This window comes from Tursiops truncatus, chromosome 19 (genome assembly GCF_011762595.2).
Source record: "Tursiops truncatus isolate mTurTru1 chromosome 19, mTurTru1.mat.Y, whole genome shotgun sequence".
In the NCBI taxonomy this organism is placed as follows: domain Eukaryota; kingdom Metazoa; phylum Chordata; class Mammalia; order Artiodactyla; family Delphinidae; genus Tursiops; species Tursiops truncatus.
Genome location: NC_047052.1, coordinates 38,134,417 through 38,275,596, shown reverse-complemented (window position 1 = coordinate 38,275,596; position 141,180 = coordinate 38,134,417). Strand labels below are relative to the sequence as shown.

Below are 141,180 nucleotides of genomic sequence, written 5' to 3'. Positions count from 1 at the left end.
CTTCAACTGTCAACACCAGATTCAAGACCCGTTCAAATGCCACCCTCCTCCAGGGAGCCAGCCTCTCTTTGCTCTCCTCTGAATGTCCTGTGTGGCAGTACATCTGTACCTCGTTTTGACGCCTAGTGCTCTGTGCTCTAGGTGGCCTGTAACTTCTGGTCCTAACAGATACCAAGGTTCTCCTTGAGGATAGGACCCCAGTCCCACTCACCTCTGCCTTCTTTTTTGATTTGGTTGGAATTATTTTGGTTGCCAGTAACAGAATCTTAGCGCAAATTGGCCTAAGGAAAAGAATTTACTGATTCATGTTACTGAAAGGCTGGGGGCTTCAAGTATAGCTGGGTCCAGGGCCCCATTTATCAGTACTGTGTCCATTTCTTGGTCCTGGTGTCTGGCAGGCTCTCCTTGGGTGGTGCCAGAGATGGCCAGCTTAGCTATCCCAGCAGAAGCCCCAGACTTGGTGTCCATTGATCTGGCTCAAATTATGTGCTCACCTTAGGATTGGGGGTGTTGCCGTGAACCAAGAGTGGGAGGAGGGGTGCTTCCCAAGGGAAGTCCCAGCCATTGGCAGGCAAAACAACAGGAGCACCCTGGAGGTGATCCTCCCTGACTCCTTCCTCCCTCTCAGTGCCCCATTCAGGGGTCTGCACTTACTTACCTCCCTCCTGGCTGTTTCTCACACTTGTTCCTTGTTCTCACCAAGAACTTGCCCCCATCCCATCCCTTCCCCTGGCCCACCATTGTCCCTTCTCCCTACAGCAGCCGAGTGGTTTTCCTAAAACATAAGTATATTGCATCCTGCTTAAAACCCTTGATGGCTCCTCATTGTCCTGGGATGAAGTCCATTCTTCTTGAGAAAGCATGCCTGGGCTTCCCTGGTGGCGCAGTGGTTGGGAGTCCACCTGCTGATGCAGGGGACACGGGTTCGTGCCCCGGTCCGGGAAGATCCCACATGCTGCGGAGCGGCTAGGCCCGTGAGCCATGGCCGCTGAGCCTGCGCTTCCGGAGCCTGTGCTCCGCAATGGGAGAGGCCACAGCAGTGAGAGGCCCGCGTACTGCAAAAAAAAAAAAAAAGAAAAAGAAAAAGAAAGCATGTCTAGCTCTTGATAATCTGGCTCTGTGCCCCTCCAGCCTCACCTCTCTCTGCTCCTTCCTCCCTCTGGGACTTATGCAACAGTGCCTTCAAACCACCTCAGATTGCCCCATGCCTCTGCCTGGGATGCCCTTTCCCAGCTTGTCTGACTGGCAAACTCTTCCTCTTCAATACCTAGCTCAGCCATCACCTCCTCCAGGAAGGCCTCCAGGACTTTCCTGAGCAGTTAAGAGCGCCCTCTGCTGGAGGCCCAGAGCCCTTCACCACTCTGAACTAGGCTGACTGTGGGAGTCACAGTCTCTGGCCCCAGCACTCCCTGAAGGTTCTTCTTCCCGTCCATCTCCCCAGTGCCCAGCCTGGTGCCAGGCCAGGCAATGACACCTGAGCAGTGTCTGCTTGACAGATCTGAGAACCTGAAGGAGAGAGGAACCTGGGTGGGCCCTGCCTGCTGTGGGGAAACAGAGTTTCAAGCTTCCTTCCTCGGCCCTGTCAGCCCTCAGCTTAGATGCCACCTCCTCCACATGGCCTTCCCTGCCTACCCTCGGACCTGTTGCCCTTCAGCCACCTTATCATAGTAGAGGTTTTATTTTCTTCCTAGCATTCAGCCCAGCTGTTGTTTCCCGTTTTTTTATTGTCTCTCGCCCAACCCTCACACCCATGACTTTGTCAGCTCCACGAGAGCAGATTTCAGTACCTGCCTTATCCAGTACTTGCACAGCACCCCACACCAAAGGGGCCCAAATAAATACTCATTAAATGAATGAACACCAGGTGGGGCATTTGACACACCTTTGGGGAAAATTGTCATGATTCCCAGGTACAGGGGGCTGGTACCAAACTGGGGGAAGTTCCAATAAGGTTGGTGATCCCCACCCCCAACCTGGGGACCTCTGTCTACTCCAGAGCACAAGCCCTTGGGTGGCAGGTGCTATTCTAGAGAGACCAGAAATAGCTCATTCCAGGTTGGGCATCTCAAGACCTAATTCTCAGCAAAATCACCAATAATGCCAGTGCAGAAGCACCTGCAGGTGCCAGTAGGAAGGCCTGAGCTTTCCTGGGCACTGCCCTCCCTCTAGCTGACCTTCTAGGCCGCACACAGTCTCCCTCAACCTCGTCCTGTCTCTACAGCCTTGGGCCCCGCCTTCCCTTTCTCCTCCCCTCTCCCTGCTCTGCCCTTTCTTTGTCTCCTCCTCTTCCTCCTGTGCCTTGCCCCCCACCACGCAGCAGGTGGCACGCAGCAGTGCAGCAGCTATCTGCTGGCTGATTCCATCGACAACACTTCCTCTTTTTCTTCCTTCATCCTCAAGGTTCCTGATGCTGAGTAGCTAGGCATCAGTCTGCCCCTTCTATTTCATTTGGGTCACCTGTTTATCCACTTGTCCACCCATCCGGGCATCCACCCATCCGTCTATCCATCCATCCATCCACTGGGCACGGAACAGCCGGGCCTTAGGTTAACGTGGCACATCAGGCAGGGTGGAGAAACAAGACAAATGCACACCCAGGTGTACTGTGAAGTGGGGACTACAAACTCAGGTGCCCGCAGGAAGTGAAGTAGGCTAGATGTAGGACAGCCAGGCCTGGTGCCTGCACGGGTATGAAGCCTCTCAGCCCACCAGGCTGATACACAAAATACCCCTCAGCCTGCTAATCGCCAGCTGGCTGCCAGTCTGTGACTCTGTCCTGGAGCTCCTGACAAGAAGCTCCACTGGCGGGGGGAGGGAAGGGGGTGGAGAGCCCATGTGTTTGGGGCAGGAGTGGGGACACTAGGCAGGGCTTTCAATAAGAGGGGGCATTTGAACTGGGCCCGAAGGCTGAGTAGAGTCCACAGGCCCAGGATAGGGATTTCACAAGGAGAGGCAGTGGCCTCCTGTCGTCACAGTTCCTGGCCAGTGTGCGATTTTCATACACTCAGGGGCAGCCATTTTACTGTCCTCCTCTTCCCCACCCCCTCAACTCAGGACGAAGGTAAACAACTGTCTGTTATTCCTCCCGCCTCTCTGCAGGCACCCAGTGGGGTTGTGGAGGAGCCAGACGTGCATGTGCGCGCACACACACACACACACACACGCACATACACACACAAACGTGAAGTCCTGGCGCAGGGACCTTGTCAGTTTGTTCACTGTTGCAGCCTAGAACTAGGAGTAGGTGCTCAGTTAACCCTTGTTAAATGAGCAAATGACAGGAGAAGGGTACCTATTGAATGAGTGAATGAGTGAATGAATGTATGAATGAATGAATGAATGGGAAAAACAAGTAGGGCTTCATAATGGTTCAGGTTGGATGGACTGTCCCATCTCAGACAATTCTTTTAAAATAATTATTAATTTTTAATTACAGAAACAGGCATGAATACAGTCTCATAGTAAGAAGTATAATGCAAACACTACAGATAAGGCTAAAGCACCCCTTTCTCACCAGCTCCAGAAACCCCCTCACCCCAGAGGTAGATATGGCTGATGGTGTGGAGTGTTCCTTTCCACAGCTCTCTGCACATTTGACATTGTGTGTGTGTGTGTGAGTGTGTGAGTGTGTGTGTGTGTGTGTGAGTGTGTGAGAGTGTGAGTGTGTGCGAGTGACTGTGTGTGTGTGCATGCTTGCACTTGATCACAGTGTATGGCACCGTTTTGTAAGATTAAAAAAATAAGTAGAATCACATTGTGTGTGTTGTTTGCACCTTACTTTACCTTAAATGTACTTTCTTTTTCAGAAATAGCATTTCCGGAAGCTTCCTCTACAGGAGCGCACATCACGTGTTTCTCTCCCACTGCTATTGTAGCCTGAGCTTCCACAGCTTATCTAGCCACTCCCTTCCTGATGACAATTTAGGAGGTTCCTAAATACTTGTTCTTACAGAGAGAGCTTCAGCGAACTCTTCATGTTCCCGTGTCATTGCTGGCTCATAGGTTGGCGCGACTGGCATTTTCCTGATGATCCCAATGGAAAGAAGGCCCCCTCCCTGCTGTCCCTGCCCACAGCCCGCCTGTTCTCTGAGCCTCGGTGTCAGTGAGCCCCTGAAAGAACAGGACTTGGAGATCCAGGAGCTGCAGGACCCGAGCACCAGTGTGAAGGGCCCATTCTCCAGAGGAGGGGTCCTCTGACTAGGTCTTGACTCAGGTTGGAGGTGCTTTTCTAGTACCCACTACGTGCCAGGCCCAGGCAAGGCAACGAGACATCTTGGCAACCTCATTCTGTCCATGGGGCTCCCAGTTCACCATGCCTTTGTGTCAGTGCTGGGCTGGAGGCCGAGGCAAGGACCAACGGGACTGGAGTGAGTGATTCCTCTGGGATCACAGAGGCTAGGCGCACGAGGGGTCGATGGTCACCTGGCCCCCTCCTTTCCAGCATCTCAGCAACCTGATGCCCAGCTGTCACAGCTCTGGCCCTGGATGGTCCAGTGGCAGCCCAGCCCAAGCCCTCCACCCCTCCCCTGTCCTCTGCCCTCCCTTCATCCCGCGCTAGAAAGCATCTCTAATTCCAGTGGGCACCACTGTTTGCAGTTCCTCGGGCAAGCTCAGCACAGGTGCCAACTGTTATTTCACTCTCCCAGCTTCCATTTCCACAGCTCGGCACCTGCAAAGCCCCCCATTAGAGTCATGCCAACGAGAGGGGGCTGCGGATGGATGTGTGCGTGCCCGCCTGCAAGCCCACGTGCCCGTCTGCCGGTGCTTGCAGGAAGCCACAAGGGAAATTTCCAGCACAAAGACCGTATGCCTGAGAGAGGGGGGAATCGCTCAGCAAACTTCAGAAGCGATCAAAATGTCCTTTCCATAAAGTCCCGGCTTAAAAAATGTTAGCAGGTGCGTATACAATAGCGAGTCAGTTGGGATGGATTACTATAGAATACCATTTCCGCTCATTCCAGATTATGAATTCAGAGCATAATTTTCTGTAAATTGTCATTCTTGTCTGGTAAGGAAAGCTAATTTTTTCCTCATATGGAAAAAAAACCCACCACTATCCTGGGCCACTGCTCCCTGGAACAGGGCCTGCTGGAGCCCCCATCTCCCTCTGGGACTGCCCGGATGGGCTGAGGCAAGGTCCCCCAGAGCAGCTGTGGCCAGCGGCATCTCAGGAGGTGTTCATTCCGGGAGCTGTCAGGGGGCCAGCCATGGGCTGGTGAGAGGACTTTGGCGAGAGAAGATAGACCCCTCATCATGGGTGCTAGGCCTTCTCTGGAGGAAGGGTGGAGAATGAGGGTGAGTTGCTCTGATGTGGTGCAAGTGAAGATGAAGGATGAGGGTGGGTGAGCAGGAGACGTGGGTGTTGCTGGCAAGGCATTGGAGGCTCTGCTCACCCTACGTTCTTTCTTCCCTCCCCCCTCCCTCCCTTCCTTTCTTCCTTCCCTCCTTCCTTCCACCAGTGTCTGTTTAGTGCCCAATGTGTAGGGCCCTTGTCCAGGCCCTGTGGTCACAGCAACGCTAATGTCTTCTGTTCCAGGGGAGAAGCAGGAGATTCACAAGGGGCGGTGGGAAGAAGCCATGGCTGCTGCCGAGAAAGGAAATCACAGAGTGACTGGAAGGGGCTGGTCACGGAAGGCCCCAGGGGAGGTGACAGCCAGGTGGGGTGAGAGGCATTCCCACTGTGCTCAGCAACTGGGAGAGTGAGGCCTGGAGGTGGAGCAGGCTGCTTCTAGATGAGAGAACAAGCCAGAGGTGCTGGAGCCCAGGGCAGGGCGGAGAGTGGAGAGACCAGGCTGGGGTCACGGCACCGGGCTGCTTACGATGTAAATGCGTGAGAACTGGATGGTTCTGAGCAAGGGAGAGACACGACCGGTTTGTGTTAGAAGCTTCCTCAGGCTGCTGGGTGGAAAATTGACAGTAGAGGGTGCTGTGGTGGGAGAGGGTCCTTCTGGCTGTGAGAACCACAGGCCCCTCACTGGACCGCTGGTTCTTAACCTTGGCCCCCAAGGCACTCTCGGGGGTGTGTGGGTGGCTTCATGCCAGCTGCCTCCTCTTCCTCTTGATGGAACTCAAGGAAGGACAGTCCCTCCAGGGTGTTAGAACTGCTCTCTCTATTGTGATGGCAGGGGAAAGCTTGGAGCTTATTCTAGTATAGACCCCATATTCGTCAAGATTCATTCAGATAAAAGTGACGGAACCCTGAGTCAACAGGCTCAACTGAAAACGGAAGGAACATCAACAAATTATTGGCTCTTGCTATCAAAAAGTCTAGGAACTTCAGGCATGGCTGGTTCCAGGGGCTTGATTACTATTGACAGGACTCTTTCTTCTTTGTCTCTGCTTTCCTCTGTGTTGGCGTCATTCTCAGGTAGGTGGTCCCCAAGTGGTGGCAGAGATGCCATCAGCAGCTCCAGACTTAACCTCCTGTCAGCTGAGGAGAGGCCTTTGCTCAGATGAGATTCCTTTTGGGAGTCCAGGAGGTAAAGGAGAACAAGGGGTGCTGCTTCGGCTGGAGTTGGAGGTGCCCCTTCTGCTTACTGCCCTTTTCCCCTTAGACTCGGGCTCTGGAGACCACACCTGCAGTCCCTGCCTCCCCCGGCATCCCATCTGTCTGCTCTGGCTCCCTCTGCTGCTGACCTTGAAGATCCTTCCCAGCCCCCTCACCCGTGGTGGGGGCCTGGGCCAGAGCAGCCTCTGGGCATTGCACACACACCCTGCCGGGGTGGGGGAGGGTGGCCCTGGAAACATAACATGCTCCTACCCCACGGGGGACCAGGATCCTGTCACAGGGCCCTCATATTCATGTGGAAGAGGAGGTTTCATATAGGGAAGTTCACTTCATCCATCTCCCCATTAAAGTGTACACCCAGAGCCCCCATCCTACTTCTGCCCCTAAGATGCCAAGAAACCACTGTGCTTTTTCAAGTCAGACCAGTGTGCTCATCAAGAACACAGAATCTGGGCCTCCCTGGTGGCGCAGTGGTTGAGAGTCCACCTGCCGATGCAGGGGACACGGGTTCGTGCCCCGGTCCGGGAAGATCCCGCAGCTGGGCCCGTGGGCCATGGCCGCTGAGCCTGCGTGTCTGGAGCCTGTGCTCCACAGCAGGAGAGGCCACAACAGTGAGAGGCCCGCGTACTGCAAAAAAAAAAAAAAGAACACAGAATCTGGGCATAGATGGCCTGAGTTGCTAGCTGTGTGACCTTGAATGGGTTCCTTAACCTCTCTGAGCCTCAGGACCTTCGTCAGTGAAGTGGGGATAGTAATATAGGGCTGTTGTCAAGACTAAAGTAACAAAGAGGGCATCTGGCACATAGCAGGTGCTCCATACACATTAACTATGATCATCATCAGATATGACTGATCACAGGGCCATGTTGGTCTGGGGTTTGGTTGAAGAAACTGATTCCAGCCTTTTCAAACCAAAAAGGGCATCTCTGGAGAAATCTGACTTCCCAAACAGACACTCCCTTCCTTGTTGTATCTCTCTCAAGACTCACAGCCCTGGACTTCCCTGGTGGCGCAGTGGTTAAGAATCTGCCTGCCAATGCAGGGGACATGGGTTCGAGCCCTGGTCCAGGAAGATCCCACATGCCGTGGAACAACTAAGCCCATGTGCCGCAACTGCTGAGCCTGCGTGCAGAGAGCCTGTGCTCCACAACAAGAAAAGTCAGCGCAATGAGAAGCCTGCACACGGCAACGAAGAGCAGCCCCCACTTACCACAACTAGAGAAAGCCCGCACACAGCAACAACGACCCAACATAGCCAAAAACAAAGGAATAAATTTATTTAAAAAAAAGAAAAAAAAAAAGACTTACAGCCCTGAAAACAGGCATGTGGTCTGCAAGTCTAGCTCAAGCCATCTGTGTACACCAGGGGTGGGTGGAATCAGGTGAGCCCACCTTGGTCTCCATAGTGTGAGGCAGCAAGAGGCAGGCCAAGGGAATGGCCTAAAAGGGCAACTTTCAGGAACAACTAGAGACTGGAGACCCAACCCCACACATGTACAGTCTGGGCTGTTTGATTTAAAAGTCACTTTTTTGTTCACCACTCAGCTCCTCCTGGCACTAATGTGGTGAAATGCAGGGAGTGTGGGCGGGGAAGCCTAGGGCTCGGGTCCTCCAGGGGCTGGCCAGGCATCCTGGCGTTAGCCCTGAGAGTCCCACCTGTAAAACGTGTGGGTAGGGCCAGGCCTTCGGAGCAGTAAGATTGCCTGAAGTCAGGATGATTAATCAGCGTCACACTCGGAGTCCTGGCTCCATCTGCCCCCATCGCTGAGCTACAGGCTCCGGGGCACTTGGTAAGGTACACTGCACAAGGAATGCGGGAAAAGGCCAGCAGCAGGCCTCAAGGAAGAGGACACTCCCACCTTTGTCCTGGAGCATTTAGACTCTGGGGGAGACGGCACTGAGGCTGGCGCCGTCAGTGTACCACCTTCTTTCCATCCCCAAAGTGGGGATGAGACCCCTTGCTCATCAGCCACTGTGATGCTGTAAGGGTCCCACACCACGTGCTCTGAGCATCATTAGAAAAGACATCGGGACAGCCGAGGTGTTATTACTATTATTATTGACCATAAAATACTCGACAAATGATTGCAGATCTGCAGGCAAGGAGGAGTCTTCCTTCCTAGGGAGAGGTTTGAGGGCTGGTTTAAGTCTTTTGGAGCCACAAACCCTGGCAGAGGAGCAGGCTCCATGGAAGCCTTCAGGAGCAGAGCTGTTTGGGGCTGAGACGTCTTTGATTACTTACATCTGTTTTTATGGAAACTTCTGGGAGCTGCAGAGGGGAAAGGGAATAGCGCAGACGGCAGTGGCCTCCTCACCAGATTGTTGATGGGGACTTGCCCTCTTGGCTTCCCTGTGCCCTGTGCAGATTTGGCCCTCAGTCTGCGGCAGGAGTTATTAAATGCTATGAGCACACGGAGAGCAGGATCGAACCACAGAAGAGGAATCAGGGTTTTATGCCCCTTGGTTCTGCGCACTAAAAGAAAATATCCCTGTTAAGTGCGAAGTAATTGGCTCCTATAATTGGCGTGTGGTGCTTCCTCTGGCCTCTTGGTGGGCTGGGAAGGAATCAGAGGCCTATCCACTGGGCGGCAGAAGTCCCAAGGCCCCCGAACAGAGTGCGAGCCCACGCAGGCCCACGTGGCTGATGAATTGCTTCCTGGGGCTCTGCTCTCTGCCTGCTTCGAGGAGGCTGCACAGACCTGCCTGCCCATCAGCTGGGGCTTCTCACCCATCAGCTGGGGGGCTGCCATCCTTGCTCCCATTTTCATGTTGTTGCTGCAGGAGGGCTGCGTCCTGGTCAGGCTCTGCAGGACACAGAGAGGCTCTCCTCTGGAGAGGAGGCCTCCACGGGCTGACAGGGTCTGCCCAGTCCAGTCCCGACATCCTGGTCATGGTTGCACGCGCTGTACACAACACCATCTGGCCAGAACCCATTCTGCACTCATTCACCATGCCATCTGCGCCGGGACTGAGCTAGCCCAGGAGGGCACCTTTTCCCAAGAGCACCAAGCCAGCTAGCAGAGACGTGGTTCTGATGTCTGGTCCCCTGACTATAGTCCCCACGGTGCAGCTGCACCCGAGGATCCCCCCGCCCCAGATATACCGCAGGGCCTGTGTCTACACCATTCCTACTGCTGTAGCTCTCCTGTCCTCTTCCTGTGCAAATGAGTGCTTCCCACCCTTTGAAGCCCATGCAAATGCCCCCTCCTCCTCTAAGCTTTTCCTGTTGTGCTTTGCCTGTTGCCCCCTGACTCCCTTCTGGAAACAGAACCCCCCCCACACACACATGCTCTTTTTGGGGAATTGCTGCTTCCTCACTCCAGCCTCACGGGTCTGACAGAGGCCACAATCATCTTGCCTGTCCCCACCCCACCCCTGCAGCAGCTGATTGGTCCCAGGTGGTCACACCACCCAAGCCAGGTCACTCAGAGCTATTCCCTGGGCTATTTTGAAACTGCAGCTAGAACAAGGGATTTGGTCCTTTTGTGAGAGGTAAGGATATGAGAGACTGCAGGGGCCTTGCTTCCTTCCCTTGCTGAGGAGGCTGGCCTTGGAGACTTATGAAAACAGAAAGATGAGGCAGTCGTGGTTCCTCAGGCTGGTCCCTGGCTCAGAAATCTCTCCTCTGCTGAGGTCCTGTCACCGGACATGTAAGGGGCTAAGCAACGTGCTTTCGTGGTTCGGGGTGTCGTGCTTACCCGAAGATTGTGGGCAGCCCGGGCTCCTGAGAGGGGTCTGGAGGAAAAGTGGGTCAAAAGATGTAGAAGAGTGTGGCCTCAGAAACACAGCCCCTCCTCTCCCATCCAGAGAGACCACCGTAGCCCCCAGCTTCCCCTCCCACCCCTTCAGATGGGCACAGGCCAAAACAAACCATTAGAAACAGCCCACAGAATCTTCTCGAAAATTCTCAGGACCATCCATTCAAGAGTCAGGCAGGAGCAAGGCGTGTGGCAGGGCCAGCTGGGCTATGGGCTGTGGGCCTGTGAGGTTTGCCCACTGTGGGTGTGGGGACTGTGACACAGGGGTCCTCATCCTCCCTGTTCTCTGATCCATTTCTGGGGAGGAAGTGGCAGGAGCAGTGTTCTGGGTCCCTGAAACATTGGTGATGCCTTGGCTGTGGTGCCCAGGAAATGACCACAAAGTGTGGGGTGCTGAGGCTCAGGCCCTCTAGGCCCAGCCAAGGTGGGTTCAGGTGATGGTCTGCCACTTACAGCTCAGTGTGAGCTCATGCAAGTGTTTCCCTCTCCCAGCCTCAAGGTCCCCAGGACAGGGGCAGGGGCAAGGTTTTGTCAGGATGTGGGACAATGCCAGCCCCTCACACGCACCTGTTCCTTCCTTCAGGAAGCAGGTGCTAGGCTCGCAGCTTTTGCCGGTTCACGTCCAGATGAGCCCTCCACATTACCAATCAAATACCCCAAGCCAGAGAGGTGAAGGTTCTCTGGGGGAAGCCCCCCCAGCACCCCAGCCGTACCTGGGAGCCACAGGAGGACATAGCATCATCTCCCCCATCCCTGCTTCTGCCACGGAAGCTGCTCCCAGTGCCACCCGCCCCATTGAATTGGATGGAGCTGTTGGAAATTACAGGCTAAGCAATATGTTGAAAAGTATCCAATTGTGTCTACAATGCAGCAGATGTCTCCATTGCCTCATGCAGAAGTAGCATCAGAACTTTGCTCTATGGCAGCGGGAGCCTGGGAGGAGCCCTGTGTGTTTATAAAGTCTGCAGACTTTGGGGCGCTTCTTGGCAGACACCCCCTCTCCCACCACAGAGTCCTGGAATCTCAGAGCTTGAAGGGCTTTCTCTCCCACTAAACATCCTCCAACAGCTTCTCACAGGTCTTGGGGTAATACCCAGCTCCTTTCCAGGACTCCTGCTGCCCCCTCCCTCTGCTCTTGTGGACTCCCATGCTCCAGACATGAGAACCTTCTTCTAGAACAGGCCACACTCATTTCTACCACAGGGCCTTTGCATTCGCTGTTTCCTGTTGGAAGAGCTCATCCTCCAGATACTGGCATGCCCGACTCTTTCTCCTCATAAGAGCCCTTCCTGATTTAAAAGAACTGCCTCACCCTCCTCCCCTCACTCTGCTTTATTCTCATCAGACCATTTTTTTCTACCTGCTTTCCAAGCTTTATTTAGGTGTTGGCCATTGTACCCTTGCAGTCAGACGTGGCCTCTGTGACAGCAGGGGTGGGTGTACCCTTGTACCCCCAGCTCAGCAGCTGTCCCCTGTGTGGAGAGAACTGTGCCGGGCAGGGACAGGGCTCTGGCACCTCTGATAGGGCAGTCTAGAGTCTCTGCTGTTTCCTTCCTATACCGCTTGCTCACTGCTTCCTGGTGGAACCCATGGTGTCATCTAGCAGCTCCAACCTGAGCAAGAGCTGGGCTGTCCCTGCCTGTCTTCTACCCTGGACAGGCCTACAGAGACGTGGGTGCAGAGGCAGGGTGCTTCGGCCTTCACTAGGGGTGGAAGTTGTTCTCGCTTAGCTGGTAGAAGTTGCCCCTTCCTGGGGTAATTCTCATTTGAGAAACATACTTCTTTTAATCTAAGTAGTTCAAGTGGGGCTGTCCCCATGGCCCTCCCCAGTTTCAAGATGAAACTGTGATGTAGACCCTGCCAGTCACAGATTTCCTTTCCCCTGGATATACGGTCAGCTCTGTGATGGTCATGTGATGCAAACTAAGACCAACAAGAGCTTTCATTAGCACTGTCTGTAATCGCAGTTGTGATAAGTGTTGCTATGGAGAAAGGTGGGGTGTGATGACAGCCCTTAAGGGGAGATCTGAGCTGCTCTGGGGAAAAGGGAGCATGTCAGGGAAGGCTTCCTATGGAAGTGAGCTTTCAACTGAGACCTGAAGAATGTGCAGGAATTACCCTGAAGAGGGAGTGAAGAGGATTCCAGACAACAGCGAGAATAGCATGTGCAAAGGCCCTGAGGCAGGTATGAGCACATAAAGACTGGTGTGCCTGGGGTGTGGAGCATAGAGATGGGAACAAGGAAAGACTGAGAGGTAGGTGGTCTAGACCCCACAGGGCCTTGTACTCTAGTGAAAGGTCTATGGGAAGGCCCTACAGGTTTAAAGTATGTGTGTATTTTGGGGGGTGGAGGATTGGATTTGCCTTTCTGGCTCCTGTCTGTCCATGGCTGCATGACTTCTTCTGAACTTCAGCCTTCAAGGAGATGAGCCAAGACTGCTATGGCCCTGAGCGTTCTTCTAGGGCCCATGATCACACTCCAAGACCACTGACCAAAAGGTTCCTTTTACTATCTTCTCTGGCCCTCCCCACCCTTTCAACTCTCAGCCACCTTTCCTCTTACAGTCACCAGAATCAAAGGTGCCAGGCAGCTGGGTTCTCCATGAGGGGTCCAGGACAAGGGGCCCTTAGCAGAGCTGAGGCAGCACTTCCTCTTTCCACAGAAGACACACTCCACCACTCCACCCCACCACCCACTCCCAGGGGTGTGGATTCCATAGCCATCAAAGGGGAAGTAATCTCACTGTACCATCCTTACCCAGGCCTCAGAGGCCTCACAGGGCTGAAATGTATGTGTAGGTGAATCAAAAATTTTCTAAAATAGAAGAGGAGGATGGAGAGGGGGAATGAAAGGGAACAGTAGTGCTGAGGTTGTATTGACCTGGGGGGAAGCCTGGGCTGCCTCGAGGACGAGGGCCCAGCAGGTGGGCAAAGCTGCAAGGGGCAGACTGCACAGGGGACTATACAGAGGGTCAGCACCAAGAGTTATCTCTGTGGGGCTCCCTCTGGAAGCCTGAGCAGAGAGGCTACCCCTTGTGCAGGACACAGAGCAAGTTACTTAATCAGGGTCATGTGGCCCCTGTCCCGGACCATCCCTGGCTGGAATCCTTGTGCTGAGAGCTGCATAGACCTTCTGGGTGCAAGGATATTTCATCTGGGGAAAGAGAAGAAAGGCTTCAGCCTGGGCTCCAATAGTGGAGTGAGGCTTGTGGTCAGCTCTGGGCACATTCCCTGTATGAGTCTCCTGGGGCTGCCTTAACAAATTACCTTAGAACAGCAGACATTCATTCCATCACACTTCTGGAGGCTGTCAGTCCCAAATCAAGGTGTCAGCAGGGCCATGCTCCCTCTGAAGGCTCTTGGGGAGGATCCTTCCTTGCCTCTTCCTGGCATCTGGTGGCTCCCCCAAATCCTGCCATTCGTGGCTTGTAGCTGCATCTTCCCAATTTCTGCCTCTGTCTTGACATGGCCTACTTGCCTGTGTGTGTGTCTGTGTCTCTCTACCCAAATCTCCCTCTCCTTAGATTCAGGGCCCACTCTCATCCAGTGTGACCTCAGCTTTACCTGATGACATCTGCAAAGACCCTGTTCCAAGCAAGGTCACATTCATAGATAGTGGGGGTTAGGACCTCAACACATCTTTTTAGGAAACACAATTCAACCCACCATATTCCCCATCCAGAAACCTTCTGTGTGGTCCAGGCAGGAGGTGAGTCAGCCTCAGTGTTTACTGAGTGAAGCCATTTTGTTGCTATTTAAACCTAATTGAGCAGAATGTACTAAAATTGAAAAAGCATGCACCCGTGCCGCAGCATTTGCACCTCTCGGTGCCCGCGTGGAGGGGACCTCTCCCACACATGCCAGGAGGCGCCAAGGCTTCTCACGTGGCAGGCTCATGCACATGGACAGTAGAGGCAGGGCAGGTGGACTCGGGGCCCTCGCTGCGGGGTAGGAAGGAGCAGTTTCACGCCTCCTGGCCTGGGACTTAGTGCGAGGATTATTCTGTGTGCCTAGATACATGTATGTAGGTACATGGGAGCAGTGCTGGGACAGACATCCCCACAGATACCAGCATCAGGGTGAGGGAAAGGAAGAACAGGGCCTTTAGCCGTGTCTATGATATTTTTATTGTTCTACCTGGAGAATGTCTTTATAAATAATTTAAGAGAAAAACCATAATCTCCACTAGCCACGGCAACTTCAGTTCAGGCTCTCCCTTCTCTCATATCCAAGGGCTCCAGAAACAGTCTTGAGTTCCAGATCTCCCAACCACAGGGTCTTGAGCTCCAGATGCATGAAGGAGGGGTTTGAAGAGGGGATGGGGACAGGCCCAGGCAGCCATGGCACATACAGTGTGCCCTGGAGGTTGGTCTCCGTTTTTCTCACGAGGCTGAAATTGATCTTGCAGCTTTTGTGTTCCTGCCCCCTGAGTAGAGGCCACCCGAGGGACAGGAAGTGCAAGTCCTACAGGCTGATATGAGAAGGGGGTGTCCACCCCTCTTGGCTTCTCAGCTGCCACAGCTTGGAAAGAGCCTCACAGTCTGCTGCTCCAGATTATTCGGATTGTCAGCTGCAGAGACAGACAGCCTGGAAGGTACGTGGCCTTCTCCGGTGGCTGCCCTGAGGTAGTGTCCACCTGATGCTGAAGGAATATTTCACAACTACCAGCCATGTCGATGTGAGTTTTCATGACTTCGACACTTTCCATCCCAGCTACAGAAAAGATATTGTATTGATATTTGAATCAAGAATACCTCATCTCCAGAGTTCCCTGGGCTAGTAGCTAGTTTAATCTAGTTGTGTAAAGTGCAGGGAAAGACAGCTCCTCTGATACTCCAATAACCAGGACTCCCGGTTCACCAGCATGTGTGCCCATCCACAGTACCATGAGGATAGACTTGTGACCCCAGGAATCTGCAGGCTGGTGGGGCATCTTCTGAGTTATCGACAAAACATTTAAAGAGTTCCATATACATTCAGGAAACTATTTACATCACTAGTGTTTTTGAAAATGGTCATACAATCCAGTGGCTATGTCGTACGTCAGAGCCGCCAGCTGTTCAGGCAGACGTGGGCAGCAAGGTGGGAAGAGAAGGGCACTCTCGGTGTTACCTATGCTCCAAGGGTACAAATCGTGGCTGGTTACTTGAAGGAGCCTTAGGTTCCTATTTGACAAATGGAAACACACATTGATTATGTTGTGAGGAGTCAATTAATCCAACTACAAATAAGAATCAAGAGCATCGTATGGGATTAATATATACACATAACTATATATAAAATAGATAATCTACAAGGACCTACTGTATAGCACAGGGAACGCTACTCAATATTCTGTAATAACCTATATGGGAAAAGAATCTGAAAAAGAATGGATATAAATATATGTATAACTGATTCACTTTGCTGTCCACCTGAAACTAACACAACATTGTAAATCAACTATACTCCAATATAAAATAAAAATTAAATTAAAAAAAAAGTGCATCAACCGAAATGGCCCAATCCTGGCATTCAGGTGAAATGGGGGACGGGGCGTGGGTGTGTGTGTGGGTCATGTGTGCTCCTGTACATTTGTATGTGTCGAAGCTTAGGGGATGTGTGTGGGTGTGTGTACATTAGGGCCAGTTTTGGGGGGTTGGTGCTTGTACATATGGCAGTTGTATTAGTCTGCTCGGCTGCCACAACTAAATGTCACGGACCAGGGGGCTTAAACAACACATGTTGATTTCTCACAGTTCTGGAGTCTGGAGGTCAAAAGTCAAGGTGTAGTCAGGGTTCTCCTGAGGCCTCAGTCTTTGGCTTGTAGCTGCTGCCTTCTCCCTGTGTTTTCACGTGGTCTTTCCTCAGTGCGCATGCATCCCTAGTGTCTCTTGGTGTCCTAATCTCCTCTTCTTATAAGGACACCAGTCAGATGGGATCAGACCCCTCACCCCTTAGTTTAACTTAATCACATCTTTATTAAAGGCCCTATCTCCAAATACAGTCACATTCTAAAGTACCAGTGTTAGGGCTCCAACATGAATTCTGAGGGTTCAGTTCAGCCTGGAACAGAGGTGCTAGTTGTATGTGTTGGGTTGGTGTGTATGTGTGTGGGGATGGTCAGTGTGTGGCCTTTGCTCCTTTACCACCACCTCCACTCCCTGCAGCCTCTAGTTACAGGAGCTGCTGTAAAGAACAGGGCAAATGCCTTGATTATCACCAGACAAGACCCTTTTGTCTCAACTGGGATATACATTGCTTTATTTTCTTTGAATTTAATTTAACTTTGTGTAATGTGACTCTGGGTACCCATCCCATCTGCCTGTGAGAAATTTTCTGTCCTTTAGGAGCTCCCTATCCCCCAGCATCATGTAAAGTGTTTGGTATCTTACATGAACATTTGGGGGTCCCCTCTAGTTATGCCGAGATGCCTCCTGCTGACCTTGGGGGTCTCCACCACTCTCTTGGATGTGGGCTTTTGGGGGCTCCAGAGCAGCAGGGCTGAGGCCCAGCTGTCCCCTCCCCTCCCCGAGGTCCATGGGTCTGGAAGCTGAGCCCCGAGTTTGCTCTCCCACCTCTGTGCACGTGGGGAATGAGTGGTCCCGCAGCACAGCTCCCCACATCGGGGGCGGCAGGGAGTGATGGGGACTGCAGCAGACTGCAGAGGGCATGCTTCCCTGCCGCCCCTCAGTAACCACCAGATGTCCGGAGGGCGCTTGCGGGCTTGGCCCAGCCCAGCATTACCACATCTTTTCATTTTCTCAGATAAGCAGGGAATCTTTAATTTTTAACATAATTTCTCCTAATTTTTAAACACTGTCAGCTCTTTCAAATTCTTTTAAACCATTGTTTTACAACAAACAAACATGTGCCAAGCAGATACAGCCTTGACCCAGTTTTTCCCACTGGGGAAAGAATTCAAGTCCAGGGCCTGGGGACTCAAGGGGGTTTTTGGTTGGGGTGGAAGGCTACACCCTTCTTCAGAAAGAATTTATGAGTATGGGATTGAGACCCAGGACTCACCCTAAGGAGCTTTCCTCTCTCTATACACAGGATGCGTAAGTGCTGAAGACAAGGGAGCCTTTGGGGCCCTGTTCATAGACCTCCTGTTGTTGCTGTTGTGTTTTCAGAGCAGTGGCCCCAGTGGATGGGAGAGAGGGTTGATGGGGGTGACGGGGCGGTTCTGCCTTTTCTAGGCCAACTGGAGCCCCCAGGGGCTGGGACACATTACACTCCCCCGTCTGCTGCACCACCTGCGGGCTGGGGTGGAGCACGATCAAGGACTAGAATCTAGGACTCCAGAGTGGGGGAGGCTATAGGATGGTCCCAAAGACATGATGCTTGATGTCACTGTCACCCAGTTTAGCTCCAGGCATGGCTGCTGCTGGGCCAGCCGACCCACTGACCTCTCTATGTCCTGTCCCCACACCACACCTCAGCCACCGGGCCTTCATGCCATTCCCAGACTATGCTGAGTATCTTCCAACCCCAGACCTTTGTGCTTGCTGTTCTGCTGCCTGGAACACCCTTCCTCCAGATCATCACACGGCTGGTCCTTTCTCCACATTCAGGAGGTATCACCCACAGAAAGTCCTTCCCTAACTTCCCTCCCCTCCCTATCGGTTACGTCACTTGTGTTGTCTTCATAGGACTTAGTGCTTTACAGAAGGATCTTTTTTATTGTGGCCTCCCTACCCCTAGAAGTTCAGCTCCATTCAGGGATCTTGGACTGTTTCATTCACTGCCCTGTCCCCAGTGCCTAGAATAATGCCTTGTACATTGTAGGTACTTGATAATTATTTATTCAGTGAATTATGCATAATGGATGGATAAATGGATGGGTGGGTGGATGGATGGACAGATGGGTGGGTGGATGGATGGATGGATGTGTGGGTAGATGGATGAATGGCTGGTGGATTGTGGATGGGTACACTGACAGAGAGAGAGAGGGAGAGAGAGAAAGATGGATGGGGTTGTGGGGTGAGCTAGGTTGAGAGAGTGGCCGTGGCAGCCACGTGTAGGGGTCCCAGGCTTGGGACTGTGATGGACAACAGGACCGCTGTTCAGAAGCTGTGCTCCAGCCCTGAGCTGAGCGAGCTTAATGCTTGGGGCTTGGTCCCAGCCCTGTTGCTCCCTCACCAGCTGACTTCAGGAAAGCCCCAGGGTCCCCTTTGGTGTCCACAAGTTACAGTATCCCAAGCTTCCTTCCTCACAGGATGGGGGAGACTCAAAAAAGACCCACTCTGTGGCCACTTTGGCAAGCCCAGAGTGTCTGCCTGGAGACACGTATGCCAAGGAGGCAAGGGCAAGGATGCTTGTGGTAGATTTGTGCATGACCAACAAATGGAAACCGCTTAAATGTTCAGCTGCTCCAAGTGGGATCCCCACTTGCTGTTGGGCACTGGGCAGCAGTCGAAGACCTGCCAGCCCCTGCGGTACCTGTGTGGGTCTCAGAAAGGCGCCCCTTCTCGGCAGATGAATTACAAAGAGGCATCCCTGCCTCTGTGCTGACACAGCCAGGTCTGGCCAGGGAGCAAGGCTGATTTTTAGCCCTCACTCGCCCCTTGCTTCAGGGCACTATGTGATAATAGTCCACGGCAGGCAAAGAAGGACCTCCAAGGCACAAGATTGGGGAAAACGGCAACTTGAGGAACAGTATGCACAATATGGAGCCATTTATAGCTGGAAAAAAGCCCCAGAAAACAATTTCTGTGACTGCAAATCTATCTACTTTATCTGTCTATCTATCTGTCTATCTATCTATCTATGTAAATGCATAGGATAAAGGTCTGGTAGTGACACCCCAAACTGGGTAATAGCAGAGACGTCTGGGGTACTATGAGGTTGAAGGGATCTTAGCTTCACTGCCAAGTTCAGGTATCAACCAGGTGCTTAAACAATAATAACACCCTGAGCCCTCCCCAGCCCCAGGTCTTGGTAGCTGCTGGAAACAGAAGTCCGTGCTGAGCATTCAAATGACACCACAAATGTCACTCCTTCTCAGCTAATTGTCAGGAGAATTCTGTAGCTGCCTGTGAAGATGGAGGAGCTCTGTTACCATGAGCTGTAGGTGATTATATGAAGTTTGTTTGGAAACTGTTAGAAATTTGCTGGTAATGATGCTTTGGTGAAAGAGGCTGTTTTTAAAAACACTCAGGAAAGTTGCTGAAAGTCACATTCATTATGGGAAAGTGAAAACCTAACATGTGGCTGGTGTTGCTGCAGTACTGGCACTCCCTGGGGTGTCACTGCGTGGGGCAGAGGGGGTTCTTCCAGCCTGCCTCAGGCCAAGGCCCTTTGGACAGGAGTGTGGGACAGTGGTGACAAAATGAGCCCCTGGCACTCCCCCCACCCGAACCCCACTGCTGCCCTGGAGACACGGGGGAACAAGACAGACCCAGGCCCACCGTGGTCCACTCTGACCCTCCTTTATCCCTCTCTCTCTGTCTTTTCACTTACACGACAGTACACAAATGTATTCTTCTAGGAAATAAAGTGAAAATATTACCCATAGGATTAAAGTTCTCTTTGACCAGCACCCAAACCCCCCAGGGTACCTCTGTCATCGGTTTGACTTGTGTCCTTCCAGACATTTCCCCGCATTTAGAGCAGGGTTTCTCAACCTGGCACTATTGGCATTTGGGGCCGATGATTCTGTGTTCTGGAGGCCATCCTGTGCTTTATTGGATGTTTAGCAGCAACCGTGGCCTCCACCCACTAGGTGCCAGTAACAGCTCCTGCCCAGTAACCAAAACTATCTCCAGACATGGCCACATGTTCCCTCGGGGCAAAATCGCTCCCCCTTGTGGCCCTAAAAAGTTCTTTGCCCAATTCCCAACGTCTGTAGAGGTTAGATGTGGGGAGTGGTTTGCACACCTACAAGCAATGCTCTGACACCAGCTGGGTGTCCTACAATTTAACTCAATTCTGACACCATCTACCCGGAGATAGCATCAGATCCCACAGGGTAAGGGTACAATCCCACAACCCCCCACTTCCTCCTGCCCCCTCCCCCCACCCACCCGCCACTTAGTATGTCAATCACAAGTCCAGGCTGTCACCTGTGCTTCTGACTGACTGGCTATAGATCCAAGGTTCCCACGACCTCCTCCCTGGGTTTGATTAATTTGCTAGAGCGGCTCACAGAACTCAGGGAAACATTTTACTTACTACATTACCAGTTTATTATAAAACGATATAACTCAGGAACAGCCAAATGGAAGAGATGCACAGAGCAAGGTCTGGGGAAAGGGTGTGGAGTTTCCCTCTGAGGGAGCCCTTCTCCCTGCATCTCCACGTGTTCACCAACCCGGAGGCTCTCTGATCCCGAGCCCATCCTTTTAAGGTTTTTATGGAGGCTTCATTTACAAAGGTAAGATTGATTAAATCATTGGCCAATGGCGACTAATTCAACCTCCAGCCCCTCTCCCCTCCCTGGAGGTCAGGGGGTGGGACTGAAAGCTCCAACCCTCTAATCACTTAGCTGGTTCCCTTGGCCATCAGCACTCACCCTCAAGCGACCTAGGGGCCTTCCAAAAGTCATTCATTAACACAACAAAAGACAGCTTTATAGTTCTCCACGCTTAGGAAATTTTAGGAGCTCTGTGCCAGACAAGGGGAGAGATCAAATATATATTTCTTATTATAAATCACATTGTCATAGAACCACTGCCCAGATGATTGGTAGTATTACTTTGTGGGATGGTTTTGTTTAAAAGAAAATTAATAAAAAAACCACAGTCTTGTAATGTGCATGTCATTTTTCAACTGTTTCCCAGCCCAATGGTGTGTCAGCACAGAGAGGTATACCTCATGCTTCTTCACTGCTGCATCCTGTTCCCTCACAGGGACCTCGCACTGGCTGTTTAACCAACCCGCTCTCAACATCTAGGCTCTTTCCAATCATTCACTTTTATAATAGGGCTGCAGTGAGGTTATTGCATGGGCCTCTGTTTAAGATTTCTCCAGGGTAGCTATGAAGAGTGAAATTGCTGGGTCATAGAGCATGTGTGTTTAGAATGTTTAAATATTCCACAAATTGCATCAGAGAGGTACCAATTTATACTCCCACCATTGACATGTGAGAGTATTTTCCCACGTCCTCTCCAAGACTTGATACTATCATACATTTACATTTGCATCAATTTAATGGGTAAAACATTGTATCACATTCTTTCCCCCTTTCTTTTCTGCTCAGCTAGTGCTTGCACAGTAGTTTATTTGCACGTTAATCAGCTCTACACTCATACATTTTAGGCTCTCTGCTGGGTTCTGGGGCTATGACACCTAGAAAGCAGAAGCAGTTCTTGCTGGAGACAGGTCAGCACAGAGGCCAGGGTCAGAGTCAGGGCCCACTTCCCTGAGGTGGGGTTGGGGAGAGGAGCATGTTCCAGGCCAGGGCTGGGAGGTAGTGGAGCCTGGTGCCCTGGAGCGCTGCGACTCGTGAGTAGGGCAGGAGCTTAGGAAGCACAGACATACGTGAGCAGCAAGAGCCCAGGTCCCGAGGGGCTTGCAGGCTGTGCTGGGGACCACCGGAGCCTCTTAAGAGTCTGAGCCAATGGGGTCAGGCACAGATGAAGCCAGAGGGGCACAGGTCGGGGCCACTTGCCACTGAGTGTCTGAGCTGCTGGCCATGCCCATGTGAGTTTCCTGAGGCTGCCTAACAAATTATCACACACTTGGTGGCTTAAAATAATTGAAACGTAGTCTCTCAGTTCCGGAGGTTGGAAGTTGGAAAGCCAGGTGGCAGCAGGACTGCGTTCCCTCCGATGGTTCTAGGGGAGAATCGCTCCAGTCTCTGCCTCTGTCGTCACGTGGTCTCTTCCCCATGTCATCCTCTCTTCTGTCTCTTATAAGGACACTTTCCATTGGATTTAGGGCCTGTCCGGTTAATCCAAGATATCTCCTTATCTGGGGAGCCTTAACAAAATTACATCTGCAAAGACTCTTTTAATAAACAAGGTTGTGTTCACAGGTTCTCTGTCTTCTAGGGGAGCCATATTCAACCCAGCACAGTGCCCACTAGGGCTGTGAAGCCCGCCATGGGGCATGTCCTGCCCTTCCTGTGCCCGGCAGTGGGGCTGAGAGTGCAAGGAAGCAGCAGCCCAGCCCTCAACGCTTCCTGTCTAGCTCAGCTGACCCAGGGAAGCAGGGCAACCATCTCCCTCACAGCCCAGGCTGCTTGTTGCCAGGTGGGGATTTGTCAAGGAGCACTCCAGGCCTTTAAGTGAAAAGGCTAGATTTTTTTACATGGTTTCAAAACTTTTAAAAACACCAAACAAACCCTCTGTGGCCCGGCTCTGTCTCCCAGGTGGCTGCTTGCTCTTTCTGTCCTAGATAGAGCTTTACATTGTACGCCCCGCTTATACCGGTCAGGCTAAGCCTAGGCCCCTGCTGAACTGACACCACCCCACAGGGACAGTTTTATTGTTTTCATTTCTCAGAGTAAGCAGTGGATGCTCAAATGTGAGGTCACCTGTCCAAGGTCAGGTCAGGTGGAGCTGGGATTTGAACTCAGGCTGCCTGATTCTCAAATCATTGGGTTTCAGAGCAAACACCACAAGACAGTTGAGAATTCCTTGGCAACTTCCTTGCTGAGTAATGTGCTCCATCTGCATCCCTAATCTACTTCCTCTAGGCTCTGTGATCCCTTGTCCATCTATTCACCGTCTCTGAGCCTTAGTTTGCCCAGCTGCAGTGTGGGGCTAATGTTCCCAAGCTTGCCCACTTCATAGAATTCTTTGGGGGCTCCCAGAGCTACAGTGCCCGAGGAAACACCTTGAAAATAGCCTGCGCTGTACATGGAGAGGGAAGCAGAGTCAGCTTGCATTTAGGGTAGCTCTGTCCTCGCTGTTCCTGTTACTAATCCAGGGGGCGTTAAGGGTTGCAGCACTGATATTTTCTCATCCTCCTTGCCTAATTTTCTCAAACATCAGGCAGATATGAGGAAAGCTGCATTTTCAGATGCAAATTTTTCTCTGAACCAAGGAAACGTTAAAACCACCAGATGAATGATAGAAAGTACTTGACAATTTCTCTCAGAATATTTCATTCTCTGGGTTAGAATATCGCACGTGAGTTATATGTGTGTGTTGTGTGTTTTTTTAATCCTGCTATCATGAGCAGCAGGTAGCAAAATGTTGATCTTGAATGTGTTAGTAAAACAGCATACATTTGAATATTGGCTTTTTCTGCCATCTGTACCAGTTGACACTGTTTTTCATACGAGCTTATTACATTTCTTGTACAAACATACTTTTGTGTGTCTCTGTTGATTTATGCTAGAGTTGCTCTGGTATTTGTGTTAAAATAACACTTTAAAACTTACAAAATATTGCTATTTATTCCTTCCTTGATTCTTTGCCACTTGACAAGCGCTGGAGCAACTTACGTTTCCCAAGGACTAAGTTTTGATTGTGGTTCTCTGGTGGGGACAGTGGGCTGGGAGGGGTCGGCCAAGATGACTCAGGTTCAGGCCGCTGGGCACCCTTATGGTGCTGGACTTACCAACCCCCACTGGGTTCGCTGGCTCTAGATTCTCCAGGGTTATTTCTAATCCCCAAAGGAGAAAAATGAAGGCAATACGGTGGGTCTTCATAAAGCTAAATCCGCTCAGAAACCTTTTAGTCTTAATTCTGTCCTTCTTTCCTTTCAATGTCAAAATTTCCTTTCTTTGCTGAATTGAAGGAGATCTTGGATTGTAGTTTTCTTTCCTCTCTCTCTCAAATAGCTTTCCTTGGCAAAATCATGAATTTTCCAGTTGGTTTGGGGGGTAATTTTACTGGTCTGTAGAATCCACAAATTTCGCCACTTGTGCAAAGCGGAGGTAGGTGCTGAGCCCCTCTGCCAGATTCACACTCTGCAGAGGCAGTGGGTGGGGCTGGGGCTGGGGTGAGAGGTCTGGTCCTCACCTTCCAGGCGGGGGTTGGTTTACTCTGTGACGGTGGAGGGCGCCTGCAGCCGGCTGGCATGTAGATGAGGCATTCTGCCACTCTAAAAAAAATCTCTGCAAACTGCCACAGATGGGAGGAAGAGCCAATATTCAGACTGGAGGCTGTTTTGCTAACACGTTAAAGATTAACGTGCTTTTACTGGCTGCTGCATGCTGTAGCAAGATGAGCTTTTTTTTCTGAAAAAGGAGAAGCAGCGGCAGCCAGCCAGGGTGGGTGTGCTGGGAAGCCCCTTGCTGCCTCCTCTTGCACCCAGAATGCTGAAAAGCAGCCCCATCTCCGACTCTAACGCCCTTGCCATTTGGTTCAGAGACACTCAGCCTACCTTTGTGCCTTTACCTAGGCTGTGCCTCCTTCCTTCCGGCTGGCGGATTCTAGTACCCTTTTATTTTTTATTTTATTTTTTGGCTGCCTCACTCGGCTTTCAGGATCTTAGTTCCCTGACCAGGGATCAAACCCGTGCCCCCTGTGGTGGAAGTGCAGAGTCCTAACCGCTGGACCACCAGGGAAGTCCCTCTAGTACCCCTTTATTAAGGCTCAGCCCAAATATAACGATGATACATACGCCCATATATAATGATGAATAGAACTAAGATTTATTACATGCTGACATCCATGCTAAGCACTTCCCTGCTTGGCCCTGCTGAATCCCCCAAGAAGCACTTCAATCGCCCCCACTTTACAGAGGGGAAAATGAGGCATAGAGAGGTTAAGTAACCTGCCCGGGGCCACACAGCTGGGAAGCGGCATTTGAGTCCGCACAGAGCGGTCCACGGTCAGTCTCTAACTCCTACAGCAAAGCTCAGCTGCTCCTCCCTGCTCGCAGCCTCTCACCCCCCACCAGAATGACCCTCCCTTTCCTGAGCCCCCCACCCATAGTCAGCTCACATTCTTATCCCAGGGGCAGGGGTGCAACACTTGCCTCTTGCTTGACTCCCAGACTGAGCCCAGGGACAGAGCAGGGGCTCCGTGCTGCTTCATGGGTTGAAATGGGACTCTCTGTGAGGAATCTAATTTTAATGTTTTGCAAAATGGAGAACAAGGTGGGGACCTGGTCAGGGAGGTTTAGCACCTAACAGGAGTGATGGCAGAAAGCCTGACAAACAGAACTGCCAGCTCCCAGCAGGCCAACGTGTGTGAGGGCGTGGGGTGGGGGATGGCTCCATTCAGAGGTCTCGGGTCCAGTCCTAGTTGTTTCCTTCTTGAAGATGCTATGGGCTCTTCTTGGAATAAGGGCCCTCTCTGAGCCTTCCACCTTCTTTAGGAACCGCTGGGCTGGGTGCCCTCTGATGGTCAGCGGTGGTAACACAGCTGACCTCAGCTCCAGGACGGCTGGGACCTGGGGTAGGTGGGCATCAGGCAAAGAAGGGCCTTCCAGTGGGGAGAGAAGGGCCTGGTGGAGAAATGAGCACTTCCCCCTCCTCTCCCCAGGCTGCCCACTGGGGAGTAAAGCCCCCGACAAGCCCATCCGCTGTGCCCTCTGTGGGTTAGGGCCATCCCTCATGGGGCCAGTGGTAGGTAATAGGCCAGGCTAGGACAGGGGGACACTAACGGTGGCTCTTTAGTGAAGCAGAACCAGGACCAGCCCTTGGAGATTCGAGAATGCTGATGTTTGGGAAAGCCCTCCCCACTCATGTCCTGGGGGCAGCCCAGGTGGGAAGGGATGTAGCAGGCGGTAGAGTGCTATGCAAACCGGCTAATCTGGCTAAACCAGGCCCCTACCACTCCCTCCGTGCATGGCCTTGTACGAGTTGGAGGCTTGGTTTCCTTATCTGTGAAATGGGCACACTGGTGATCTCGGAGGTCACTCACTGCTTTGTGTGTCTAGACTCAGATTTCAGTGGACACCTCTCTCTAGGGTGATTCTGGCAGGGCCCAAGTCTGGTCTGAAAGGGGGAGACTGCATCTGTGGGTACAGCAGGGCAGAGTGGCCATGTGAAGGCCCACGTGCCCTGAGGTAAGGACTCAGCAGGAGGAAGCCTGGAGCTCCCCAGAGCTGCAGGCCCCAGTCCTGGGATCTGACAGTGTCCCACCGTCTCCTTCGGTGACAAACATCATTGGTGGGCTTTTGTCCTAGACTGACTGTAAGCTGCCCCTGCATCCAGCAAGTTGCCTGCACACAGTTGGGGTTCAAGTGAGGAATCCTGGGGAGTGAGGAATCTCAAAGTCATCCCAGGCAAACCCCTGCCCAAAGAGACCATGGGGCCCGCTGCAGGGCCCATTCCTCACTCTCCCTGGGTCCCTGACAGAGCAGATTTTGAGAACGAGTGTTTCACAGGTCCTCACCCAGAGCAAGATTATAAGCGGAGGCCATATACCGCATGTCTAAATATTTAAGTTATAAGCCAAGATGAAAAAATGCTAAAATAAGATGTGTTCTACCCCCCTGCCTTAATGCATATAGCTTCACAAAGACCTGGAAGGCCAGGTTCCACTTTAGAAATCTCAGGCTTTGGGGCTTCACATTGGAGCATGGCAGCTGGGAGAGCGACCCTGACTTGCCTCTCACCCACCCTCCACTCTACCCTGTGTTCTCCCACTTACGTGTGTGAGGGCTGGGGAGCCTGGGTGTCCCAGTGCCGACCGTCTCTCCCACAGACATCCCTGGGGCCGAGGGCAGAGCTTCTCAGCCTGGACCCTACTGACATTCTGGGCCTGATAATGGGTTTTTGTGGAACCATCCTGTGCATTGTAGGATGTAAGCACCCTACGCTCTCAGCCTTTAACCACCAGATGTGAAAATCCTCCAGTTGTGAAAATCAAAAAATGCCTGTGGACACTGCCAAATGTCCCCAGGGGGGCAAAATCACTCCTCCCACCCCCTTGGGAACCACTGACCTAGAAGCATGCAGCCCTGAGGCCCACTCAGGCCAAGGGCCATCTGGGCAGGGAGTCCCAGGGTGTGGTCAAGAAGGGGCCAGGCTTTGGGTGGACACATCCCCCTGGCCAGGTAGAATCCTCGCCCTGTGGGTAGGGGCAGGCCCCCACCCCCCAGCAGCCTTCCCGGGTCCTAGAGAATAAGTGACTCCCTCCTCCCTGACTGCCTGTGGGGTCTTTAAGGCTGTGCAGCCCCCAGGTCACCCCTCAAGTCGGCTCCTGACTTCACAGAGATCCCTGATTCCTCCAGTGATTCCCCAAGGGTGACAAGTAGCTAAGTTTTGGCAGTGCAGGGGGAACAAGGCTTATTCTGATAGTTCCAAGTGCTTTGCATATGTACTTAGAAAAAAATTATAGCACTTCAGGCCTATGGTTTCACTTGTATCCTAGGGAGAGGAGGGAGTTTAGAGTTGATTTCCTACTGGCCAAAGACGGTGCAATGTGAGTATCAGTAAGAATAATGGCTGCAGTGAATTGAAACCAATGAACTATTCTTAAATCAGTGACTTTATAATGACACTTAAAACAAAACGAAGCCTCACGGTCGCCGTTGGATAGGTTGAATGTGCATTAAGGTTTGCCCGGAGTGTGCTGATTTACACCCATTGCCCTTTTACTTGATATCCTAGTTTGCACAATAAAGTCACGATAAATGATATGGTCATCCCTGCCTTTGCCAGATGCAGGCTAACTAAATCATTATTTTGAAAACTGGCAAAGTGAATGGATGCAGCATTATTCTACCTTTCCTCTCCAAACTGGACCTCAGGAGAACCAAGTAATTTTTGACATAACAGGAGCAAATTCAGCTTCACAAAGCAAATAAGCTCAAGAAGCCCAGTCCCTCCTACTGATGAAGACACACTGAGGGGCCAGCCCCAGTGGGGGCCGCTGAGGTTGTACAAGACACTGAGTGACCCTGCAGATGCAGCTTTGCAGGAGACACGTGCGCAAGGGCCTTCTAGTGCCTGCCCTCCCCTCTCCCCATGCTGAAACTCACAGCTGTAAAGATGAGCTTCACATCCTTGGATGTAAGGTCAAACGAACAAACTTAAAAAAGACAAAATGTAAAGACCAACATCTGGGCCCCAAACCCAAGTGTGTGACACAGAGTGGAGGACATGCTTCAACACACAGTCATGTGTAAAGTGGAGTGCAGGGTGTTCAGCCACAGCAGCCAATGTGGGGCTACAGAACAAGGACTGACAAGAGAGCCAGTGCTCAATTTGGTTGCATTAAAAGAAGCACAGTGTCTGAGACAAGGGAGACGAAAGCTTTCTCCCTGCTGGGTTCCTCAAAGCATGGCTGAAGTTCTGGCACAAAAGGTATTCAGGTCCTGATGGTGCTGACGTTATGGACGAGGACTGAGGAATGCTGGAAGCCTGCTTGCCCCCTGCCCTACCCCTTGCACAGAGGGGAGCAGAGAGAATGGGAAATGAGGAGCTCCTTTGGTGTTAGCTGAGACAGCCCAGGGCCTTCACAGAGCTCTGGCCTTGCTACCAGGCGAGGGGGTGGTGAGAGGAAGGAAGGGTGTGTGTGGAGGGAGTACATGCCTCCAGGCCCCCTTGGTGGAGCCTCTGAATTTGTTTGCTGGGGCTGCCATAACAAAGTGCCACAGGCTGGGTGGCTTAAACAACAGTAATTTATTTTCTTCCAATTCTGGAGGCTGGAAGTCCAAGATCAAGGAGTCAACAGTGTCAGTTTCTCCTGAAGCCTCTCACCTTGGCATGGAGATGGCCTGAGTCTTCATACGGTTGTCCCTCTCTGTGTGTCAGTGTCCAAACATCCTCTTCTTATGAAGACACCAGTCATCCTGGGTTCTGGTCCCCTAATGACCTCATTTGAACTTAATTACTTCTTGAAAGCAACTCTATCTCCAAATACAGTCACATTCTGAGGTACTGGGGGTGAAGACTTCGACATATGGATTTTGGAGGGGACGCAGTTCAGCCCTAAGCCAGCCCAGGGACAGACCTGTGTGGAGAAACTCACCTTGTTTCAGAGAGGGAGACACACCGCTGGGCACTGCCCAGCCCACATTCTTGTACAGCCACAGCCCACCCCCAACCACGTTACCCTGAATGTGAGGCTGGTCCCCCAATATGTCCTCGTCACCAGGCAGGACTGCATCTGGGAATTTGCTTCTGTCGTGTTCTGTGCCCAGAGCCCCGGGCAGCATCCTCTTCTCCACGCTGTTCCTCTCCGCCAGTCAGTCCCCGCGTCTGTGCACGTTGCCTTCTGGGTCACGTCAGGACCAGTCCCAGGACCCCAGCAAGCCCTGGCCCCCAGTCCAGCCCTTGCTGGCTCTCAGTTGCAGTAGGAAGAGGTCCGGCATTGGGCAGCCCCAACTCTGGTCCTCCGGGCACTGCGGGACTGTGGCTCACCTGGCAGGTGTCGCCATCCCAGTCAAGGTGCCATGGCCTCGCTTCCCTGCCTATCTCCTCCTCTGCCGGCCAGAACCCGAGCGAGGATGGCTCTTCCAGGCCCTCTTGTCAGGGCCACAGATGCAGGCCCACCTGGGGTGTGCGAGGCCCAGGTGTCAGACCCCCCAGGAGCCAGGGCTGCTGAGGCGCCACTGCGCAGGCAGGGCCTCAAAGGACTGAGGCTCCCATGGCCCCCGCCAGCGACGGACGGCGTCCGCACCCTGAGCGCCGTGGGGAGAGGGCTTTGCTTTGATGAAACGTTTGTTGGCTTTTTTTTCTTTTTAATGTTCAAGCTGTCAAAAAAGTATGTTTGCTGAGTTTGGAGGCTTGTTTTGCATTGTTGTTCTCTGGAGCAACACTGAAGGGAGGAAGCGCCTGCCCCGCACGGCTGGGATAGCGGGCTGTGAGCCGCGGGGCGGCCGGCGCTGCCGGGGTTGGCTGCCTGGGCTGTGCTGATGGAGCACAGCCACCGGGCTCGAGGGACCGGGTGTCCGTGTGTGGCCCCCAACCTGGGCCTGGTGACAGGGTGTGACGCGCAGGCCCGAGCAGAGCCCGCAGTGCTCGGCCTCAGAGTGGCCCCGGCCTCCTGCAGGCAAAGCCCCGCTGTGTGGGCATCGCCTCATCACTGCTCTCTTTCTGGCTCCACTTGCATCCATCTCCCTACTCCGTGTGGCACCTGGGCTTAAAGTGACACTTTGTGTCATCAGCTGTAAAACACACCACTGATAACACCAGATTTGGGAGAACCAGGCACACATCAATCCTAAGATACACTCTGATATCAACATTTAAGGGGGTGGGAAGGCGTTTATAACCAGAGAAATGTGATAATAATCTCTTTGCTCAAGGCCCCACAGCCAGGTGGCCGCAGAGCTGAGAGGATACACTGCTTCCTGCCTGTCCCAGCAGCCCCACAAACTCCTTCTCCTTTATTGAGGATGCTGCTGTTAGAAGGCAGGAGAGTTAAGATTGGGAAGACTGCTGACCCCCGAACTGGGGAAGGGGGCAGACATGCAGGGCCACAGCACCCAAGCCCTGCCCCTATGCTGGAGGTGACTGCACTGCTGGGACGATGGCAGGCCTCCTGGGATGGTGACTCCACTCTGGGCCCTTTGTCCCCGGCAAGTGGACATCTGCTGGTGTGGGCAGCCCCAGGGTCCATGCCACCCTCACACAAGGGCCTCACTTTCTCTTCCTTCTCCATTTGAATGGGAGGGTATTTTAAAGTCTGGGGCCCCTGCAGCAAGACAGGCAGCCTGTGTGAGAATGGCCAGGCAAGCAGAGGGAAGCCAGGAGGTATTAGGAAACTTGATGACATTGGTGGAGTTTCTGCCCGAAACTGCCCGAAGCCAGAACTTCCCCAGAAATTAGTTACAAGAGCTAATATGTTTCTTTCTTTCTTTTCTTTTCTTTTTAAATTTTGCTTAAATGTCAGTTTTATTTGGGTTTTCTAACTTGCAACAGAAAATATACCCACCAATACACTGGATTGGATTCCTATGCTCTGCCTGAATCTTACTGCAACCTGTCTCAGCTTCTTCATCTGTGAAAGGGGGTTGATAGCAGAGCCTACAACGTAAGTAGTTTTTTGGGACAATTAAATGAGTTAATACTTAGAAGGACTTAGAAGAATGCCTTGGGGCATAGTAATTGCTACAGGAGATTATCTGTGATTGCTGTGATTATATTATCACTGGCTGCTCATGCCCTCCTGTGGTTCATTCAGCCCCAGACAAGCCTAAGTTGGTCTTAGGCCTCACCTCTGGAGCCAAAAAAAATAGAGAAACCCCTGGGCTGGGGCTTGTTTGAATTTCCAGTAATTTATCAAGAATTGAGAGCCAGATTTCCTCTGGGAAATATTAGTTCTTAGGTTTACAAAGTGCCTTGGTTGTAAATATCCATAAAAACGACAATTTGTTGGGCCATATTTATTCTTAAGCCGGTCAAAAGTTCTTAGCACGTCTGACTGTGTAAATCTGCCGGCTCCGGAGCCCCCTCGTGCTCTCGGCGTGCCCTCCCATATGCGCACGGGCAGGCAGGACACCCCGCCCTCAGCAGGAATGGGGCACCTGCCTGGTGGCTGAGTCCTGCAGGCAGAACCAGGGCAGGCTCTGGCCCAGTCAGGGAAAACCTCCACACGGAGGGGTCTCCGGGGCTGGGAGTGCAGGGGACAGGCCAGCTGGATCCGACTGCTTGATGCAACGGCGTGGAAGAAGCCAGGCTTCCGCCTGTGGCTGAGAGAGGGCTCACGTTGACTCTTACCAGAGTACCTCCTGAGCAGCAGCCCTGTGGCTGCCCAACACCCATGTGCTTCACCTCCAGACATCCTCCTTCCATCCCCCAGACACTGCCTTTGCCTGGCTGTGCCCATTGCCCAGAATGCCCTCCTCTCTCTGCCTGTGCTCACTCGGCTCGCTCCCTTCTCTCTGAGCTGCCCGAGCACTAACGAAACCACTGAATATTTCCTCCTTCTTTCCATGCACGAGAACCAGCGTAACCTCCTTGCGGCAGGGCCTGGGGTTTAGATCTCTCGGCCCTCAGAGCACCTAAGACAGACCTGGGCATGCAGTCTGTCACCTGGTCATACTTTTTGTTTGTCTCTCCGATGATGATGAAAACCAACAGACAATTACCAACAAACAGGTATTGTCACTATTTACTGCCTGCCCAACATGGTAAGTTCATTTAATCCTGATTCCATTTAACCATCAGAGGCTATGGCAGGGTTATACTCATTTTGGAGATGCGGAAACTGAGGCTCAGAGAGACTGTGACCAGCTAGTGACTAGTCAAGCTGGGATTGAAATGTGGGGCTCCATCCTGCCCAGCTTGAAGGTCTTCCTCTGTGGCTGTGTGCAAAAGGCTAAAACAAACAGAGGAAATAGTTCCTGAAATGACTTGGGTAATTCAGGAAGGGAGGGCTGCTGTTTAGGAAATATTTAGGGTTTGGACTGTAGTTTCAGCCCTCTATTTGAGTGTAGACATGGCTCCTGAGATACTGGGCCAATTTCTAGATATTGATTTCTGCCTTGGGAAATACTGAGTTGTATGAAATGCAGAAATCATATAGGCATCTGTAAGCAACCACTGACACAGGTGCATGCACACAGCTGGCATTCAATAAAGGCTTGTACATAGTACTGATCAGTGAGTGACCCTAAGGCCCATAGCTCCATGTGGACTCCCTGAAAACAATGCCCAACCACGTCACAGGGCATCCATCTCTTCTTTTGATGGGGTGGAGGTGCAGGCAGGGTTTTTAAGTGCAAGAAAGAGATCAGAACAAAAAGAGCACTGGGGGCACAATTTCGGTGGCCTGGAAGGAAAGCAGGATAAGTTGGATACCAGCTTTCATAGCTAAAGACATCGGGGATGGGGGAAAGGGCCTGGGCCCCCTCCCGTGTGTGAAATCCTCACCTTTCCAGGTAAGCACTGCCTGCTTTCCATCTGCCAGATTGCTGGTAAATCATGACTTCTTCCTCACACATAGACACTCTCTGCATTTTTATTCCAAACATTTAACTTGCTGAGTTGACAGAAAGGCTATAGATTTCCCCCCAAATATCCATTTGCCTTGCCATTTATCTACTTGGATCTGAAATACAGAACAGGATGGGTGCCCTAGGTAAATCACGCATTTCCTGTCTTCCGAAATGGGTTTGCAAACGCTTATTTCATGCCATTACCATTTTTCTGTTTCTAACAGTAAATCAAAAAAGTATGACCCATTCATCCACTTTAAAAGTAATGCCTTTCTTATGCGTAATTACACATAGCCAGTGGAGATCTGTGTGTGTGCACTGTAAATCTACTCCTTTAAAAGGTTTCCCCTTAAGTACATTGGTGACATAAATTGGTGTAGAGCAAATTTATTTATTTAATAGGTTTATTCTTTTAACTGGTCTGATAACCATTACTGTTCACTGTTTGGTTTGGGGCGAGGAGGGAGTTCATATTAATTTATCTGATTTATTTCTACGGCAGATATTTATGTAAAAGGTTCCTCTGGAAATAAGGGTGAGTGTAATTTATTGGTTTAGCAGGTTTATTCTTAACTGGCCTTCAGGCAATTGGCACAGTATTCACAGAAGCCAAGAGTCTCTTAAAATAATTGAAGTAAGTAAAGGAAGTGCAGCTGACCAGATGGGGAGAATTTTGGAAGCCTGCATTTAGAAAAAATTTTTCCTAAATATTAAAACAAAAAGAGCACAAGTCACAAAACTGAAGTGATTAAGGAAAAAAAGGAAGGAAAGAAGAGAGAAAGGAAGGAAGGGAGGGAGGGAGGGATGGAGGAAGGAAGGAAGGAAGGAAGGAAGGAGGGAAGGAAGGAAGGAAGAAAGGAAGGAAGGAGGGAGGGAAGAAAGGAAGGAAGAGAAAGAGAAAAAGAAAGAGCGAGTATGTCTCAGTAATAAGATCCCCAAAATGTTTTGGCAAATTGAAGATAAAATAGAATCTGCTAATCAGGCCCATGTAAACTTGTTCACTTTTGTAAATCTTGTTTGTAGCTCCTGATGGTGTTGGAGTGAAAGCAGACAGGCCCAGCTGGTGGAGGCGAGGGAGAGAAATGCTGAATTTTTAGTAGTTCAGGTTATTTTTAGGCATTTAAGAGTATCTTTAGCTTCCCAGTAAATGAGTCCATCAGAAGGCTGTACATGAAATAATCAGGATGTAAAAATACAGAACAGAAATCAGAGGGTCCCCGACCAAAGTGTGCAAGGCAGGCCCCTCCTCCCACACAGGCCAGAGGAGCTCACTGCCCCTTCCTGACCCAGGCTGCCCAAACCCGCCAGGAGGAGGCCACAGGGGCAGACACACCCCAGGCACAGGCTCACTGCCTTCACTGCTCTTTCTCTGTCCTTGCTTGAGGGGCAGTGAGCTGCGACTAGAGGCCGGAGATCAGTGACCTTCTAGGAAATGGGAACTCTGTCCATGGGGACGGGGCTGAGAGCTACGTGGATGACTGTGGCCTGGAGCTTACCTGGGGGGGAGTGGGCAAGGCTGGGCTGTCACCATCCAGAACGAGCCTTTCTAGATAGGAAAGGGCAGGTGAGTCTTGGAGTATCTTTGGACTCCAGAAAGACCTGTGAGGTCCTGAGGTCCTCTTCTCCCGAGGCCCTGCTCAGCAGAGGCCCTGAGGCTGGTGACCAGAGATGACCTATTTGCTGGGCCCACATTTTGACCCAGCCCATCTGTTTATGAAGAACTGAGTGGCACATCAGAGCCTCAGTTTCTTCCTGAACCCGAGTCTCCCCTAGGAACGCAGGCTCCTGACTCAGTCACATTCCAGAAACACTGACACATCCTTTATAAAAGAAAGAAATATTTAAGCATGTGATAGGCCCTGTGCTGGCTTAGAGGTGACACACCTTTTTCAAACTGTGCTCAGTCCCTACCCCTAAAGTGGGGTCCATGCCCTGGGGGAGATGAACAGACCAACAGTGACAAGGTGGGAACATTGTGTCATAAGCCAGCCACTATAAACCTCTTTGAAGCATTCATCCACCCATGTCTCTCATGACCTAGAGGCTGGTCGTGTGGTAGGTGTTCTTTGTTGAATGTTGAGTGATGGACAGACCCAGTGAGGCAGGCAGGGCGCAGAGTGGCATGCCCGTTTCACAGATGGGCAAGCAAGGGCATGCTAAGAGCTGTGCAGGACCACCTGCAAAGCGCCCCGGCCCAGCTGCCCAGCCCTGCCCTGAGGGCCACAGATGCTGCTGCTTGGGGCCAGCCTCCACATCTCTTCCAGGTGGCCTGGGACAAGGCTCGGCAGCCTGCTGCGTCCCTGTACATCTTCTACCTTTATTGCCGCCACCTCGGCCGATGTTCCAGAGCCTTGGGGTCCTGTGCCTGGTGACTCCTTAGGGCAACAGAACAGCTGGCTTCCTGAGCAGGCGAGCGCGCTGGGAGGGCCCTGAGAACACAGCCCAAGCCTTCACTGCAGTAGGAGTCAGGTTTGTCAGTGGGCATGACCTTCAGTGTTAAGACGGTGAGCAGAGGCCTGGAGGTTTTTGTCGGTAGCCTGGACAAGGCTCTGTGACCCCCAGGCCCTTCCCTGTCTGCCTGCCTATGTTTTAAAATCCACCCTCCAGCCTGTACCGTCATGGTACCACCTGGTGGAGGCCTGGTCGTTTGCAGAAGACAACTTCCAATTTCTCTCTCTCTCTCTCCCTTCCTCTCTCATCTCTCCAGTATTCCTCTCTCTCAGGAATCATGGTTGTTCTGTTCAGCAGCTTTTGTTCTAAGTGTGGGCATCAAAACACCAGGCGGGTTACAGCCACCACCAACAAAAAGGAGACATTGTTATGGTCCCACTCGCCCCCCAACCTGAACCTTGGCCTGACCAGAGGCCACTTTCAAGCCTGTTAGCGAGTCTGGGCTGGTCGGATTCTTTCCTAAAGTCAGAAAATTGACAAGACCCCCAGGGTCCTGCCCTGTCCTGCTGAGGATTTAAAGGGGATGTTCTGGGTAAGAAATGACGAGCTTTGCCAACTTGACAGCTCTGCGGTGGTTTACTGTCTGTCTGCCTTACATGTCTACTTTCTTGTTTGAGGAACAACAACAGAAGGGATTGTGTGTTCTCAGGACAGTACTGGGGGAGCCGGCCTAGCCTCTGGCTCTGGCTCCCCGCGTGTGGGTCCAGGTGCCCCCGTGTGCTCAGGGAGCCACTGTCAGGGACGGTCAGCCGAGGGCCAGAGAGTCCCTCAAGAGAGACCCAGCAGGGGCCTCCCCAGAAGGCCGCACCTTCCAGCCCAGTGCCTCTGTCCTCGGTACCATCGCTCTGACTGTTCCCTCCGCCTGGACGCTCTATCCAGATCCTTGCACGGCTCCTTGCTGTCATTTGGTGCTTAGTACAGGTATCACCTCCTCAGGGAGGCCCTCCTGGACATCCTGCCCCAAAGTGCCTTGCTCTCTCACCTTATTTTCTTTTCTTCCCTGCCTGTATCATCATCTGAATTATTCTTCTCTATTCCTGCCATCTCCTCTCTTGAGCAGAACCTGGGCTCTGTGACAGCAGGGACGTTTCCCTGTCGTTTCTGCTCAGAACATTAGTGAGCACAGGGCCCAGCACCCACAGCAGGAACCTGGTAGCTGTCTGTGGAATAAGCAGGATAAAGGAAACACTCACTCCAGAGGCCAGCCATGCTGAGCCCACAGCTGAGCCAGGAAACCGGGGCTCCAGGCCGTGGGACCTGGACAGCTACACAGATGACTTCCCTCCCCTGGTCCTCCCCCCAAGAGATGCTTTTCCAAATTACGCTGATAATTCCTTCCTGAAAAAAATCTAGTTAACTGAAGGATAAGGTTTGAGTGGAGGGTAGTTTTTAAGACTTGTTTTCATCGTGGTTGCCTTACTTCTCTTGTCCTCTGGTCTCTGAGCGCTCAGGTCTCTCTTGCTCCATGTCTTTCTCCACGTGGCCGCCTGCGCCCGTCCTCTGACAGGTCGGCCAGCCCTGGTCTCCCAGCTGGTTGAACCGGCCGAAGCAGCCAGCCTTCTCTTCCTTCTCTTTCTTCTCCTCCCCTAACTGAACACAGTTCCTGCCCAGCCTCTGTTCCTCTCTTTCTGGTGAGAGCTCCCCAGCTTTCCTGGGGAAGGAAGCCCTCTTTCCACTCCCAAACCATGCCCTGGGGATCAGTTGTCATATTCCACACCCCCTCCCAGGCCACAGTGAAGGTTTTGCGGTGCCACAAACTGGGCCCATGAGAGGGAGGACCCCAGGATTTGAGCTGAAGCCACAGGAAGGGGCTCTGGCCTTGGCCGTCCTGGGTGTTGGCGGCAGAGTGGGGCTGTGGCACAGGGAGGAGGGTGCCCAGCAGAAGGCACGAGGCCCTCAGGCGGCCCAGCCTTGGGCTTCAGCTGCGATGGGCAACGAGCTTCCTTCCACGCTCGAGCCGGCTCGAGTTGCACGTTCTGCCACGTGCTGCCAAAAGCCCCAGGTGGACATGTACCTCCCCTTGTCCCATGCCCTGTGCAGACGTGTCCTGTAGACACAGAGCTCCGTGGTCCTTCAGCCATTCCCCAGAGGGGAGAGACCGCCCCCCACCTCCACAGATGTGCGGAGTGATTGTACCCAAGAACTTCGGTGACCTCGGCCGCCCATTTTAGGCAGCAGCCATGATCTCACACACACAGAGCCTTGCCAGACCCTGGACATGGCTGTGAGGATGTCCTGAACCTATAGGTGCCCAAGGGAAGACAGTCCAGAGACCTCAGGACAGTGAAAAGGATGCGTGTGGGCATGAGGAGGAGTTGGGGGGCTAGAAATCACCCCACACCCGGGCCCACCAAGCCCTCTGGCCTATGAACCTTCCCCTACCTGCATCCTACTGTCTTTGTCAGCCAGGTTATCAGCGTGGCCCCGGGGGAGGCAGTGTGACTGAGACGCCACCAATCAGGCCCGCAGGTTCCCCACATCAATCTGCGCTGATGGCAGCGCGCACATCTTTGTCTGGGTAGAGGCTCATCTTCACACTCTGGAGTGTGGAGGTTAAGCATTTTAAGCTGCAAGTATTGTTATTCATAACAGTTGGCAAATATTTTCAGATTAAGCTAAGTGCCAAACTCTGGAATTATGTCAGTGAATCCTTCAGCTTTCCATGATCATTATTCTTGCTTTGTTCTTATGCTGGGAGGTCCCCAGAGCGGGGAGGCCTGTGCAGTCTGACCTCCCCCCATTGCAGGAATCTCCTCACTCATTTCCCAGCCCTGGACAGTGTCCATGCATCCTCTGCCTGGACACCTCCAGGGATGGGCTGCTCACTACAGAAGGGCAGAAAGCATTGCACCGTGGGGCTGTTCTGACTGGCAAGTGATGTTTCGGGTGACTTAGCCCAGGCTGCCAATCTCGTGTGCTGATGGCATGCACTCACATAGTCATTCAGCAAACTTTCCTCACTCGTTTACCAGGTGCCTGACCCTTTGCTCAGAAGCAAAACCCTCTGTTCAGAGCATGGACCCTTGTTTGTGAGAAGCTCACGGCCTGGGGACACAGACAAGAACACGCTCAACTCTTGTGCCAGACAGAAGAGGGGCACGGAGGGGCTGGGGAGTGCAGAGTAAAGAACTGGGGACACTGAGGAAAGCCTCAAGGAGGCAGCATGGATCTGTGGAGTCGGGAGTGATGGTTCGAAACTAGGGAAACCTCCTCACAGATGGGGACAGCCAAGAGGGTCCCTTGGCCCAGAGCATAGACTGCTTGAGCAGCAACGTGGGTCGGGGGAAGGTAGGTGGAGTGAATGCACTGAACAAACAGGCTGAGAGGTAAGGCCTTACCATGGTGATTGCCTGCTGCCTTCTCCTGGATATCCTCTGCGTGCCAGCCTCAGTGACTCCCCACCCTCCCAACGGCCCCCCACATCTCAGGTCCCTCCTTGCTCTAGAGCCAAACCCTACACGACAGATCCCGCAGCCCCTGCTGTCCTCCCCAGAACACGGCATGTCCACCTCCCCTACGGCTCCAGCCCAGACCCAGGAGTCACTCCTGATGCCCCTTTCCTCCCAGCCCCTCGTCCAAACCATCACCAGGTGGGTGTACCCTATAGCATGTGTCTTGTGCCGTGTCAGCTCTCCTCCCCACCCTGCGGCCACTGTGCCCTAAGCCTCCCTCATCTCTCACTCGACCAGACCCCTAGCCAGTCTCCTGTCTCTGTCAGCTCAGGCTACCACAACAACATACCACAGGCCAGGCAGCTTAAACAATAGAAGTGTATTTCTCACAGTTTCTAGAGGCTGTCTGAGATCAGGGTGCCAGCATGATTCATCAGAGTGTGCCTCAGCAGGATTCTGGCGAGGACTCTCTTCCTGACTTGCAGATGCCACCTACTTGCTGTGTCTTCACATGGCAAAGAAAGAAAGAAAGAAAGAAAGAAGAAAGGAGGAAGGAAGGAAGAAAGAAAGAAAGAAAGAAAGAAGAAAGAAAGAAAGAGAGAAAGAAAGAAAGAAAGAAGGAAGGAAGGAAGGAAGAAAGAAAGAAAGAAAGAAAGAAAGAAGAAAGAAAGAAGAAAGAAAGAAGAAAAAGAAAGGAAGAAAGAAAGAAAGAAGAAAGAAAGAAAGAAAGGAAAGAAAGAAGAAAGAAAGGAAGGAAGAAAGAAAGAAAGAAGAAAGAAAGGAAGGAAGAAAGAAAGAAAGAAAGAAAGAAAGAAAGAAAGAAAGAAAGAAAGAAAGAAAGAAAGAAAGAAAAAGAAGAAAGAAAGGAAGAAAGAAAGAAAGAAGAAAGAAAGAAAGGAAGGAAGGAAGGAAGGAAGGAAGGAAGGGAGGAAGGGGAGATCAGGGTACCGGCAGGAAAAGGGGGCTGGCACCTCATTCCCACCGAGGTGTTTGCTGAATTCAGGACCTGCAGGCCCAGCAGAGGAAGCGAGCTGAAGATATGTTCCTGGGAGCCAGGAGCTTCTGTGGACCCAGAGATGGAGTACAATCTTTGTCTAAAGGTGGAAGACGCTGGAGTGTCCTGAGAAGTGGAGCAAGTCTGTGAAGAAAGATGGGGGCACACGCCCACCTTAGTTCCCTGAAGCCCTCTGAGAATGGGGACCTCAGCAGGTCCTCAGGCACCAGGGAAAGGGACATGGAGGACGAGGAGGGTCAGGGGGGCGTGCGATGCATGTGTAGGTAGAAGACAGCCCTTGTGGGGCAGAAGGGATCCCAGATTGCCCCTCAGAGGGATGCTTTAGGTATAGAAGGGGCCAAGGTGATGTTGATATATTGTCCACTATAGAGACGCCCCAAGGGATTGAAAGGAGAAACTCAACATCAAATGGCTGAAGGCAGTACTTGGTAAAATAAAGTAGTTTTACTTTGTACATTCATGAGATGAGATGCCATAGAGAAGTAATCACAGACACAAAGCTGACAGCCCAGAGCTGGCAACACACAGTAAGTGGTGGCTCTCAGATCATCTCCAATTTCAAGTACTGACATAACTTTTAAAAAATTCTTCAATTTTTATAGACAATTCTTTTAGAGCAGTTTTAGGCTCACAACAAAATCGATTGAAGGTAGAGCTGTCTCCTTTACCCCCTGCCCCTGCATGTGCATAGCCTCCTCCTCAGCAGCACTACCCCCAGCGTGGCCCATTCGTTACAACTGACGAACCTACACTGACATCCTTATCACCCAAAGTCCATAGTTTACGTTAGGGTTCACTCTTGCTGTTGTACATTCTATGGGTTTTGATAAATGTATAGTGACATGTATCTACCATTAGAGTATCATACAGAGTATTTTCACTGTCCTCAAAATCCTCTGTGCTCTGCCTAGTCATCCCTCCCCTGCCCCCCTTTTAAAAACCACTTTTTAAAAAGCCCCAACCTTCATTTAACACTCCTTGTTTTGAGTGTTAAGAATTGAGGAACTCCCAGGAACCAAGTAGGAGGATTTTGACTACATAATTTGAACCGTTAGATGAGAGAAGCCACTTGCCTTTTATGAAAGTCTCCACTTCTCTCTCCTATCACGCTCCAGCAGAAAACAGAGGCCATCAGACCTAAGGGTCCCTGATTCCAGTTAGAATTACAAGGAAACTGGGCGAATGCTAAACTTCCTACCAACTCCTCAGGAGAAAAGTCTCCTCCACTGTTCCACATCCCTGAGGCTCAATCTGCTTAGAGAGAGGAGCTCTCCTGACCAGAGAGGTCTGCAGCTACACAAGGGAACAGCACACACACACACACACCACTCAAACTTCTTTTTTTTCTTAACACCAGAGCCTCTCCCTGCCATATGCCAGCATCTTGGTCTAAATGTACACCAATAAAATGAACATGGGATGCAAATAATTTATGAGGGAAGGTTGAAAATCTTGACAATGATGAAGGATTTCATGAAGTTGATGAAAATGATGGTGGAGAGTTTCTGGAATCATACGAAAGCCTTTGAGCATATGACTAAGTTAGACCAGATAAGTACCAAAAGAAAGAAAATCGACAAGGATGTTGATGTGATAGGAATTCAAAAGAGAATTATTTGAATGTCAAATAGTCGAAGCCTCACATATTTTTAGAAAAATGATCTTTTTGCGATTGTCCTGTGGAAGTCAAAAGTAAAGGATGCGATATCATGTCATCATATACTTTTGCCAGAAAAGCATTCTACCCCTAAAAGTAAAACAGTTATAAATATAAAAGTTGTAAATAAAATGTAATAAAATAAATATATAATAAGATAAAATATAAAAGTTATAAATAAAAATAGTTGATTCATTCTTTGCCCTAAAATTTAGAGAGCATAGTGGAGGTATAATCTAGATCTTAGTTTAAGTAAAATATTGAAAATAAACTTATTTTCAATAGTTGATAGGTTCAATTTTGAAGATAATAACCAAATCATGTTTTGTACTTATTTTAAGTGGATTCTTTCTGGGCTTTTTGTCCACTTCGAGTTCCCAGCAAACAAAGATGTTCCATATCCGCTATATGGAAGAGATATCTATCTATATCCAAGAGATATCCATATCCAAGAGAGAACATATTCTTCTCAAGGATATGTTGTTTGCTTTTTACTATAATGAAACTAATTTATAAATGATTTGCTAATTAAAATTATTAATGCATTCATTTCTAACTTTTATTTTGAAATTATCTCAAACTTACACAAAAGTTGAAAAAATAAAACAAAGAATTCCTATATATCCTTCACTCAGATTCTCCAAATGTTTTCATACTACCGCATTTGTTTTATCATTCTCTCTTGATAGATAGATAATTTCCTTCCTGAAACACTTGAGAATAAGTTGCAGATATAATTCCCTTTCTTCTTAAAAATTTCTGTGTGTATTTCCTAAAAACAAGGACATTATTTTATACAACCACAGTTCAATTATCAAAATCAGGAAATAACCACTGATTTGGTACTGTAATCCAATCTATGGATCTTATTCAAATTTCACCATAAGTCGCTGTATTTACCCTGTGGGAACCTACTTTACATGGGCAACTTGACTGGTGTTTTGGGAGAAGTTCCAAGGAGATGGAAAAAAATCCATTCCTATATTCATCTATCCATCCAACCAACATTTACTGACCCCTTGCCATGTGCCAGGGACTCTGTGTATGTGTGTGTGTGGCGGGGGGTGGCCAGAAAGGATTCCTACATAGACACTGTCCTTAAAATGACTTTTTAAACTAAGAATCAAAATATCATGAGTAAAATAATACCTCAGCGTTCTCCATCACAATGTAGCCTGAACAGCACAGGGGTACCTCATTATGACATTCTGCCAAGACGACCTGGCAAGCAGAGCAGCAAACACTGATGTCCTAGTGAGAAGGCACTTACATGCCAACGGTAGGAGGTAAACTTAGAAGTATTCAGGGCGCTGCCACATTGGCAAGGTTTTCAGAGGTCCCACTGGTCTGGGACGGGCCAGACATACCTTCTAAGGTAAAGCACACGTAGCAGAAATGTCGAGTCATCTACTACCAAGAAAGAAACACAGTGCTAGGTGCACCCACCTCCTGGGACTTTAGGAGCTGCCCACTTGGTAATATTTCTCCAACCCACTTATCAGAGTTCTGAGGGAGCCCAGAGCCAGAGAAGGCTCAATAACAATCTGCTTTTCCACTAAGGTTTACCATCTGGCAGAACTGATGGCGACAGACTCCGTACCCACTACGATGGATAAGGATGCCTCATCGCGGCTCTGGCAGGCCCCATGAGGAGAGTCACAGTGTAGACCTTTAGCATTCTGGAGTAAGGCTATTCCTTCTACTGCAGAGAAATACTCACAGCTTGAAAACCAGCTTGTGGTGTGCGTGCGACTGGGTCCTGGTAGAGACTTAGTGCCTACCCCTAGGAGAGTAGTGACTGATATTGGAACTGACCATAGTGAGCTGGGCATTGTCAGGCCCATCGAGCCACAGACCGAGAAGGCACAACTGCAATCCATCATGCAAGATGATGCATTTGGGATCAGGCCCAAGGAAGTCCAAGGGGAACATACATACAAGTTACGTGAACAGGGGGCCTAGACCCCCCATGATCATTTATCCTGATGCAGTGACACTTCCCCCTCAGCTCACGCTGTGGCCTGCTATGATCTGAATGTTTGTGTTCCCCCCAAATTCATACATTGAAATCCTACCCCCTAAAGGTGATGGTAATTTGCAGGTGGGGCCTTAGGCAGGTGATTAAATCATGAGGGTGGAGCCCTCTACCACGGGATTAGTGCTCTTTTTATAAAAGAGACACCCCTCCCAGCCCTTTCCACCATGTGACAACACAGGGAGAAGTTGGCAGTCTGCAACCCTGAAGAGGGCCGTAACCAGGCACTGAATCCACTGGTGTCATGATCCTGGACTCCCCAACCTCCAGAACCATGAGAAATAAATGTTTGTTGTTTATAAGCCACCCAGTTCAGTTCAGCAGCCTGAAAGGACTAAAATATGGCCTTAAGGGCATATGACAGGGGAGCGGGAGAGGTGTCCCCATGCCCAGCGGAACTAAGAGTAACTGCTGCCCCCAGGGCTGGAACAAGGGTGGCACTCATCTTGGGTGAAAAATTCATCAGTAATCAAGATAAATAATATGTTAATATAATATTTAAAAAGTCAAAAATAATGCAAAAAAATCCATGATGAGCAAAATATCAAAGTCTTAAGTAAAGACAGGATCAGTAACAGTGCTCCGCTGAGCCACACTGGAGCCTGAGGCAAAAGGAAAATCAGTGACACTGATCTGTGGAAATGGGCACGAGTGCACCAGTCTTTGGACTTATGCAAAGGCCCCCTAGAAAGCATCTTCTGCAGAGGAGGCATTCATCAACTAGGTAGACAAGATAATTCGTCCTATGGATTCAGCATTAGCAACCTCATGCTTGGGCAATAAATAGTTCCATGAATGGTGTGGCCATGGTGGCAAAGATCGGGCTATGCATGGGCCTAACGTCATGAATTCTCTCTTATTAAGGATGATCTGGCTACTGCCACTGCTGAATGCCTTACCTGCCATCAACATAGACCAATATTGAGTCCTCAATATGACACCATTTCTTAAGGAGACCAGGCAGCCACTGGTGAGAAGTTAATGACATCAGAACCCTCCACCATAGAGGAGACAGTGATTAGTTCTCACCACCTACTCTAGATAAGCATTTCCTTCCCTACCATAGTGCATCTGCCAGCATAACCACCCAAGGACTTACACACGCCTGGTTTATTGGCATGGGATTCAAGCAACATTGCCTCAAGCCAAGGGATCTGTTTTGTTTCACAGCAAAGGAAGTAGACAATGGGTTCATGACAAGTTTCATCCAGAAGCAGCTGGCCTAATAGAACATCAGAATGACCTATTTCAGGGCTGTGTGAAGGTGAAACCTTAGGGACAGTACCCTGTATAGTTGGGGTGCTATCCTCTAGACTGTAGCATGTATGCTCTACCACACATTGGTCCTATGTTTCCAACAGCTGAAACATATGGGTCTGGGAACCAAGGGATGGGAGTTAGATTGGTTCCCCTCCCCATCGCTCTCAGTGACCCACTGGAGAAATGTGTGCTTCATGTCCCCACCCTGGTTTGGGCCCTGGCAAATGAGCAGTCTCGGTTCTCGATGGGAGTGGAGGAGTGGAAGGAAGGTGGACTCTTCCACTAGGGGACATCACAAATTCCACTGAACTTAAAAACATAACTACTGCCTGGTCACCTTGAGCTTCTCATGTAAGTGAGTCAGAGCTGGGGAAAAATAGGAGTGATTCAGACAACTGGATTTCCACATGCAGAAGAGTGAGGACAGATCCTGTACCTTACACAATATACAAAATTTGACTCAAAATGGATCAATGGCTTGAACATAAGGGTTAAAACCATAAAACTCTTAGAAGAAAACATAAGGGTAAATCTTTATGACCTTGGATTTGGCAGTGAATTCAAATGCCAAAAGCATGAGCAATAAAGGAAAAGATAAACTGGACTTCATCAAAATTTTAAAATTTGAGCATTAAAGGACATTATCAAGAACTTAAAAATATAACCTATGGAAGGAAGAAAAAATTTGCAACTCATACAGTTAATAAGAGTTTAATATCCAGAATATATAAGAACTCTTACAAATCAACAACAAAGACAAACAATTCAACTGAAAAATAGGCAAAGGACTTGAATGGACATGTCTTCGAATAAGATAAACAAATGTCCAAAGCACATGAAAAGATGCTCAACATCACTAATCACGAGGGAAATGCAAATCAAACCATAATGAGATACCACTTCTCACTTGTTAGAATGGCTACCATTAAAAAAAAAAAGAGGAACAAGTGATGGCAAGGATGTGGAGACACTGGAACCCTTGTGCACTGTTGGTGGTGATGCACAACTGTGGAACTGCTATTGGAAACGAAGTACAGTGGCTCCTCAGAAAGTTAAAAATAGAATTACTGTACAATCCAGCCGTTCCATTCCCAGGTATATACCCCAAAGGATTGAAAGCAGGAACTCAAACAGATACTCGTATGCCAATGTTCTTTGCAGAATTATTCACAATAGCCAAAAGGTGGGAAAAACCCAGTATCCATCAACAGACGAATGCATAAACAAAATGTAGTACAGACACACAGTGGAATATTCAGTCATAAAAGGAATGAAGTTCTAATACCCACTACAATATGGGTGAACCTCGCAAACATTACGCTGAGTAAAATAAGCCAGTCACAAAAGGACATATATTTTCTGATTATATTTATATGAAATATCTAGAATAGGCAAATTCATAGAGACAGGACATAGGGTAGCAGTTACCAGGGATTGTGGGGAAGGGGAAATGGGGAATTGTTGCTTAATGGGTACAGAGTTTCTGTTTGGGGTGATTAAAATCTTTTAGAAATAGTGATGATTGCACAACATTGTAAATGTAATTAATGCCCCTGAATTGTACACTTTAAAATGGCAAATTTTTTTGCGGTATATATTTTACCACAATAAAAATAAAGGCTGTGATTACAGTGTGATCCTGCTTATCATAAAGAGATAGAGTTGTTGCTCTACAGGGAGCGCAGACCGGGTACATCTGGTCTCAGGGGATCCACTGGGTGTCTCGGTGAGTCTGTGTCCTGCAATAAAGGTAAATGGGCAATCACAGCAGCCATGGGCCCCAAGACAGATCAGCTGAGGACTTAGAACTCTCAGTGGTGGAGGTGTGGTCACCTCACCGGGCACACAGTTTAGACAAGCTGAAGGCTGCCAAGAGGGAGGGAAGTCTAGGATGTCTGCTGTGGAAAGGAGATAATGACTATCGGTAACAGCTCTGGGACCATCCATTTACAGTAGAGATTTTGGTTGGCCCTCGCCTTGAAGACTTGGTGACGGATTGGATTTAATGCAGGGCATGAATGGATCTGACTGGTACAAGGGATGGACTGTATTAGCCATATCTTGTGCTCTGCTCCACGTCCTCATGGCTTCAACTCTGCTCCAGCTACGGCTGTGGTGGATGGTCTTGGGCAAGCTTCAGCTTACCTGGTCCTGACTGCACCTTGCCCCAGTTGTGTTTTTGCTTTTGGCCCCGGGGTTTCCTTAATGCTGTGGCATGCGATGGCGGAAAGACCCCATTCAGCCTGCACCCCACATGTGCAGCCTGGAAGTACAGGAAATTAACATTCCCTGGGAGTTGTCAACCAATGTGGGGCAGGCAGAGATTTCTGAGAGGTCTTTTATATGTCCCCACAGGATCCAGTCCTGGTTGCCGACAGCAGTGACCAACTAGCCTTAATAATGCATCTCCCCCTTCCCTGTCATTTCCTCTGGTTCCTCATCCCTGTTCCTGGGATCCCCTTTCAAATAAGCTACCTTCCTCCAAGTCTTTTTTTTTTTCAGGTTCTGCTTTTGGGAAGGACCCAGGTAAAGACAGTGTCTCCAAATCTGACTTCCCCTGGAAAATAACTGAAGTCCATGAGTGGGATTTCTGTCTGTGTCAGGCTTAAAAGGATAAAAACATAAAGTATTTAAAATACTTGGTGTTTATCATAGAGACCAGGGTTCTGTAACTTTCAGCCAGTCTTGAAATTCCATGTGATCACCGGGTACACAAATTTATCAAATTGAGAACATATAGAAAAATTTCATCATAGCATAAATAGTGAAGACATAGGTCATTTTCAATGTACAGTTCTAAGTGAAATGCTTAGTTTGTTAGATTAAAAGCGGCTGTGTTTGAGCTCTCCCAAGTGCCAATGGTTCCTGGATTGCCTGATCTCTAGCACCCCCTAGTGGTACCTTCAATTCATGTCCTGAGCTCAGCACCGAAGTTTGACTTCAGCAAAAGCTGTTAGTGGAAATTTGTTACAGGAGAGGCTACTTTTCATTGCTTTTTCTCTAAGGAGAGATCATCAGGTGTTTGAATCTTTGGAGAATAAATGTGTTCCACCTCTTTGTTTAAAATAAAATTTCAGGCTTCCCTGGTGGCACAGTGGTTAAGAATCCTCCTGCCAATGCAGCAGACACGGGTTTGATCCCTGGCCCGGGAAGATCCCACGTGCCGCGGAGCAACTAAGCCCGGGCGCCAAAACTACTGAGCCTGCGCTCTAGAGCCCGCGAACCACAACTGCTGAAGCCCGTGTGCCTAGAGCCCGTGCTCTGCTGCAACAAGAGAAGCCACCGCAATAAGAAGCCCGCGCACCGCAACGAAGACCCAACGCAGCCAAAACAGAAAAAAAAGTCATGTTTTATGCTTTGTTTCTCCGGCAATTAATTGTTGAGTGTTCGTGTGGTCTGCAGAAGACACCAGGCCAGATCATGAGGTTTCAAGTGAAAATGCAACACCTTCCCAGGATGAACATGAGGAAGGGTGTCAGACCAGTGTCCAAACAGGTGTTTGCAAGGAGACAGATGCCGCTGTCTGCCTTAATCCCTCATCAGAATTCAGCATCCTACCTGGCTCAGGAACAGATACAGGGAGCATATGCTCTCTTTATAGTTCCCCCCACAATCGATTTCAGTGCATCTGTACACGGTGATGTGAACTATCCTAAATGTCTTATAAAATAAAAAGACACCTTTGCCTTAATCAGGGCTTAGCAGCTTTCAAGGCAGTTGAGTTAAGGCTTTAGCACACTCCAGTGGGGTTGATTCTCATACACTTCGGGTAATTCATATGCATGAGAAGACATCATCATTTTGGGTGCAGTTCTGAAAGGAAGTATTAAGGGCGAGAATTTGATTTTAAGTGATGGGAAGAAAAAAAAAGGTGTGAATTTCACTCCAGACTCTGCAGAGGATGAAAGAAGATGTTATATTTCTGTTTGAGGAGTTGCAAATCACTCCAGAATGCCCTCTGAACTTCTTCCTCAGTCCTCCTGTCTACAGAATGGCTGGGATTCACTCAGTTGTGCCACCTCTCTGATAAACAGTCTTTGAGAACAGACAATCTTAGAAAGCCCCTGAAGTCACTGCATGGACAACAAATTGTTTTGCAAAGTGACAGTACACCAGAAGATCTCGAAAAAATGTAATCAGCAGTCTTGTGGGTATGTATGTATATCTAAGTATAACCAGAATGAAAAACTGCTATTAAAAAAAACAGAAATTTTGTGCCTTCTAAAGAGAAGGGGGAGTGTAATTCATTACGGGAACAGAGTAAACCTTTATACCCGTGGCTTCCCTCCGTCTAGAAGAATGCTGGGTATGAAGCCTAAAATTTTGACGATGCTAAAGGTAAGGCCTTAGTTCAGAGCTTTGGACCCCTAACTACTGAGGCCTGGATGAGCATGTTACTGACATTGGCTATGGGAACGGGAGTCTAGGAAGAGTGTGGAAATGAGTTGAGGCTGGTCCATTGGGAAGAGAGTAGTAAGAGACCCAATAAGCTGAGGAGAGCCTGGCTGGGCCCCAGTAACTTTAAAGAATCCAGATGACTCAGTATTCCCTCTCAGGCCACTTGATGGACCATGCTGTTTCATGTAACTCTCTCTGGAGGCTGCAAGCCCTTAGTCAAAGTCTGCAGCACAGAGCAACTTGCATTAGAGATGCTTTGGGGAAGTTGGTGGGAAGCTCTGGAATTCCCTGTTCATTCAGTCCAGGGAAGCTAAGCAGGAAGAGGGCTGCTGACGCAGGAGCTGGGAAGGGAGGCTAGGAGAGGGGCCAGGAAGAGCCAGGCTCCAGGGACTTCTGCTCAGGAGAAATGGAGTTTGTTTTCACCACACCTATCAGCAGTCTCTAGGATTCAGCGCTGCTGTTCTACTGTCCGTGGATTGAGAGCTTGAGTCACTTTTATTTATTAATGGGTAACTTCCATTAAGACTGAAAGACTTGGGGAACAAACAGGCTGATAACTATTAAATAATTATTACTAACAGTAGTCATTAGTGAATACCAATTACATACTAGTCATTCTTTAGGCACTAAAGACCCAGGAGTAAATAAAACATAGTTCCTCTCCTGTGGATCTCACATTCTGGAAGGGAGAGTGTTGTATACATGAGGGGTGGTCCATGAGGGCTGTGATGAGATCAAAAGTCCATTTTATCTAGGCTGTTATTTACTAAAGGTTTGGCTTGCAGCCACCTTAATGCAATGCCTGCATCATTGGAGATTTCCAATTTGGGGAGGACCAAGGTATACAGACCGCCAACCATGGCATTCAGGGCTTAGTGTCCTTCCTGAATCCCCCAGGTGACAGCACTGCCTATAGCATTATAGCCCTAATTGCCATGTGTTTGTCTCCTTATGTCTCCTCTCTCCAGAACGTCAGGGAGCCAAGAGGGGGATCTTGTCTCCCTTGACTACTGCTCTATTCCCCAATCTGGAGGTGAGGCCAGCACTGAGAGGACCCTGAGTCCATGTTTATTGCACAGATAAACCGGCTGTGCAATAAACACAATAAACTGGCTGGGCTGACATGGAAGACCATCAAAGTTGATGGACCATTTAAGTTTGCATTGACAAGAAAGACAAATAAGAAATGTTGGCTTTAGGCATATAGTATTCTCCTCCAGACCCTCAAAAAACCCCTGCCGAACAATATCAGTGATAATCACTTGTGGTAACCAGTCTCTAAGATGGCCCTCAATGATCCTCCAGTGCTTGTATTTGTACCTTTGTGTAATCCCCTCCCATATTGACAAATGCTGGACTGCTTAAAGAATAGGATGTTGAGAAAGTGATGGGTGTGTAACTTTCAAAGCTAGATCCTAAAGATATTGTGGCTTCTGCTTTGTTTCTTGGATCATTGGCTCTGAAGGAAGCCCACTGCTTAGTTATGAGAGTGCTCAAGCTGCCCTGTGGATAGGCCCAGGTGTCAAGGAAATGAGGCCTTGGAAATGGACCCTCCTGCCCCAATCAAGCCTTCAAATGACTGCACCCTCATGAGAGACCGCAAGCTAGAACTGCCCAGATAAAGCACTCCAGAATTTTGTGAGAGATATTAGATGTTTATTGTTGTCTTAAGCCACTAAGTTTTGAAGCAATTTGTTATGCAGCAATAATAACAAATACAGTGATGTTATGCTGTTCCTTAATCCAACTATTGACACTTCCTCAGTCTTATGAAAATTTTAGAAAAGGAATTTTAGAAAATATTCTCTTTTTTAAAAGTTGCAACATAAACCCTAGTAAACAGTGTGCTTAGTTTGCAAATACCACTTTAAGAGAAGCCCTTTAACCATGCAGCTCTTTCTGACTACATTGCCTCTGAGCCCCTCCTACATGGAGATTCTGGAGCTTCCACCGCAAGAAAGGGAGGCTTAAGAAAGGAGAGGGCTGATGTTCTAGTTTATTCCCACTGCTACGCGGGACAGCCAGAACAAACGAAGGGCGTCCTGGGAGTTTACTATCCGGCTCAGCAGACAGGAAGCTGGGATCTGGCCAGCGGGAGAGCTTCCCTTTGCCCACTGTGCACCCTGCTCAGGAAGAACTATCTCAATAATAAAGGAAAGGAAGCCATTATTTAATATAAATAAAACAAAAACTCGGCCATAATTCATTTGTTTTATTTAAAATGGAATGCAAATTACTTGATGAAACTGAGCAAAAATCAGCCCGGTGAAAACAACGGGCATTGTTGGGAGCGCTTCCCATTGGTCTCAAATCCACACACGATATTCCAACCGAGCTGCACTGCTTCCCCACCGCGCGCACCCGCGGGCCATGCCCTTTGTCTGCTTGCTCTGTTTGTTGCTCTAGCGGAGCCAGCACGGCCCTTCCCCCCGGCTGCCCCGCAAAGACTGGCCCCGGGCCTTTGTTTTCGGGGAGGAGCAAGGCACTGGGTGAGCCGGCGTGCCGCCGACCTGGGCCCGCGCGAGTGCGGGCGCCGATCATCCCCGCGCGCTGAGCATCCCTGCCGCGCCCCCGCGCCCCGCTGTCTGCCGCATTATCGGAAGCCGCTTTGCTCGCATTGTGTGGGCGGTGTAATCTCTGAGGGTTCAGGAGATACTTTGAGGAGCTTACTTGGGTGGAATCTCTTGTCTTGCTCTGATCACTCTCCACTAGCTGCTGGCACCGGCAGGGCCTTCACCAAGGCGTGGGCCTGTGATCCCAGCCAACGTGGCTGTCTCCCGCCTTGGGCCGCAACAGCAAAGCGCGATGGCAACTGAGGAAGGCAATCCTACGGCGGGGATTTCGACCAAGGAGAGGCGAGGGCCTAGGACCTGGCACCTGCCTGAGCCTCGGGCAGGGGAGGGGATCCCTGGTAGAAACGACTACTGGGTACCCTCTCCGCATGCTTGAAATCCTAACTTACAGAAACTGCCAGAGATAATGTATGTTTATCTCCCCAAACCATCGCCCCAAAGTCTGCCTTATCAGGGACTGAACACTGAGGTGAATGAAGCATCATTTACCTGAGGTCCACAAGCGGATAAGCATTGATGGGAACACAGGACAAGTCTCTGCTTGCTTAACAGAAATGTGGCCCAGCAAAGGGGCCAAATGTGTGCAAAGCAGTTCCCTTTCCTCACCGGTTTCCATCCTGAAGTCAGGATTTTATTCCCACAAGGCAGTTGTTTTGCAGTGGACAGCCACACTGTGGGATGGGAGTGGGGGGAGGAGAGGAGGTAACACCCCAGAGACCCCATCTCCCAGTGCCTCTAAGCCTCAAAAGAATGCTTTGAATTCCAAAGTCCCTCTCTTCTGGGAGCTCCAAACTACCTGATTGTTTTCTACGTTGGAAGATTCCCTAACAGTCTCCTCTCTGATTTTCTCCACGTTTACTCTGTGTGTGTGTGTGTGTGTGTGTGTGTGTGTGTGTGTGTGTGTGTGTGTGTGTGTTTACCCACCTCCCAGGCTTCAAAGGCATTCAGCACCCAATGCTCAGCACCCCCACCCCCAGTACCCTCCAGGGTCTCCTCCCTTCCCTGTTGGAGCGTGTGCTGTGGGAAGAACAGAGGCTGGGAAACCAAGAGGTTTGGACCTTTGTTATGATTCTGTTACTAATGCCATAACCATGGGAAATCCCTTCCTCTCTCTTTCTTGGGGAGCCTAAAGAATCATCTAGAAACCCAGGAGCATGGATGAATTAAGGTCTTTCTAGTTAAAGACCATGACTGGAGATCCTCTGTTTTCCCCAGGGCCCAGGACTTGTCCCTCCATCAATAGTTCTGGACTCTAAGCCGGGGAGTGTGCTCTACCAGGGGCACGTGGAAATGATGGCTAAACTCAGAGGCAGGTCCTGATGGTGCTGGACCTGTGCACAGATATTTTGGGACTTTTCATAGTTCTTAAATCCTACAATGTGGACAGGTCCACTGGGTCTAGAGCTTGATCTGACATCTGAGATTTCAGAATCACCTTTTCCCCTGAGGTGGAATCTTCCTATGGGCCAAAACCATCACGCTGGAGCAAACAAACATGCTTCCAGACCCCAGCTGGGGGTCTGAGGCCAGTAAATTTATCAAGAAAAACTCCAGCCCCCATTCTCCCCCAGTGGGGCCACCATCTGAAATAGGCTATTACCAACTCTGTGCTTGAAGTCTCAACTTATCTGTTGTCATTCTCACTAATATTATTTATTCCTTCTCAAATATAGTTTATTAACTTTATTTAATACAAGGGCTCTGGGAATTTCTTCTGCAATAATAATAAAAGTTATGCAGTGCTGTGGACTGAACTGTGTGTCCCCAGGTTCATGTGTTGAAGTCCTAACCTCCAATGTGACTGTGTTTGGAGATGGGGCCCGTAAGGAGGTACTTAAGGTTAAATGAGGTCATAAGGGTGGGGCCTTGATCTGATAGGATTAGTGTCCTCATAAGAGGAGATAGTAGAGAGCTTGTTCTCTCTCCCTGCATGTACATAGAAGAGGTCATATGAGCACACAACAAGATGGCAGCTGCCTGCAAGCCAAGAAAAGAGGCCTCAGAATGAAACCTATCTTTGCCAGCACCTTGCTCTTGGACTTCTAGCCTCCAGACTGTGAGAAATAAATTTCTGTTGTTTGAGCCACTCAGTCTGTGGTATTTGCTACGGCAGCCTGAGCAGGCTAGTGTATGCAGATATATATAGAACAATCTAGATGGCATTTAAAAAAAAAATTTCTGTGCACCACACGCTAAGAACAAACAAACAAACACCAGGGGTAACTTTTCATCCACAGTATGTACTGGAGCAAAAGAACACATTCTGCCATTGAACAAAATCCCCAAAAAAGTTTAAAAAACCCAAAAAGCTCAAAGCACCATTAAAGTAAAAACTACTTGGGAGAAAGAATTTCCATCCTATGAACAATTTGAAATAAAAACTTCAGAATCATAATAGTGACTCTACCATAATTTTCTGTAATAAAATATCTATTATAACAGATATGGCAATACAATAAAAGTCCTATTGTTCCAGAAACTGTATTATAACTGAAACAGGGTAATTATAGAAATACTTGCATGAGAATTGCATGTTCAACAGAACCATTGAAAATCATTCTTCTCAGACTGAAAATAAGTCTTCTGGGTACAGAAGAACTCTTCAGTGAGATCTGAAATGGAAGACAAGGTGGATTAAAAAAAAAATCTTTTATAGCAGCATAACCTTCCAAAGCCTCCTCAGGGCCATCTGTAACATGTCTCCAAGGGCCCATCCAGCTCTGAGTTCCACACTTTTTTTGGAATACTAAAATCTAATAGTAGATTTTGAAGTAGGGCATCTCTATATTCTTTCAACAAACAGATTTTAGGGTGAATCTCAGTTATATCAAGTTCATTTTGTAAATTCTAACTTAGAATTTCTAGCTTTTTAGAACAGCTGACCCCTGGAACTTTCTGCAGAAATCTAATCGTATGTTGAAGGCATTGCTGGTACTGCCACTCCGCCTGCTTTGTGGTTTACAAAGCACTTTTCCACTCTCTTCCTCATGTAGTCTTCACAGTAATCCCAGGTTGCTGAGAGCGGGAATTCTTATCCTTATTTTATAGTTGAAGAAATTGAGATTATCCGGATGAAACCAGGGACAGGGAGATTTGTCTGGAAACAGTATTTGCACTGTAAGCACATTGTTTTTACTTAGCTTGTCTATTTATTTGATGTGGCTTTGGGGAAACCGACAAAAATGACAGAGGAGTAGGGGGCCAGAGGGCCTGCAAGCATCCCTTGTCACCACTACTGACTTCTAATGTTCCATGCCAAGGAACTTGTTACTTGAAAGTCTAGGGACCTGAAGGAGATTCACACAGTGGTGATGGTGGCTGAGGGACCCAGGGAGTGGGCCAGGAGGAAATAATAATACTAATCATGACAATGAGGAGAGCACACGCTCAACACCATGGCAAATATGTAGAGTGGTGCTAAGTAATGACTAAAGGGACAGGATAACCATCTACAAATATGTGAAGGATGTAAACAGCAAGGAAGAAGATGAATTACTTATTTAGAAGAACAATGATGAAGCCCAGGAGGAGCTCATTACCAGTCCCAAAGCCACCTTGTCCCTCAACAACCCTTTCGGAATTAAGCTCTCCCAAGACTAAAGGCAGGTGGCTGGATGGTCACCTGTATACAACAGGCTCGACGCAAGGCATGGCTGAGAGTGGTATTTTTAGCATGCTTGCAGGTGCCATGTGCATGCTGTGCATGCTTGGATAACAATCATCATAGCTGGCATTTTCTGAATAACTGGTGTTACGGATTGAATTGTGTCACCCCCAAACATATGTTCAAGTCCGAACCCCTGGTACTTATGAATACGCCCTTATCTGGAAATAGGGTCTTTGCAGATGTAGTCAAGTTAAGATGAGGTCAGTAGGGTGGGCCCTTACTCCAATATGACTGCTGTCCTATAATAAGAGGGAAATTTGGACACTCACACAGACACACAGGGAGAACATCATGTGACAGAAAACGCAGAGATGCAGCTGCAAGCCATGGAACACCAAGGACTGGTGGCCACAACCAGAGGCTAGAACAGTCAAGGAAGGATCCTCCCCTACAGGTTTCGGAGGGAGCATGCCCTGCCAACTCCTTGGACTTCTTTTTTATTTTTTTAACACATTAAAAACCATTCACTTTTATTAATTAACAATGGATTAATTGTGGATCTTCAATGATCCTCAATCAAACTTCAGATTATAAGAATTCAGAAACATTCTTGTTCCTCTGATATAATGATCTGAGAATCGTGATTTTTATGGTTTACGTAACAGAGCTAATTATTTAGTAAACAAAGATGTATATTATTGTTAGACAATAAATTTCCCTTTTGAGCCACCCAGTTTGTGGTACTTTGTTATGGGGCCCCAGCAAACTAATACACCTGGTATGTGCCAAAAAGTGTGCTGAACACTTCACAGGTGAAAGGAATGGAATGCATCCTGGGGGAAGGACTGGGAGGTGAGGAGACCTCCTTTGCCTCCAGGGCTAAGGACTCAGAAGTCCTTTCAGCCCCACATGTCCTGGACCCAGCATGTGGGGCTGAAACCTCTCCTGACCCAAAACCTTGGCTCTGTGAGTGCCTTGGGACAAATGACTGTCTGCGAGGCTAGATCAAGATCCCCAGGAATCCTTAAGCACCAGACAGACTATGGTGCTTCCTTAGAGGTCATTTCAAATAAAAAGAACACGTTTTAGTTTTGAAAATGACATCTGGTTTACTCGTATGCTCTTATTAAGAGATTGCAGGGGTTTATGTGTGTGTCCTGTGCTTGGATCATCGAGCCCTGGGTCTGGGCAGGGTTATCCTGAAAGAGCTGTGAAAGTGGGGAGCTGCCTCACTCATCCTCTGGAAAAGGGGAGGATGAGGGCGCTGGCCTCAGGGGATGCCACCTGAGTTCTGGCTCCATCTGGCTCTTTGAACAAAACCTAGCACCCTGGGAGATTGTTGGGCCTATCAGGAAGAGGGTGCATTATGAAGGCTGGGGTGGAATTGAATTTCCTGCCACTCTGGGCATATGAGGCTCACATTTGGGAATTTGGAGGTTCATTTTCATAACCTATGATGTAAACAAGAATGATCTAGATTCCTACACATTACCTCCTTTAATCTTCAGAACAATCCTGAGACAGGTACTATTATTACTGTCATTTCCCAAATGAGGAAACTGAGGCACAGAGAAGTTTCCCAAGGTCATCCAGCCAGACCTTAAGACTATAAGCATTATGAAGGCACTAGCTGGATGCTGGGTCAGTACACAGTCACCACACCAGGATGGAGACCCCACTGTGCACCTCATTCATGGGACCTCCTCCACTTTGCAGGAGGTCCAGCTGCCATTATGAGAATGTGGTTCCACGTGTTATATTTATGGGCTTTGGTGTGTGCATTTTATGACTTTATTCATATCAGAATGAAGTTCCCAAGTTGCTGATGGGTTGTATGTTTGCATGACTTCTTATAGTTAACCTTCTCTAGAGGGTCCCCACCTTGAAGTTTCTTTCCCTTCCAGCATCTTTCCTTCCCCACTATCCTCTCCTCCCCATCTCTGGGGAAGTGAGCAGGCCCAGTTCCTTAATGTGTCACCAGAGCGAGCTGCCTGCAGAGGAACAGGAGAATCTCACCCAGGCCCATCCCTGGAGACACCCCAGGGAGTTGGGCTATTCTTAACTTTGGTTAATTTTCACTCTTGAAAGTTACCCAAACTCATACAAAAGCTCCTATTCAGGAACGGATGGGGTTATTTCACTGTGGCCAGGGGAACTCTGGTTAATGCTTTAGGCCCTTTCTCACAATGGGGACAGAGGGGAAACAGAAGTGACAAAATGATGATAAAGAATACAAAGTTTCAGTTAACTAAGATAAATAAGTTCTAGAGATGTACCATACAGAATAGTATCTATAGCTAACAATACCATACTGTACACTAAAGTTTGCTAAGAGGGTAGATCTCATGTTAAGTATTCTTACCACATCCCCAAACACAAATCATAATAATAATAAAGGGGGCTGGACGAAACGTCCAGAGGCGATGTCTGTATTTATGGCCTTGATGGTGGTGATGGTTTCACGGATATAAACTCATCCCTAAACTCATCAGGTTTTGTATACATTGAATACGTATAGCTTTTTGTATGTCAGTCATACCTCAGTAAAGTGAGATATGTATCTATATATCTATAGTTCACAAACAAACATACCCAAAGTACTTACCCATTAAAAAAAAAGAAAAGTAACAAAATTGTTCTGGTAGTGTGAAAGAGGCTCACCCTCTGGATGCCCACAGCACCCGGGAAAGCAAGGCAGAGTGCTGGTTACAAGCAGGGGCTTTGAGGCAGGTGGAGCCAAGATGGAGTCTGGACCTTGACACTCACTATCTTGGTGGCCTTGGGTAGATCAATCTCTCTGCGCCTTGCTGCCTCCCTTCTCCTGTCTGTAATATGGCAGTGGCAACCATGCCTATGTTGCAGGATTGCTGTCAGGATTGAGTGAGACAGTGCAAGGTAAGCCCCCAGAAGTCTTTTTCAGATTTGAGATGGTTCCAGGCCAGATCTTGTCTGGGGGGCTCGGAGGAGATGGGGGGAAGCCTTCTCCATATGCCCCCTAAAGTAGCCCCTGGCCCTTCTGTTACCCACCACCCTCAGCCTTTGCACCCTCCCAAGAGCCTCCCCAACCTCAGCTTTGCCCCGAAACTGCACTTCCTCTTCCCTTGGAACCCCAGGAGCAAAGGTGGCGCTAGGCCTTTGCAAAGCCCCAGACCCAGATGCAGCCGGTACCCGCACTGCGGCCAGCTGGTGTTTGACTCTGCCCCGAATATCCACCGAATATTAATTCAGCGCCTTTACTTGTCAAGGCTGCCGTGCTCTCTCCCGCGCCGGAAATGGGGGGAAGGGAGGGGTCCTTAGGTCCTGAGCGAAGGGCCAAAGAGTCTCCCAGGAGGGCCCCGGGCTTGAGCAAGGTCCAAGGGAACCTGGACCTAAAACGGATGTGGGCGGGGTGGAAGGCAGGGGTGCGCGCGGCCTCGGGGCCCCAGCGACCCCACTCCAGGTGCCGCATCCGGCAGGGCCGCTCCCGGAGCCGGGCCTGGGCCGAGAGCGCGGCGGCGGCGGCGGCGGCTGCGGCTGCGGCGGCGGCGGCTGCTGCTGCGCGACCAGGTGGGTGGCGCCCCGGAAGGCCCAGCTCTGAAGAGCCGGAAGGCGGAAGGGTGGGGCCTGCGCGCCGGGAGGGGCGGCCTGGTGTCCCTGCGCCTGCTGGCCTGTGACCTCGCGGCGCCGCCTCCGCAGGTAAAGGGCTCCGAGCTGCTGGAGCCGGGAGGGGGAGGGGCGCCCGGAGCGGCTGGCATGCCAGCTGGTCGCGGGCCTGGCTCTCCCGTGCTGGGCGCACGCTCTTCGTGCATTCATTTTCCATATGGAGAATCGGGGTACACGGAGGGCTGTGTGTGCGTGTCACCTCCTGCAGGAACTCCTGTGTGTGCGTGTGCCCGCGCGTGTGACTTCCCGCAGGAACCGCGGTGCGTGTGGCTGGTGTTATATCCTCAGGGCGGAGCACCCTTGGCCTTGCCCTCTGGGAAGAGAATCTGGACGCTAGTTTAGAGGTGATCACGAAGGGATGTTACTGATTTAGGGGCTGGGGGAGATTAACTTTGTGGGGACTGGTAGCTTCTTTAGCCTTTAAAACAAACAAACAAAAGAAATAGGAATATTTTGAGAGGGTGTGAAGCGACTTGCTCATGGGCCAGGTAGGTAGGTAACGTGTGCTCTGCTAGGGTCCTGCTCGGCTCTGGCCTGCGTTGCTGCAGGTGGCGGCCCCAGTGTGGCTTGTGCTTTTGATTTTTCAGGAGAAATCACAAGTCTGAGGTGTATGTGAAATCTCTTGATTTTAAAATTCTGGCAACTAATTCGTTTTTAAAAAGTCTGTGGGCTAATCTGACAATGTTTGCTGATGGGATCCAGTCTTTGCCCTGGGGCATAGAGAGGTGGAAAGACACGGTTTATAGGAGCCAGTGGGCACACTGGAGCTTTGTAAATTTCACCAGCAAAGTAGAAAGTACTGAGGATTGCAGGTGGGCAACATCACTCTGATTCTTAAGTGGCCCTGCTTTCCTAATTTTTAAAAAGAGCTGTGTGCATGGAGGTCTGTGTTAGCTCTGCAGCCTTCCTCGCCTCATCTCTCACAATCTGGTCCACCTCAGAAAGCCAGGCTATAGTCTCAGGGACAGGCTCATCTCCCTCTCCCCCAGATCCCTGCTGTAATCGGCAGACCAGCCTGGGTGCTTACACGAAACCAGGGCTTCACGTTGGCATTTGCCTTCCCCGTGGCTGGCAGATGGGCTTCCTGTGACCGGAGCCTGTTTCGTGGACAAATCTGATTCTGAAATAGGTGTGATATGGGGGGAGGCACACTCCCGCCCCATTGAGGTCTGTCCCCATCAGAGTGCTCCTGTCTCCTCCCTCCTCACCCACTTCTCTACTGCTTACAGACAAAGGCAGCTGGAGTGGGAGAAGGAGAAGCAGGACCGGCTTCCTTCCTCAATCTGGCAGCCCTGGAGAAGTTGGGAGGCTGAGCTTTTTAGCGAGGGCTCAGGAGATGGGGCTGCAAACCTTTCTTCCACAACAAGAGTCTATTGATGCTCTAACTTCTAAAATGATTCTTACAAGGAAATTAAACCAGCATTCCCTTGGATGGAGGCAGCCACAATGCCACCTCTTTACCCATGGTGTGGAACCATTGAACCCAGCTGGAATCAGGCCACTTCCTTGCCTCCCCTCCCACACATCATGACACCTGCTGGCTCTCCAGTCCTACAGAGCTCTGGGCTTGTGCCTTGTGCTGGCCCAACTGGGCTAAGTGGAGGTTGGAAGTGGCGTTTGCACAGTGATGTCTCATTAGCCCCTGTGGGTTTCGACCTAAAGTCATTCAGAGCAGGTTGGAAACTGTTTTTTTGGTTTTTGTTTTGTGGGCTTTTTTAATAGACAGTAGAGGGTGAAATGGGTATATATCTATTTCCTTCCTCTTTTACATACCTTTTCTTGCTGTGCAGAAACTGTTTCAAGAATACAGATCCATAATTCTGCAGAAAACCTGTTTTAGGAGTGGCATCTGGGCAGAGTACACTGGCCTAGAAGCCAGACTTGCAGATCAAGCATGGCAAGGCTCAAGGTCTTCATGCCTCTGGGAATGGGAGGCTCATTGCAGCCTCCAGAGGGTGCTTCATCTCCCTTTTTTCAGCATAAGTGACAGATAAAAAGCTGGATATAAACCAGAGCTAAGCTAGAAGGTGACTAGATATTTTACAGGAGGATTTTTAGCTTTTTGAAAGGTTTTACCATGAAATTAATTCCTTTGGTTATCTTAATATGTACTTGAAATTAAACATTTTGTTTGCATAGCTTTACAGGACCATGGCTTTTGGGTAAATCAGGTTACTCTCTCTCCCCCCATTTCTGAGTGCAGTTCCTTCGCTGTTATTAATGCTATAATGTTATCTTGACAGTTGTGCCTGGAAAATTCTTGACCTCTGGAAGGGTGGAAGGGGGCTCTCTTGCAGGGAGGAGGAGGGGGCATGTGCTCTGTCTACACGTGGTCACCACTGGTGAGCAGAGGGACCTGGAAGCTAGCAGGCATTTTAGCAGATCCAGGACACTTGGGAGCCAGAGCAAGGACAAACACACTTGAATTCTCCTCTAGTCCCTTGGGCAACCCTCCTCTAGTCCCTAGTCCAACCCTGTGGACTGCCCCTCCACTGCCTCTCACACCCCTGGTGAACAGACACATCTGGCGGATGCCTCTTTGCATTTCTGAACTCAAGGACTGAGTAACAGACGTCAAACATCTTGAGTCATGCTCTCATAGACTCTTGCTGTCCAAAGTGAGGGCAGAAGATCACCTGAGGGTGCTTGTAAATACAGACTCTCACCCTGCCCATAGGGGCCGTGTTTAACAAGATCTTCAGTGACTCCTATGCACTGGTGGAGAATCACTGATGTCAAGAATATAAAAGGAAAAGAGGGGAAATTTACAGGGGCTGGAGCACAGGATCCCTCTTACCTCTCCTGGGACTACAAAGACGTTCTGACTGGTGATACAGGAGATCCATAGATTTGTTCTAAGGGCTGAGAATTCTCTCTCGGGATTGGGAGGATAATTTTACATTAGAGACTAATTCTGGATTATCCTTGGGTTTAAAAAAAAAACCTCATATATCCAAAAGATATTTAGTAATAGAGTCTGCTCCAAACTTCCACAGTCGAGTTCCTTTAGTGAATGTTTGCATGTCTCAGCCTTAAATGAAAAGGGGAGTGTTGGTGAGAAAGGAAAGTGCCCACCGAGCCTTGGGTCTAGCCGAAGCTGGAAGGAGAATCACCTGCTCATTGCTGCTTTGATTTTACTTCCTATCCTGCCAGGTGGCCCATCAGTGCCAAAGCTCTCCATTCCCACCAGCCTTGGGGCGGAGCCTGACCTGCCCTCACCCTTGCCCCTGCCTGTCCTTTTCCTGCTAGTGTGGCAAACAGTTTCCTGACCCCAGAGGATTGTTCTAAAGGTCATTGTTCCAAAGTACACCCATCCATCTGTCATCTGTCCATCCATATGCAAACCCCTGGAATTCTTTGATTTCTTTTATTCTCTGGTTGTTTCATCTTACTACATCATCCTGTCCTTGCCTTTGATGTCTCATAAGTAGAACTGGATTGACTCTATGAGTGGTTGCTTATAGAAGCCAGTGGTGTATGTTAGGAACCAAACGTTTATTTAGAGCCATCCTGTCTGAGAGTCTGCAGTGTTCCAGACTCGCTCCAGGCACTTTGCTTCCATTCTACTTACACTTTGCAAGAATCCAGCCTATAGGTGGTTTATCTCCATCTTACAGGTGAAGAATCTGCCATTCTGCTCAGGGTCATCCAGTGGGTGAAGGCTGTGCGGTTGCAGAGTCCTGTGCTTTCCCCTTCTCTGGCTTGGCGTGGGCAGAGATGCCCTGTCACACAGGAGACGACCAGGGGCTGGGACTTTGTGCACTCGGCCAAGGTTTGTGCTCGGGGATTGCCTGAGCCAGCTGCAAGGCCCTGATGCAAGAGAGCTCAGACTTGCCTCACTCGTGATGAACTGGTGGAACATGTGGCCAGCGTTGCTCCTTAACCTGTTGTAAATCAGAAGTTAATCAGAGGGCAGAGAAGACCTTTCATCCACCCTGCTGATTCAGTCTGCTTATTAACTGAAAGCTGCCCTGCTTTCTCTTTGGCAAAGGACTTGGCACATGACTGGGGAGTGCTGTCATCGTGCATACAGCAGAGGTACTGTTCTGTACCAAAAATGGGGAACCTTCCTTAAAACTTTAGGAAGAGCAACATTTGGGTAGAAATATGCTTCACTCATTAAAACTCTCCTTTGGAATGCTTCCTTCAAGGTCTGCTGCAATGCCCGTCGCGGTGGAGGACATCATGAGGCTGCTGTGCTCCGTCTCTGAGGAGAGGAAAATGAGGGCGGCCGTCAGGCACTCCGGGAGGGGCGCCCTGGTCACAGGGGCCGTGGCCTTCGTTGGTGGTTTGGTGGGCGGCCCACCAGGACTAGCCGTTGGTAAGTGCAAGTGCCTCACAGGGACAGTGCAGTTGTTGGGAAAAAAAAACCTTTGAAACCTCAGAGACCTCATAAAAGCCTCTGTCCTGTGTGAGAAGTTTGTTGAGTTGAGGTTGCTTCTGTGAAATGATCTTTGGGTACATAAGTCGTCCTGTTAAAAACACAAGCTTCTGTGTGAATGTCTCAGAAGTGCAGGGCTCTCTCAGATGGCATCTGTCATGCAGACCTGGAGGACACCTTTCCCCCCAGGGATGTGTCCTAGAGTCTGAAGATTTCGGGGTGTCCTGGGTCCCTTGGACAGTCTCCCTCCCCCCATCACCATTACACATCCAGAGAGGAAGCTGAGATTTGCCAGGCACCTACTGGGGGCCGATGCTGTAGAGCCACTTTACATAAGCTCGTTCCCAGAGCGCTTCCCCATTCTGAAAGCAAGCAGTCCAACGCAGGAAAAGCAATAAGCTAACTCGTGGAGTGATCACCCCTGTCCCCTTCTTTTACCACCTGCTTCTGTTTGGGAACCCGTTTCTGGCAATAAATGAAACTTTGGCTGATTTTCCCATCATTCATTGTTGCTAGAATGAAGTTGCTTCCTTTGGATTATGAACCGGAAGAATTCCTCTGTGGCCCAAACCACAGGGCTAGGGGTGGTGTCAGAGAGCTGGCTGCTGTCCAGGTCTGACTTGAGGAGGGGCCAGATAAGGCCTCCCTCGAGGTGCCTCAGATGGACCCTGCAACACAGGGGCATCGGCTCAAGGCATGGTCTGCTGCATTGGGCTCAGTAAATATTTACTGAATGCCTCCTCTGTGCCAGGCAGCCTGTGGTGGGATACAGGGCCTGGGAAAGCTCACAGTCTGGTGGAAGTCCTTTCTGTATGGCTTGCAGTCTTCACATGAATACAGGCTGGAGAGGTGACTGCTTTTCTGCTGAGGTTGGTTTCTGTGTCCCAGCTCACCAGTAAGGCTTCCTGCTCTGTTCTTCCCTCTGGTAGCAGGATTGACATTCAAGGACACTGTATTAAGCTGAGCCCACACCGGGGAGAAAAATCAGCCTGTGGGTGGCCCCAGACCTTCCATCTATGCATTTCCATTTCCAGACTCTGTGAATTAGTGAGTCTTGACTTCAGCTTCTTGCCATCCAGGAAGTAGCCCGTGAGGGAGGAGACAAGGCCATTTCCTTCTTCCTCAGTGACATCCTATATCTTTGTCCCACCCCATCTAATGTGCTCAGGGAAGGCTAGCTGGGATCATTTATCATATAGCTGTGCCCAAATGCCATTTTGGGAGGACATATTTTATTCAGATTGAGTAAAAGCCGGTAGAGAACAGGATGTCTGCAAAGAGAACCCCAGGGATTCGCTACTTGCAGCCCCTGGTCATGGGCAGGAGCATCATTTTACCCAGAAAACAAAGGAATTTTTTCTTCTCCAAAGACTTGGTAATTTTCTGGTCGATATTTCCTGGCGACTTTTTGCATTAAGTGCTGCTCTAAATCAAATATTGATGTTCTCACAAAGGTTTAGTGCAGATGAGTGCAACTCTTATCAGCTCTTAAGTGTTTCACTGGTGTCATGGGGAAAAGTTCAGTAAAACTTGTAAATGACTGGCCCTCCCTCCCTAGAATGCTCCTTATTTTCAGACTGGGGGGAAGCTGTCTAAGGGCAGTGTTCAGCCTCTAGGACATGAGGCTGGCTGGTCCCCAGAGAAGGTGTGTGCTACCAGGTGCCTCCATACTTGGTTTCCTGAGACAGTGCAAGATTTACTTACTGTTGGGTGAGTCCAGCTTGCAAATGGGTTCTCTGTGGCCTGGGCTGCATTCTTTTAGATAAACTTTTTATTTTGGAATAATATTAGATTTACAGAGAAGTTGCAAAGATAATGCTGAGAATTCCCATATATCTCTCACCCAGTTTCAGTTCCTATATTACCAAGGCACACTTGTCAAAACTAAGAAATCAACACTAACATTACTATTAACTATTCTTCAGACTATATTTGGATTTTATCAGTTTCTACATCCATGATCTTTTTCTGTCCCAGACCCAGCACAAGACAGCACATTGCACTTAATTGTCATGTCTCTTCAGTCTCCCCAGTCTTGTTTTTTTACCCCACTTTTTTTGATTCTTTTCCCATATAGTCCATTACAGAGTATTGAGTAGAGTATCCCTGTGCTATGTCCTTATTAGTTTTCTGTTTTATATATACTAGTGTGTATATGTCAATCCCAGTCTTCCAGTTTATCCCTCCCCCTTACCCCCTGGTAACCATAAGTTTGTTTTCTACATCTGTAACTCTTTCTGTTTCGTAGATAAATTCATTTGTACCTTTTTTTAGATTCCACATATAAGTGATACCATATGATATTTGTCTTTGTTTGACTTACTTTACTCAGTATGACAATCTCTAGGTCCATCCATGTTGCTGCAAATGGCATTATTTCATTCTTTTTTATGGCTGAGTAATATTCCATTGTATATATGTACCACATCTTCTTTATCCATTCCTCCGTCGATGGACATTTAGGTTGCTTCCATGTCCTGGTTATTGTAAATAGTACTGCAATGAACATTGGGGTGCATGTATCTTTTTGAATTATGGTTTTCTCCGGATATATGCCCAGGAGTGGGATTGCTGGATCATTTGGTAGCTCTATTTTTAGTTTTTTAAGGAACCTCCATACTCTTCTCCATAGTGGCTGTACCAGTTTACGTTCCCACCAACAGTGCATGAGGGTTCCCTTTTCTCTACACCCTGTCCAGCTATTATTGTTTGTAGATTTCTTGATGATGGCCATTCTGACTGGTGTGAGGTGGTACCTCACTGTAGTTTTGATTTGCATTTCTCTAATGATTAGTGATGTTGAGCATCTTTTAATATGCTTTTTAGCCATCTGTATATCTTCTTTGGAGAAATGTCTATTTAGATCTTCCACTCGTTTTTGAATTGGGTTGTTTCTTTTTTTGATGTTCAGCTGCATGAGCGGTTTGTATATTTTGGAGATTAATCCCATGTCGGTTGCTTCATTTGCAAATATTTTCTCCCATTCTGAGGGTTTCTCTGGTCTTGTTTTTTACCACTTTGATACTTTTGAGGAGTACTGGTCAGGTATTTTGGAGAGCTCCTCTCAGTTTGGGTTTGCCTGATGTCTTTCTCACGAGTAGACTGTGGTTATGGATCTTTGGAAAGAATACCGTGGAGGTGCAGTATTGTCACACATTTCAGGGACATATGACACCCAGAGGACCTCCCTTGTGATGCTCACCTTGATCACCTGGCTAAGGTCATGTCGCCAGGTTTCTCCACTGCAAAGTTACTGTTTCCCCTTTCCATACTCTACTCTTTTAAAGAAAGTCACCAAATCCAGCTGGGCTGCGTCTTTTCAATATCTGATTGCCGATATTTAAAAATCAGGGCTTCCATGGTGGCGCAGTGGTTGAGAGTCCGCCTGCCAATGCAGGGGACACGGGTTCGTGCCCCGGTCCGGGAAGACCCCACATGCCGCAGAGCGGCTGGGCCCGTGAGCCATGGCCGCTGAGCCTGTGCATCTGGAGCCTGTGCTGTGCAACGGGAGAGGCCACAACAGTGAGAGGCCCGCGTACCACAAAAAATAAATAAATAAATAAAAATCATAAGACTTTTAAAAGATACATACTTGGTATTCCATGTGGCAGCAATTGGCTGGCGTAGGGTAGCCATGTCTCCTTTAGACAGCGACCTGTCTCTCCAGGTCACCACAGTCCCACTCAGCTCGCTTCACTCCTTTCAGCTACCTGCCTGACCCCTGTAGGCACTTGAGTTTGAGACCCCTGCTCTAGGACATCTTCCTGTAGCAGACTGCACCTGACCTGGTTAAATAGAACTTTCCATTGATACAAGGTCTTCAAATTCCAAAATAGTGTGCTTTAACTTTGATAATAATAAATTGACATTTAAAAATAATGTTTGTGCCCTTTTGGGGTAGCAGAAAGAGAAGTAGTTGAATACATTAAATTTGTTATTTATCATCATACAACTTTGGAGGTGTTGTATGAAAAACATTGTTTCAAGAGAAAATACCTCCTCATCTGTCTGCAGGGTCCTTTATAACCACGTGGTTCCACTGGAAATTTCAAAGTTCAGAGCTAAGACTCATATTAGCCATCCAGCCTCACCACTGAGATGGTTCTCCCTGAAAATGCATTTGCTTCTCAGCCCTGTTCTTTGAGATGAGAGAGATTTTTATGAGAAGCATGGAAACCTTCTGCCCATGAAGAGGATTTTAGTTAGCACAGCTCTCAGGAGGGGAGATGCTTTGTGTTGCACTGTGAGCGCAGAGCTTAGGGGAGGGCATGTTTGGGTGTCAATTATCTGAGCCAAATCGACCAAAGGCCACGTCAACCTTTGCCCTCTGCCCTCCTGGCGGAGCAGGCATGAAGCCAAGCCCATTCTGACCTGCTCATGAATGTGCCCACTCGTCACAACGGTAGATGTGAACTCAGCGAGAACCTGTGACTATCGTTCATGAATATAAATGACCGACTAATTGAGTCCTTCCTGTTTTCTAGGGGGGGCCGTCGGGGGTTTGTTAGGCGCGTGGATGACAAGTGGACAGTTTAAGCCAGTTCCTCAGATCATAATGGAGCTGCCACCTGCCGAGCAGCAGAAGCTCTTTAACGAAGCCACTGCCATCGTCAGGCACCTGCAATGGACGGACGCCGTGCAGCTGACCATGCTGGTCATGGGCAGTGAGGCCCTGCAGCAGCAGCTGCTGGCGATGCTGGCCAACTACGTCACCAAGGAGCTCCGGGCGGAAGTGCAGTACGACGACTAGGCCTCTGCTCCAGGAAGCGGGGTCCATTTAGATGATTCCCCCCGACTCATGGAAGGTGACTGGGGAGCTGCAGGAAGCCCCACATCATCAGAATATTACCCTAAACTGTAGCAAAATCTCCTGCTGGAGAGGCTGGGGCTGTGCCGTTCTGGAATTATTTGAGAAGATGCCGTGTTTTGTGGCTGTGTGCACCTGTGTGCCCTGACAACCCTTCAGCTAGGAAGCTGGTGAACAGTAAAGCCGTGACTGCTGCCACGTAGTGGCAGTTTTCTGAATCTACTCTCACTCACACAGAAGCTGGAAGAAGGTCTTCACGTTCAGCCTTCTCATCTCATCATGTGAAGATGACGCCTGTCCAGGCAGCTGTTGCAGGACTAGCCTTCCTTTGGGACCTTGGGGCTGTCCCCTGCTGGAATCATGTTTACCTCTTGAATGCCCCTTCCTCACCCAGTGACTTGTGAGTGGTCTCAGGGAGGGGGCAGTCGGCCTGCTGAGTGAAGCCACAAACGTCAGTGGCACCCAGCCCCTCCCCCAGTAGCTGCCCGACTGGGCTCTCACCCTCCCAGGGGCTTGCTTTCCCCATCTGGAAAGTCATAGTAGTTCCTGAGTTCTGTTTTTTAAATTAAATATTTTCAGTAAATTATTGCTCTTTCTGAAGTGGTAGAATGATAAACTTTCTCTAAGAAATGAGTCCACCCTAAGTTTCCCCTAATATTGTTTTTGCTTTGCTTTCAGAACCACAGTTTGACAAGTGTCATCAAACTACAATAAATGTTTTCTGAACAGTCCTTTTCTCCACCCATTTGTGTGAAGTATCTCTGACATTTGAAGTTGTACACATGGAGCACAAGGGAAGGGAAGGTGTCAGATTTGTGACTTTAAAGAAGGAATGAAAGCCCCGGATTCCAGGGCCTGTGACCTGACTTTCCAGGCTGCTGTGGTGCCCTGTGCTGCTTGTGAGCACACACTGCCCCGAGCCTCCCTGGCAGCCACAGGATGTCCCTTGGGTCCCAGGGGCCTGGAAGGAAGCTGCACTGTCCTCCCTGCTGAGCAGAGTCAGTATCCCGCACCTCTGTGTGTGTAAAGAAAACTTCAGGGCAAATTAGAACCCAGGGTGATTAAGGAAGGAGCAAGCTTTTATCTCAGAAAAGTTGCTCTTTTTTTTAAAATAAATTTATTTATTTATTTTTGGCTGTGTTGGGTCTTCGTTGCTGCCCGCGGGCTTCTCACTGCGGTGGCTTCTCTTATTGCGGAGCACAGGCTCTAAGCACGCGGGCTTCAGTAGTTGTGGCTCGCTGGCTTCAGTAGTTGTGGCTCGCGGGCTCTAGAGCACAGGCTCGGTAGCTGTGGTGCACGGGCTTAGTTGCTGCACGGCATGTGGGATCTTCCCGGACCAGGGATCAAACCCATGTCCTCTGCACTGGCAGGCAGGTTCTTAACCACTGGGCCACCAGGGAAGCCCAGAAAAGCTGCTCTTTATCTGGCCTTATCTAGCACACATCAGGTGCCCTTTACAGGCCACACTCCTGGGGTTGATGAAGCCACTTTGGACATTTGCACTGTTTGGGTTGATGGGGGGCAGGGTGGGGTCCTTTTAGATGATTATCCTGACTCATAGAAGGTGACTGGGTAGTTATGGGGGGCCCCACCAATTCAACTCGTGTGTTGGGTCCTACTCTGCCAGGCCCAGGGGACACAGGTGGTCCCAGCTCAGAGGTCCTGCACCAGTGTCCCCTGGAGTCCCTTCCCTGGCCTGCCTACCTTTACCCTTGGGAAAACCACTCTCGGGAGGAGATGGCCTGACTCCTGACCAATTTGGGGTCAAATGAAGCAGGCCTTACAGAATAAAGTCACTGGCCTAGCCAGGTCCTGGGTGACTTACGGTAGACTTTGGGCCCAAGAGGAGTCCAGGCCTTGAGTCTCATCTCCCTCAGGAGCTGAAAGCACTTTCCTTGCTTTCCCCTCACACTCTACTCCCAGCAACTGTGGCTTTAGTATTTCTGCATCTTCTTTGAAATTTTTTCATTTATTTATTTTTGAATAGGTAATACAAGCCTGGTACAAAACTTAGAAGACATCAGAAGATACAAGTGGAAAAGGAAGGCGTCCTCCTATACTGACCCCTGCTCCAGCCCCCTTTCCAGATACAGCCACTATACCAATTTCTTATATATTCCTTTAACTCTGTTTTTAGATAGTCATTGAATGAATAGTATTCTTTTCTTTTATTTGTCAGTGTTCATTGCTGAAAACAGAAAAATCCAGAAAAGTATAATGAAATAAGAACCATTAAAAGTATCACCACCCATGGGACTTCCCTGGTGGTCCAGTGGTAAAGAATCCACCTTCCAATGCAGGAGATGAGGGTTTGATCCCTGGTCGGGGAACTAAGATCCCACATGCCTCCAGGCAACTAAACCCGTGTGCCACAACTACTGAGCCCGCGCATCTCAACTAGAGAGCCCACGCGCCCTGGAGTCTGCACGCCACAACTAGAAAGAGAGAAAACCCACACGCCACAACTAGAGAGAAGCCCGCCTGCCACAACGAAGAGCCCACGCACTGCAACGAAAGATCCCGCGTGGCACAACTAAGACCCAGCACAGCCAAAAAAAAAAAAAGTGTCACCACCTAGAAAGCCACTGTTAACAAATTTGGCATATTTTGTGCAAACCTTTTAATGCTATGTATGTGTATTTCTAACATATTTGCATCTTTACTGTTTAGACCTTTTTGAACACTTACCAATTAACATTAAATAACATTTGTGATGTATTTTGAAATCTCTTGTAAACATGTGTAATGGTTTTATAATATTCCACTGCACTAAACCATATATACATACCTGCTGTAGTGTCCTTTCTAGGTTTTTACTATTATAGTGCTGCATTTTTGTGAATATTTTTGTGTGCATATGTTATGCACACAGAATATGTTCATATTTTCGATTATGATAGTCTGTAAGATAGATTCCTCAACGTGAAATTGCTGGATTAAAAAGTATGTAATATTTTTTAAGGCTGTCGTTCTGTTCGGTCAAAATTCTTTCCAGAGGGGCAGTATCAATCATTTGCTCTCCCAGCAACAGGTTTTGGGGGTGCACATCTCATCACATCCTCACCAAGAAATAGAATGAGAGTGTCTTAAAGCTCTATTAATTTAATGGGTGATTACTGACATCTTGGTTCGAGTCATTTATCTTTGGATTATGAGTGGGGTTGACAAGGCCAGGGTGACCACCTGGCGGCCACCTACCCAGGCGGTGCTGAGAGCCCCTGGGCCCCCATGGCCCAGGCCTAGCAGAGAGTGAGGGGGCCCTGGCCTGAGCAGAGGGCTGGCGGGGCGGTGGTGGCTTGTGGCCAGGAAGCAGCAGGGGAATGCCAGCAGCGGGAGCCTAAGGAGGCAGCTGAGGAGGAAGCCTTGGTGGGGGACCCAGTAATTATACAAAGAAACCTTCTGCTCTGGGCCGGTTAGTAACCTGCTTCGGTGTTGACGCGACAGTGCCGAGTGAGATTTTTCCAGGCAGATGGTGTATATTTAGCTAGAACGAACTTTTCTATTTTTCTGGTTTTCGGAAGCAGACACCGGGGTGTGTTGCAATGCGGGAGGACTGGGGCTCAGGGTGTGGAGGAAGGGTCCTCTCCCCGTTACTTATTGAGAGGTGCCACCTAGTGGGGAAGCGGGTGCATCCTTTCTCTTCTTCCCTCTGGGCCGGGCCTGTCGAGGCTTCTCTGAGTCTCCAGCCAGGCCAGAATGCGGCTCCACAAGGATGATGTTTCGTGAGTTCCCCTTGGGAGGGGGCTGGGGCCTTCCTGAGATTTTTTCTTTTTTTTTTTTTGCAGTACGCGGGCCTCTCACTGTTGTGGCCTCTCCCGTCGTGGAGCACAGGCTCCGGACGCGCAGGCTCAGCGGCCATGGCTCACGGGCCCAGCCGCTCTGCGGCATGTGGGATCTTCCCGGACCAGGGCATGAACCCGTGTCCCCTGCATTGGCAGGCGGACTCCCAACCACTGCGCCACCAGGGAAGCCCTTTCCTGAGGTTTTAATAAGCTATGAACAGAACATCAGCCATGTCTGCTGCAACCTTTTTGTATATAAACCAGAATGTCTCTCAGTCCTGAACAATCAACATATGGCAGTTAAGCAATGCCAGGATTCATCTAAACCACACAGGGAAGAAGGACTGTCTGATATATTTTCAGTTTGTTGGGAGGAGATAAATGGCTTTATTCGCTGGAGGTGGCATCTTGGACCATTATGATGACAGCGGGTCAGGAGGCAAAGCTTGGGCCTGGCCGGCTGCATCGCAGCCTTGGGGCTGCTAAGGTACCCCAAATGCTGGCAAATAGAGGAAGTTAAAAAACGTTTTTCTAAATTATTGAGCTGGAGGCTATTTAATTTTTGTGGGTTTTAAGGGGAGGACTTTACTCGTTCTCATTTGCAGTTGAACAAATGAAAGGATAGTATCTAGGAGTTATCTGTTATACACCAATTAATTAGTATTAATGAATACACATGATCAAACGCAAAGCTGGCAGGGCTGTGGGAAACCAGTGTATACACATACAGACACTCCACTGGAGAAAATACATAGTGATACAGTCTTTTGGGAGAGTGATTTAAAGGAAAAAAGTCGCAGGAACCATAAAATTGTATATACTTTCCAGCCAACCAATTTCACTTCGGGGAAAATATTACAATAAAATAATTCAAACAGAAAAAAGATAAAGCTATTCATAGCACTGCTGTTTATGACGGCAGGAAAAAAAGGGAAACAATTCTGATGTTGAACAACAGGGAAATAGTTAAACTGTGTATGTGGGCAATGTAATGGAATACTAACAGCCAATTTTAATAAGTAGTAAATGGGGGTGGATGGATGAAAGTCAGTGGAATTGCTCCATGCGCATGATTTGCCTTACAGCAACTTCATACTTATGTGCTTGGGGGGAATAAAGAAAAAGACAAGCTGTAACTAGTGCTGGTGACCCCAAGGGCTTCCAATGCCCCAAGGGTGTGGCTCAGGGGAAGCGGTACAGGTGGATGAGAATCTCAGAGTGTGGGCATCTTGTGCCTGAGGGGATTCTAGTGTTTTAAAATGTGAATTACTTACCTATCCGCAAACCAGGCAAGAACCAGCCTGGTCCCCAACTCCCTGGGGCTGCTCCTCCCAGGAACTGTTCAAGGCCACATCACGAGCGGCGGCCTCACAAGCCTGCCCCTACAGAGGCGAGGTCCCACTGCAGCGCAGGGTTCCAAAGCACAACTCTTAGGGGTGTTACATGTGCCGCCTGACCAAGGCAGGAGGGCCAGCCATGCTGGGAGCTGTTTGGATACAGGGTCTTCTCTCTAAGGTCTGTCCAACAGAAATATAATACAAGCCACAAACACAATTTTAGATTTTCTAGTAACCTCATTTTTTAAAAGTAAAAAATAAATTTAATAGTATACTTTAACCCAATATAGCCAACATATATTATCATTTCAACATGTAATCAATAGAAAAGAGTATTGAGATATTTTCCAAATTTTTATATTATCTCTTCGAAACTCAGTGTACATGTCACAATTACAGCACATCTCAAATCTGACTAGCCACATGTTAAGCCATGTGTGGCCAGTGGCTACCACGTCAGGCATCACCACTCTGTAAGATACATAACAGAAGACATAAAGATGAAAGATTTTTCTTTTCCCCTTAGGTTGCCAGTGATACAGACATGTCCCTCTAAGGACCAGGAACCTCTTTCTGTCACTTCTCTGTTCTGAAGTTCAGCATCTGGGCTTGTTTGTGGTCCTTGTTAGAGGTCAAGATCAGGTTGGATGGTGCTATGGACTGAACTGTTTCTCCCCCAAATTCATATGCAGAAGCCCTAACCCCCAATGTGACAGCATTTGGAGATGGAGCCTTTGGAAGGTAATTAGAGTTAGGTGAGGCCATGGTGTGGGGACCCCCATCCCCACAATGGGATTAGTGCCCTTGCGAGAAGGAACACCAGAGAGCTCCCTCTCTCTCTGTCTCTCTCTCTGCCATGTGAAGACAGGGAGGAGAAGGCCGTTGGCAAGCCAAGAGCCCTCACCAGAACCCAGCCATGCCAGCACCCTGATCTTGGACTTCCAGCCTCCACAACTGCGAGCGATACATGTCCATGGTTAGGCTGCCAGTCTGCAGCGCTTTGTTATGGCAGCCTGAGCAGACTGCGGCAGGTGGGAAGCTGGGAGGGGGAGGCTTACTGGGGACCTCCCAGATCCCTGTTCTCTAACCTGATTTAGGGGCAACAGCATTTTCTCCCTGCCTTAAGATGACAACTTGACCTGGTGCGTGGGTGAAGACCCTCCTGGATGAACATCCTCAGCACTAAGAACCAGCCTTGTCCTTCTGTCCCAGGCACAGGTGGCCCTCAGAGGCCTTGGAGAATGGCACCCCTTAATCTCTACCCCCTTTCTGCCTGCACCTGCCAAGCTGAGTGTGGCTAAAGAAAACACCTGTCCACAATGACTGGCCTCACTCAGCACCGCTGTGTTTTCCTAGTTCACTTCCTCTCCCACTGCCTCTCCTCTCCTCAGCTCCCAACCCTTCCTCCTCTGTCTTCCCTCAGGTCATGACCTTCGTTCCCTGAGAAAAGGAATTAACTGGAAGAGAATGTTCACTCCCTATATCTGTGCCCATCTTTCCTCCTGGTATTATGAACCGCCCTTGCTCTTGACTCAGGCCAGCCCCTCCACTGGACACCAGATCCCACCCCCTCCCTCCTGAGGACACTGCTCCAGTCATTTTCCTCCTTCCCCCTCATCGCCACGTCCCCCGCTGCACAGACCTGTCCCATCAGCGTGCACATGTGCATGATTTCTCCCATATTAAAAAAACAAAAATTTCAGCAAGGGTACCAGGAAAATTCAGTGGGGAAGAATTGTCCTTTCAACAAATGGTTCTGGAACAACACGTAAAAAAAATGAAGTTGGATGACCCCCTACCTTATAACATATAAAACGTTTTAACTCAAAATGGATCATACACCTAAATGTAGGAGCTAAAACTATGAAACTCTAAGATGAAAACATAGGAATAACTCTTTATGACCTTGGATTAGGCAATGGATCCTTAGATAAGACACAAAATCATAAGTGACAAAAGAAAAAATAGATAAATAGGACTTCATTAAGATTAAAAACTTTCGTGCTTCAAAGGACACCATCAAGAAAGTGAAAAAACAAGCCACAGAATGGGAGAAAATAATTGCAAATCATGTATCTGATAAGGGACTACTATCTAGAATATATAAAGAACTCTCACAACTCAACGATAAAAAAACATATAACCCAATTTAAAAATGGGTAAAGGATTTGAACAGATATTTCTCCAAAGAATATATTCATGGCCAATAAGCATGTGAGAAGATGCTCAACATCATTAGTCATCAAAACCCCAATGAGATACCACTCTCCCCTATTCAGATGGCAAAAATAAAAAAGACAGTAACAAATGTTGATGAGATTGGGAAGAAACTGGAACATTTATATGTTGCTGTTGGGAATATGAAATGGTACAGTCACTTTGGAAAACAGTTCGACAGTTCCTCAAAATATTAAACAGAATTATCATATGATCCAGCAATTCCACTCCTAGGTATATACCCAAGAGAACTGAAAACATATGGCCACACAAAAACTTGTAAACGAATGTTTATTAGCAGCATTTTTTACAATAGCCATAAAGTGTTAACAACCCAAATGTTCACCACTTGGTGAATGGATGAACAAAACGTGGCATATACATTGTATATAACATACGATGGAATATTATTCTGGAATAAAGAAGAATTATATTATGTGTATACTGATATATGCTACCACATGGATGAACTTTGAAAATATGCTAAGTGAAAGAGCCAGTCACAAAATACCACATATTCTATGATTCCATTTATATGAAATGTCTAGAATAGGCAAATCCTAGAGACAGAAAGTAGATCAGTGACTGCAGGGGCTTGGGGACAGGAGGAATGGCTGCTCATGGACATGGGGCTTCTCTTCGGGGTGACAAAAATGTTCTGACACTAGATAACAGAGACGGTTGCACAATCTGGTGAATATACTAAAAACTACTGAACTGTATACTTTAAAGAGGGAGGGTGGATTTTATGCAATGTGAATTATATCTCAATAAAGCTGTTTAAAAAAACTCTCTTTGGCACTGCTGCCCCCTCTAGCCACCACCCCATTTCTCTCTTTCTCTTTGCAGTGGAATTCCTCACAGGAGTTTTCCACACTCACTGTCACCAGTTTGTCTCTTCCCCTTCTGGCAGGCATCTGCTCCTACTACCCAACTAAATGATCTCCTGTCAAGGTCACTGTCCTCCACGTTACTAAACCCAGTGGTCATTCTCAGTCCTCATGTTACCCGACCCGTGGGCAGCATTTGGCCCAGTTGACCACGCCTCTCCACTTGGCCTCCCGGACCCTGTGCTCTCCTGGTTTCCTCTGGCCTCCCCGGCTGCTCTTTCTTGATCTTTGCTGCTTCCACCTCCAGTCCTGACTTGTAAACACTGAAATGTCCAAGGTTCGTTGCTTGACCCCTCCTCTCTCTCTCCCTCCCTCTCTCTTTTTATTGAGGTAAAATTGGTACATAACATTGTATAAGTTTCAGGTATACAACATTATAATTCAACATCTGTGTTCATTACAAAGTCTAGTTACCATCCGTCACCTTACATTTGACCCCCTTCACCCATTTTGCCCATCCTCCCAACTCCCTTCCCCTCTGGTAATCACCAGTCTGTTCTCTGTGTCTATGAGTTTGTTTTGTTTTTTTGTTTGTTCATTTGTTTTGGGGGTCTTGTGGGGTTTTTTGGGTTTTGTTTTTAGATTCCATATACGAGTGAGATCATACCATATGATTTTTTTCTTTCACCTTCCAACTCTTTTCACTTATATTATCCTCATGGTCCATCTATGTTGTTGCAAATGGCAAGATTTCACTGTTTCTCGTGGCTGAGTAGTATTTCATTTTATATGTACACCACAGCTTTATCCGTTCATCCATCGATGGACACTTACATTGCTGCCACGTCTGGGCTCACCCCTTCTCTTTTTTTTTTTTTCAGTACGTGGGCCTCTCACTGTTGTGGCCTCTCACGGGCCCAGCCGCTCAGCGGCATGTGGGAACTTCCCGGACCGGGGCACGAATCCATGTCCCCTGCATCGGCAGGCGGACTCTCAACCACTGCGCCACCAGGGAAGCCCCTGCGCCACCAGGGAAGCCCCCCTTCTCTCTTCTATCTACAGCACCCCCCTGGGGCTCTCATCCTGTGCACAGCCTGCTCACTCACTGAAGATTCCCAAGTGTTTGTCAGCTCAGACTTTCTTCCTGAACTCCAGTCCCTTAAATACAACTGCTTGCTCAATCTTCCCAACTTTACATTCCAAAACTGAGTTCCTGATACCATACTCCCCACTCCTCAAAAAACCCACAACAAACAAGCAACAACAGCAAAGCAGCTCCTCCTTCAGATTTCTGGATCTCAGAAACAAGGGGCTTTACGCCTCCAGTTGCTTTGACGTCTTTCTTTCTCTACATTCTATATCCATCCCATTAGCAAATTCTGTTGGTTCTTCCTTCAAGTACATCCGTAATTTAATCTCTTCTCAGCACATCCACTTGGGCCCTGGTCCATGCCACCATCATCTCTCCCTCCTCGGTGATCTCCCAGCTGCCCTCCTGGCCCTCTTAGTCAAGCTCATGGCAGCCCGTGATCCTGCAGAAAGATGAGTCAGCTTGTGCCACCTCTCAGCTGAAAGCCTTCCCATGACTCCCACTGTCTGACTCCAGAGAAAAACCAGAGCCCTTACAGTGCCTCCAGGCCCCTACTTCACCTCCCTCCCCATTACCCCTCATCTCCTTCATCTCTTCATCTCCGGCCACTGGCTCTGCCCCAGCCACACTGGCCTCCTCCATGCTCCTGGACCAGGGCAGCGACCTTCCCACCCCAAGGCATTTGCACTTGTTTCTTCCCTCTCCCGAATATCTGCCTCGTTTCCTTCAGGTCTTAACTTAAATCCACCTTTTCAGTGAAGCCCTGCCTGGCCCCTGGATCTGGAACTGTGGCTGCCCAGCCCTCACTGTCCCCTACCCTGCATTGTTATCATCTACAGCACTCAATGCCTACACATTTACTCCATTACAGACGTTTTTTCCCAGATGATATAGAGACCATCTATATCAAGAAGAGTGTGGAGATAATCTTTTCAGAAAACAAAAGTAAAAGCACATCAGCAGAGCTGAACTGACAGGGGACAGGCATGAGCATCTCCAAATAGTGTGGCCCCTCTTGGTTGGAAATCACCCTAGTGCTGGAGAAGACACCAGAGATAGAGTATAACATACCTTAAAAAATTGTATTTGCCTGTCTCTCTTCACTATAGTGTGAGCTCCAGGAGGGGAGGGATTTTTGTCTGATTTGGTCACAGCTATATTCCCAGTGCTTGTAGGTACTCAATCAATGCTTGTTGAATGAATAAACAAAAATTTAAAAGCTGGCAGGCAGGTTTTCTCCCATTTCATTTTGCATCCCATACGCAGGCTGACTGCTTCTCGCAGGCCAGGCCTAATTCCCACACCATCTCCATCTCACACATCCACTCCACCCAAGTGCGAGAGAAAAGGCAGCCTCCCGTGTGCCTGGCGAGGCTGGCTCCAACGTCAGCGCAGTGTCTGAGGCCTACGTGCCAAGTAAACTTCCAGAATGACAGCAGTGGAAAGACAGACAACACCAACTGCTGGTGAGAATGTGGAACGACTGGAACCCTCATCTACTGCCGGTGGGGTGCCAATTGGTTTGCCTCCTACCGAGAACTGCTGGGTAGCATCTGCTAAAGCCATGTATACATCTCTCCTATGGCCCAGCAACTTCACTCCTAGTTATGTGCCTAAGAGAAATCAGGGCTTACGTCCACCGACAGACATCTATAAGATTGGTCGTGAACCCTCATTCGTTGATAACCCCAACTGCAAACAACCCAAATGCCTGGCAACAGAATGAATAAACAATTGTGGAGGGTTCCCAGAGTAGAATACTCTACTATGATGAAAAACAACAACCACATCACCCACAATGACAGAGAGGAATCTCACAGACACAACGTTGAGCAAAGAAACCTGAACAAAAAGATACATACAGTGTGATTCTATTCATGTTGTCGAAGAAAAGTTAATCAGTCGATCTAAGAAAGAAATAGCAAATTTCATTCGAACCGGACTGAGGATTATAACCCAGGAAAAGCCTCTCAGAAAGCTCCAAGAACTGTTCCACTTGTTAGAGATCAAAGCACAGTTACATAAATTTTGGAGACAAAGGGCTGTGTATTAAATGACATATTGTTGACAGTTTACACAATCCAGATCTCTGAGTACAAAGCGAGTAGTGGGTCATGGGTCATCATGGCCCCTTGCAAGATTAAGAAAGAAGGTTATCGCCTAAAGAGTTGTGACCCTTGATGAGATTAAGGAGGAATGTTATCTCCTAAGGAGGTCTGGTTAATGCAGATGCACAGCACACACTAAAGGGAGGAGGTCCAAATGGGCAGAGAAAAATTTTACATTAAAATTTTTCTTGTCTTGTCATAAAGTATGAATTTTATTTCATCAATATGAAGTTTAAAAAAATAGGAAAAAATCTGTGGTGACAGAAAGCAGAACATCAGTTACCTTTGGAGGCAGGTACTGCTTGGGAGGGACTGAGGGAGCCTTCTGGGTGCTGGAGATGCTCTATATCTTGATCTGGGTGGTGCTTATAGGTGTGTGTGAGAGTGTGCAAAGTCTCACTGAGCTGCACGCTTGAAGTTTGTGCACCTTTCTGAATGAAGGTTAGACCTTGATAGAAAGGAAGGAAGGAAGGAAGGAAGAAAGAAAGAAGGAGAGAAGGAAAGGAAAGGAAAAGAAAGAAAGGAAGGAAGGAAGAAAGAAAGGAAGGAAGAAAAAGAAGGAAGGAAAGAAAGAAAGAGAGAGAGGAAGGAAGGGAGGAAGGAAGGGAACGAGGAAGGGAGGAAGGAAGGAAGAAAGAGAAAGAAGGAGAGAAAGAAAGAAAGAAAAAGGAAGGAAGGAAGGGAACAAGGAAGGGAGGAAGGGAGGAAGGGAGGAAGGAAGGAAGGAAGGAAGGAATAGAAAGAAAGGAAGGAAGGAAGGAAGAAAGAAAACAAAAGTCCCAGAGTGGTAACCCAGACAGATGACTGCTCTTATATCCGACCCTGTGCTAATTTCATCCTTGTAATGCTCTGAAGACCTGTTGATTTTCCTACCTGCTCACTACTTGACCTTTGGAGAGGAGGTCGATGTGCCGAATTACCTAGGACCTAATCCTGGAGGACACGGGTTCTTTCACAAAGTATATCCTTGAAGAACTTGGTCTCTCCGCATCATTGCTCTCCTAATTTGAGGAGGGCTGGGCAGGCTTTGTTTCCCCCAATCAGATTTTCATCTGAATTATGTTTGTTCCTCCACTCATGTGATAATCAGCTTGTGAGACAGACTGCCTGAGTGAGATGTCGCGTTGTTTTTGACTTGAATAAAGGAAACAATCACTGTGAATGTTCTGTTTACATATCTTGGAGCTGTTCATCATTGGGTGGATTTCTCCCTAACTGAATTGAAATCTGCACAGTGTCTTGGCAACAGCCTCATTCTGGGTGTGAATCTGGGCCCCAAGACCCTCACCTGGACTCCTTGGTCCTTTGCCCTGAGAGCTGGTCTGAGACCCCTGTCACATGACTCAGGACCACTCCTCTCTCTGCGCAGGTGGAGGACCCTCGCAGCTCTCAGTAGGTCTCCTCACTTAGTCCCGTGGTTGCACTGGTTGTCCAGATTCATGTCCTGTGCCCATTTCTAGAGCCAGGGTGTAGGTGAGTCAGCTGCAGCAAAACATGTGGCTAAAGGTAAGGAAGAGGGCTTCCCCAGGGGCGTGGGAAAAACACTCCGTGATCTCATTTTCTCTCGTGTTAGTACCACACTCGCAGCACTTCTGACACCAGATGTGCGGGGGTTCACCCCACCCGCCCCTCCCTGCACCAAGCAATTCTCTGTGACACCGACTGGATGTCCTATAATTCAGTTCCATTCTGGCACTAACTGGTGTTGAGGGCTTAGTCCCATAAGACTGCCCCCGGTTCAGATGCCAATCCCAAGTCCTAGGTGGTCACCTGTACTTCTGACAAACTGGCTATAAATCAGGGTTCCTGTGACCCCCCCTCCTTGGGTTTGATAATTTGCTAGAACAGCTCACAGAACTCAGGGAAATACTTGTTTACTTGTTTGTTATAAAGGATATGATAAGGAATACAGATGAACAGCCAGATGAAGAGATGAGTGGGAAGGGGTGTGGAGCTTGGGTGCCCACTCCGGGTGCACCAGCCTCCCAGCGCCTGCACGTGCTGAGCAGCCTAGAAGCTCTCCCAACGCTACGCTTGTGGGATTTTTACGGAGCTTCCATCATGATTGATCATTAACTCAATCTCTCCCCGTCTGCGTGGATGGTGGAGGTGGGGGGGACTACAAGTTCTGAGCTTCTAATCGTGGCTCAGTCTTTCTACAGCCCACTAAGTGTTGCTTCATTAGAAAAAGAGACACTGCTGTCACCCAGGAAGTTCCAGGGGATTTAGGAGCTCTGTGTCAGAAATGCCCCTGTGCTCTTATCACTTGGGAAATTACAAAGGTTTTAGGAGCTCTGTGCCAGGAACTGGGGGCAGAGACGAATATATATTTTTTGTATTATTTCACACCAGGGAATACCAGAGTGTGACCCCCGAGGGAGGAACATGCACTCAGGTGAGCCACGGGTGCCCACCACGCCGTGAACTCGCTCCAGCAGCAGGGGGTAGGGAGCAGTAAGCAAACTGCTGTTTCCAGGTGAGGACACAGCATGAGTGCAGAACAGAAAGAGCACGGGGATCCTGGCCCTGTCCTGGGGTGATGATCTGCACACCAGCCCCACTCAGTGCTGGGCGCCCGTGAGCCCTGCCTCCGCTGTGGCCCCCCAGGCCCCCTCCCTCTCACTGATTGCCTTTGCTTCAACTCTGACTTCTACCCCAGCTCAGGTGTTGGGGAAAGAAATTGTCGGTTAGTGGCTGGTCTTAGACCAAGCCTTACGGGTTCTTCCACTTCCTGAGGGTGGGGTGGGGACCCCAGGAGCCTTGGTTGAGATACAAAGGAAGGCATTTTGGCATTTTAGAATGTTGGTAATTTACAAACTACTTAAAGTTTGTGTGTGTGTGTGTGTGTGTGTGTGTGCCAGAATCCTGGGACCCTGATTTCCTCAGCCCTGGGCATTGCCGTGGGCAGCCAGAGGACCCTCTGTACTGAGAAAGAATGGGTGGCAAGGATGGCTGGCCCCAGGCCCCTACTCCCACCCCTCCCTGCTTGGGAGCCACGGTGGGCAGGAACTGGTCTCTGGAAAGCCTGTTCTTTGGGGTCAGAATTTCTGGCAGGATCCCTAAGCTGACGTTCCAAGGACTGAAATTTCCTCTTGTTTTTGCCCAGAAACGTCTGGCTCAGCCTGCCCTCCCTCTGTCCCCCCCACCCCCGCCTGCCTGCCTGCCTTTCTGTCTTTAGTGTTGGAACATTCCGGTCAGAGCTGGGCTCTGTGGTGTGGAGAGCAGCCAGCAGGAGATGGGATCTGGCCACTGCTTCTCGTGCGGCACTGACCCTGACTCGTGTGTCGGGGACACGCCTGCCCTGGGGGCCTGTGAAGGGGGCGGGGAAGAGCCCCAAGAGCCTCCCGTGGGCTTCACTCTCCTCTCCTTCCTGCGTCCTCACTGTCTGTTCCTCCCTTCTAGACTCATCCAAAGCCAGTCTGAGGCTTTGAGATGGGGAGTCCAGGAGGGGAAAAGGAGGAGGCAGGCCGAGAGGGGCTGGAGGTGTCTGTTGGGGACGGGGGCGCCCTGCCTGGTCCACGTCCAGCTCCATGGACTTATGTGAACTGCTCCCTCCAAGGCCCTAAGGAAGCTCCTTCGGTGTTTCAGTGCACCACAGACTCCCTCAGTTCGGACCTGGGTGGCCTGGAAGGGCAAAAGGGTGGGGGACGGGCAAGGGAAGGGCCAGAAGACACCCCAGTGTCTGGCTAGAAGGCCTGAGTGCACGCGCCAATGCAGGCCAGACAAGCAGGTTAGGCCAAGCCGATGGGGGCAGTTGTGGCCGCAGGGGTTGTCCTTGTGAACCCAGCATCTTGCCAATGGCCCGCGGGAGCTAGGGGAAGTCACAAGGCTACCTCCCCCTAGAAGAGAAGCATCTGTGGAATGGCCAGGGGCACTGGGCCTGTGCTGGGAGCTGTGGGGGCCGCAGATGAATGACTGAGCTGCCCCCTGCCCTTGAGCAGCTCAGACTTGAAGGCCAGCTTTGATGGGCACAGGCCCACTCAAGCACCTCTGGGAGGACAGGGTGGGGAAGCTGGAGCAGGGCTGCAGGTGCTCTGGGAGCATAAATGGGACAGCCATGCTGACCTGGGGCATCCTAGGAAGGCAGCAGAGTGGAGGTGGCAGCTGCACTGGGGTTCACAGGAGGGCTAAGTTCATGGGCAGAGGTGGAATGGCGAGCACAGAGATAGCAAGTAGCCCAGAGAAGCCCAGAGCCTGGGTCGGTTGGTCTTAGTGAGGCAGACCCCTCTCCCCCACCTCTGACCCCCACCCCACATTCTGCCCTCTGAGCACAGGTCCCACTGAGTCTGCTCAGGGCTGAAGCAGGGCGCCTAGGTGGAGGGCAGGATCCCTGTCACAGTTGCGGTCCTGGGCACAGAAAGAGGCAAAGGCCAGGCGGTGAGCACTGAGGAGGGAGGCTTCAGGCAGCCCAGAGCCTGCCAGCCAGGTGCGAAAAGCCCCAGACACAGAGGCGGCCCCTCCCCTGCCCACAGCCCTCAGGAGGGCCACTTCCTGCAGGCCCAGGGCAGAGGAAGCGGCTGCTTTGCTTTGCAAGCATGGCCTGAGAGACCCTGGGTCCTGGCTGAGAACTGGGTCAGCCTTGCACCCACTCCCACCCTGCCCAGTGGCTGAGCCCGAGAGTGGCCCTGACCCGCCCTGCAGCCTCTTTGTGGCCGTGTCCCAGAGAACAGGCTGGGGCAGGAGAGAGGCCAGGCCACCAGAAATCCTCTGATGCCAACCTGGATGCCATCCCCAAGGGAGCCACTGTATCCCTGCAAACAGGTGTGATGACACCTTTCCAGAAAGCTCTGCCTGGGTGGGTGGGGGTGGATGGGCACTTCCTGCCCTGCCTGAGAAGGCAACAATCAGTGTCTTGGGGGAGGGGCTGGTCTCCAACCCTCCAGAAAGAGGCCAGGGTTCTCATCCAGTGCCTTGACTGGGGGCCCCAGGAATGAAGCCCAATTTCCGTTTCCTTGTCATCCCCTCTGCCCCAGTGCCCCCAGCCTATTTCTTACTTGATTCATTTATTCAGTCAACAAATTAATGCCAGGGTCAGGAGGGGATGGTTACCAAAAAGACCCAGACTCCCAGGCCTCATGGAGACTACCACCCTCTATGATAAAGTCCTGCCCTCCTCTGAGGCTCAACCAAACACCACCTCCTCCAGGAAGCCCTCCCTGATCAAACAGCTGTCCTGAGGGCCTTAGGATGGCCTGTGTGACCTGGGTCTGCCTCTCTGGGACCAGTGCACAGATGGGTCTCAGTAAGTGGCAGCCACAGACCCTATCAGCACCACTACCCGCCATCATCATCATCCAGGAGGGATAAGATTCCCTGGGTCCTGTGAATCCTTTGCCTGCCTGCAGCAGAAAGCACCCAAATGTTATCAGCACACATGCAGTGGGCCCTATTTAAGAAAACTCAGCATCTAAAAATCCCAACAGACAAAACTGTTGGGAGAGGCCTGAGGAGGCCTTCCCTAATAGCTGAGTCCTGTAGGAACATAGCACCCCTGCCTAGGAGTTGGCTAAACTCTAAAGGGAGGCTTGCCTGTCAGTCAGTCCCCAAATGCCCTGAGGTCGCCGTTGTGAGTTGGCTTTCCACCTGGAGCAACTTCAGACTTCCGTCTGGGCTGATTCCAGCAAGGGTGCCTCAGGCAGTGCTAAGGTGGTAGGGGCTCCACAGTGCCCCTCAAACGCCGGGGCCTGATCCTCAGACCCTCGTCCATCTGCCGCTCTGAGAAGGAGGGGCAAGGCAGGCCCCTCCCAGCGTCCAAAGCCTGTTAGCAGGCTTAGCCTCTGGCAGGGACGTGGAGTCCATGCCCAACTGAGGGGAAAGATTCCTGGGTGATGAACAGGAGTACTTGGCTGGCAGGACAGTTGATTCTCGTGCCCTTACCAGGCCTTGCAAGTGAAGCCCCAGGAGGGACTGAGAGGACCTAGACGCAGGTCCAGCAGACTCAGCCCTTCTGCCAGACCTTAAGCATCGTCCTGGGGGAAAGGGAACATCCACAAACAGCCAGGCATTGATTCAGCCTGAGAACTCCTGACCTCCTCCACGTGTGGGGACAGCATGGTGGCCAAGGGCAAGGGCCAGCCACGTGGCCCTGAGGGCAACTCCAGAGTCTTGGACAACATGTGCCACTGGGTAGGTGGGGGAGGAAATCGCAGACCCGTGTGGCCTGGCTGGGCAGCAGGCTACTGCTAGGAACAGCCGGTGGGGGGAGTGGGCAAGTAGGGTGGGGGGTTGTGCGTGAGCGGGGTGGAGTCAGGACCTGGCCTGACTCTCGGCCCAAGCCAGGCTGACTAGGTTGTCTCTGAAGGGAAGCAGCCCCGTAAGGAGTCAGAGATGGGGTCTCCCGAGGCAGCGCCTTCCCTTCCTGGGCCCACATCTTCCCTTTCAGGAGGTCCTGACTCCTCCGACACATTCCCCTCTGTGCTTCAGCGGTCAGGGGCCTGATCACTGCTCCACCTCACACGCTGGCCCAGGGCAACATTCCGCCCGGGGCGCTTCTGAGGGCAGCATCTGCTGTCATCAGAGCGTCTTGCAGAACAGGGCAGGGGCCAGCCCTTTGGGATAAGCTGAGGGCAGCCAAGGCTTGCCTTCTGCCATCTACCGTGGCAGGCAGATGTGGCCTTAGTAAAGCCTAGGCCACCCCTCGGGGATCCCAGGGGGAGCAGGAGGCTTCACGGCCATCCTCCCGCCTCAGCCAGCTGCACACAGCCGCCGGGGCAAGCTCCTGAAAGCCAACAGCAGACCTGCCGCCCTGCTAAAGGCTCCAGTGGCTCCCGGTGCATCCCACCTGCCCCCACCACCTCTCTGGCCTCAGTCCAGCCAAGCTGCTCCAGAACACATGGGCTCCTCCCCTGCTTGGGGCCTTTGCACTTGCTGTTCCCCCATCTGGAGTCTGGAACGCCATCTCCCCAACTGGCCTCACTCACTCATTCTCACTATTCAAGGAATGCTGCCCTCCTCCCGCACCCCGCCATGCCCGAGTCCATGCCCCCATCACAGCCCACGCCAGGCCCGATGCCACCCACTTCTGTGCCTCTTGTGCCAGGCTGTATATTCATTCGTTGAGAGCCGAGAACTTGGGCATCTCACTCAGGCTGTGTCCCCAGTCCATGATGCAGCATACAGCAATGAGTGAGTCTGTGTGAAGGAAAGCCCTCCAAAGGTTGTTGGCCACTTGAGCCCTTGGGTCCTCACAGGCCCTAACGCCTCAGGGCTCAGGGAAGCTGCCGCCCTGTCCCAGCCCTGGTGGCTAGGGTTGTGAAGGAAGCAGGTCTGAGGGTCGAAGGCTGAGGGCCGAGCCGGCACCTGTCCAGCCCGAGTGTGGAGGGCATGGCCTCACCTGCCTGGGGTTCTGTGCCGTGTGCCCCTTTGGCAGGTAGCTGTGGAGGCTGCCGGTGCCTGGAATCAGGTACAGAAATGCTGTCTTCTGTCCAAAGGAACACTGTCCTGGTGCTTCTACTCCCCGTTTACCAGGCAAGGGAGGTTCTAGGGGAGTGGGGCAGTGACCAAGAGGCCAGTGGCTGGAGCTGGGCACTCCGTGCCTGGGCACCAACCCTGGGTGAAGGGATAGGACTGGCTGGCCCGGGCTTTCACGCCGATCTGGCCTCAGTAAGTTGCCCTGCACCCTGTAACCTGCCTGCCCTGAACCCTCTGCCCAGGCAGAACTGCCTGAACCAGTTTGTGTGGTTCAGGGAGGCCAAGGACTCGTCAGTTCTTGGAAGCACCTCTGACCCTCCCCACCCAGTCCCTCTGCCCTGAGGGTTAGGCCACAGGCAGGCCCTGGGTGCCTCACACTCTGCCGCTCCCACCCTCCCTCACACAGGTGGCTCCTGTCAAGAGTAGGCTGGAGTGTTGCCACCCCTTGGAGCCCACCTGGCCTGCTGAATCAGAGTTAGCATTCAGAGGAGATTCTCAGGGTTCTGTCTGCAAGTGAACGTTTGAGAACTGGGCCGGGAGGACAACTGTTCACCCAGGGACTGGAGCTGATGGTGGGCTTTCAGGCACTGCGCAGTGTGGGCTGGGGGCAGCTTTCCTGGTCCCAAAGTCACCACTTCTGATGGTGATCCCCTCTCTGCCCAGTGGGCTGTGGCCAAGGCCAGCCAGGCGACGGGGGGGAAGACTGGTACAGGAGACTGTCCTGAAGGACCACAGCTCTGTGGCCGGGTGTGGGCCAGGCATCAGGTGGCTGCCATTCAAGCTCCAGCCCCAGCGCACACTAGCTGAGCATGGCAGGTTGCTGCACTTGGGACCTCCCCACTCAACTGCACCAGCCTCGGGGGGGCGGGGGGGGCAGAGCAGAAGGCCACGTGGGAGAGCTTTAAACCTGGAAGGCTCATGGAGAGCTGGACAAGCAGCTCCTTGTTTCCTTTACTTGCTGTCTGGCTGTTTAGATAACTCACACCAAGTGAACAGGGCTGCAGGTGCTGGGCTACAGTCACAGCGCCTGGATGGACGGGGCTCTGTCCCTGGGAATCAACCATGGTGTGGTGCAAACATCTGACCCCACTGGAACTGCCAGCATTCTCAGGAATGCCCAGAGTGGTGGACAGTTGTTGACATTTGCCACCTAGCATGGTTTCAGTCCTCAATCACAGAGGTGTGTCTGAAGCAAGAACACTCCTGGACTTCGCAAACACATGAGTCAATAAACTTTCTTTTTATTATTAAGTCAGTCTGGGTAGGGTTTCTGTCACTTGCAGTTAAGAGTCCTAACACAAAACACTGCTTTCTCCAGCACAGGGAGGGATGAGGACAGGACTGCGAGGCATCAGACACCTGGAGGGAGGTGAGACTGGGCCAGAGGGCTTGGCAGGCCACTCTGGACCACGGGGAGCTCAGGCTGCAGTTCCTGGGCCTGGCGGGCACCCACAGCATGGCAGTCTCTTGCCTGGCTCTGGGTGAGCCCACATGCCTGCCTTGACAAGGCCCAGCCAGCCAGGCAGGTGGGCATCAGCAAGGCAGGTGGGCAGGCACTGGTTTCCTGGAGGCCTCTCAAGACCCACAGTCTTTCCTGCAGGGGGGCGGGGTCAGGTCTGGGGATTCAAGGCCTCAGAGAGGAGGGGACCTCACTCCAGTGCAACCTTCTCTCTGGCCCCTAAAGCTTCCTGAGTTCGTCTAATTCAAGGGGTCATCTGGATCAACAGCTCAAAGGGCCGAGAAACGACATTTGTTCCCAAGAGGCCTAAGTATTTTGGGTTTGCTAAATGAAAAGGTAATTACCTGAAGTGGAACTAGAAGGACGCCAGTATCCAAAAAGAGGCATTGGGGGTTCAGAGAAAAAGAGCCACTTCCACTGTGCCCACCACCCCGTGGGGTAGGGTCCCATGGCGAAGGGCCCTGCAGGGTGCCGGGCAGCTTGGGGAACTCTGCCCTCTCAGGGGCCCGGTCAATGGCATCCGCTTGGATGCCGAAGTGACTAGGGAAGCCCTCCCGCATGTCTGCAGACCCGGGGTCAGCTGTGGAAGGACGACCAGGAGACTCCCGAGGCGTAGAACTCCACGCGGCTGGGCCAGTCACCATCCCCACTGCCTTCCCTGTCCTCGTCTGAGTCATCATCGTCTCCACTGGACGCTCCGCAGACGGCCCCGGCCACGTAGGCCGGCTGCCCGGCGGCCCCGGTGCCCAGCTCCTCCGCCTCCTCCTGCCGCTTCTGGGCGGCCAGCTCGCGGAAGCAGAGGCTGCAGACGCGCAGGGGCTTGGGCGAGAGGCGCGGCAGGAGGAAGCGCTCGCGGGAGCACTCGGCACAGACCACAAAGCCGCATTTGCGGCAGTGGTGGCGTCGGGTGAGCGCCGAGAAGCGCGTCTGCGTGCAGCGCATGCAGATGTCCGTGGCTTTGTCGGGGATCCAGGGCGCCGCGTGCTCCGTGCTGGGCTGGAGACCCGTGGCCAGCAGCTGCCGCCGCACACACTCCTCGATATGGCTGATCCACTCCTGGCGCTCGGTGGCGGAGGCGGCTGACACCACGAAGGACTTCTTGGCCGTCTTGATCATCCAGCGGTTCTTGGCCTGCAGGGTCTCGGGCAGCAGCTCCAGCGTCACCTCCTCCAGCGGAATGATATGCTGGCTGCGGTACTTGCGCTTGTTGAGCACGATGCTGCCGTACACCAGAATGTCGTTGAAGAGGAAAAAGATGCGCGGTTTGGCCTTCTTGCGGCACTCCTTGGTCAGGACGCCCTCACCCAGCAGCACTCGGCCCGGCAGGGCCAGTGGCTGCCCCGATGCCCCGAAGCAGCTCTCAACAGCCGCGATGCGCTGGCTGTTGATCTCCGTGTTCGCCAGGTAGTCCACCATCTTCGGCCACTCGGCTGTGGGAGGAGCAGCAGAGGACGCGTCAGCTTGCTCAGACGTGGGGGGGGGGGCTCACCCCCAGCTCACCAACCCATCCGTCAGACAACGCACTAATTACCCCACTGCAGGCCCAGACGGCCACTCAACTAAGGAAACTCGCTGCCCCAGAAAACGACCCTTAGACAAGGAGTTACTGGGAGGTGAAGGGGGAACCCCCCGCCCCAGTGAGGGGCGTGTGGAAGCCAGCTCGGGATAGGAAGGCAGCAGTAAAGATGTGTGACTGAGAAGTGGGGGCTCGAGCCCCTGGGGAGCCTTGGAAAACATGGTAGAACAGGCCTCAACACCATCCACCCAAGGGGCAAGGATACTGAGCCCCAACTGCCTTAAGAGGCTTCCAGGAGCACTGACTACCCAGCACTTTGGGCCTGCCCCAGGTGGAAGGGTGCAGGTGCATGCACGAGGATGGGGAGTGCCAGGCAACGGGGTGTCTGCAACCCCAACCTGTCAGTGACCCCCCCACCCCACCCCCCATCTACCAAGACAAAGCATCGTAGACCCTGCAACCCACTCACTCAGCCCATGAGCCCAGTGGTCACCACCATCATCATCACAGGTACCACTGCTGAGTGCTTCTTCCATGTCAAGCATGACTATCTCATTTAGTCCTCACACCAACCGTAGCAGGTAGGTCCCCCCTTGACAGGAGGAAACTGAGGCTCTGTTAGTCACTAGGCAGCCTGGAGCTTGCACCCCTGGAGACGGTGCTGCTCAGAGCCTTCCCCCATGGGGCAGGAGGCCTCTATCCTCCTCTGCCAAGCGCTCCATGTGGTAGCCCCAGATCTCACCTGGGCCCCCTCTGCTCTGTCCATACCCATTCCCTTTGACCCACCAGACTCACAGCTTTGAGGACACCCAAACACCGCCGACCCAGGGCAAGCCTGCAGTCCCAGCTCTCCCCTGAGCTGCCCCCGTGACCTCCCACCAGCTCCTCTTCTTTTCCAGAAACAAACCACCATTCACCTAGTTGCTGAAGCCCCAAATCTAGGACTCCGCCTTGAATCTCCTCTTTCCTGTACCCCCATTCGACCCACGAGCAAGCTCCATCGTTTTTCTGTCTCACGCTTGGCCCCAGTCTGCTCACTTCTCACCACACAGCTCCACCAGTGAAGTGACAGCAAGGCTACCTCCCTTTCAGAAAGCATCTCTCTGACAACCCCAGCTCAGGCAGCTTCTCCCGCTACCCAGGACAGGGTCAGCAAACCATGGCCTGAGGGTCAAATCTGGGTTCATGTATAAGGTTTTATTGGAACACAGCCACATCATTCATTTACAATTGTCTGTGCTGCTCTCCTGCTGCAACAACAGAGCTGAGAGCTGTGACAGAGACCACATGGTTACAGAACCTAAAATTTACTCTTTACAGAAAAAGTTTGCTAACCTTTTCTGTAGGATGTTACCCTATTTTGCTTTTTCTTCACAGGACTTACCAGGACCTGATATTTTCTTGTCTATCCATCATTTGCTTGCGTGTTTTCTATTTCCCTCACCCACTTCTAAGCTCCATCACAGCAGGAGCCTTTTCTTGTTCACTGCTGTATCCCCAATGCCTGGAACAGTGCCAAGCACATAGTAGGTGCTTCGTGAGTGGCTAGTGAATGAACCAAAGCTCCCTAGGGCCCACCACAGGAGGAAGGAGCCAGCACCTCCTATCTCTGAAGAGGAAGCAGATGAGAGCTGACCCCACAGCCGCTGCTGCCGCCACCACCATGTGCGCACAAGTGTACAGGCACACAGCACACCCCTGGCCAAACTGATCACACACGCAGAGTTTCTGGGTCACCACACTGCAGTTCCGTAAGTCAGGCTACCTGTGGGAAGCTGAAGTGTGGCCAGCGCAGGGGCTGGATGCATTACACAACAGGGGTGCTCGGTCCCGACTCACGCACCCCTTGCCCCTTTCAGACCACAAGCCATCCTGAGAAGTGCTGTCCACACCACCTTATGTAAGAACCACTATTTTTAGGCTGCTGATCTCGGCTGCATGTTGCAAACCTAGCTGATTATGGGTGACAGCCCTGGGCTATCCTGCTAGGACCAGTCACTGCATCCCTGCTGTGGACAGTCTGGTAACATTCCAGAGGCCACCCCCAGGACCCCTGGGCTGGGTGCTGGGCCCCGGGATGGGCTGAATGAGGGCTCCACTGGAAGAGCTCAGAGTGTAGCAAAGGAGGGAGAGGCACCAAGAGCAGTGACTTTGGGACCTACAGCAGCGACAATGGAGATGCCTGGCAGAGTGGAAAGGGCAGAACAAAGGGTGAGCTGGGTGCACTCACACAATGGGCTACTGTTGGCGTTTACAGTGACTCCACCCGATTCACGTGGGTCATCGTGGAGCGACAACAGGCACCAAATGCTGAGTGGAAAAAGCAACCTGCAGAACGGTCTGTATGACACCATGTATGCAGAAATTACGCAACATTTAAAAAGTGTTCAAGAACTATATCTGCGAATAAAAATGGGTAGGATGGAACCTCGCACCCATAAGGATAGCTGCTATCAAAAAAAACAGGAAATAAGTGTTGGTAGGGAAATGGAAAAGTTGGAACCCTCCTGCACTGTTAGTGGGAATGTAAACTGGTGCAGCCGCTATGGAAAACAGTATGGAGGTCCCTCTAAACATTAAAAATAGAACTGCCATATGATTCAGCAATCCACTTCTGCTTATTTATGCAGGAGAATTGAAAGCAGGATCTCCAAGTGGTATTTGCACACCCATGTTCATAGCAGCATTATTCACAACAGCGAAGAAGTGGAAGCATCCCAAGTGTCCATTGATGGATGAGTGGATAAACAAAAGGTGGTACAGACATACAATGGAATATTATTCAGCCTTAAAAAGAAATCCTGTCACTTGCTAGAACACGGATGGACACTGAAGACATTATGCCAACTGAAATAAGCAAGTCCCAAAAAGACAAATACTGCATGATTCCACTAATATGATGTATCTATAGTAGTCAAATTCATAGAAACAGAAAGTAGCAAGGTGGTTACCAGGGCTGGGGGTGGAGGAGGAGGAAGAACGGGGTCCGGGCGGGGGCTGTGGTGGTGGAGGAGAGCTGTTATTTAATGGGTACAGAGTTTTGGTTTTGTAAGATGAAGAGAATTCTGGAGATATTTCAAAACAATAGGAATATACTTAACACCTCTGAACTGTAAGCTTAAAAACAGTTAAGATGGTTTTCAAAAAAGATAGATACAAACCAAAATCAGAAGAAAATTTTATTTCTTTCATTTAAAAGAAGGCAGCAGCAAATGTGATAAAATCCCAATACCAGTCAGTTCTGGGAAGTGGGAACATGAGCTTTTTCTTTCTCTTTCTAAATTTAAGGTCCTCAAAAAGAAAAGAATTACAGTACAATGTCTGGGTCAAGAGCTCTGGGCTCTACTGGCCTCACAGCGGGTCACCAGGCTGGGCCTCCCCTGACCTCACAGCAGCAGGGCCCAGGCTGCAGGACATGCCAGGATGAACATCTGAGGACGGAATGCCACTTGCTCCCTCCAATACACCTGGCAGCCACCTGGCAGAACTGGGTGAAAACCCAATCTTGCAGCCACACGCCGAGGCCTAACACATTCAGCACTGAGCAGACAGACTTTATGTGGAGAGAAGAGCAGATGCCCCCCACAGTGGGTGAGCTCTGGAGGCAGACTTGCCCAGGTCCACCTCTGACTAGATGCTACCCAGGTGGGCACCATGGAGGAAGTGAGGAACAGCGCCCAGGGAGGGGAGAGCTTTGGGCAGGGGAGGGCCTACAACGCTGTCTCCCCGTCCCTTTTAGGAGGCCCCAGGATGCCCCACACTGCTCTGTCCCTAGTCAGTGGTTTACAGACCCCCTCCAGGCCCTGTTGGCGGCAAAACATGGCGCAGGAAGGGTGGGGAGTACCTGGTGACAATGAAAGGGGTCTGGGCTCTAAGCTGACTCCACACACTGACTGGGGTAGTGGGAAGCCTCTTGTGCCCCCTCCTCTGTGGGCCTGCAGCGAGTACCAGCTGGGGTGAGGGGCCGGGCAGACAGCATCCTCCTGGGGGGCTCCCCCACATCTGCCTACCAGATCTGCCACGACCAGAACTTCACACCTGCTATAACATGGCCTGGAGATTTTCTTTTTCTTTTTTTTTGACCGCCCCCCTCACTTCTTTCCCTCACCAGGGATCGAACCCGCACCCCGTGCAGTGGAAGCACGCAGTTTTAACCACTGGACCGCCAGGGAAGTCCCTTGGAGATTTTCTTGGTAGATGAGGCAGCATCCCCACCTCCCCATCCCCCACCCCTCCCAGCAGATGGGGAATCCTGTTCTTATTGTTCTCACTAGGGAAGTGAACCATCCTCCCTTAGAACAGGGGAGGAGAGAGCTGAGCCTGTGCCCACTCCTTTTGGGGCCACCTGCCCCAGGACAGCCTGTGCTGAGCCCCATGTGGTACCCCAGATGCTGACAGAAGGTGGACACTCTCGAAGGGCCAGTGTCTGGGAACAGGGAAGTAAACAGACCTGCTCTTTCTTGCAGGTTTTGGAAGGAGGGCAGGCTTCTGGGCTGGCCTTCCTGAACACAAGGGATCCCACCACCTGAGCTGGGCCAAAGGTGCTCTCAGTGAGTGAGCCATGCCCTAAGTGTCACTGGGTGGCCAGGGTTCTGTGCTTGACAGTCGAGGTGTCACACATGATCTACACCAGGAGTGGCAAATCTATATCAAGTCTGAACAACTGCCAGTTTTTCTAAATACAATTTATTGGAAAACAGCCGCATGCGATGGGGACTGGCTTGCAAAGCCTAAAATATTTACTATTTGGCGCTTCACATAAAAAGTTTGCAGACCCCTGATCTATACCACCACATGCTGTCAAATGCATAATTCAGGGACTTCCCTGGTGGCGCAATGGTTAAGAATCCGCCTGCTGGCTTCCCTGGTGGTGCAGTGGTTGAGAGTCTGCCTGCCGATGCAGGGGGACACGGGTTCGTGCCCCGGTCCGGGAAAATCCCACATGCCGCGGAGCGGCTGGTCCCGTGAGCCACAGCCGCTGAGCCTGCGCGTCTGGAGCCTGTGCTCCGCAACGGAAGAGGCCACAACAGTGAGAAGCCCGCGTACCGCAAAAAAAAAAAAAAAGAATCCGCCTGCCGATGCAAGGGATACGGGTTCGAGCCCTGGTCTGGGAAGATTCCACATGCCGCGGAGCAACTAAGCCCGTGCGCCACAACTACTGAAGCCTGCACTCTAGAGCGAGCGAGCCACAACTACTGAAGCCTGCGCGCCTAGAGCCCGTGCTCTGCCACAACAGAAGCCACCACAATGAGAAGCCAGCTTGCCACAACTACAGAAAGCCCGCGTGCAGCAATGAAGACCCAATGCAGGCAAAAATAAATAAATAAAATTTATAAAAAACAAACAAAACAGTTTCAGTGTGACTCAAAGCGTCCATTTTCCCACCTGCAAAAAGGGCTGATGACAACTCTCCCCCTGCACAGCTCTTCAGGTGTTCAGGGAGAGAGAAAGGGAAGGAGATTCCAGGTGACTGCAGGCTGGGAAGGAACTGCCACCTCTCTCTGGGCCTGCCTCAGTTACTTCCTCTGTGAAATGGGAGATTAAGCCCGGCCCTGTTTCCTTTGACAGCTCCCACCAAAAGTCACAAACTCACACGCTTCAGGGGCCAGGCGGTTCCTAAATGAGAGAGGCCAGCGAGCACCTAGGTCACGGGGAAGGCGCTTCCACCCTCCCTCTCTTCCCTCCTTCGCTGGGGCAACTATCTCAGCCCACTTCTCCACACCCCGCAGACTGGGACCGACGACGGCGTGAGTCAGGAAACCCTGAACCATCTCCGAACAGCGGGAGCGCTGAGATCCCTCTGCCCCAGGGCTCAACGCCCACGGGCGCCTCCTGACCTTTTCCGTTCTCACGTCGCGCACACCCCGGGGGCCCTGCCTCGACCCCGGAGACCCCTAACCTGTTTTCACCCCGGAGACCCCTTACCTGTTGTCACCCCGCTATCCCTGGAGCCCCTGCAGACCCCGCCCCGCCTACAGCCCGACCAGCCAGTAATAAGCGCCCTGCTCCGCGCCTCTGCTCGAGGCCAGAGTCCGAGACGGTCCTGGCTGTGCGCCCGCCCCGCCCCAGCTCCGGGGCCATATAGTCGAGGCGTCCCGGAGAATTTGGAGGCGGCCGGCCGGCCGGAAGCCCGCCTGCTCTGCTCGTCGCAGCCCGACCGGGGATCCTTACCTCCTCGGCCTGGGCCCCGCGCGCCCCGCCCAGCAGCCTGCGTGTCACACCGCACTCGGCCGCGCCGCTCCTCTCGCCCTCTGGGGATAACCCCAACCGCCCAAGCCGACGCGTTCCAACTCTCCCCGACACGCCCCTCGCGGCAGCTCCGCCAATTGGAGCCCTGGCGCGCGGCGGGGGCGGAGCCTGGACTCCAACTCCAGAACCACAAGTTCCCGGGAAAAGTGCGCAAGCGGAGCGGCCAGAGTTGGAGTGCGTTGTGGTGCGCCCCTGCTGCGAGCCAGGGCTGGGCGGGGCTCGTTTGTAGCTCTCTCCCGGGGTTGGGTACCCCGTCTCAAGACCCCGGTTTCCCTTTCCGACGCCGCGCTCTGCCCGCTGGCTGTTCTCGCCAGGCAGCAGACTTTGAACTCGCCGGACTGGGGCCTGTGAGCCAGGAAAGGGGGAGGGAGGCTTTGGCGTTATTGTGCCTTCTGCTGCTCTGGCGGGATTCCCTGCTGCTGGCTGGCATAGTCCTCTCTCAGAAATAAAGAGATTGATAATCATAATATGAAAAATCAGATAAAAAAGTGTTTTATCTGTTTTATGTTTTAAACTTTTTTTAGTGAAAACTTTCAAACATACATTGAAAGAAAGAGACTAATTTAATGGACTCCATGTACCCATTACCCAGCTCCAACATTACCAGCAGGTTTTGTCCCCCTTCTCCCCGCGCCCAACATACCACCCCCCACTGCCGCTCCCTGGCCAGCAACACTGAAATGAAATGAAAGTCCAAGCCTCGCCATCACCACTCCTCGAGGGCTGTCTCAACCTCCCTCTGGCCTCCTCTCAACACTTCATTTCATACTAGCTTCTTCCTGTTCCTCAAAACCCCAAGGTTGTTCTCACCTCTGGGCCTTTGCACTTCCTTTTTGCCTCCAGATCTTCCCATGGCTGCATTTTTGGCATTTAGATCCAACTCAAACTGTCCCCTCCTCAGAGGCTTCCTGCACCCCATCACCCTCATCTACCTCACTCCGTTTTATTATTTTGCAAAGCACTTCTCTCAACCTGAAGTCATCTGATTAGGTCGCTTGTTTACATGTTCATGGACTATCTTCCCCACCTAGGTAGGCTGTGAGCCCCGTGGGCTGGACAGTATGCAGCTTGTTCATTCCTCTCTCTCTTCAGTGCTGAGAACTGAGTTCAGCGTTTAGTAAATGTCTGTAGCAGGGATGAGTTTGTCTTGCCAAATAGGGGAGACCTGGGCACTGTGAAGAGGGGCTGGCTCAGTCCAGGGCAGTGCCTGCTGGGCCAGGACCAAGGCAAGAGACAACAGCGGGAGAAAGAGCTGACCCAGCTCCAGGTGCCTGGGTCCAGACCTCTGACTCTGCCCAGGGCTGGGGCCTGAAGGGCTGGTGCTGGGAGGCATGAGCTGAACAGGGGTGACCCGCTTTCCTGGGTGGTGTGGGCAGAGGCTGTGAGGTGGGGCCCGGTAGTGGGGATCTGCCTATCTCAGCCGGAGTGGAGCGGGGCTGGGACATGGGCGCATTGCCACAGGGCAAGGGGCTGGGGCAAGGGAGGAGAGAGCAGGGAGAGGCTAAGAGAAAGAGGAGGGGTGGATAGGCAAGTGTGAGGGCCACCAGCTGTGACCTTGGAGAGTCCACATCCCCCCACCATGGCATCCCCACCTCCACCACCTTCATGGTTATTACCCTCACCCAACATAAGCCACAGCTTCACAAATGTATTTAAACGTTTATAAAATGCATTGCCAATATTTCGTCTTGAGAGATTACAAAAAAATTTCAGGATTTTCAGCTTCTCTTAAATCAGAGGATTTGAAAGATCTGGTCCCCCATCTCCGCACAGAACTGTCCCCTTTAGATGGGGCACGTGTTCTCCCACTAACCACAGTCCCCACCATTCTCCGTGGTTTCCCTCTCACCCCCCATTTACGCATTTATGTACCTGCAGTTGAATAAGCATTTGAGCTTATGAGTTCTGATGGTATACACCAGACAGAGGGTGGGGGAGGCAAGACCCCAAGATCCCAGAGGCTGAGTTATAACCAAGGAGGTCAGTTGGGACACTGAGACACTGGGAAATGCCATCCCAAGTTGTTGCCCGGGGTGGGGGAGATGGAGAGGGACTTTGAGCTTAGCCTTGTAGGCCATGTTTTGTGACTGCCTCAGTGCCAGATCCCCTACCTCCCTAGCAAGAGGGGCCTTCTCCAGGAAGGCAGGCCCTGCCTGGGGTGAGGTGGCTGTAGGAAGGGAGCTGGAAAGCCCTGTAAACAGCTCTCTGGCATCTGACTCTGTGCTTGGCACAGAGCAGGTGTCCAGGAAAAGGAGGCCTTTTCATGATTCTGGAAAACCAGAGAGAAGATACACAGCTGTTGGTCCTGGAGTCAGGAGACCCCCAACTAGCCTTTTCTCATGCTGGTCCAGGGCCCACTGGGGCCTCAGTCTCCTCATCTGTCCTTCCTTCCAGTGCTGATATTCTATGGAAGTGGGTGGAGCTCCAGGAAACCCCCTGGAGGCAGCACAAGCTCTGATCCTCTAGCTGTCCACCCCTTCCCACCAGAGACCAGCCGTGGGTGGAGGGCTGAGCTCCTCCAAATAAGAGGAAAAACTCGTGACTCAGGGAAAGGCAGAGGTTGAGTCAGCCAAGCCACAAGCTGTGGAAAAAATGAAGTGTCCCTGAGGCTTTTTCGGCTCCTCGGGTAAGGAGCCCTTTCTGAGGGAAAGCTGGCTTCTAGACTTTGGGAACCAGGCTTTCAGGAAAGCGCCAGTCTCAGGGTTTTCAGGTTAGGGGTCCCGGCAATCACCTCTGTGGAAAATGCTAGGAATTTATATTGGATCAGTTCTTTTTTTTTTTTTTTAATTTATTTTTGTCAGCATTGGGTCTTCATTGCTGTGCGCATGCTTTCTCTAGTTGCTGCGAGCGGGGGCTACTCTTTGTTGCGGTGTGCAGGCTTCTCATTGCGGTGGCTTCTTTTGTTGTGGAGCACGGGCTCTAGGCGTGTGGACTTCAGTAGTTGTGGCACGTGGGCTCAGTAGCTGTGGCACGCAGGCTCTAGAGCGCAGGCTCAGTAGTTGTGGCACACAGGCTTAGTTGCTCTGCACCATGTGGGATCTTCCCGGACGAGGGTTCAAACTATGTCACCTGCATTGGCAGGTGGATTCTTAACCACCGTGCCACCAGGGAAGTCCTGGATCAGTTCTTAAGTTCGTCTAAGTGCCAAGCAGTGTGTGCTACACACTTCACATCATCTTATCTTTCCCCAGGCTAGACCTGTGATTCCCAGCGTTGGGCTAGAGAAAGTGAGACAGATGCCAAAGCATCTAAGGGTGAAGTATTGAGACTAATGCAATACTTTCTCTCACTCTTGTCTCAGCAAGAGTGAGAGAAAACAGAGTGGGCAAAATAGTATCAATTGATGACCTTAGGTCAGGGGTCAGAGAAGGATCACATGGCACATATTCTGGGCTTTGGGAGCCAGGATCCCTGTGGCAACTACTCAACTCAGCCATTGTTGTGCGAACAGGGCATAGATAGTGTGCAAGCACGCGGCAAATGTCACTGAGGGACACGCGTCTGACTGTCCTGTCATTTTCATGTGTTGTGACAGCTTCTTCTGAATTTTTTACAACCACTTAAAAATATAAAATCCCTTCTTAGTTCACGGGTTGTACCAAAACAAGCTGCAGGCTGGAGTTTGCTGAGCCCTGACTTACAGCTGTTCATCATACTTTTCCTGCAACTCTTCTGTCTGTTTGAAGATATTCAAAACAGAAAGTAGGGAAAACAAATAAAGAAAAAAAGGAAACAGAGGCCACCCTGCTTATAACAGGCAGACTTTGAACTAGTCAAGTTTCCAGGATTCTCCATGCTGCCTTCTTTATCAATTACACACCTGAGGCTGAGTCTCAAAGCCATGGAAACGTGGGACATTGGGGAAAGATTTCTGTTCAAACGGTTACAAAGATTTGTTTTAAAGGAGGACACCTGGAATGTTCAGAAACTATGATTTCAAAAGAATATCTCTCAAAATTTTTGGATTTGGGGTTGCTGAAGTATTGGATTTGAAACCACGACCACATCTACCCTCTGCTAAATCATGGAACTGGAACTGCAGTGGCTTCCCGTCGCTCCCTCTGCAGTGTCAATATTTATACTGTTCTTTGTCTAAGTTTGCCCTGTGTTTGTCATTCCAAGTCTGCACATCCTTTACATGTTTGTGGACATTATTGTGCCTGTTTCTCATCATGGATGTCTCCATGAGGCTCTGACTAGGCCAAAGGGGGAAAACAAGAAAGACGAAAAGAAACACTGCCCTTTGAGAAATGCTTCAGGTGGAGGAAATAAATGCTTTCATCTCAATATAGTCTTCACAGTGATTTAGACACACCTACCTTCTCAAATAGAGCAAAGCTAAGAGGCCTCTGACAACACTGGTTTGACAAGGTTCCATCTGCGTCATTCATTCATTCAACAAACAGTTCCTAGACGCTCGTTTTGCCACCTCGAGCAGCGGATGCCGTGATGAATGAGGCACTGTTTCTGCCCCTGAGGAGCTCACAGTCAAGCAGGAGGCAGACCTGCAAACACAGGCTTACCCCTGAGGAGCGAGAACTGCTTACCCAGAGCAGAGAGCAGAGAGCAGAGGTCATCTCTGGTGAGAACCATCTTGTTGGAGCACCATTTTGGCATTAAAAAGTCAGCGTTTGGGGCCTGGCTGGCAAAGAACTCTTCACCTGCTGCATGTAAGTCAAGAACAAGAATTTTAGGGGCCAGGAGCAAGCAAGCTGGAGAGAGAAAAATGCCTAGCTCACGGTGTGGGAGAGGGCCAGGGGAAACTCTGGCTGAGGAGTGTGACTGGGAAAAGTTTCAAAAGGCAAAGATGGGTGATATTCCATTTTTAATTACTTGCTGAGCTGCCCAAGATGTCCCACATTTTTGGCCATTACCCCTCAATGCTTCATAAAATCCACACCCTCACTGGTGGGAAAGTCAATTGTTCTATCCAACCTCCATGATGGGCAATGCAGCAACATCTGCCACAGTGAAAGATGCCCAGACCCTCTGTTCAGCTAGTCCACTTCTAGACATTTATTCTAGTGCAAAAGGGTATATGCTCACATTTATCCATTGCAGCTTTGCTTTCAGTAGGGAAACAGTGAGGACAAGCCAGACAACCATCAATAGGGGACTGGTTAAATAAATTATGCATGCAGTGAAATGTTTCCTCACACTTAAAGGGAAGAAGGCAGGTCTTTATGTCCTGATGTGGAAGGATTTCCAAGATATATTGAGTGAAAAAAGTAAGGCGCAAAAGCAAGTGTGGGGCTTCCCTGGTGGCACAGTCATTGAGAGTCCGCCTGCCGATGCAGGGGAAGTGGGTTCGTGCCCCGGTCTGGGAGGATCCCACATGCCACGGGGCGGCTGGGCCCGTGAGCCATGGCCGCTGAGCCTGCACGCCCAGAGCCCGTGCTCCACAACAGGAGAGGCCACAACAGTGAGAGACCTGCGCAAAAAAAAAAAAAAAAAGTAAGTGTGATTTCCTGTGTAAGTGTATGAAAAACATTGCTGGCAGAATTGACAAGAAACTGGTGACAGTGGTTGCCTGTTGAAGAGAAAATGAATGGCCCGAACACATGGGAGGGAGACTCACATTTTATACCCTTGTGGTATTCACACCCTTATCTAGTTCCCTCCCACATTGGATAGAATGAACCTGTGTAACCAATAGGATATCGTGGGAATGACAGTGTGTGACTTTCCAAAGTATGTCATAAAAGACACTGTGGCTTCTGCCATGCTCTCTTGGATCACTGGCTCTGGGGGAAGGCAGCTGCTTAGTCGTGAGGATGGTTGAGCAGCCCTGTGGAGAGGCTCATGTGGTGAGAAACTGAGGCCTCCTGCCAACAGCTTGCCAGTGTGTGAAGGAGCCAGCCTGGAAGGAGATCGTCCAGCCGCAGAGAAGCCCTGAGGTGGCTGCAGCCCAGGCCCTCATCTTAACTGCAACCTCCTGGGAGACCTTGAGGCAAGACCATCCAGCTAAGCCACGCCCCAATTCCTGACCCACAGAAATCATGTGGTATAATAAATGCTTATTGTTTCAAGCCAATGAATTTTGAGATAATTTGTTAGGTAGTACCAGGTAACTAATGGGTCTTTTTAACTTTGTACCTTTTGCATTTGTGCATGTCCAAATAATGGTGGTGATGATGATAATAATCATAATTATAGTAATAACCTAATATACACTGTGGACTTTGTGTGGAATAATTCAGGGATATTACCATTGGGTAGATACGGGGTGGAGAGATGGGAACCACTGCATGGACAGTGAACCCTGGACTAAGAAGGGACTCTACTGGAGTGCTCAGAGAACCTGGCTTCCAGGTGTGTGTGTAAGGGGTGGGGGCACTTGTGCAGGCAGTGGAAAGCCCTTAGGTGCAGAGGTTTCATACTAGCTGCCTGCAGGCCCACAGACCCTTTTTGCTTGGCTAGCACTTTGGATTTTAAAATCTGAACTTGACACCCACCAGAATTGCTAAAATTATAAATATTGACAATATGAATAGGTGATGATATAGAGCAACTGTACTCTCATGTTGCTGGGGGAATATAAATTGGTACAACTACTTTGGAAAACCATTTGATAGTGTCTACTAAAGCTCAACATATGCTATCCTACAGCCCAGAAATTCTACCTCTAAGTACATATCCAGGAGGATTGAGGGCACATGTTCACCAAAATAAATGTTCAGGAATGTTATAAGAACGTTATTCATAGTAGCTCCATAATGAATACAACCCAAATGTCCACCAACAGTCAATGGGTAATAGACAATGTTGTATTCATGTAATTGGGTCCTCCTCAGCAATAAGAAGAATACCGCTACACAAATGAAGATGTATCTCATAGGAATGAATCTCCCAGACCCAACATTGAGTGAGGGAAGCCAGACAGAGAAGGCTACATACTGTATTATTTGAATTTCAAAAAAGGCAAAACTAATCTACAGTGGTAGAAATCAGGGTAGTGGCGATCTAGGAAAGGGCTGGTATTGATTGGGAAAGGGTAGGAAGGAGCCCTGTAGGGCTGTTTTATAGAATTTTATTTATCTTGATCTTAGTGATGATTCCAAATGTGTATATGTATATAAACAGTTCACTTAAGTGTGAACATAAATCTTAAGATTTATGCTCTGTATTGTATGTATGTTATACCTCAATAAAATAAAATAGAAGTAACTTTAAAGAAATCTGCGCTGAGTGCTATTAGAGGGCACGCACATCCTAGTTCCCCACAGGATCTCTCCTTCCCAGCGTCTGGACTCTGAAGGCTGAGGGCAGTTCCTGCAAGACGTGCCCTCTACTGGTGCCTCTCCCGGAGGAGTAGCACTGGAGTCTGGGTGGGGCGGGCAGCTAGGGACAGAGGAGAGCAATCTTACTGGGATTTTCTTCCCTACACTGTGCCCAGTCCCCTTACAGTGGAGGCTGCGTGACCACCTAGAGGGGTGGGATAGGGAGGGTGGGAGGGAGGGAGACACAAGAGGGAAGAGATATGGGAACATATGTATATGTATAACTGATTCACTTTGTTATAAAGCAGAAACTAATACACCACTGTAAAGCAATTATACTCCAATAAAGATGTAAAAAAAAGAAAATGCATGTGATATTGTGATTTATAATAAATATATATTTGGTCGGACCCCTGTTTCTGGCACAGGGCTCCTAAAACACTTGGCATTCCCTAAGTGTTGGGAGCCATAAAGGTGTCTCTTGTTATGTTAATGAGGTGACCTTTGGGACGCACCTAAGTGTGCGGGCAGGTTGCCAAGAGAACAAACCGCTGGGAATAGAGGGTTGGAACTTTCAGTGCCCTGCCACCCCCCCCACCATCCCATATCAGGAGAGGAGAGGGACTGGAGATTAAATGTCTCCAGCAGCCAATGATTTAATCAAGCATGCCTGTGTAATGAAGCCTCCGTAAAAACTCAAAAGGACTGAAATGGGAGCGCTTCCAGGTTGTTGAACACGTAGAGATTTGGGGAGAGTGGTGCCCCTGGAGAGGGCATGGAAGGTCCCTGCCCTTTCCCTATACCTTGTCCTGTGCATCTCTTCCATCTGTTTGCTCCTGAGATATATCTTTTATAATAAACCAGTAATCTAGTAAGTAAAACATTTCTCTGAGTTCTGTGAGCTGCTCTAGTAAATTAATTGAACCCAAGGAAGAGGTGTTGGGAAGTTCCCATCTACAGCCAGTCAGTTGGAAGCACAGGTGACAGCCTGGACCGGCGTCTGAACTGGGGCGGGTGGGTGGTTGGCAGTCCTGTGGGACTGAGCCTTTAACCTGTGGGGCCTGAGGCTATCTCCAGGTAGACAGTGTCTGGATTAGATGCAGAGTATTAAAGCACTGCTCAGCCTCCAGCTGCCTGGTTAACTGATAGCCCCAGAAGCTGCTTTTCTGGTTTCACTCCTTTCATGCCAAGGCCCTGCTTCCTCTAGAGACTGCTCCCAGCCACTGTCTGAGCATGCAGGGCTGAAATATTGGTCCGTTCCTGTGAGATGTGGGATCTTGGGCAATGTCTTAGTCAGTTTGGGCTGCTATAACAAATTATCATAGACTGAGCTTAAACAATAAAAATTTAGTCCTGACAGCTCTAGAGGCTGAAAGTCTGAGATCAGGGTGCCAGCAGGATTGGGTTCTGGTGAGAACCCTCTTCTGAGTTGCTGATGCTGTCTTTTCCTTGTATCTTCATATGGAGAAAGGAGAGAGCTAGCTAGCTCTCCTGCCTCTTCGTGTAATCTCATTCATGACCTATGTGCCTCCTAAAGGGGGCCCATAAAGAATTAGGTTTCAATGCATGAATTTTATAGGGCACATGCTCAGTCCATGACAGGCCGCCCTGGATCAAGGATTCCCTGTCGGCGGGGTACATTTTCTTGGAACTGCACTGAAGTTTGAGACTCTATGCAATTCTGCCTTCTAACCAGGTGGTAGACTGGCATGGTAGTCTGCAGGCTCTCCCCACCTTTTCTGGCTACCTCTTCTTCCTTCACAGGTCTTCCTTCTAGTACATCTCCTGCATGTCTGTTCCCGTCTTGGTGTCTGCTTCTTGGAAGACCGCAACTAAGACACAGATTACCAGTGGTCTCTTTTCCCACTACTCAAGACCCAATCTCCAGACACTTTTAAACTGTCTAGACATCCTGCCTCTTCCCTCTCTCTATTTCCTGTCTCCCAAACCCTCATCTCTCTCTTCCGCTCCAGCTGAGGTGATGGTAGAGCTTTAATTCATTCTCTCTTTACATCTTAGGGAAGTTTTCTTTTTCTATTTATTTATTTAAATTTATTTTTAGATATATATTTTTTTGATGTGGACCGTTTTTAAAGGCTTTATTGAATTTGTTACAATATTGCTTCTGTTTTATGTTTTGGTTTTTTGGCCCTGAGGCATGTGGGATCCTAGCTTCCCGACCAGGGATTGAACCCTCACCCCCTGCATTGGAAGGTGAAGTCTTAACCACTGGGCCGCCGGGGAAGTCCCTCTTTTTTTAATTAAAAAATATTTAATTTAATTTTAATTGAGATATAATTGATGTATAACATCAGTGTCAGGTGCACAACACAATGATACAATACTTGCATCGAATTGTGATATGATCACCAAAATAAGTCTAGTTAACATCCATTACCACACATTATTACAAAATTATTTTTCTTGTGATGAGAACTTTTAAGATCCACTCTCTAGCAACCTTCAAATATACAATACAGTATTGTTAACTATGGTCACCATGCTGTGCATTACATCCCCAGGACTTTATAAATGAGTTTGTACCTTTTGACCCCCTTCACTCATGCCTCTGACAACCACCAATTTGCTGTACTCTGTATCTATGAATTTGTTTGTTTGTTTTGATTCCACATGTAAGTGAGATCATAACAGTATTTGTCTTTCTCTGGCTTATTTCACTTAGTTTAATGCCCTCTAGGTCCATCCATATCATCACAAATAGCAAGATTTTTTCCTTTTTTTGTGGGTGAATAATATTCAATTGTATATGTACATACCACATCTTTACTCACTCATCCATTGATAGACACTTAGGTTGCTTCTACATCTTGTCTATTATAAATAATATTACAATGAACATGGGGTGCATATATCTTTTTGAGTTAGTGTTTCCATTTCCTTTGGATAAATACCTAGAAGTAGAATTGCTTGACCACACGGTAATTCTATTTTTAATTATTTGAGGAACCTCCATACTGTTTGCTCTGATTTACATTCTTACCAACAGTGCAAAAGGATTTCCTTTCTCCACATCGTTACCAACACTTCTTATTTCTTGTGTTTTTGATGATAGCCATTTTAATGAATGTGAGGTGATAAATCATTGTGGCTTTGATTTGCATTTCCCTGATGATTAGTGGTGTTGAACATCTTTTCTATCCATTGGCCATCTGTATGTCTTCTCTGGAAAAACATCTATTCAGATCCTCTGCCCATTTTTTAATCAAATTGTTTGTTTGCTATTGAGTTGCATGAGTCCTTTATATTTTTGGATATTAACTCCTTGGCAGATATATGATTTGCAAATATTTTTTCCTGTTCGGCCTTTTCATTTTGTTGATGGTTTCCTTTGCTGTGCAGAAGCTTTTTAGTTTGATGTAGTCCCACTTGTTTATTGTTGCTTTTGTTGCCTTTGCTTTTGATGTCAAATAAAAAAAGTCATCCCCAAGATCTATGTCAAGGAACTTACTACCTATGTTTTCTTCTAGGAGTTTTATGGTTTCAGGTCTTACATTCAAGTCTTTAATCCATTTTGAGTTAATTTTTGTGTATGGTATGAGAAAGTAGTCTACTTTGATTCTTTTGTATGTGGCTGTCCACTTTTCCCAACATCATTTATTTATTTATTTTTTTTGCGGTACGCGGGCCTCTCACTGTTGTGGCCTCTCCTGTCGTGGAGCACAGGCTCCAGACGCGCAGGCTCAGCGGCCATGGCTCAGGGGCCCAGCTACTCTGTGGCATGTGGGATCTTCCCGGACCGGGGCACGAACCCGTGTCTCCTGCATCGGCAGGCAGACTCTCAACCACTGCACCACCAGGGAAGCCCCAACATCATTTATTGGAGAGACTGTCCTTTCCCCATTGTGTATTCTTGACTCCTTTGTCATACATTAATTGACTATATATTCATGGGTTTATTTCTGCACTCTCAATTCTGGTCCATTGATTTATGTGTCTGTTTTTATGCAAATGCATGTCATAGTGGATTTTTTTGTTTGTTTATTATTTGGTCACGCTGCTTGCAGGATCTTAGTTCCTGGACCAGGGATTGAAGCTGGGACCTCAGCAGTGAAAACTTGGAGTCCCAACCAATGGACAGCCAGGGAATTCCCATAGTGTTCTGATTACTATAGCTTTGTAATATAGTTTGAAATCAGGAAGTATGATGCCTTCAGCTTTGTTTTTCTTTCTCAAGATCGCTTTGGCTATCAGGAAGTTTTCTTTAGACAGAAAAGTCGTCTCTTTTAAGATGCATTCTATTCCTGTTTCTTAAGAAAAACTACAGCAGCATCTTCATAAATGCCCCATGAAACCTCCCTGCTTAGACTCCTGAAAGGGGAGGAGGAGAAAGGACAATGTTTTCAACAAATGATGATGGAATAACTAGACATCTATATGCAAAAAATGAACCTTGACCTACATTTTATACAAATATTAACTCATAATGGATTGTTGACCTAAATGTAAAATGTCAAACTATAAAACTTTTAGGAGAAAACAGAGAAAATCTTTGTGAGTTTGGGCTAAGCAAAGGGTTCTTAGATAGATACCAAAATCATGCTCCATAAAGGAAAAAATGATGAATTGGACTTCATCAAAATTAATCTTTTGCTCTGTGAAAGTCAATTTTAAAATAAAAAGAAAAGCCACAGACAAGGGGTAAATACTTGCAAAATCACATACCTGACAAAGGAATATAGATCAAAAATATATAAAGAACTCTCAAAACTCAACAAAAAGGAAATAAATAGACCAATTAAAAAATGGTCAAAATATTCCAGTAGATGCTTTACCAAAGAATATATATGGATTGCAAATACACACATGAAAAATACTCAACATCATTAGACATTAGGGAAATGCAAATTAAAACCACAATGGGATACCACTACATAACTATCTGAATGGCTCTAAAAACCAAACCAGAACAAAAAAATAATAATACATAATAATTCTGGATGCTAGTGAGAAGGTAGATCAACTGGAACTTTCATACACTGCTACTAGGAATGCAAAATAATACAAAAACTTGAGAAATAGTTTGACAATGTCTTAAGAAGTTGAACATACTCTCACCTGTGACCCAGCAACCTAATTCATAGATATTTACTCAAGAGAAATAAAGACTTTTTTTTTTTTAAATGGAAGGCATTCAAGTTTTTTTGTTTTTGCAGTACGCGGGCCTCTCACTGACGTGGCCTCTCCCGTTGCGGAGCACAGGCTCCAGACGCACAGGCTCAGCGGCCATGGCTCATGGACCCAGCCGCTCCGTGGCATGTGGGATCTTCCCAGACTGGGGCACGAACCCGTGTCCCCCGCATCTGCAGGCGGACTCCCAACCACTGCGCCACCAGGGATGCCCCTTTTTTTTTTTAAATTTATTTTATTTTTGGCTGCTTCGGGTCTTAGTTGAGGAACATGGGATCTTCGTTGTGGCATGTGGGATCTTTCTTTGTGGCACGCGGGCTTCCCTCTAGTTGTGGCATGCGGGTTTTCTCTCTGGTTGTGGTGCTCGGGCTCCAGAGCGTGTGGGCTCTGTAGTTTGCGGCACGTGGGCTTAGTTGCCCCTCGGCATGTGGGATCTTAGTTCCCCAACCAGGGATCAAACCTGCGTCCCCCACATTGGAAGGCGGATTCTTTACCACTGGACCACCAGGGAAGTCCCAAGAGAAATAAAGACTTGTTCACACAAAATATGTTAACAGCTTGTAACAGATTTATTCATAGAAACCAAAAACTGGAAATGGTCTAAATGTCCTTTATGTGGTGGATGGATGAACAAAGTATGTATATCCAGACAATTAAATGAAAAAGAACTTAGTCATAATAGAGAATAAACTATTGTAGACCCAGCAACAAGGATAAATCTCTCAAATGCACCATGCTAAAAAAAAAAAATTCCCAGACTAAAAGGCTACATACTGTATGCTTCCATTTATATGACATTCTGGAAAGGTAAAACTGTAAGGATGAAGAAGAGATCAGTATTGCTTCTGGTTAGGGGTGGGGTGACTACAAAGGAGCAGTATGAGGGGAACTTTTGGGATGAGGGAAGCGCTTTTGTGTTCTGATTATACACTATGTACTTTGCCAAAACATGTAGAATTGTATACTAAAAGAGTGACATTGATTGTAAACTAAAAAATAAAAACAAATATTAGTAAAATGCATAATTATGTAATTTATAATTTTAAATCTCATTGCACGTACAGCATTTTCTACATTTGTTCTTTACATGGTTGTCAATTAATTGGAATTTGTGTGTGTGTGTGTGTGTGTGTGTGTGTGTGTGTGTGTGTGTGCACGTTTCAAAAGTTTAACGTGTTGGATTTTCAAAAGAAACGGCAAAGTCTGGAGGGGGGTCTGGTAGCCATCCAGACATTAATCATGTGGGAAAACTTCCAGGTTACCTATTGTTAGTAGAGAAGAAAAAAAAAGCAAGCACAATTTTTCATTGTCAAGAACTCTTTCCCAGTATGCTTTAGGTAAAGGTCCTTCTTCCATTCACCTAGGGATTCTTCAGCTATTTCCTGACTAGGAGGCCAGGGGTCAGAACTTCCTTCCCTTTTCCAAAGTCACAGGAGGGAATTTCCCAGGTAAGAAGTCAGAATTTCCCTCCCCTGAATCTTAACAAGCAGACCACAGAATAAGTAAAACCTCCCATACTAAACGAAATAAAATGCAACTAGACAAAACAAACAAAAAACAATCTAGGCATAGAAATGGTCTTACAAAGGCCAGAGCAAAATATCCCGCCAAAAATGTTTCTAAAGGAGCAACCAGAGTTAAGAGAAACAAGATTTCAGAAATGAACCTAGTTCTTATCTCTGCCCTAACCCCTCACCTCCAAACCCCAGAGCTGTAAGGGAGAAGAAAGAGAGGAAAAAATCCTAGTGGCACAACTGAGTACTACCTTCCAATAGAGAAAACTAGACCGAGTTTATCAGCAGGCCGTGACTTTGGGAAGAGTTGCAGAAATTATGACTGTCTTCCACACTCCCACCATCCCCTGCGTCTCACTAGAGGCTGGATAAACCACCTGGCTGCCCTCCTTGTTTTGATTTTTCCTGGCTGGGCGGCACAGTTAGAGATGGAAGACAGAACAATCATGTCACCGTTGCTCTGATTTTCTCCAGCCACAAATTCCAAAGGGATTCAGAAAATAGATGACTGCTGTTGGGTCTGAAGAAATGTAGGACTGTCTCCCCACCTAGAGCTGCACTGCACTTTGATTTCTTTTGATTGCAATGAAATAAAAATTATAGATCACAGGGCAAAAACTGCTCCTATTTCCTATTAAGTCAGTACCAAGTTTGCACAAGACCCATGTGCCCTTCTTTTGCCCGCCTTTTGGTGGCGGGCCTCTCATTTCAACTTCTTTGCCATCCAGAGTGGTTATTGCCTATTTGGTGACTGGGGAGCAGACCTCAGAGCTTTGCCTAGAGTCTGTGGTCTGGCCCCTGTAGGAACTATGGGGCAACAGGTCAACCTAACTACCTAATGGAGAGACACTGACCTGACCCCTCCTTTCATTCCCCCTCCCAGGCTGGAATTGCTCACTGGGCTGCCCTGAAAGTCTGGCATGAATAGAAGAAATTACACAGAGAACTTGACATGGCCAGTGTCAAGACTGGCCTTTGCATTGCCTAAGGGCCCTTTAAAGTGTGTGTGTGTGTGTGTGTCTTGCTGAAACTGAAAATACTTACTGTAAAACAAACAACAGACAAAAAGAAAAACCAACCAAAAAAACAAAACAAAAAAACAAAAACAAGAGCAACGCAAAATCCAAATGTTTTACCAAATTAAATTGCAAAGTTTAATAAAGTAAACAACACAGTACCCAAAGGTTTATCTTGACGTCCCTCCCTCATGTCTCCTACCCTTCCCTGAGTCAGCCACTTTGATATCTCTTAGCTGCTTTGTCTCAGCCCTCTAGGCTTTTTAAAAGCCTTATAGTCAGTCTCAGATGGGACTGAAGGCATCTGAGACCCGCTGAGCACCTCAAGGCAGGGGACTGAGCATGAAGTTAAGGACTGAACTTTCTGCTTCTTCAAGGTAGAGATCAGCCAAGCTCAGAGTGGGTGAGTTAATGCACCGGAAGTGTCTACAGCAGGGCAGGCACACAGCAGGCTGTGTGCAAGGATGAGCTATTTTTATGACTGCTTTCTGCATTGTGACCGGGGTGTGATTTTGGAATATCTATTTCCTGTTTAAGAATGTGGGTCCCTTCTGCTTTTCCTTCTCTGGTATTAAGACAACCCTGAACCTCCTATTCCCTTCCTCCCTGCCAACATGAGCATCAGAGTCACATGAGGCCTCTGGCTACAGTCAGTGTCAAGATAGGGTTTCACCTGTCCAAAGGCTATTTGAGTATCTGGAGTCTAAACCTCCTTATTCAATTTACATTTTTCCTGAATTCATCATGTGTAAAACATAAACAGACTTTCCCAATGGGCAATATGGCATCTAACAAAAATCCAGAATGCATTTATTTTCCATTTTCCTTTGGTTTTGAACATTCCCCAGTTCTGAGCCCAGATGGGAGCTTTCTTTTCATGGTAATTGCATACAGCTGGGCAGGTTGTTCACTGCACAAAGATGCTCAGCAGAGATGAGAGGGGGCTGAAATCCAACCTTCACTCCACTTGCCATGCTGTGTCCTGTAGGCTGCACCAGTCCAGAAGGGGCACCTTTTCTTAAGTTGTCAGTCTAGGAGGGAAGTTGGAAGGTTGTTTTTTTTTGTTTTGTTTTTGTTTTTTTTGCGGTAGCAGGCCTCTCACTGCCGTGGCCTCTCCTGCTGTGGAGCACAGGCTCCAGACGCGCAGGTTCAGTGGCTCACGGGTCCAGCCGCTCCGTGGCATGTGGGATCTTCCTGGACTGGGGCACAAACCCGCGTCCCCTGCATCGGCAGGCGGACTCTCAATCACCGCACCTCCAGGGAAGCCCTGTTTGTTTTTTAATCTACTGCCCACAACACAACCCCTTTTGAATTCTATAGGACCTCTTTTTGAGTAAACCAACCCTTGAAGATTGTATGAGCAGGTCAGACACCTGGGTCTCTTGACCAGCCTGGAGATGTTCCTTTTAAGATTCATGTTTAAAACCAATGGCTTTCAAATGTGAATGATTTTCCTCCCCAGGGGACATTGGACAATATCTGTGAACATTTTTCATTGTCACAACTGAGAGGATGGTACTCCTGGTTTGTAGATAGTAGAGGCCAGGGATGATGCTAAACACCCTACAGTGTACAGGGCAGCCCCACAACAAAGAATTATCTGGCCCCAAATGTCGGCAGTGCTGCTGTAGAGAAACTCTATCCAAAGTGAGTGGGACAAAGCTATCAAATAAAGTGGGTTGTACTTTCCTGTTGTAGTTCTGAGTGCCCAGCTCATCGCCAGCTCCAGATGGACTGTAGCAACGGCCATGATGACTGCTTTCTTTGTTTATTTCCCTTTTGCTCCTGCCTAGCTTTGAGGAAGTTCTCACCACAGTGTCAGAGCCTTGGCCTGTGTTTGTTCGCAGGTCAGAGTGTAGTGGGTGACCAGGGTCCTTCCTGACTCTGGACCTTTGCACAGAGGGGCGGCAAGGAGGCGGCGAGGACCCTCAGGGGAAGGGGAGTCCTGGGCAAGGGCTGCAAGACCCAGCTGCCTCCACCATGCTGGGCTCCTCTCTGGGTAGCCGCCTTGGACATCCAGGTCTGGACAGTCAGGGAGAGCTGTGGTTCCCACACATACCTGCAGCCCTTTAAGGCTGCTCCTTCCTCAGCCCTCAGAGGCTTGGACTACCAAAGGTCTGACACTGGATTTGGGTGGTTCTTCTTCATTAGAGTCAACACCCAAGACATCGTTCTTCCCCAGTGCATAGGCTGTCAGCGTCCCGGCTAGATGTGCTCTGCCTTCCTCTCACACCTTTGAATCGCCGCTGCTTCCTCTTCTGAAACACCCTTCTCTCTGAGGTTCACCTGGGAAATCTAGCCTTCAGGTCTCAGATGTTCCATCCCTCCCACTGCAGAGGCTCCCCTGACTCCTGCCCTTCTCCCTCTCTCCCACAGCATCCTGCTGAGCCCTCTCACTGATCTGTTGCTCAACATCACGATCTTCTGTGATTCTGCCTCCCCAGAGACTAACACCCAGAGGACAAGTGACTTGGGCTCAGTCCCCACGTGCACACCCATGATATGCACGGCAGTACCTGTTGTGGTTGATCTGAGTCTCCATTAGGAGCACAGTCTAGAATTAGGGAATGTACTAGAAAATGTTCTGGTGCCAACATGTTGAGCTCTGCCTGAAGTTTCAGCCACATTCGTTACATTCATAAGCTGTCTTTTTAAAGCGGGATGTCTCTTGACTGTTGGCATCACAATTGTATTTGAAAGTGCTTGCATGTGTCTGCTACTTATGAGGTCTCTTTCCCTTAGGAATTTTCTGATGGAGCATGAAATTTAACCTTAGAACACATCTGTACCTCTGTTTATTACACATGCAGGCGGTCCTCATTATCTGAGGACAGCCACTATCAGAGAAAAGCCCCTTAAAGTGAGTCATCTCAAGACGAGGACAAAATAAGAGAGAAAATTTAAAAAGAAGAAAGTACCTTGATCTTCAAAAATGAAATAAAATTATGAAAATGTTTATCTTCCATTTAACAAAATGTAGGTTATGCTTGCAACTGCCCAAACATTCTTAGAGTGAACAAAGGTTGAGTCATGTTGGTTTGGAGGTGATGCTTGCAACTGTAAAATGTAGGTTATGCTTGCAACTGCCCAAACAGTCTTAGAATGAACAAAGGTTGAGTCATGTTGGTTTGGAGGAGGCATATATATTCAGACAAAATGTAATCACTTGATATGACATCCTCCGCTTCTGACTCTTTCTTCTTGGTCATAAGAGTCAGTTTTGCAAAAACATTTAATTATTTTATCAATTTTCTTAACCCATTGAAATTCAAATCATTCTCTTTTGAAGCAACTGTCCTGCCATTAATCTAGTAATTTTCTCCAACTGTTAACTGCTCTATTATATATATTTTTTGATGAATTATTTATTTTGTCAAAATGAAACATCTCTTTAAAAGCATTTACCGAGAGAGAGAGAGAGAGAGAGAGAGAGACAGAGTGAGAGCGAGAGTGAGAGAGAGAGAGATGAGAGAGAGATGTTTGAAAATTCACAGACATTAACACTTTTAGTCTCTGTAGCATTGGTGAGGTGCACTGAGCTGCCTTGGGAGTGAGAATGGCTTGTTGCTCCTGGCAGGAGAGGAGAAGGTATCTCAAAGTGAGATTTCCTTGTACCTACCCTCCATCCCCCCGGCCCACTGCCCTGTTGACACATCCTGTGTTCAGGGACCCATTTATTTTGAAAGATGTTAGCATCCATCCAGCTTGGTGGGTTTCACCATTTGAGCAGGTGTGGTGAAGGAGGGGAAGCAGGGCAGGCAGCTCAGGCCCTGATGTCGCCCTGACAGCTAGAATCGGCGTTTTCATCTTCTCCAAGCAGCAAAGCCATCCTCCGTCCTCCTGCCTGCAGACTTTTTATAATAGCAATAAGACAACTCTGGGGAAGATCATCTTGTATTAACTCCGGGGAGTAATCATCTAATCACATTCCGGGCTGATTTGAGGCACTCATCTGGACCAAATGCCTCCCCACACCCCAGGAGCAGCTTTATGAGGCGGCAGCCAGGCCCCATCGAGCCTTATTGCTTAATTAAAAACAAATTCCCGAGTAATTTTTTTTTGTTTTGTTTTTTATTATTTTTTTATTTTTTGTCTTCCCATAAGAACTCCAGCCGCAAAAAGTGTGAGGGAGAGCCCAGCAGTTGGGAGAAGAAGCGGAGATTTACAGCTTTGGCTGCTGTGCCGGCGGCTGGCTCGCTCGGGGTCCACGTGAAATGGGAACATCCTGTGGGGCCGCCTGCGGGCTGTGGAGGGTGGCACGTGGGCGGGACGCGTGTATTATTAGGCAATAGCAACCCTCAGCCCCTGACCCGGCGTTAGTATGACAGCCCTGCGCTGTGACAGACCCTCCAAAATGCTACCACCCTAACCGGGGCCTTAATTTATCTGCTCGGGCTGCAAAGTTACACTCTGTGCCCAGAGGAATCGGCTGGGGGTGGGCGAGGCTTGCAGCTCCCAGGATGCCTCTGGGCCGCTTGCTTTTTCTCTCTGGACCTCATTTTCCCCAGCTGAACAGGAGGACAGGTCCCACCTGCCTTACGAGGTGATTAGAGTGGACGGTGGTGTTGGAGAGGCGGGGCCTGCCCTCTCACATGTACGGGGTGAGGAAGACGATGTGAGTGTGGGCTGGGCTTTAAACCAGGAGAGGAGGGTCCCAGCCTCCCAGATGAGGCTGCGAGTGCAGAGCCTTCTCTCCCTCGTCTGTGCCAGGACTCACCAAGGAGTGGGAGAGAGCCTGTGGAAAGGAGCGTGTGTGTGCTCGTGTGTGCGGGAGGGCTGGAGGCATGTGTATGAGTGTGTGGTGGGTGTGAGTGTGTCTGCAGAGGCCCAAGTGTCTCCCTGGGCCCGTGCATCTGTCTGTGAATGGACAATAGCATTAAAGGGCACATGCTCTGGGGCCAGGCTGCTAGGATTCAAATCCCAGCTCTGCTTTGGGCTAGTGACTTAACTTCTCTGAAACTCAGTTTTCTTATCTGCAAAATGGGAATAATGATAGCATTGACGTCATTGGGTTGTTGTGAAGCTAAAATTAGTTAATATACACAAAGTGCTCAGAACACTGCCTGGCAAGTGCTTCATAAGTGTTCTGACATCTATGAGCATGTATATGTGACTTCTAAAAATTACATGTAATATAAATTTCTCCAGCTCAAGTCACATTTCCCCATAGACTTTAATTTTAAAAATTAGGGATGAGACTTCTAGAAATACTTCTGTTCCTATGATTAAAATCACCAAAAAAGTGGCAAATCTTTACAAGTCATGATTTATACAGGTAGTGTGCCTTATATTGGAGTATAAACCAGGGAGAAATTGTGCACAAAACGGAAAAGAAGATAGTTCTGTTCTCTACCTTACAATTCTGATTGCCTAAAAAATTGCCTCCTGAGACTGCAGTTTCTGTAGGAGAGCTGAGCGCCAAACACTTGTCTTCTGCTCACTTTCCTCTCCTCCCACCCCCATCATCACTTCAGAAGTAAGAGCCAAGTGGCCAAAATCAACTCTGGGAAGATTGCAATCAAGAGCGGAGATCTTCAGCCACTTCAAAAAGAGGTAGCCTTTCCTGGGAAATTTAAGGGTCATTCATTAGCATCTGCAGAAAAACATTCCTGAAAAGACACTCTGGGAAGAGCAGCTGTCACAGAAGGGGAGGCCTTGACTGTGATCACAGTGGGCACCCAGGGAGCCCAGAACAGGGCCCAGAAAGTGACTATTGGTAAAGACAGGCCCTTGAGGCTCTCTGAAGTGGCTGCTTGGTTTTCCTTCCCTGAGAAGTTGGCAGAGACTGGCAGTGGGCTAGAATAGCCCTGCTGAATTTGTGGGGTGTGTGGGGACAGCAGTAGCTTCAGAGCCAGGCATCCAGGATTCGAATCTGTGCCCTCCCATCTCCCCAGCTGAGGGTCACTTCCTGAGGCTTTTCAGGATGCTGGAAGTTGCCTCACTGGGCTGTTGCTAGGATTTGAAGTGGTTACTTGTAGAGCAGACAATACTGGCCTAATTAATGTTAGTTCTGTAGCAGATATTTGGTGTCTTGCCCGTATCCTGTAAGTTGAAGGCCAACAGCCAGTCTCTGGATCTATTTACCGGTGAGCTCTCTCCAAAGCTCCAGAACACACCTGTGTTCACTTGCATGGTGGTACAGACATGCCAGGAATCAACCTGCTGTGACAGCCCTCACCACTTGGCCTTGGTGGATAAATAACCCAGCTCCCTCACCCTTCAGGTGGGATAACTCCGAGGTGGGGTCTCCTGCAGTTGCCCACAGCTCCAGCCTGCCCGAAAACACACCCTTTGTTGGCTGCCTTCCCTTTCCTGCCTCACTTCCTCTCTCCCCTGCCAGTGTTTGTCTTTACCTCCCAGATAGACTACTTGCATTAAAAGCCTTGTCTCTGGCTTTTTCCTGGTGAACACCAACTAAGACAGCTCCTCCCCCCAGTCTTATCCCTTCCCTCCTTGCTGTTGGACTGGCAAAGACTTGACATAACAGTCATATCCCCTGCCCCTAGCCCAGCCCAGCCTCTTCACTAAAACCAAGTAAACCAGGCCTACACAGATGTCTTTATCCACTGTTTTCTCCTTTGTGGCATCCTTTCTCTGGCAGAAATACTTGCTTTTTGGGGGGAACTGAGCCTTTATCTCCCTTCACTCCTTTCATTCAGAGAGGACTGACCCCAGTCTTAGCCCTGGAGGTAGGTGTGGGATATGAGTCTGCTGGACTAGAGCACCATGTTCTCCAGCTGCAGTTGGTTCAGGGATGTGTGCACGATCAGAGCTAGGCTAGGATCCAACTCAGGCCCTTCACTGTGCTCCTGGAAAAGGTGTCCCAACACTGGGAAGTTTAGGTTGATCAGATGAGAACCAACACCCCCCAGGATCAATTGACCTGAGTGAGAGTAAAGCCGACTGGAAAAAAAACATGGTTAAGAGATGAAGAAAGGCAGATTCCTGACAGCATCTTTGAGCCCTGAATTCAGCCACGTCTGAAGTTACAAGTGCCCCATCCTTTTCAGTTACATGAACCAATTTTTTCTGCTCTCCCTGCTGTTTTTACATAAGCCAATTTTGAGTTTGGTTTCTGTGCTTCCGGCTGCCTAATACATAGTTTCATCCTGCTTAGCCTTCTGATCAGGAGGAGAGGATACGTGGCTTTGAAACTTTGCTCCTTTCTGGGTGTAGGTTATTCACGGGTGAAGTTGGTTTAAAACTACTCCCTCCACAGCTTACCTGAGGAAGAAGTGTGTCTACACCAATTATCTGCTGGGGTGTTTTCAGCTGCAAGTAGCAGAAACTCCAACTCAAATTGGCTTAACAAGAAGGAATTTTATTTCCTCTCATAACAGGAAGTCGAGCAGCAAGAGAATTTGCGGGCTTGGTCGACTCAGTGGTTTGGCCACGTCCTTAAGGATCCCTGTTTCTCTCAGTTCCTCTGCCCTGTGGCCTTCAGGGTGGTGGTTCCCTCGGACTGGCTTCTGGTGTCAGGATGGAGGCTGAGCTCCAGGCTTCTCATCCCTACATAGCACCATCTAGAGGAACAAAAGGGGGTTATTGGCTCTCTTTCTATATGCACCTCATTCTCAGAAGAGAAGAAGCTGTCCTGGAACCCCCAGTAGAATTTTGTAACAGCCAGGAAAAATTGGGTTACACAGCAGTAACAAAAAATCTCACAGTCTCGGCGACTTAAAACGACAAAGGTTTATTTCCACATATGCTACGTGCCAGAGCAGGTCCATAGAGGGCCGCCTCGCTGGCATCACTCAGACACCCGGCTGAGGGAGCAGCCGCCGTCTTGATTGTTGGTGGCAGCAGTGCCAAAGGGCTCCCACCAGCAGTTAACGGCTCTGCCCCAGAAGTGACACACAGGCCTCCCTCTCATGACTCATTGGCCAAGGTTAGTTTTATGGCCCCGCTTGACCACAAGGAGACCAGGAAATAAATGTTCCCCAGAAGTGAGGAGAAATGGAAGTACTAGCAAACAGTGCTAACAATTGCCACAATGGCTCTCATTGGCCAGAATAGGGCCACTTATAAACCAATCCCTGGCAAGGAGAGCAGGATGACTATGATTGGCTTAGAGCAACTGTTGGCTAGTCAACTGCAAAGACCTCTACATCCTGTGACCACATCTTTAGATAGTGAGATACACCTAGTGAGGGCATTTTCATTGGGATAAGCCAGGGGAGGGAGATGGCAGCGGCTGTGGGGAAGACGTTCTTCGCCCAGATGATCCTGTGTCCTGATGGAGTGACTCTAGTCCGGGTTTTCTACCTGGGCCAAAGCTTCTTCCAAAATGGACTTGGGTGCCTGACTGAAGTGGACCCACTGATGGTGCCGGGGGTGACTCGGGAGTCCTCATAGGCCGGGGGCAGAAGGCTGCTCCTGGCATCGGTCCTGTGTATCATTCCTGAGTTCATCAGGATGATTTCAGAGCTGGTAGCTCAGGAGCTGTTGTGTCAGGGGTCCATCAGAGGAGCAGAACCTCTGTGGGATTATATATCATAAAGGATTTATTTTTAGGGACTTGACCTCATCCTATTGTGGGAGTTGGTTAGACAGAATACATGAAGCCATTACTTCTGTGTGTGATCCTGGGACCTGGAGCCTGCAGGGCAGGTGACTGGGAAGGGATGATGCATGTAACGGGGAGGGCGCAAGGATGGAATGGACCTGGGAGGCTGGCACTGCATCAGCCTCTCACCGTCTCCCTGCCTCCAATTTCACCATGAGGGAGTCCTGCAGGAGGAGCTGGCATCCTTCTTCATGGCCTGGGACCAGAGGAGCTGAAGGAGGACCCGGCAGGAGCTGGAGGCCCCATGGGCCTGGCTGCAGCCCCAGCCAGCCCTGAGAGCCAGCAGATCCTGCCAATGTGAGCGGCAGTGGCGCCTTGTGCCCGGCACCGACCTCAGAGCTCCGAGGAGATGGCTGCCATTGTGCTTCCGCCTCCCAACTTTCAGGCAGAAGGTCTCTTGTGGCCCCTCACACTGGGAACTGTGCATGAAAGGGAATGCTGGGAGATGGAATTCCAGCTCAGCTGAATTACCGCCACCGATCCATCCCAGGGCCCCTCGCTGTGCTGCACCTGTTTCCTTCTTCAAGAGCTCAGTGGAGTGGACATCTATTACTATTATCATTGCCACCAGCATCCATCCTCCCTTCTTTTAAAATAGCTCCTTTATGCATTTGCAGGAACAGCCCCTTTCCCATAATCCATCCAGGTGTTTCCAGGGCAGAAGCATGTGATCCAGGCCTGGCCAATTAGCGCCTTGGATGCCCCAGCCACAGAACAGAACAGGGATGGAGACCTGGTCCAAATGGTCAAATCCTGGGACTGGAGGAAGGGCAACCAGAAAGAAACATTCCTTTTCTTTCTAGCTAGACCTCAGCTAGACTGAGGGAATGTGAGGCTTGCTGCTGTGAAGGGAGACGCTGTCTGAGCAAGGAGGCAACACAGAGCAAAGATATGGCAAGAGAGGGTCCTGAAGACGTTGTTTCATCTGGATCAAACCATTCCTGAAGGTAGTGCTACTCTGACCTTTCAATTATGGGGTACAATAAATTCCCTTTTTGTTTCACCAGTTTGGGTTGGGTTTCCTATTACTTGCAACCAAAATAGCCCCAACTGATGCACTCAGTGGCCACAGGCCAAAGTCTATGATTCCTGGAATTGCAACTCAGACACCTGTCTGCATAGGGCCACAGTGGAGAAGACTCACCCACCTCAGTGCTCCTGAGCCAGAGGAGACCCTGGGCTTCCTCAGAGGTGTGGATGAATTAGGGCCCAGGTAATGGAGTAAGAAACTTGGGCTGGAGTCCAGCTCCACTCCGGATAATTCGTGACACATTGGGCTTGCTCCCTCACGCCTCTGAACACCATTTCCTTGTTATATGCCTTCACTGTCCCTCATACCAGGTGTTGGTGCAGAGCTCCCTAACACAGACCCAAATCAGCACTCCTTGTGTCTGTAGACCTCCATTTTCACATATAACTGAACAAAATGTGAGGAAATAAAGTGTCCTGACTTTATTATTATAAAATGTGCAATTTACTTTGGTATTTTATTCCACAGTTTATTCTGTTTTTTCAAAAAAGAAAAAAAAATAAAACAACAGAATGATGGTCACCACCTGCTATATTGACTACATTAAAGTTTCTGGAATAGACTTTTTGAAAACATTAGTCCAAAGTGCCCTCTGCAAGGCATGCTGGGACATGTGCTGCCTGCAGGTGGGTCACTGGATGGGGCGGTCAAGAGAAGCCTCTCGGAAGCACAGTCCTGTCACAGAGAGGGCCCTGAAATGACCCATGAGCACCTGGCTATGCCAGCTGTGGGCGCACTCGCTGGCTCCCGCCCTCATTCACTCCCCCAGCACCTGCGCGGAGCCTGCTTTGTGCTGAGCCCTGGGACTCAGCATGGGTTTCTCAGAGCTCACAGTCAAGGAGGCAGGTGCGTGTTTATAACAGAGTGTGGAAGGGTCGTGACAAATCCAGGCCCCTGGTATCTGGGCCAAGGGGCACCTGGCCCAGCCTACCGGGCCTGTGTGTAGCCGTGGTCACCCTGGAGACCAGGGCTACATGTCTGGGGTGGTGAGACACAGCTATTTCCAAAGCCCCAGTGCTCAGACTGGTTCCTGATGCTCATGAACTATCCATTCAGCAACAGAAAGAGCCAGGACAGAGCAAATATTAATGAGACTTATTGTGCCTGTCCCTTTTCACTTCTTACAACACGGGGGAGACTTTCCTATTGTACAAAGAGGAAGGCCCGACTCCCAGAGGCCAAGTGACTTGCCCAAGGTCATGCAGCTTGGGAGTGTCTGAGTTGGGATCTAAACCCAGACTTTTCTACCACTGATTAAAAACATGCAGATGTCAGGGCCCCGCCCCAAAGAATTCTGGCTTAATTTTGGGGAGGTGAGGTCTTGCCTTTGGAATTCTTCGGGAAGCTCCCTAGATGGTTGAAATATGCAGCCAGGATGAGCAGCTCTGAGCTGGACACAGGTTCTCCCTAAGAAAGGCCAGTCCCACACCGTCCTGTGTTCCACCCATGACTGGGGCAGGGAAGTGTGGGCAGCCACTGCAAGGCCCAGCACTCTCTACAAGGTGGGGACAGACCTGCAGGCATGGAAAGACAGCTTTGTGCCCCAGCACTGGGAGGAGGCTGATCACTAAGACAGGGTGGTCTGGGAAGGCCCTCCTGAGAAAGTGGCATCTAGTGTGCCCCCCTTCCCCCCCGGAGCTAAAAGAAGCCAGACAGTGAACAGGAAAGACCATTCTGGCAGGTTTGCTTGGGACTGCACAGTGGTCCCGGGCAAACCTGGACAGGTTGGTCCCCTAGCGTGTAGCTGGGGCTGAGGTGAGGCTGGAGGGAGGCAGGGATTTTAGGGTTTTATTCTCCGTGCAGGGGCTGGGAGAAACACTCCTTGGTCTCCGTGCAGGAAGGCCTAGGAAATGTTGCCACTTGGGTTTCAGAAAACCGTTGAGCCTCTGGGGCTGAGAAGAAAGAAACTTGGAGGGAGTGCCTCTCTCATCTCATTCGGGAACTGTGCTTCCCCACTTCTTGGGGCCCGTTAGCCCTCTGTCCTCATTATTTAAGGCCACGACTTACCTGTTACTCAACAAAGCCAGAATGGGGCTGCCACCATAAACGCCCCTGGAATGGGGCCCAGGCGGCTGGCAGGGCCTCCTCTGAGAAACATCAGCCTCTGTGAGTGGACATTAACTATCATTTACATTAATTAGGCAGCCGGATAATAGGGTGTTCAATAGTTATTGCAGTCTAAATTCTGCAGCAAACGCCACCAGGAGCCAGGAGCTGGCTTCGCAAAAATCAGTCCTGTTCTCACCCTGGCAGGCTATGACGGGGCTTTAAATTCAGGGGGAAAGGGAGTCTTTATCACATTCCAGAAGAAGAGCTGATGTGGGGGAGAGAGGCCTAACCACGTGTTCCAGCCGCCACTGTGTGATCCTGGGTGGATTAATCTCAGTGTCCTCTGCCAGCAAACGGATGACCAGTGCAAAGCCTCCACCAAGAGTGTGGCCACGGAGGGGACAGCTTTGACACCTGACGGGCTCCTGTATGTTTGAAAGATGAGACCGTACATTGTGGGAACTCTCTGAGGTGATACGCATAGTAAATCTTACTCATTGTGCTTTACTTGTGATGCTTATTTTATAGATGGTGACACTGAGGTACTGCAAAGTGGTGGCTTGCCTAAGCGACAGAGCCACGCCAGGTAGGGACATCTCGGAGGTGTGCCCACACCACTCCCTCTTCTTGGCCCAGCTTTCCCATCTTCCTCCTCATTTCCTGCTGTCCAAGGGCTCCTCCTTCCTCTCCCACCTGCGCACTGGCTCATTCGTTCCTCTCTTCCCTGAGAGAGCTCAGCTGCAGCCTCTGCCCTCCTCCTTGGCCCTGCCGGCTGTGCTCCAGCCCTTCTGCTCACTGCCTGGCTGGCTGAGGCCACCCTCTGCTTATTCAGCCGGGCTCCGCCTTACAGCCACTTGGCTGTGAATGGAGGCTCAGGTGGGGGTTCCTGGGAGGAGGCTTGAGAACGTAAGGCCTTGTCCGTGGGGAGTTGTGTGCACACTTCAAACCTATTTCTTGGGTATCGCTGAGGCCTGTGCTCTGGTCTAGGCCATGACACTCCCTCACAGGCACAGCCTCGTTGCTGGTCTCCCAGACCTGGCCGTGGCCTGCTCTAGCTCACTCCTTGTCTCTCCTCCTCCCCCAACCCTGGCTTCCCGCTGCCCTGCCCAGTGTCCAAAGCCTCTAGCTGCAGTCAGCACTCTCCTCTCCAGGCCCCTCCTCCCACCTCCAGCTCCTCTGCAGGAGGTCTCTTTGCCTGCCTGGCTCCAGCTCAGCCCTCTGGCCTCATCTTAAGATCAGGTCCCAGGGGAAGCCTGTTCCACCTCCAGACCTGCCAGGTGCCCCTGACACGGGCCCCGTTTCCCTCCCCACCCCACTCTGCAGCCCCCACAGGCCCCGTTCCCACCACTCACTGTCTGTCACACCTACTAGAGCGTCTCATGGGCGGGGATGAGGACATCTGTGGCCATCACCCTAGTAACAGCATTGCTGGCCTATTGGTCCCTCGAGGTCCAGGGCAGAGAGAGGAGAGAGAGAGAGAGAGAGAGAGCGAGCCAGTATTTTGAGAGGGAGGTGTTAAAACTGTAAATGTGACACACCACATTTCTTAGGACTTTGGGTTTCCTTGCTTTCAATCCATGATCCTTGAGCAAGAGCCATTAGGGTAACCCAGCGCTGCCATCAAGAAACAAGATTTCAGGGAGATGCTTAACTTTCAGAAATGTATGAAGCACCCACGTGATAGACTCACACGCAGAAAGAGCACAGATCTTTCATTTCCAGTCCTGTAAGCTATCAGCCAGCAAATGCACTCATGTTTCCAGTCCCCGGCCCACAGTGTCCCATCTTCTGTGGGCTGGGTGCCAAACAACCCCTCAGGCTCAAATCGTGTCGTCAAATCTCCTGCAGGGGGACCCTGCAGAGACAGACCCTCCTCTCTCAGGGGGTCCTGCTCACAGGGCTGGAACTTTTCACGGCCTCTCCTGCACACAGAGGCGCTGACCGGTGTTGCGGGCAGCATGCTGGTAAATGGTGAACCAGCCTGATTGGTAGCGTGGTCTAGAGATTCCCGCCATGGTTGGCCTCGAGTTGCCAACATGAGTGGTGCAGTGAAGCCGGAAGAGAGGCACACGTCAGCTCTCCTGGGTGAAGAAGCCCCTCCAGCACACCACAGGCTTAGGGTCTGTGTTACTGTGAACAGCATTACAGTCGCACACGTTGTGGGGAGACAGAGGGCAACTAAGGATGCTTTCCATCTCACACCACTGCAAGGCAAGTTTCCACCTAACAGAAGGGCAGGGCCATAGGCAGCTCCATCTGCAACGTTATTTCTCTCCTGCCCTTTCTTCTGGCAGAGGGTACAGTTTAATTTGTGTAGATTAAATGAAACTACCATCAACACGCTTTTTTCACGTCCTTTGTGGTTGAACCTGAAGGTCAAGAGTAAGCTGGACCTTGAGCTCGAGTTTCCTTGACTGAATGCCGGGCTCCTTGGGCTCAGCCCCTCTCAGGCCGGGTCACTCGCACCAGCCACCCGTGGCCCCCGCCCACACCCTGGGTTGAGTGGGCGAAGCTGGAAAGGGCAGAGGAGCGCTGGCCACACACACTGCATGTCCCACAACACACAGCTGAAGTGTAAGTGCAGCTGGCTGAGTAGCCAGGAAGGGCGGGGCCTGATGACCCAGGGAACTGCTGCTGCCTGGGGTGCCTGACAGCGTGGAAGGCGGGGAGCCTGTGGGTCCCAGGACACAGCCCTGCTCTGCTCTGGACAAGTGGTGATGGGGACGGTGCTGTCTGGGCCGGAGCGGGTCATGGCCAGCATCTCGGCCGCTGGGTCCCAACACGTATAGGTCATTAGGTCATACCCTTGGCTCCTTGTTTTTTTGTTTTTGGTCAGACAACAACTATTTAACCGAACACTTATTATGTGCAAGGCAGTGTTCTAGATTGCACTGAGGTCACGATGGCTATAATGGCCAATAAGACAGGCAAAGTCCCAGTGTTCAAGGAGCTTACATTCTAGTGGAAGAAAATGACAGGAAACAACAGATAAGATTACGTCAGATATTAAGAACTGCTACAGAAGGTGTAAGATGGGGGTCATACAAGAGGGACTGGTGTGGGAGGCTGCTCAGAGGAGGCCCCTCTGAGAGGGAGGCCAGTTGTGGAGAGCTGAATGCAGAGGAGGGGCTGCCTTGTGGTTGAAGGTCCAGGGTAAGAGAGTCCCAGGCAGAGGGAGTGACAGGTGCCAACAGTGAGTTGAACAGAGGTATGTGGAGAAGGCACGGGGGTGGGACACTGGGGAGGTGGGCTGGGCCAGGGTTGGAGATGCTGGCTGGGGTCGGGTGTGGGAGGCCCCTGATGACCCTGGGCAGGAGCTGGCTTTCATTCTAAGTGCACTGGGAAGTCACTGTGGGTTTTGAGCAGAAGGGCAATATGATGTGAGTCATGCTTCACAAAGGTCACGTTGGCTGTCGTGGGGCCGTGTGTGGAGGCTGGGGTCCAGGGAGGGGCTGTGACTATTGGTTGAGATGACTGCGGGTAGGACAGGGAGGCGGCAGGGAGGGCTGGAAGGAGGCCACCAGCACTTAATGAAAGATTCGTTGGGGGGCATGAATGCAAGAGAGGATGAAGCCTGGGTTTCTGGCTTAAGTAACGGGAGAGACATGAGGCCGTTCACTGAGGTGGGAGCAGAGGAAAGTCAGTAGTTCTGCGTGCAGCCGTATCAGGCTGGGAGGCCATTAGATCTGCAGGTGGAGCTGTCACTGGGCACTTGTTTTCATTCCCTCTTGGAGCACCTGTTAGGGGTCAGACAGTGCTTCTAGATCACTAGGGGGACAGCAGAGATCAAAACAGAGTCGTTGTCCTTCAGGAGTTCACATTGGAATTGGGGGGAGGCAGGCAATAAAGTTACAGATTCGGGTCTGGGGTTAGGAGGAAGGTAGGCTGCTTCCTCCTAACTGATTTTCGGAGTCAAGTGTATTTGAAGTTGTGGATGAGACCACCTACGGAGCAAATGCAGAAGAGCCCAAAGATGGCGTTCAGGACTCAACCAACATTTAGAAGTTGGGAAAAGGAGGGTCCATGAAAGAACACTGGGAAGGTGTGGCCAGGGAGGCAGGAGGAAAGTCAGGGAGCGTGGGCCTACACAGCTGTTTCAGGGGGCAGGGCTTGGTCAGTCATGGCAAATGCTGATGAGAGACCAATAAGATAAGAGAACTGACTACTGCCTTTGGAAAGATGTGCAGTGGAGAGCTGTTCAGTGGAGTGGGAGGGCCAAAAGCAATAGAATGTTTCCCTTTCATTCCACGTCATCCCATTCCCCCTGCCCATTCCAGCCAATCCTGCCCTGTCCTAGCCTGTGCCACCTTTCCTGATCCACGCATCTATAGTATTTAGTGAGAATCTCTGGGTGAGTCCTCCTTCCTGCATCTCCCTCCCACATCCAGGAGCTCAGTCCGAACAACCAGGTCAGCAAACGTTTTCTGTGAAAGGTGTATGAAGGGGCAGAGCAGGGCTGTGCTCCTGAGAACTGCTTCTTACGACTGGACAGAAGCGCCCTCTTTGGGCAAAGCTAAGCAGGACACAGAGTGGTTGAACCCTGCTTGGGGCCTTGTCCATTGTGGACCCCGCTGGGGATACCAGCTCCAACACTCCTCTGTGCAGCCCATCTCTGTATCTGTCTACTTAGCAATGCTTGCCCTTCACAGCTCAGGAAAGATTACCAAGAATGTTATTGACTCTAATTTTAATTTGTCTAGCACTCTTGTTAATGATGTCTATTTAAGGCATCCATTAAAGGCCCATGAGGTTAATTAAATGGACAATTCCAATACAGTTCTATTAGAACCCCCTCTATTAAATTAATATTATAGACATTTAACAGATGTCTTAATTAGGCATTATAGCTAAGAAATGCAAACTAAATTAGAACTAAAGCCATTGTCCAGAAAGAACGCTTTTTAGCATGATTTATGGCTTTTGGGGGGAATGTTCCTGTTTACTCTTCAGAACCTGAGAGATCTGTCATTTGACAATCTTTTCCAGCATCGAGAAAGCACCATCCCGAGAGGCCCAAAGCTTAAATCACAGTCCAGATGTCAGAGCTGGAAGAGACTTTAGACACCATCTGGAGCCCATGATCCTCAAACATCAACGACTGGAGGAACCAGCTGGGGTCTTAGAGAAACACAAAGCTATCTGGGCTCCACCCCTGGAGACTGATCGCAGCCCAGGATCTGGCTGCTTTTAACACGCATCCTGATTCTCGTACAGGAAGTGCTAGAATACAACTTCGGGAAACCCTGATATAGTCTCATGGCCACACTTGACAGATGGTGACGCTCTCAAGTGTCAAAAGACTTCAGAACTGGGTGACTGGATCAGCAGAATTCCACATTCTGCCCCATGGATTAGAACTTAGCTAGCAGCTCCCACCATCTCTCCCCTCCCACTGATAAGCTAGGCGTCTCCTGAGTTTGGCAGCCGTAGTCCCACAGCCCTTCTTGCCTCTCCTCCTGTTGGCCCTGGGCCCTGTGGGCAGATTTCCTGGGTCCTCCACCTTGGCCCTGCCGGCCCCTGCCCTGAGCCCGTGTGACCACACTCGTCACATCCCACAACTGCCTGGATCCAGAGCTGCCTCCTCCAGGGAGCCTCCCTTGCCCACCCTGCCTACCTGTGGGTGCATTTCCTCCCCAACCAGACTGTGCCTGGCCCCAACAAGAGGGTGAGGGAAGAGGATTTCAGCTGTTGCAGAAATGTAAGGGAACCTAGCCCCCTCAGGGCTCCTGGTACTGGAGGGAGCAGCTGAACTGAAGTTCTATGAGCAGGTCCTAGAGTCCTGCGGTGATGGGAGCTCAGGGTCCCGCGGCTGGGCTGGATGAGCTAACGGTCCAAGCACTCCATATGGGGGGTGGGAAGGCCAGGCCAGTGTCCGAGGATGGGGGCCAGGGTGGGGGCACAACTAGTCTGTCCCAGCTGGGACAGCTCCACGGCTATTACAGACTGAATTATGTTCCCTCCAAATTCCTGTGCTGAAGCCCTGGGCCTTTAAGGAGGTAATTAAAATTAAATGAGGTTATAAAGGTGGGGCTTTAATTCCCTAGGACTGGGGTCCTTATAAGAAAGGAAGAGACACCAGAGATTCCCCCCCCCCCCGCCCCCGAGTGCACACAGAAGGCCATTTGAGGACACAATGAGGTGGCCAAGGGGAAAGCTCTTACCAGACTGCAATCCTGACAGCGCCTTAATCTTGGACTTTCAGCCTCCAGAACAGTGAGAAAAGAAATGTCTGTTGATTAAGTCGCCACCTGCAGTATTTTATTACAGCAGGCTGGGCTAATACAATAGCCGGGGCCCGTCATGTCCCTCTTACCCTCCAGGTGCTTCACCCTTTTCCTGCCCTAGAGGCTCTGACCTGTCCTCTGCAGGCCCTACAGTGCGGCTGTGTCCTCCACAGAGCTGGCTCTGGGGGATATAAAGGGCCTGGGGCCCACTCGCTCTTTGGGGAACAGTGGGTCACTGGACTGATGTCTCCTGACCCCGTAGCCTCCTCCATCCTGTCCTGAGGTGTTAACCGCTCTGCTGCTCCATGGGCCTCTCTGGGTCAGAGTTCTCCCAGGCACGAAGGTTTACACACAAGGCGAATTTAGCTGTGTCTCACAGGTATCCTACATGTCAAAGGCCCCAGCTCTGCTGGGGTCCTGCTCCCTGGGCAGTGGAGAAGGGAGAGACTGGACTGCAAAGTACCACACCACTCTCCATGACAAGCCCTGTGTCACAGCCATGGGGACACGGCCAGCCCTGTGTGCCTCCCCATGCAGCAATTAGTGCAGCTTCATTGGGAACGCTCACTCAGAGCCAGTGCCCAGCCTGGCCTGTGCCCTCCTCACCCCCTACTCTGACTGGGAGGATGGCATGGTCCTTGGAGCACAGGACCCAGTGCTAAGTGGGCCTCGGGACAAGAGGGCGTCCCAGAAACAGACATGCATAGCAGCAGCAGCTTCATAGAAGGTGAGCGTTCTCACCGAGCCTCCCTGGGGAGGGGGAGAGACGTCTACAAATTAAACAGCCACTCACATGGAAACTTGAGTCTGCGCCAAATGAAAAACAGATTTCACATGGCAATTGGTTCCAACAACTTTTCTGGAAAGCAACTGTATATTTACACAACATTGGCTGCCTTTTACATTGTAGAAGGGTGGGCAAGAGCAGTGGGGTTTAGGGGATTATAGCACCTATGCTGTTACCAGTGTGGCACTTTCAGATAGCCAGAACAGAAGCCACATTACACGGAAGACCAGAGATTCCCTCAGTGGGAACCCAGGTGATAAAGGGACCACATCATGCACTTTGGAGTATCTTCTCATCCTTGCAGCCACCCGTGGCTCTGGAGCTAGACTATGTGGTTCAAATCCCAGCTCTACCTGTCTCAGGCTGTGAGGCCTCAGGCAAATGAGTGCTCTGAGTACTAGTGACCTCATGGTCACACCCGAGGGCTGTCACTGGGTCAGGCTGCCCTGTCTGAGGTGGTGCTGGGACTTGAGCTCCCAACCACAGGCAGTGATGGCTAGACTGGGGAGAGCACCCAAGGAGACTCAGACCCTCCTGGTAAGTGAGGGACACCATGCACAGACGGAAGCGGGGTCAAGCCGCCAGGCACGTCTGTGGGAGACCCTGGGCGTGCTCAGCCTTCAGGAGGTGCAGAGGCACCGCTAGGTCTTCTTGCTCTCCTCCAATAATGTGAAGTCAGTGTTTATGCTCTCCCCTCCACTGTGGTGTTTCTCGTCCATCCAGTGTGGAGTCTGAGCGCAAAATGCTGACACAGTGAAGCCTCTGGCATTGCTGCTTCTCTTGGTGCAGAAGAAAAAGCACATGAATTTGCTGCCAGTTTGTCGCCAGGAAGGCTTCTGCCCTCACCCTGTTGGTCAGCAAACACTTGCTTCTCAAAAGAAAGGGGCGATAGGGCCTTCTGAGCCATGTGGCTTTCCTGGTAGCAGACCCTGGAAGTCTGGTCCCCACCCCGTCCTCATTCGGCCAGTCTGTACTCAGGCCCTGCACAGAAGGGCCCATCTACTGGCCCACAGGCACACTGCCCAGAGGGCTAGGGTCAGACTGCAGAGCCTGCAGAGCCACAGCTTCCAGCAGCAAAAATGGGACTAACGTCAACTAAGGTGCCACTGCTGGGGACTCAGGCTTTCCTAGTAGATTAGGCCTTGGGAAGAGCTCCAGTCTTATTTTCCCTTCAGCCCACCTTCCTTTGGAGTCTAACAGACTCAGGAATTGAGAACACTCTTGTAGGCTTAAGCTCCCCATACTGGAACAAGCTTCAATAAGCACACCTAGGCCCGGCATTCTGCCTTTGTGGTCCACCTCAGTTCGAACTCCCGAATGGGCCCTAAGTCACTTAGCAACTTCACCACTCATTCCTCTTCATCTTTCTTGAAATAGCAAAGTAAACCTCAGGTCAAAGAATTCGACAGCAGGCATGATTTAAAGTGATGTATCAAAGAAGCAGGGCACCACTGAACTAGTGAGACACGGTGCCTGATGACAGAGCAAAAGACATGGCAGCTTCCACAGAGCAAAAGTAAAGGCACGAGCCATGCACAGCTCAAGCCTCCCCTTCCCTTCCATCCTAGTGGTGCTGCAGGAATCACTCCTGTAGTCTGTTCATGCCCACATGCATATTTTATTATCACATAAACAACTCATTCATCATAGAACGTTCTGAAAACACTGAAAAGTATGAAAAAGAAAAAAACAAATAAACTCACGATTCAAGTCAACCTGTGTTAATTCTGGTGTTTTCTGCCAATCTTTTCTGTCCATGGGAGTAATACAAAAACAAGAGCATCTATAAAGACACATCCCTGTGGTCCCTGACTTCTGTGCTCAGTACAGTGTGCTTCTTCCCAGATGATTAAACGTCCTTAACTCTGATTTAGACTGGCTGGAGGTGGTCTATAACCAGAACTGGCCCGACCATCTCTTCCTTGAAAGGTGGGTAATTCAGGTTGTTCCCAGTTTTTCGCTGTCATAAACGATTCCCTTAGGCAGGAAGAGCTCACAAGTCAATTGTTCCCTTTGCTTTGAACTTCTTCGCAGACCGCTCACTTGACCGCAGCTGGAATTTGCTCCCATAAATGTAGGAAATAAAGCCATCGATCTCCACAGTGAACACACAGTTTAGCTTGGGGATAACTAAAAAAAAGCAGGAGAAAAAGGATGAGGGAAAAAGTCCTGGCAGTAAGTTCACTTTTGTGGAGACTATTATTCCCAAGATGTTTGTATTAGAAAATACAACAAGCTAATAGGAAAAGATAATAAGAAATGGTGAAACCCACAAAGGTAACAGCACCGGGATTAAAGGGGATTATTCTGCCAAAAGGCCAATTTATTCACATTTTAAATATAACTCAACACCTAGTTTTCTGGGTCAAAGGCTATGAACCAAACTCCCAAAACCAGAAACCCCCAGAAAAACTGCCAGAAACAGGTCTTGCCGCATAACTTTCAGATGGACTCATGGCTTTATGCTTACTGGGGAAACTTGTACACCACTTTCTGAGGTCTAAAATGAAAGCAGAAGAATATAGAGGGGAATGGAACAAAGCAACAAGAAAACCAAGCTTCAAAAAATTAAAGGAACAAAAACCTCCCACTGTGGTTTTGAAATCTCTGGATTCATGGGCAAGGAGGGGGTGTGGAAATCCTGACAGACTGGCCGCTCGTCTCTGCCAGAGCAGTGAGCTCTAGCACACCAGGCGGATAAGCTTGCACTTGCTTCCCTGGAACCCAGAGAATCACCACCAAGGGCGCTGGCTCTGGGAACTCCAGGGGCAGGTGCTTCGTCCCTGCTATCTGTCTAGCTACAACCCTCTGGGAGGCATTAGCCTTTGGGCAGGTGGAGGGTCCCAGTCCTGGAAATAGACCCAGGTGTCTGGAGGCACAGCCAAGCAGCCCTTCCTTCCCTTGATCACATCTGGCCAAAGCTGCTGGCTGGGCTCATGAGTACCTCAGGGAGAGCCCTGGGTGCTGGGATGGTCTCTGCAGGCTTGGAATGTAAGGTCAGCAGGTACCTACAATCTGTGCTGACTTGAAAGGCCAAACTGAGCTTTAGAGTCATGAGGAAAGGGCCGACAAATCGGCTGGGGAGGCCACAGCCCACGGCGATCCAGTTACGTACCTTTCAGGCGGTCTTCTTTAGTGATAATTTTGAAAATGTGCTTTGTTTCCTGTAGAAGGATTCCTGTAATGCCCACGTAGGAGGGGCATTTGGATTTTGTAACTGCAAAGGAAAAGGGGGGTTCAGGGCTCAGGCCTCTGTGGTGTTAGGGGAGCCACAGGCAGCCAGGCCTGCAGGGGCTGTGGGTTCTGGTCCCAACCTTGAGCCAGCAGAGGAAGAAAGACCACCCACAGGGGCAGGGTGAGGTGGAGGCTCCTTGGCTGGGCAGGGACCAAGTGGGATGAGAACCTAGGCTTCCCAATCCCTGGCGGTGGCTTAATAGCCTCTGTGCTCTGATGAGGTGTCCTCTGGAAGGCCTGCTGCCACAGGGGTCCCGGGCAGGATTCTGGAGCCAAGAGGTCACACGTGGATCTAGCACCACCAAGGCCCACAGTCGGGCTGCTCTGGCAGGGCCAAGTCTCACTTACAGGACCTGAATGAACGCCTGTTCACATGGTCTTCCCAGAACCTCCTGAACTCTGGACAGAATGGGAGCCCACTATAGGCCACCCAGCAGTGAGCTGCCACCACAGGCAGTAGGCCTCTCACCTCCCCCAACCTATCCCCCAAGGTAGTCAATACAAATTCAATGAACGCGTACTATGTGTCTGGCAGTGTCCTAGGTAGGTGCTGGGCACAGTAGTAAGTGCTGCTCTCACAAAGCTGCTGTTCTAATAGGGGGAGGGGTAATGTGTACCAAACCAGACAACTGTATTTTCTGATAGTGATGAGTGCTATGAAAAAACAAGGGCAGGGTAATGGGGTGGGGGGTCATCTTTAGCTATGGTAGACCCCTGGGAAGTGACATCTGAGTAGGGACCTGAATAATGAGAAAGAATCAGTCCCTGAGCACACAGAACTCTCTGGGTAGAGGGAAGAAGCAAATGCTAAGACCCTGTGGCAGGGCCAGGCCTGGTGAGAAGCAGAAAGCAGGCCAGTATGGTTAGACCTGGTGCCCAAGGAGGTTGGACAGGCTGTTTAGAATACAGTAAGGAGGCAGAAGCGACACAACCTGATTTCTGTTGTAGAATCTTCTCTCTGGCTGCCTGGTCAGGGGAGGAGCAGTGTGTCAGCAGGGAGAGGGTTAAGCAGCTTTGCAGTAATCCAGGGGAGACGGTGGTGGCTTAGATTTGGGTGTTAGGACGTGCTAATGGATTGGAGGTAGGCAATTAGGAAAGAAGAAATGCGGATACCTCCTAGGTTTTTGGCTTGAACAACCAGGGTAAATAGTGGTACTATATCAGTGGCACTCAGTAGTACTCAGTGGTATCACTAAAGGTGATTCTCAGTGGCAACTTAGATGATGAAGGCCAGGGGAGGGGCTGATCTGAGAGGCCCAGAGTTCTGTTTTGGATAAGTAAAGTTTACAATGTCTACTGCACGTCTGGGTGGCTATGTCCAGTAGACAGTTGAATTCAAGGAGTTCAAGGGTAAGGTCTGTGCTGGAGATGACAACTTGGGAACTGTTGGTCCACAGCCGACATTTAAAACCATGGGGCTGTTCAAGATACCAGGCTGTGGGTGAGTGCCAGCAGCTGCTGTGTCCTTTGGGATACCAGCAGGGGTCTTCTGTGTGGAGAAGGTACACAGAGGCCATTCAGAGTATCCAACAAGTGGCCAGAATTGGCTAAGACAGCTATAGTCATCGTCTACCCTAAGTGCTGGTGATGTAGGGTTATCCACATAGCAAGGAATTGTCACTGAATGATGGCTTGGGCAGCCAGATGATGTGCTCTTAGGCAAATTACCTGAAACAATAGCGCCATGAAGATCTGCCTTTAAAAGCTTGGCCTGAATCATCTGTGGCTGCCTACGAGGTAAACAAAAGCCCATAATGTATACCATTATAATGAATTCTGAAAGAAGTCAACAGGTCTACAAACTTCTGCAGCCAGGCAATGCTGATAGCAGGCTCCGAAAGCTGCATTTACAATGAGCCTAAGACTTGGGCTCTGCCTCAAAGGGCAAGGCTTCAGAATTGTAACTCACATGTCTGGTTTGAGACCATTGCACAGATCCCGGATGTACTGTTTCCAGAGTTCATGCAGAGGGAGAAAAAGACTGTACCTGTGGCAAAGTCAGATAGAGGTAAAACGTTAGGCAATGTGAGCTTGGGATTATAACATCCAAAGAGCACAGAGCTTGGCTTGATGCCAAGGACCATGACCTGGATCACTGGGGCCTGTTCTACTCCCGATAACCACACTAAAATCCAGTACTTTCACCTCTCAAACCTTAGTTTCCTCACTGGTAGAACCCTCTCAAAGCTAAGTTTTTGCTAATGAGAAGAGGAAGGTGTTGCCTTCCTTTGCCCCTTCATCCTTCCTGCTGGTTAGATGCAGGCATGACAGCTGGAGCTCAAGCAGACATCTTAGACCATGAAGTAACACCTACAATGGTGAAGCAGCAAGGATGCACCCAGGGCTACAATCCTGGTTGTCTGATGGCCGTGGAACTGCCTACCACACCAGCCCAGGATGGTGTTCATCTAGACTTCTTTTCACAAGAGAAATAAACTTCCATCTTATTTAAGCTACTGCTATTTTGAGGTTTTCTGTTACAGGAAGCTGAACCCAGTAAGCCCTCAGTAAACAGGAGTTGCTGGTTGTCATAAGTCCCTGTGCAAGGTGACAGGGTCTGTCTGGAGGATGAGTGAGAAGTGGCGAGGTGAAGGAGAGGGAACAGGTGAGACGACCCCAAACGGGTCTTCCTAGCACTTCACGGGGAGTCCATTTAACGAAGCTACTGGTTAGAGAAATGAGAACCTCAGGCTCAAACCCAAAGTGGACTCTATTGATGGGGACATGGGTGAGGCACACCAGGGGCAGGCAGCAGTCCCTTCCTCCTCCCAAAGCCCAGCTGATTTTGTGAGAGGGGACATGAACAAAGTGACAGACTCTATCTTATGGGATGTGGGAGGCTATCTGGTTACAGACCTTGGAGCAAAAGCATATGAACAGTCCTAAGACATGCAAATGCAGAACCGTGGCCAAGGAGGGATGAAGTGTCAGCTGGAGGGAGGAACATGTTCTCCCACAGAGAGTGATGTGTCTCTTTCAGAAACTTCTGAAACATATGGGCAGCACCTTCTTTGGCAATAAGACCCCAATGGGTGATTCTGTCTAGTGCTATTAGAAGCTACAAAGAGATATATGTTAAGAAATATCAGTTTCTCTTTTTCTAAGAAAACTGAAAGACAAATAGTCTGTTGCCCATGGCTTATGGCACTGGTCTTATTAGTTAAGGATAGGACAGAAGCCAAGCAGAAAAGCCAAACCCAAACAGTCCGAATTGGTAAAGGAAGCCTGCCCCCTTGTGGCAGAAGTGGGAGAGGCTCTCTTAGCTTAAGCAGAGTGGGGCTACCTAGCTTCCCAAGTCCATACTCAACACAAGGAAGATTAAGTCTCTGGGGTGGAAAGGCAGGAAAGGCTTGCCATACCTCTGTTGCTCTGGATTAATGTCAAAGAGCCGCAGCTCCCTCCTCTGCTTGGCAGAGAGGCCTTTAGATTTCTTTTTCTTTTCCTTCTGCTTCCGGTGAGTGAAGTACTCCAGAACAACGGCCTTGCGTTGCAGGTGGTCCTCCTGGGCTTGTCGGCTCATGCGGGGCATGCTCCGCTTCAGGAAGGCCCTCACAAAGGCCTCGGCCCGCTGGGTTCCTGGGTGCTGCATGAGGACAAGATGGTGTGGTGCTCACAGCTCTAGTTGGGGCTACCCAGACCCCCAGGCCCTCCCACACACTGCTGTAACAGCAGATGGGCCACCTTCACTGACCCACCTATCTACCCACTGAGGCTCACACAGCCTCTCATCTGCTGCATGTTCGCTATCCCCAGCTGGGCAGATGTGAAAGTCACATTCAAATGCCAATTCGTAACTGCCACACAAAACAGCCACGTCAAACTCCAACCTCCTACCCTGCTCTCTGAGGTTATTCTGAGGATAAAAACAAAACAAAACAAAACACAACAATAAAAAAATTAAAGCAAAACAAACAAAAAAAACATTACCTTTGGAAAAAAAGACTTCTCTCATCCTTGAGAAATGTATGACAATGTGTTTAAACTGTCATGATCAGATGAAGGCAAGCTCAGAGTAGAGCCAGGCTACGGCCTTGAAGGAAATGACCCCAACACTAGGAAAAACGGCATAACCAAGCACTCCAGGGTGGGCCCAGCCACAGCAGGTAGGGATTTTGACATTGCGGCCATATCGTAATACTCTTTACTTGAGTTTCCAGCCTGTGGATGCAGCATGGTTATTTTCCTGGTCTGCTCTGGCATCACTTGAGGAAATAAACTGTCAGCGTATCTTATCTTAGCCCCATGTGTTCACTCTTTTCCACATAGAACAGAGCATCACATGACTGTGACTGAGCACCTGCACTTAGAGAGGACTTCTGGGCAAAGTAACTATCATAAATTGTGTGTAATTCTTGAAAGAACAAGCATCACTGTCTCTCAAGTTGGAGTTCCACCAGTCTATTCCTCATTCTGATGCTTTGCCCTCATGTTTGCCACAGCCCTGGGGAGCACGGTCTACTGAGGTCCTCCCTCTTGACGGGGCCATTTCCTGGACCTTTGTTGCACTAACTGGGCTGCAAACACCTTGCGGCTAATGTGTCAATAGTAATCAAGCTCTCATTTCATGGGCAGAAGCAGGCACGTGGATGCGTGGGAGGTGGGGATAAAGATGTGATACACACGCTCTTCATGGGAGCCCATGGTAAGGAGGGAAGTCAGCTTCAGCTTTGTATTATTATCAGTATTATTACTGTAAGAGGACATGTGAGTCTTTAAATACCTAAGTGGCCCATCTTTCACAGAGAAGCCAAATTAAGGTGTATCACGCTTTCAAAATCTTGATTTTAAAAGCAACTCCCTCATTATGAGTCACCAGTGAAGCTTCTGCCAAACTGACAAAGAATCTTTGTAGCACCCAGATATGATCCATCAATTACACTCATGAAATGTGATCTGACTGCCCTCTTCAGGAGTGAAAGGGGCACAGTAACAAGGTCAAATGACAGTGCTTGCCACGGCAGGTGTCAGGTGAGCATAGCCTAGTGTCCCCTACACAGTGGGAGATGACACAGATCAAGAAATCCCAGTTAACCAAACTTGACTCTGGTATAATGGGAAAGGAGGCCAGCAGAACAACAAACCTTGATTAAGCCTAACATGTCTGCTGGAAACGTGGGGAATGAAATGTGGGAAAGGACATCTAAAACAGCACTAACGGTTAAGAAGCCACTGAGCCATCTTTGGCATCACCTCTGTTGCTCCCAGACCTCCTGCCAAGCACTGTACCTGAATGTCGAACTCTTTTGCATCTTTCTGAGAAAGGGCATGGTAGATCACACCTGGGGGATTTAAAGAAAACAAACACGAAATGATCAACTCTGTTGGCTATGGCTATAAGACCTAAGACTTTTATAACTATGAAAATAACTATGCTTATTCAGAGACAAAAGATGGGGGTAGTACAATGAGCACAGCTTCAAAGCTTTCTTGGATGCCTCTTGCCCTACCCTCTAGCCACATCCGTGCTAGAAGTTCCAATGGTGTGCCTTAAAATAGTGCTTCTCAAACATGAATGTGTGTCAGAATCTCCGAGAACTTATTAAAATGTAGATTCGTGGGCCCCACTCTCAGATCCTGCATTCCTAACAAGTTCTCAGATGCTACTGAAGCTCAGCAGACAATACTTAGAGTTGCCCTAGTTTAAAATACCACAAGTTAGGAGCCTGAGCAGTTGCTCTAGAAGTCTAATGATGTAAATCATTTAAAAGTTATGTGACAGGGCTTTCCAGGATGAAGACAGTTGGAACTATTACATTTTGTTTACTGTTAGATGTTTAAAAAAGACTCTTCACATTTTAATATCTACGAAACTGAGATGTATTATACAACTGATGGTGTCCTAAACTGATAAAATACAGTAGCTCTTTCTTCAAGCTCAAAATACACATTGCTCAATGTGGTTTTAACCTTTAAAAACTCACACTCCCGTTTCTTAATTTGTCTGAAAAAGAAAACCATGGCATTGGGGACAGAATATGGGTGTGAATGGGATAAGAATGAGACAAAGGCCTGGTTTAAGGGCCAAAAGACTAGAAAATTTGGTTCATGCTCTATAAATTCCATCCCAGCTCTACTGTGCTTCCCTGAGTTCATTTGAACCAGCAAACCAAAGTGGTTACAAGTTTTATATAGAGTCTGGTTCTCTCTCAGATGGAAGATAGGGATTAAAACCTGTCTGTAGAGAGCAACTTGCAGGGCCTGGACCCCAGGAATGACTCTGTACCTGTCACAGGTGCCTTGCATTAGACCCAGAAGTCTTTTTTTCCCTATAACAATAGACATCTAACAGTTATTGAGCCCTCATTGTTTGCCATGCCCCTGATTAAAAGCTACATATATTTTATCTCATTATACTTTCTGAAAAATCCTTTAAAGGAGTTATTATTCCTATTATGCACTGAGAAAACTGAAGTTAAAATATGCTGAGACACTTAACTTGATCACATAGGTAGGCAGTGGCAGAGGTGGAACTTAAAATCCAGCTTTAACGGTGTCATGCCCCTGCCTCTAAAAGCCCTGGGTGCTTGCTCCCCTCCTTGGCACACCTCTGCTCAACTCTCAAAGCTTTGGGCTAGTGGTATCAATCCTCAGCACGCTCCCTGCGCTTTACACCAGACAAGGGTGATTCACAGAATAGCAGGCTGGGCAGGCATCATTATCAGTACCTTACAAAAGGGGAAACCGGGCTGCAGAGAGGAACAGGGCCTTGACCACGCCAAGAGAGAGATACTGGCCAAGTCGCACCAAGGCCTTGGGCCGACCTCTAGCACCACTCACTCACTACTGAGCAGCCCCCGGAGAGAACCTGCCTCCAGCTCTGACATAGTTCAGAGACTAGGCAGGCCAACCGGGACCCCGGGCCACAGTTACACTTAGGTAAGGCGGGACAATTTCCACAGCAGATCCGTTCGGACTCCGCCGCGACCCTTTTCACCCACCAGTATCTACACCTAGTCTCCGACTCTTTAACATCCCACCCGTCTCCAATTTCGTGACCCTCAACACGGCTTACTGTTCATTCTCGGACCGCTTCCGGTGCGCTCTGTTGACGTCTTCTTCAGGCGTCGCTCACTCTTTACCTCTCTCTACTTTCTTCAGCAGCCCTCGACCACCACAGCCTCTCTCGTCAAAGTCTGTGCTGGAGAGGTTCCTTCTGCCTGAAGTCGCGCGGTAAGCTAAGCTGAGAGACTGACACGCTCCTACGGGGATCAGGAGCCACAAGCTCCAAACTCGAGGATGGCGCCGTCCGTGACGTCACCGCCGAGCGCCGACTTAGGATGGCGCATGCGCCTCGGAGCGGATTCCGCAGCGCGGAGAATTACTGCGGGCTGTGAAACTGTCTCTCCTTGGTGGGGCTCTCTCAGTGTGTGTTTTGTAGGCGAGGGAAGGCCAGAAGCAGTAGGGTTGGAGTTGGGGAGTGTGGAATGCATGTGAAAGCCCGGAATAGAGTGAGGCGAGTCGACTTGGAGAGGACAGAGGGAGGTTGGGGACCAGGGGAGGGTGGACATGGGATGGGAAGGGTGGTGGGAATGAGGTCTGTGCGATCCCTAATCGTGCTCTCTACACGTCAGCCGAGGCACTGAAGTTGGTATAGGAGGCTTACGTTCTTGTTTTGTCTCTGCTACTAGCTAGCAGTGTCATCTCACTTAATGCACGTCGCATCTCTGGGCCTCACTTTTCCTGTGTACTGTGTGAGTGGGGTTGGACTCTCTGAAAGTTTTCTTGAGACCCAGCATATTAGTTTTTGTCAGTAAGATAAAAGGCGAGGAATTGATTCTCGCCCTGGGGAAGGGTTCAAGAAGTGTGGCTTCAAGGCCTGGTGGAGACCTCTTAGGTGAGACCCAATGCTACACAGAACTGTGCAGTCTTAACTTTTACTGAGTGCTGGGCATGGGCAGGGTACTGCTTGGAAAAGAAAAGCAATATGGTTTGTATTCTAAGCTAGTGGTTCTCAACTTTCAGTATGGTATAAACTCCTTTTAAAGAAAAAAAATTTCTCAGGGAACCCTGGGAGTATGTCCACGCATCCTAGTTTGAGAAACATTGACTTAAGTTTCTTAAGTGGTGGTGACCTTGTGCCATTTTGATCTTAAACATAAGACTGCAGGCCCTGAAATTGAGTGACTTGTCTAGCATTTACCTTATATGTATATTACCATCACAATTGAAACACAACATTTAAACCAAAACGTATTAC

General features: G+C 49.8%; 3 protein-coding genes and 2 long non-coding RNA genes across 15 annotated transcripts; 2 read left to right on the top strand and 3 right to left on the bottom strand.

Moving 5' to 3' along the window:
• The first annotated feature begins 42,717 nt into the window (after positions 1-42,717).
• LOC141277239 (uncharacterized) lies at positions 42,718-44,137 on the top strand. Its single transcript, XR_012328289.1, has 3 exons — positions 42,718-42,969; positions 43,055-43,178; positions 43,711-44,137. It is a non-coding gene; the product is annotated as an uncharacterized lncRNA (long non-coding RNA).
• A 9,387-nt stretch (positions 44,138-53,524) lies between these two features.
• LOC141277138 (uncharacterized) lies at positions 53,525-58,653 on the bottom strand. Its single transcript, XR_012327938.1, has 2 exons — positions 57,973-58,653; positions 53,525-54,372 (listed from the first exon to the last, which is right to left on the bottom strand). It is a non-coding gene; the product is annotated as an uncharacterized lncRNA (long non-coding RNA).
• Positions 58,654-58,780: 127 nt separating this feature from the next.
• On the top strand, positions 58,781-71,152 carry C19H19orf12 (chromosome 19 C19orf12 homolog). 6 transcript variants are annotated; one of them, XM_073795737.1, is made up of 3 exons: positions 58,781-58,913; positions 63,161-63,330; positions 67,875-68,927. In XM_073795737.1, the coding sequence occupies exons 2-3, from the start codon at positions 63,171-63,173 to the stop codon at positions 68,138-68,140; spliced, it is 426 nt and encodes a 141-aa protein (XP_073651838.1). In that variant the 5' UTR covers positions 58,781-58,913; positions 63,161-63,170; the 3' UTR covers positions 68,141-68,927. The 6 variants fall into 6 exon arrangements, 5 of the variants coding, with proteins under 5 accessions (XP_073651838.1, XP_019796572.1, XP_004317426.1 ...); XM_019941013.3 differs by having other exon boundaries at positions 58,913-59,042; XR_002177523.3 differs by lacking the exons at positions 58,781-58,913; positions 67,875-68,927 and adding exons at positions 59,076-59,269; positions 70,185-71,152.
• Positions 71,153-88,192: 17,040 nt separating this feature from the next.
• PLEKHF1 (pleckstrin homology and FYVE domain containing 1) lies at positions 88,193-96,393 on the bottom strand. Of its 3 annotated transcripts, XM_073795736.1 has the most exons (3): positions 96,118-96,393; positions 95,332-95,562; positions 88,193-89,860 (listed from the first exon to the last, which is right to left on the bottom strand). In XM_073795736.1, the coding sequence occupies exon 3, from the start codon at positions 89,844-89,846 to the stop codon at positions 89,007-89,009; it is 840 nt and encodes a 279-aa protein (XP_073651837.1). In that variant the 5' UTR covers positions 89,847-89,860; positions 95,332-95,562; positions 96,118-96,393; the 3' UTR covers positions 88,193-89,006. The 3 variants fall into 3 exon arrangements, with proteins under 3 accessions (XP_073651837.1, XP_004317427.1, XP_033700963.1); XM_004317379.4 differs by lacking the exon at positions 95,332-95,562 and having other exon boundaries at positions 96,118-96,391; XM_033845072.2 differs by lacking the exons at positions 95,332-95,562; positions 96,118-96,393 and adding an exon at positions 95,872-96,101.
• Positions 96,394-131,351: 34,958 nt separating this feature from the next.
• On the bottom strand, positions 131,352-140,236 carry POP4 (POP4 homolog, ribonuclease P/MRP subunit). Of its 4 annotated transcripts, none has more exons than XM_019941016.2 (8): positions 139,996-140,236; positions 138,210-138,262; positions 136,679-136,836; positions 136,343-136,566; positions 134,893-134,970; positions 134,652-134,713; positions 132,865-132,966; positions 131,352-131,879 (listed from the first exon to the last, which is right to left on the bottom strand). In XM_019941016.2, exons 4-8 carry the CDS (start codon positions 136,510-136,512, stop codon positions 131,743-131,745), a joined length of 549 nt encoding a protein of 182 aa, XP_019796575.1. In that variant the 5' UTR covers positions 136,513-136,566; positions 136,679-136,836; positions 138,210-138,262; positions 139,996-140,236; the 3' UTR covers positions 131,352-131,742. The 4 variants fall into 4 exon arrangements, with proteins under 4 accessions (XP_019796575.1, XP_019796576.1, XP_004317428.1 ...); XM_019941017.3 differs by lacking the exon at positions 139,996-140,236 and adding an exon at positions 139,649-139,863; XM_004317380.3 differs by lacking the exon at positions 136,679-136,836.
• Between the last annotated feature and the right edge of the window lie 944 nt (positions 140,237-141,180).

Bases quoted from the DNA above. Each gene is read 5' to 3' on its own strand.
- C19H19orf12 (XM_073795737.1), top strand. From the start codon at position 63,171: ATGCCCGTCGCGGTGGAGGACATCATGAGGCTGCTGTGCTCCGTCTCT. The intron at 63,331-67,874 runs GTAAGTGCAAGT...CCTGTTTTCTAG, and splicing joins CCCACCAGGACTAGCCGTTG to GGGGGGCCGTCGGGGGTTTG.
- PLEKHF1 (XM_073795736.1), bottom strand. From the start codon at position 89,846: ATGGTGGACTACCTGGCGAACACGGAGATCAACAGCCAGCGCATCGCG.
- POP4 (XM_004317380.3), bottom strand. The intron at 136,567-138,209 runs GTACAGTGCTTG...GTCCTCATGCAG, and splicing joins CAAAAGAGTTCGACATTCAG to CACCCAGGAACCCAGCGGGC. The intron at 134,971-136,342 runs GTATGGCAAGCC...ACTTTGCCACAG, and splicing joins ATTAATCCAGAGCAACAGAG to GTACAGTCTTTTTCTCCCTC.